The 144,179-nt window shown below is 39.8% G+C and overlaps 1 protein-coding gene across 4 annotated transcripts; it reads right to left on the bottom strand.

Moving 5' to 3' along the window:
* Positions 1 to 15,471: 15,471 nt before the first annotated feature.
* On the bottom strand, positions 15,472 to 97,750 carry CNOT10 (CCR4-NOT transcription complex subunit 10). Of its 4 annotated transcripts, none has more exons than XM_036892075.2 (19): positions 97,464 to 97,750; positions 78,023 to 78,117; positions 76,980 to 77,141; positions 72,503 to 72,653; positions 69,897 to 70,036; positions 66,878 to 66,964; positions 60,005 to 60,088; positions 58,349 to 58,466; positions 55,799 to 55,945; positions 54,601 to 54,803; positions 50,681 to 50,802; positions 49,242 to 49,418; positions 48,232 to 48,312; positions 24,295 to 24,408; positions 21,031 to 21,161; positions 20,469 to 20,504; positions 20,143 to 20,270; positions 16,880 to 16,955; positions 15,472 to 15,920 (listed from the first exon to the last, which is right to left on the bottom strand). In XM_036892075.2, the coding sequence occupies exons 1-19, from the start codon at positions 97,483 to 97,485 to the stop codon at positions 15,769 to 15,771; spliced, it is 2,226 nt and encodes a 741-aa protein (XP_036747970.1). In that variant the 5' UTR covers positions 97,486 to 97,750; the 3' UTR covers positions 15,472 to 15,768. The 4 variants fall into 4 exon arrangements, with proteins under 4 accessions (XP_036747970.1, XP_036747989.1, XP_036747979.1 ...); XM_036892094.2 differs by having other exon boundaries at positions 58,349 to 58,442; positions 69,897 to 70,039; XM_036892084.2 differs by having other exon boundaries at positions 48,232 to 48,309; positions 69,897 to 70,039.
* Positions 97,751 to 144,179: the final 46,429 nt, after the last annotated feature.

Here is a 144,179-nt window from a genome sequence, read left to right on the forward strand (position 1 = left end):
AGTCAGTTTTGTTTGTTTTTTTAACCTTATATCCTAATAGGTGTATGATCTGATCTCATTGTGGTTTTAATTTGCATGTCCTTAATGTCTAATAATGTTGAGCTCCTTCTCATGTGTTTATTTGCAATTCATAGCTCTTTGGTGAAGCATCTGTTCGACCTTGTTTTCCTTTTCTATAAAATGTCCGTTCTACAAAACTGTATCTTAGCTTTCTGGATGACTAAGGGGATTAAATGGCATAATGCTTTTGAAGCATTTAGGTCAGAGCGTCGTACATGGTAAAGCCCAGGAAATTATGGTGATCTATGTTATTTTACTAATGATACTTCTTCCCTGTAAATACTTTGATCCTGTATTATCTAAGATGCCCTCACTTACCCTCTGCATCCATCTAAACCCACCTGTCCTTTAAAGGCTCCCTCGGAGTCCACTGCTTTTCCATAACCCCGTGTCAGAAGTCATCTCTGACCCTTGCCACCTCCCACCCTCACTGCACTTCAGCCGTTAACTCTACTCAGAAATTCAGCATGTGCTCTGCTGGGGGTAGTGTGGCAGTGCTGGTCCCACGGGTCCGTGCCTCCCTGTGTCCATGTCTTTTGGCAGCGCCCTCTCACAGCGATTCTGGGACCAGAGATGTGATTTGCTTTGGCTAATGGGTCGGTAGCAAACATGACAGAAGCAGAAAACCAAAAGCACTTGAGCATTTAGAGCTTGCCCTCATGCTGTGGTTAAACCCCTGTGGCAACCTGGACCGACCTGCCAGAGGATGAGACACAGGAGGCCCTGTTAGCCCCCTTCACCCCACCTACAGCAGGCCACCCAGCTACGGCAGGCCAACTAATGACCACAAGTGCGGCCATGTGGGAACAGCTAGCTGCCGACTGACCATAAGAGTTACTTACCTAAGTTAATACAGGGAGAGAATGAGGCAACAGGTGAATTCACTCAATGAATATTTCTCATGCACCTCCTATGTGCCGGGATTTGGAAATGCAACAGTAAACCAAACGGTCCCTCCTTTAAGGGGAGACACATGAATGTACCCATAAATGAATATGGAGTGTCCTGGCCTGTGATCAATGCTGTAAAGCAAAGCTGGGTCAGGGGACAGAGCATGATGGGGTCGGGGTGCTGTCTTAGATGGAGAGATCTAGAAGGCTTCTCTAAGGAGGTGACATCTACGCAGAGACCAGCATGAGGTGAGAAAATCGGTCATGTACATATCTAGGGAAGGAGAGCAACAGGCAGAGGGAACCCCAAATGAAAAGACCCTGGGATGGGAATATGGTAGACTTGTCTAAGAAACAGAAATGTTGCCAGTGAAAGTGGCAATGAACAAGGAGGACACTGGTAGGAAATCAGTCAGAAATGAACTCAGGGGCCTGATTACGTAGGGCCTCATAGATCAAAGTTGGACTTTTGTTTTTTATTCTGGGTGATGGGAAGCCAATAGAGGGTCAAGACCCAGGGAGTCACATGATGTGCTTTCTGTCTTAGAAGGATCACTTTGACTGCTGTGTGGAGATTGGATGGTGGGGGTGGGGGGCGGTGGGAGGAGGGGATAGCACAGAAGCCCAGGGGCAAATGGATGCTGCTGGTGGCTTGGACCAGGGTGGCAGCAGTGGTGGTGCTAAGGGTGATCAAGTTCAAGATACTGTATTTTATGGACTTGGAGACCCCACTGATTGTAAGATATACTATGGCCATTCTAAAACAGAGCCCAAAATTCTGTGCCACACTTATGGAGAGGTCGGGGGTATACAGGTCTTCCCCTGAATCTGGGTGGGCTTATGACTGCTTCAAGAGATACAGCACAATGGAAGTGATGAGAAGGGACTTCAGAGGCTAAGTCATAAATGACCATGTGACTTCTGCCCTGCTCAGTGGCACACTCACCCTAGGAACTGTGAGCTGCCACAATAGGCTACATGGAGAGTGTACACGGAGAAGTCCGGAGAAGATACAGTGATAGATGATGGATAGATGGGAACCCAGTGAGCCCCAACTATTCATGTCCTCCCAACCAAGGAGCCAGACACGGGAGTGAGGTCATCTTTAGATGAGTCTAGCCTCAAACCTCCATTAGAGTCACCCTCACGCAAACTTTCACAGCAACGTTGGGCACTGTGAGCCAACACAAACAGTGGCTGTGCCTTGTCTGAATCCCAGACACACATAACCTGGGAGCTGAGTAAGATGTGAGTGGCTTTGTGCAGCTAATTTGGAATGGTTCTTGAAGCAGCAGTGGATAACCAGAGCAAATACAATTACCACCCAATACTAACAGAACACTACCAGTTTAACACTCTGCACCCTCTATTCAAATTTCAGAAACATTATCAGCTGAAAAAACATGCCTCTTCAAACTGACTAAATGCACTCTATTTTGCGTGTAGAGTCAGTGAGATTTGGCAGTGGGTTGGGTGAGAGAAGGATAAAAGTCAAGAGGTGGGAGTGGGGATGACGCCACAGTCTGGCCTGTGCTGTCAGTTAAATGGTGCTACCACGTCCAGGCTGGGGACTCAGGTGAAAACGTACAGGCTCAGGTGAGAAGCCATCGCCTTGCACAACCCCACCTCATGCAGACTCTGGGGCTCCGCGGTATTTACCAGTCCCTCACCTTGGGATTTGCTCATTCCTGACCTCTGTGCTTTTGTACCGGGTATTCCCTCCATCTGTGAACACGGTTTTCACACATCTGTGGCAATATCTCCCCTTCAAACCCCAGCGCAGAAAACCTCGCCTCCTGTAAGCATTTCAGCAATGACTCACCTGCCCAGCCTCCCACCTGCTGCCTTTGCTCGGGGCACACTCTCTGAGGTATTGCTCAGTTGTTGCAAACTGTCTCCTCCTTCTGCACTTCGCAGACTGTCTCTTCTACCATTGCTTACAACACCCTTTTGCTGGAAAACTCAGCCTGCAAAACTCACTTCAAGTGTCTCATCTGTGGGGGTTCAGTCATTTCTGGCAGCTTCCCTCCCTGGCCTGAGACAACAACTCCCACACTGATGCTGCCATGGGGCCCCTGTCAAAGCACACCGCAGTGGTTTTACATGTCTGTCTCCCTGATGAAACTGCCAGCTCCTCGGAGGCGGGCGCTAAGTCGCACACTCTGGTCGGGCATCCGTGGTCCTGGGCAACTTTGTTGAATGCTCGCTGCTGGGTGATGCTTGAGGATGGGCATGGGTTTTCAATGATGGCAAGTGCCTTTGGCCTTCCCCGACTGCTACCAAACCTCTCTCTTAGGGAACCGTCCAGTTCTCGTGCAGTCGGTTCACACCTATCTCAGGGCGTTATCAGGCAGGAGGAAACCAATAAACGCTGTCATCGGACACAGACATTTGGTTTATTTCCCGACATCCCACCCCGTTTCCTTCTTTTTCACTTTGATCTCTTCCTACATTTTATTTAGTTTTGGTTATCTTTATTTTTGTGTACTGGGTATTTTGAAATAATTTTAAATATAGAGGAAAACTACAATACAAAGAACTCCCATATAATCATCACCCAGAGTCCCTAAATGTTAGCATTTCCTACCTTTGCATTATTACTCTCTTCCTTCCCCGTAGGTATATATATTATATGTATACATGTAATATGTATGCTATTACATGAATATGGTATGTATATTATATATGGATTTTTTTCCTTTTGTGTGTGTGTGTGTGTGTGTGAAGATGTTTTTCTGAATCGCTTGAGAGGGAATATGATGGCCATGAATTCCTAATCATGTCCGTGTGCATTTCCTACAAATACAACCATTATCTCATATAACCAAAGCACAATAATCTAAATCAGGAAATTCAACATTGATAGAGCACTGTTATCTAATCCTTAGGCTGTATCCACATTTCACCAGTTGTCCCAATAACGTCCCTTCTGGACACATCTGTTTTCCTTCCCAGGACCCTGCCCGGGCTCCCAGGCTGCCTTCCTCCCCTCTTTCATCTGGGACAGATCCCAGCTCCCCTCGGTCTTTCAGGACCCTGACATGTTTGAAGCTCCCGGGCCAGTTGTTGAGCTTCCTCACAGGTCTCACAATGCCCCCCTCAGATTTTACCTCTCACCACATTGTTATCAAGCACTCCTCACGTCCAGACTCAGGGGAGGGACTCTGCAGGGCCTTGTAAAACCTTAAATAAACTACATGAACAAATTCCACTTTGACCACTATCTTGTTAAAATTCCTTAAAAAAGTTAACTCGTTGGGCCCAAAGTACCTTAACAAAAGCCAGGCTGTACTTCTCCTAGTATTCACTGTTCCTCAAAGGGTTTTACATGCTGTTTAATGATTTTTCACAAATAGTTTTTCTTGCCCTAAAAGTCGGATTAATTGAATTTTAATTCAGTAGGATCACCCTCTAAAAAAAGAAACACTGGCTATACAAGTCGAATTCAGGCTGTTAGACCTAATTAAGGCCTTTTCAAGCAGAGTGGGGCTTTGAAGGGTGGAGAATCCAGCCATACAGCAGCCTAAACTCACCTCTGCTTTGGAGCATAAGGAGAAAATCCCCTTTTCCTTCTCAGAAAGGAAAGTCTGGACAGCCTATGAAGGGAAACCACCCCCGGGGCTTTCCTGGGCACCATCTACCCGCCTCTCAAATTCAGTTTTTCTCCCTGTGATTCAGTGGGGGTGGAGGGCCCAAGCCCACTCTTCTGTGGCTGGTAGCTTCCTGTTAGTCCCATGTTCTTCATTTGTCCTGCCCTTTTTGGAACTTCACTCTTATTTAAAAATAAACAAACAAAACTCCATTTTTCATTTTGATTAAAACATTTTTGAACAGCTTTACGTAACTAAGTTTCCCCAAATACTAAAGACTATACCAAGAGAGGTCTGGTTGCTCTCTTCTGAAAGCTGGCCTCAATCTCACCATCCTTAGCTGTTTCTGAGTGCCAGGGACGGAAATCCTTTTGTTGTATGAATTTTACGGAATGAATCAGTGGGTGAGGGACCAAAGCCTGTCACTGCCCCCCAGTCCTGTTCTCTATTGTCATGATCAGCCTTGCTTGGGTTTCAGTTAAAGACAGATAGATTACAAAGATAGATAAAACAACCCATATTCAGAGTTCTAGCAAACATTCCTACTTTAAGTGGAGAGGACAATTATTGCAGGAACATTGGGTTAGCCAATAGCCACTCCACTTTTGTGGCCTCTGACGGGCTGACATAGGCCACATGAGAGGCAGCTAGGGACCTCAGATTCCTGACCCATGAAGCCACTGCTGGGTTTTTCAGGATTTTTCACACTGTTCTTTTAAATGGAAAGAAAAAGTCTATTTCCTTCTCTGGGAAAGAAGGCCTGGAAAAGTCAGAGGCTCCACGCAAGGGGCAGGCCCTAGGGGAGGCCCCTTCCCTCTCCTCCTTATACCTGAGCAGGCTGGACAACAGGCTGACAGGCAGAAACTAGAAACTCAGGGAACTGCTCCTGAAGTGGCCGTTCACTGAGCAGCATTTGCTAAGGTAGCACTTCTCCTCAACACTGTCGGGCAAAGTGAGCATACCCTCATTTTGCAGCAGCCTGCACACAATCACACAGCCAGAAGTGGTAAAGCTGGGATTTGAATCCAGGAATGCCTAATTCCAGTGCCTAAGACTTTCCCATGAACCCATCCTACTTTCTTTCCCAGATTATAGAAGAGGGCTGAATTCAGGGTCACCACATGGCATTAATAAGAGCCCTTGTGTTTACTTATTTCCTTCACTGACCTGGTACTTAGTAGATGCCAGGCACTGTTCCTTGAGCTTTACAAATACCTTGTTTAAGCTTCCTATCAGGCCCATCAGGGTCACATTATTACGATCCCATTTGATAAATGAGGAAACTGCAACACTGGCCCAAGAAGGAAGTTGCCCAAGGCACATAGGAAGTAGTGGGACTGGGGTTTGGCCCGGGGCAACTAGCTTCCAGAGTCAAGGTGTTTTCTGCCTTCGCTGAAGCCAGATCCAGAAAGAGAGGAGCCTGTATAAGCGCGTACATCACAAACAAATGGGAAATAAAGCAAAATGGGATACCTCCCCAAATTCACTGAAAAGAAACCCATGGGTAACCGAGGACTGGAAGGAGTCTTCTTTATACCCTTCCTATCCTGCCCCTCTCTAGACTCAAAGCCCTGTGTGAGCCAGGGGTCTCCAAAGAGTTGCCCCCGTGTGCAGGTGGGCTAATCCCCAACTCAGGACTGCTGTCCACCTGCATTCACCAGATGTGGGTCGAACATGACCAGCCATGGCTGACTGCTTCCCACCACTGTGGTCCTTCTCCTGATCTCAACCGGACCTCCCACTGATGCCAGGGTTCATTTGCAGAGCCAAAGAATGAGCTTCACAAACACTCAAGGTAGGAGAGGAAGGTACAGGCTTTTATTTAGTGATAAAGTGAGAGGAAAGATCTCCTGGCTTTTGCTGGGAGGGGACAAGAGAGCCCTGGGTGGTGCAATGTCTAGGGGATTTATAGGCAGTTGCGGATTTTTGGGAATTGAAGGCTTAGGGTGTGGACTTGTACCACCTGCCCTGCCCTCAAGGTGGGCTGGGATATTGTCTGTTTGCTAGGGCTCTGTACAGTGAAGTCACAGGTTATGCTGAGATACCCTTGTGGAACACTCAAATATTCCAGGCCAAGTTGCTCATGGCCTTTTGACCTTTAACTGATCTCACTGAAGATGTCTATATTCCTAGTCTAGTATCTTTACCCTACAGAATTAGTGTGACCTTGACTTTGCATAATGCTGAATGCAGAGTTTTGATAGGGACTTTACATTGTTACATTGCTTTGACTGTAAATTTCTTGCCTTGCTTTTTCCAGAGGCCCTAACCCTATTTTGTCTAAGCCCATGGTCCCTGTCTCACCACCAGCATTTTGGCTGTTGCCTGGGTCTGCAACCATGTCATGTATCTCCCAGATTCCTCCCTCCCAGCCTCCAGTGCTAATGAAAGCTACTATAGATAAATGGCAACAGAAAGTTGAGTTTTCAACCTGGAAAACATGCCATTTTTAGAAAAGGAAATTTGGATGTCTTGGTACTTATTGGGTTGAGAGTGGTATGGGGACAGGGGTGCTGGAATCTAAAGAGAGAGGAAAGCAAGATCAGAAAACTCCAGGAAACTGCAGTGCTGGCCTCTGAGAAGAGGTTGTTCAGTTTGGGGGAGCTGGGTGTTAGGCATAAAAAACACAGTCCCTCCTCATGAAGATGCCCGCACAGTCCTCAGGCGATACTCAGATAAATCTAGGTGGAGGTGTTTCTCCTGTAACCCTCACCACTATGGATGTCATAAAAGACTGGGGAAGACTCAGGACAATTGAATGCAGTGGATTCTGGACCAAGGGGAAAAAACAGCATTTAAAGGGCACTTGGGAGTCAACAGAGGAAATTTAAATATGGACTACATATTATCAAATAAAACTGCTGCATCAGTGTTCAATTTTGTGGGAGTTATAATTGTTACGATTATGTCAAGAATGGCCCTGTTTTAAAAGATACAGGCCGAGGTATTCAGGGGTTAAGGGTTGTCATGTCTACAACTTACTCCCAAAAGTGCACTAGATAAATAACAGAAGTGTACGTGTGTGTATGGGGTGTGGAGTGTGTAATGGGGGGGGGGTGTCACACTAAAGCAAATGTAGGTGAAGTGTTAATTGATGGATCTAGGCCATAAAGGTGGTCATTAAACCACAATTTCATCTTTTCTATATGTTTAAAATTTTTCAAACTAAAAGTCTGGGGAAGATAAGGTGAGAATTTAGAAATGTAATTCATACTGCTTTCCAGAGAATTGATAACCAGTAGTGACCCACTCTCCCCTTCTCCCAAGCGATACCGGGGACACACTGTGTTGTACTTGGTTCAGGGGAGACAGAGTGCTAAGGGCCTCCCTGGAGCCCACAGAACTATGCACTTCTCTGACAAACCATCCCCACCTCACATTACAGACCATTCTCCCACCAGCAGTGTGACAGACCTTTTTTCCTAGTATTACTTATCTGGAACGTGTGGCCCTGTCACCACCTGCAAGGGGCCTCCAGCCCCTCTCTGCCCACATATAATGACACTTCCTCCATGTAGCCTTGTTCCAATTCTTGGGTCTCCGTCTCTGTCCTCAATTTGCTTAGAGCTCTTGAGATTAGGACTATGTGCTCTGACCTTGATTTTGCTCTGTATACTTGGCAGTGAGCCTTGCCCAGAGCAGGTGTCTTTCTGATTGACGGGACACCCAACGAGTGTTTTACATTGTGTCACAGGAGAAATATTTATTCACGACTTTCAATCAATGAACGCATTTTCCTGGCCCAACGATGACATGAAACCTTGTCTCTTTCAAGTGCTTCAAATTTAGTTGTGGAATTGAGACAAAACACCCTGAATAATCAGCCAAGATAGTATTTCTTTTCACTACTTCTCAAAACTCAAGAGACAGGAAAATACGTAATCCTCAGAATAAGATGAAGGTATCCCTCTTTTTTCTTCGTCCACAAATAAATTAAAAATAAAGAAATAAAAGGAAAGATTAAATAAATAAAACGAATAAAATTAAATTCAATGATGGAATGAGAAAACAAAAGAAAAACGAAATTTAATGAAATAAAGTTAATGAACATGAAATAAACCAACTAAAATAACGAAGTGGGATAAACGAAATAAAAATAACACAGATTTTTGAAAGTTAAGTAAAGAAACTAAGTAAATACAAGAAAATCAGTGAAATGGGAGGAACCGGAGCTGACCGCGTGAACACGGTAACCACCGAAGGCAACCGCGGGGCCGAACGGCGCCTCGGCTGCGGGGGCGCGCCGGACCGGGCTTGGCGGAGACGCGGGGCCGCGCGCCGCGCCCGGGCGGCTAGGGGCTTTCCCGCCCGGAGAGTGGAGCCGGGTGGCGTGGGGGCGTGGGGGCGGCGGGCAAGACAAGGTCCGCGTCCAGGGGGCCGAGCCGCCCGGGCCGCCGACAGGTGGCGCCCCCGCTGTGACCTGGGGCCGCCGCGTAGCCTTCCGGGCGGTGGCCCCCTTGGCTACCTGCGGCCTCCGCAGCTCCCTCTGCAGGGACACCGTCAGGCTTAGACTGCAGCCCCCGGGAGCGTCCCAGCAGACAGCGCGCTGGCCATAGCCTCAGGGCAAGCGGCTGCAGGGCGGTGCATCCAACGCCCTCATTTTCCTGCAGGGAGTACGTCGTTTCACACCAAATAATTGGAAGTGTTAAATAGCATCTTGAAATTGGAGTAAGAAAATTCGCCTGCCTGGGGCCTGGGGGGAAAGGACATTCATTTAGAAAGTTCCAGAACAGCTACCTGTGGCCTTAGCGGCGATTAAATGACGGGGGAGAATGTTTGCAAGGCGGCCTTCCCACCAGGCCCAGAAGCCCTCCGCAGAGCTGTGCTGGGGGAGGGGACTGCTGGGGGTGGGGATGGGGACGAGGGGCCGCTCATATGCAAATGCGGCTGTGACAATCCGGCCGGGCGCCTCCGCGCCTCCGGGAGGCCAAGGCTTGAACAAAACATCAGCATTTTCTACATGTGAAAAGCCCGCATTCCTGGGCGGGAGGCCGCGAGGGCGCCGCCCCCCGCCCCCCGCCCCATTCACCCTCAGGACCACACAGGGCGTCTCTCGCGCCAAATGCTCGAAGGTTCGCTGCAGCTTTTCTTTTGACTGGACAGATGCATACGAAATGTAGATATTTCCCTAAACGCCGGCTTTGACATTTAATGCGATCCTAAGTAGTCTGAAATGTGGACGGGATTAGGAGGAGGCTTGGGGCCCACAGGGACACTTGGCCAAATCCTCCTAAATCCTCCAGGACAATTGTTTGTCACCACACGGATCCCCCTTGCCCCAAATAAGGGGGCTAATGAACTGCGCTACCTCCTCCCGAGGTACCCCCACTCCCACCCCTGAGCCTGCATTTCTGCCCTCTTCCTCTCAGGGAGCCCAATGTGGATATTGCTTGCACTGTGTATGTATGGGTTTCTTTACTTCAGGCAGGGCCATTTGAGTTTGATCAGTAACCCACCCATCCTGGGCCACTATTTAACTATTGATAAGACTCAGAGGGTCAAGGATGCTGAGGCCCTATGACCTTGGGCTTGTTAATAGGCCATCCCAACCTTGAAAGAAGTAGGTCCTGTGACATCGCCAGGCCTAGAAATAAACTCACCAAAAATTCTGGTGTGGACTCAAAAGCTGGGACATGAGGGGCATTTCCCTTGATATCAGGGCCATGGGGAGGGAGCTGATAGGGCTTAGGTGGTGACTTGTTGAAAGTGGAAGAGAAGTTTCTAGGGAGTGGAGACTGAAGCCATGTCCCAAGGTGACCCCTTCCAGGATCTGGCAGAGTCCAGTCTGAATATCACATGGGTGTAAGGGAGGGATCAATAGAAGCTAAGTAGGAAGAGTGGAGCAGCGTCCATGAAGAGACCCCTAAGGTCGTCTTGAAGTAACCTCTAGGCAGAAGACAGAGTCACCAGGTTGGCAGTCACAGACTTTGGGGAGGAAACGTGGGAGAAGGAACCTGAGGCAGGGAGATTTGGGACCACCTGTCATCACAGGATGAGGGCTCGGCCTGGTAGGTAAGAATGGAGCCAGAAAAGAGGAAGCCAGTATTTATTGAACAACTACTACAGACCAGACCCTGGAGTTGAAAACAAGACAACAGGTCTGTAACTCCAGGGGAAAAAATCCGGGGTAAAAAATCCCGGGGCAAAATACCTTGGAAGCCAGAATCAGTCAAAGGGAGAAATAAAGTGAGAGAAACCTGCTTATTTCTTACGAGCAGTCATCCACTTCTGGTCTCCCATGTATCTCCTGACCCAGCTGCAGAACAGATCCCCGCCCAACCTCTCTGGTCCAGATATGCCCTCACTGGTCATTATAATTACCTATTGATAATGAAGATGGCCTTCTTCTCTCCACCCCTTGGAAACACCTACTGATACGGAGGTGTACTAAGGCCAGGTGAGAGATTCTAGAAAAATTGCGTTTTACCTACAAGGTTCAAAATGGAGCCGCTTATGATAAGCTCCATGGCACCAAACTGAGACTTGACTTACTGTGGCTCTCCCAGAAATGGAATCTTCTGAGTCTTTTTTTTTTAGGAATGGAATCTTAAAAACTGGTCAGTCAAGAATCACCCGATCAGCACTGGTTAGGTAATCTGCTTGACAGACCCCAGCCACTATCTCCTAAAGGAAAGTGACCTTGAAATAACCTGCTTTTTTGCCAAGTGTAATTTCTCTGTTCCTGCTTCGTGCTGCCTGTAAGTTTTCATTCTGTGCTGCTCCTTGGGGCTCTGTTCTCTCTGCCAGACTGGATGCTGCCCGATTTGAATCAATTTTCCTCAAGTAAACTCTTGAAAACTTAAATATGCCTCAGCCTTTCTGTAACATTGGACATACCCAAAGTGAAGGCGGGTCGGAATTTACCTAGGAAGTCCCCCTGCCCCTTCCCACCAACCCCGCAGCGCCACCTCCACAGTCAGGGTTAGGACAGTCTCTGTTTTGATATCCTCCCTATCACCCAGTGAGAATTATGGAGATCCCCTTCGTACAGGTGCAGGTCAAGGCACTTCCAGCAACAGTACAACAGCCAGGCCCCTAAACCTCGCTCTAACCCTATGAGGTACGTACTAGTATCCTTATTTTACAGATGCAGAGACTGAGGCAAAGAAGCAACACTACTTGTTTCAGCTCAAACTTGTCCCCATGGAAGAACTGAGACTGGACGCCAGTCAGTCGACTCCAGGGTCTGCTATGTCCCCAGTAGCTTTTTTCCAGGCAGCTTAATTCAGAGGAAGGAATGGATGGAGAGGCTGAGAGGTTGACACCAAGGCGAGGGCAGTGCAGAGGGTGGTGACTGAGCAGCTCCTCTAAGCAGGAGGAGTAGGTGAGGTCACCTGGAGTGTATGTCCACCAGGTGCACTTAGCATTCATCACCTTGTTTTAATCCTCATACTGACTATGAGGAAAGGCACCCTCATTTTGCACACTGGTCAAAAATCTTGAGAGAGATCAAGTCATTTGCTCAGTCACTTTGAGTAGGGGCAGAGCTCCCAGCTAACTGGTCAGGAAAAGGACAAGTGGTAGGACTATCTGGGCATGTTGTCATGAGAGTGTGTGCGTGTAAAGGCAAGTGGGAGCTGAGCAGGAAAGGTGGTTGAAGGTTGCTGGGTGGAGACACCAGTGGAGGACTTGGCTCAGTAGAGCTCTGCTCGGGGTCATCCATGGGTAAGGGCCCAGGGCACAACGAAGACTGCTCCAGCTCCCCAGGGTTCATGCCTTGCAGTTTGGGGGACACTTGCAATCACATTCTCATTGGGTTTGAAGGGATCTGAGGTGACTTTTGCCCCTGCTGCAGATGTGGCAGCTGAATGGGTAGTGGCACTCCTGGGACTCTTCTTAGAGTTCACAGTGCCAACAAATGAAGGCCATCCTTTGAGGGTGATGCTGACACTGTTTGACTACAGAAACGCCCACCACAGAAGAAAAGGCATGTATCAGGAGAGACGTAACATGGGGAAGAAACTGAGGCAGCTAGGAAACTTCAGGGAAGCAACACTTAAAATCTTTCAGCACAGATAGGATTACCTCAGTCAGTAGAGGTGCCGTTAACAAATCGGGGTGGGGAGAAGGCATCTGGGCTGATGCAACCAGTATGAATAGAGTGACGGAGGTGAAAAGCTTCTATTTTTTGTGCTGGGATCCAAGGGTGGGCTGTGGAAAAGCTGCTGGAATGTTCATTTGACAACAAGCCATCATAGTTTTTAGGCTGGGGAACACTTAACTGGCTTCCTCTTAAGCTGCACAGGACTCTCCCAGTGACCTCCACAGATACTGTTAGCGACTTACCCTCTTTTCCAGCCTTCCCTGTAGCTGAGGATGGTTCCGTGACGATCTGACAAAGGAGCTGCAAAGCTAAGATCTGCTGGGGGTTTCTGGGAAAGCTTTGTTCCTACTAGTCTAGAAAGAGAGGCCACTTTTGCTCTCTTCTTGCTGATGACAATGGTCACAAAAGCCCAAATGCTAAGGATAGTGGTATGGAGAACAAAGCCACATCCCTGATGGCATCACTGGGCACTGAACATGGCCAGCAGATGCCAACATATCCTTTCTCCAGTGGGAGGTAACAATCCTCACTTAATCATGGATCCACTTTTTGCTACTTGCAGCCAAATGTATTCTAATTTAACACAGAAACAGGGGCCTAACCTGCCTCAAAGCTATTCTTGGTTTTCCATAAACCAGCCAGGAGCAGGAAAAGCTCTAATTTCTTGAGATTTCTCCAAAGACTATTGCCCTCGAGTACAATTACAGGCCTTTTCCACTTCACACTACCAAGACCCTGTGGGGTCCTAGCAATTTATGACGTCTGTGGACCACTTTCTAGAACCTGCCCAGGCTGTGCACCTCTACCACCCTGCAGCATGTGTGTGGGCACCCCAGCACTGCTGCTTCTCTGAGTCTTGGCAGAGCAGAGGTGGATCAACACCAGTGCAGCTGAAGGGTCCTTCTCTCATCTCATCTGGAAAAGGCTTGGCGAGGCCCAGGGAAGCAAGGACATCTGTTTTCTGTATCCACCTGGGAAGAATCTACTTTGTGTATAAAATAACTGAGATGTGGCAAAAAAAACAATAGAGCCACCATGCACATCCATTCCATGTTTATGTGGGAGAAGAATGTCCTCTTCTCTAAGTCATTTGTGTGCACTGTTTAGTTATATCACACATACTGTTTTGGTATGTAGTCCCTACCTAAACTGATTTCAGCAACATAGTAATTCACATAAAGTTCTGGATACATCCTGTGCTTATCCAAATACTCCCCTCTCTAGCTGTGAAACTGAGGAACCACGTAGATTCAGCTGGTATGTTACTAGTTGAACATGGCCTCCAAATTAGGGAACTGAAGAGATGCAAACAGCAAGGGATACACCTAAATGGCAAGCTTGGATGAACCTACCAGACACGATCTTAACTAGGTCACCCAGTTTTTCTAAAGCAAGTCTGTATTATGTTTTTTTCTGCCCCCTACTTAGTGTATTGACACTATGGACAAATTTCGGCCTTATTAATCCTGCAAAATACCTGTCTCTTGGAAAGAAGCTTTAAAATTTGTATCCAAAATATATAAAGAGCTCATATGCCTCAACACCAAAAAAAATTAACCTAATTAAAAAATGGGCAGAGGACCTGAAGAGACACTTCTGCAAAGAATACATATGGCCAACAGGCACATGAAAAGGCTCTCCACATTGCTTATCATCAGGGGAATGCAAATCAAAGTCACAATGAGATATCACCTCACACCGGTCAGAATGGCCACCATCTAAAAGACAAGAAACAAGTGGTGGCGAGGATGTGGAGAAATAAGAACCTGTACTGTTGGTGGGAATGTACATTGGTGCAGCCACTGTGGAAAGCAATATGGAGGTTCCTCAAAAAACAAAAATAGAAATACATTCAACCCAGTAATTCCAATCCTAGGAATTTACCTGAAGAAAACAAAATCCCTGATAGGAAAAGATATATGCACCCCTATGTTTACTGCTGCATTATTTACAATAGCCAAGATATGGAAGGAACCTAAGTGTCCATCAGTAGATGAATGGATAAGAAGTGATACATATACACAATGGAATATTATTCAGCCATAAAAGAAAAAGAAATCCTGCCACTTGCAACAACATGGATGGATCTAGAGGGTATTATTCTCAGTGAAATAAGACAGGAGGAGAAAGACAAGTACCATATGGTTCACTTATTTGTGGAATATAAAAACAAAGCAAAACAGAAGGAAAAAAAATAGCAGTAGACTCACAGACAATGGGAAGAGACTGTTGGTTACCAAAGGGGAGGGGTTGGGCTGGGGGGGGGAGGGTGAGTTGGATAAAGGGGCACAATAATTTTCAATCATAATGTAGGCTGGTCATGGGGACAGTAGTACAGCATGGAGAATACAGCCAATGATTCTGTAACATCTTTCAGCAATGACAGATATAGTAGCTGTACTAGTGGGGGGTGAAGATTTAATAATATGGGTAATTGTTGAACCACTGTGCTGTATACTTGAAACTAAAATAAGACCATGTATCAAAAAAATTTTTTTTTGTTTGCATTTGCAAAGGAGTTAGCAGTGAACGTTGAACTCCTGGCTTAGACTGGAGAATAACTGATTCTGCCTAAGTGTACAGGAAGGTGAATAAAACCAGAGCCTGAAACCCTGTCTTCATTTGTATTTTTTAAGCAAATGGTTCCTATCAGATCAAACACCTCTTTTTAACCCAATTTTACTAGCATACCTGTGGGTTTTATTCTGCATTTTCTGGTCCTTTTAGTCATAACTAGGCGTAAAGCACATCAGCTTCCCCTCCCTTCTGTTCCTGGACTCAGCTCCTGGACTGGCTGCTCATTGACAGCTGACGTTCTCTCAATTTTCAGATCTTTAACACTAAATCTCAGATGCCAAATACAGTAACATTTGGAAGAGACAAAATGTATTCTACATGACTGTTTGGATAAGACCATGTTTAATTGCCTATGATGCAGATACATCACATAATGGCTCAAATAGTCTAGCAAAGATAAACAAAAACAGACGAAAATGAGCTTGTGAATCCTTAATTTTAAGTAAGCTTTTGGCAAAAAAATCAAGGGTTAGAATCGTTTCAAAATTGTTTCTTCAAAACTAGCACCCTTCACCATCTGTCTTTTATTCATTTTACTGTGATACAAGTAAAAAGTCCCAAAAATACTCCCCTGGATCTCAGGTAACAGTTTTCTGAGAGCAAAACATCACTTTCTCTGTACAGTGAAAGCTGGCATTTGGAGGGGCTGGCTCGGGTGCACAGGCTGAAACACTGGCTTCCTTCTCATTTCAGAGAATGTTTTCACTGCAGGGAGCAGCTGATTCCTTCTGATGATCTGTAAGGCCAGCTGGGCATTACCTAAAAAACACCTTCCATTAAAAAAAGCACATCATATCGCCACAGACAAAAGCAACCCATCAGGATCCTGCGAGAGAATTAAGACATGACCTGGAGGAACAGTGCCTGCGACCTCTGTGACAGACACGGGAATCACCTGGCCTCGTCCCCCAAATTCTGATCAAAGAGATCTAGGGTGAGACCTGGACAATGGAACTTCTAAAAGCTCCCCAGTGATTCTTGGGTTTAGCCTAGGTTGAGAACTTGTTCACAGGTACGCTGTACAGAGAGGGAGGTAGGAATCATGCACTAACCCTAATCACACCTTTCAGGAGGCCAAAGTCTGCTGGGTGCTAGGCACTTTATGCCCCTTCTTCAGCTATGAAGAGCAGGGAGCCTTCTAAGGATTCCCGTGATCAATGAGGTGACTTGGAACACTTAAAATTTCTACTTTCTCCCATGCACACCCCTTTCCTACTTCATGCTGCCTCACATGTGGGGCCCAGAGCCTTTTCCTCTAGGGAGCCACCTCCTGGAGGTTGTATGTGCTGCCCAGGTGCGACCTGGATTGGGGTGGGGACAAATCTCACAAACGCTGGCTTACTGTGTAACTTGCTAATGACTCGTGTGTTCAGAATACCATGGTGTACAACTCACAACTGGTATTCTGACTCATGTTCTCAATTAGAGTCATTTGTGTGCCTAAGAGGAAGGTTAATTAGTAGGGATCAATTATAATTAAGTGTCAGAAGTTACAGTGGTCTGCATTTTCACAGATGAGAGGAAACAGGCTTAACTTGCCAGAATTAGGTATTTATAACTTATCAAAACTCCCTGGCTACATTTTTGTTTATAAGAACTTGATGGGTAATATCTTCAAGGAAAGCAAAGTTTCAATTTCGAAGACATCAGAAAAGCAGACACCAAAAATCCTGGGCTCTTTGCTGGGACACAGTCCTAAGCAGTGAAGAATTACCCACCATTCTGCAGTTCAAGGTAGACGGCCAGTAAGATGGCTTCCGGGGGCACCTCTTTAGGATGGATCATTGAAGCTGCCTTTGCTCAAAACAAAAAAGACACCCATCAGAAACCAACAGCTTAAGATATAAACTCCAAGTAATGCCAGGAAAAAAAAGAGTGCCCATCCAGCAGTGACACAGCGGGCACTCGTTCCCACAGGGCCTCCCGGGGGCCACTTACAGTTTGCTCTGGTGGCCCTCGGCTGCCTTTGTCCTGGTTCTTACCATGGAAAATAGTTTAATTTTCAGTTAAACGACTCAATATTGGTTTCCCTTGCCTGACCCATGAGTTCCCAGTAGAGGAATGCTCTTCTTCCCTCCTGGTCTCCACCTGCCTGGGGCTCATCTATGTCCTGGCCATGCTGGTTCTGAGAAGGGCAGTCAGATGCTCCTGATTCACTGCTCCTGTGACCCGTCCAGGTCTGCTCTGGCTCTTCACCAGATACAGCTGCACTTACACTAAGCCTGCATGTCCTTCTGTTTGCCTAACAACTAAGTGCTGTAAACTGCAAGTTCCCAAGGTTAGCAATAAGAATAAAACTTAAAAGGGTGGTAATACAGAAAAAAATGTACCACTAAATATGTTTGATGCCCTCATTCTTATGGAGTGAAACAGTATAATTTAGTCAAATAAAATAATTTGTTTAGGCAACATGCTGTGTTTTCCTAGATCTGAGAGCCACAGTTTCCCTATGATCGAGTCCTGAGAAAAGGGGGCCGGACTGCTATGGTCAAAGGGGCTGAAGTGACAGGTTCATTTCCTCAGACGGGGCTTCCCTGGGCTGCAGCCTTTCCCTCACCTTTCTCACCTCGTGCTTCCCACCCAGTTTCAGGTGCTTAGGCTGCCAGACTGCTTTGCTTCTTCCCTTAATATCATCAGGAAGTGCACTTCTACAAATGTTTAATGGCCAGGGGTGAGGGTGAGGGTAAGAAAGGAACTTACCCTGATTATGAACAAGCACGCATACAGCTAACAATAAACCAAACAATCTGACCTAAACACTAGGGAGAGAGGAGAGTAAATGTATTGTGAGTCTGAAGAGAGAGAGGGAAGTTTCTTTCCAGTGGAGAACTGTGGGGCCAGGGACACCTGCCTGAGGTCCTGCAGGGTAGATACCTGACAGGCGGAAAAGGGGGAGAAATGGTATGGCATGTCAAGGTGTGAATGCAGGAGATGGCTGGGGACCAGCAACCTGCACAAGGTCAGTTCCTGGCAGCATTAGAAGAAATCTCGGATTAGGGGGACTCTTGCCCAGATCACATCCTCCCAAGTTCCTCTTAAAGAAGCAGAGAGGTTTTCATTCCTCTCACAACATTACTGAGGCATAACAAGTCAGCTCAGAAAATGAGATCTTACACTTCTAGGCCTCACTTTATGCGGGTAAAATAATCTTTATAGCATTTTGTGGATATTAAAACCTCCACTCTCCAAGCAGCTAGTTAACACAGGTCATTTATAGTCTTTGCACTGAGCACAGTCTGCAGCTACTTCTAAAACATGAGAATTCACAGTAACAACCTTATAAGACTTAATGGTATTTTGCTTATGGGCTGTTCAGAATGGTTATTAGTGGGTAGGCAACTTTGAAACATCTACTCGGAGTCCTTTCCAACTCTTTACATCACTGTTCTGCCCTCCCGGGCAGGTGGCCTCCCAATTAACAAAGGTCCAGCTATTGGATTAACCTAAAAACCAAGGGACCAAAACAAACCCCTCTTCAGACCCTGAACCAGGTCTGACCCCATCTGTCTGCCGGCATGGTGGCTGCCACGGCCACCTGCTGTACCAGAACCTGCGCTGGGCCACGCCTGCTGTAGCTGTCAACCAAAGCTGCTTGCTGTGGCTACGGGGGCCACGGGCACTGTCAGAGGGCTGTTAAACACCCCAGCTGTGCCCCTGAGGACAGATGAACTCTTCGGCTCTGACCCACTTAACTTGTGTACTCAACTCCTAGATACCAAACATCTTTCCTGGACAGTCCACCACTCAACTTTTCTGATTTGGGATCAGAAATGCTGACCCGAGGCCACTGAATACTCCTCATGGTTACTTTCACATGGTAAGTTTTGTCACGGCCAGACACAACAAGGTACCTTCATAGGAAGGTAGTTTCCAGAAGCCCTGTATATCTGCTGAGAAGTTCAGTTTCAGTTACTCTGACAAGCATATGGGGATGAGCTCTCAGGTGCTGCCTGTCATACACCATTTGGCACATCTTTCTATGGAGCAGTCTCAGAATCCTGCACACCCTCTGTGGGGAGTGGGGGTGGCCCTAATGTTTAGCCTATGGGGCGAGGGTGCACCATGCCCGCTTCTTTATTGTCTTATTCCCATGGTTCAGCAGAGAGCCAAATGCTCACAGACACCTGCTGAATTAATACCCCTTTCCGATTCTGTGAAATCATCTCTCTGGGGCTGCCAAGGGTGGTACCTGTTCCCCTACTACACGAGGGGGCCCATGCCCATGGCTGGTCCAGAGATTGGCAGGTGGCCTAAGGAGGCCCAATCCGAATCTCCCTTGAGACCAGTTGATGACACACCACTCAGTGGTGGCATCCAGGGGTCTATTTTAGTCACACCTTGCCAGCAGCTTTCTTTAGCGTACATGCAGCTGCTCTGGTACTGGCTTTCTGAACCCTTTCTAAAGGTGTACTTTAACTTTTAACTTTTTGCATAGATGAAGAGTTACACAATTTGAAATTAAAAAGTACATGTGTCCAGTGAAATGACCACCATTTGAGTGCTGTAGCCACAGAGTACTGATCCTGCTACTCCTGTAACCAGATGCAGTTTCAGGTGTGTTCTTTCAGAGATCTTTCTTGCACATACAGGATTGTATGGAAACTGTTTTATATCTTGCTCTTCAAACTTACTGTGTCTTGGATATCTTACCATTTTAGTACATAGATTTTACAGCTGCACTGTATCCAACTATACAGAGGCACCTTTATTTATGTAAGTGATCCCTTACTTAGATGGTTTCTAACCTTTTGAAATTTTAATTATTAAAATCATCACGAAAAATCTCCATTAAGTGTCTAGGCTCACTGGCAATGTGGATCAATTGTTTACCTTGTGAAAATATTTTTAAGCTTAGAAAAGTAATGCCCCAATTTTTAAGAAACTGACCAGAAGCCTCAAACAAAATAACAAATTCTATAAACTCCAAACCCCCTGCTGTTTTAGAAACAAGAGCGCCTGGCAGTGCCCGCTCCAGCCTCACCTGGTGGAGACACTTTCGGGCTTTGTCGTACTCGCTCCGTAGGCAGTAGGCACTGCCAAGGTTGAACAGCATCACAGTCCTGGCAGAGTTGACGGAACTGGGGTAGCACTGGGGGGCCCGCTTCCCAGCTGGAGAACAAGAGCACAGACCCTGGTGGGGAGGCCGGGCCAAGGGCAAGGAAGCGACCTGGTCCACCACCCCTGATGAGCTGCTCCCCCTGAAACACCCCACTACTCCCAGGCTGACAGACGGACACAAAAGGCTCAAATCCAACTTTTTGGGACACAGGCCAGGCTACTTAAGTGTTTACAGAACTTCTTACTTACAGGATTCCATTGCCTCATTTTCACCTTTCTCTGATCCTACAAAGACAGAAAATAAAACTGAGTGGGTAGGACAACAGAGTATGTTCTAAAAACCAAATTTTCTTTATGAAATGGAAACTTAGTATCAAAGCAATCTGTCACAGTATTAGCTTTGCATGTAGTGGGGGTTCTGTTAAAAAAGATCAAATGCTAACCCACCACCACCCCATACCTGAGAAATAATCTGGAATAAAGTCAACACCACTCTCATTCCCTCAAAAACTTAGCCATGAATGCAGTATTTTTACTCTTTCCTGGATTGTAGAATCCCTCCAAAAGAATGAGAATCAAATGAACTGTTTTAACATTCTCAGCCTTTCAAAGTGAGAATTTAGACCATGTGATAATTAACTCCTAGCAGTAAGCAATTGCTACAAAAAGTTATCTACAACCAAAAATGTAGAGAGCAGACCTAGAACTTCCTTCCCTTCACAACCGTGCCTTTGCATTTCTAAAAATTCTGAGTTACAACAGGAAGGCGGTGGAAATGTGACTAGTTCTGATCATATGTGTCCTCATTAACCTTGGTCCTGCTCATTTGAAGAGATCCCTAAGGAAACATCAGTGACATTCTCTGGGTTCAAGTGAGTAATGGCATCAGATATTCTGTCCAGAGAGATGAGGGCTTCTGCAGCATATAAATGGCCCAAAAACCTAAAATGAAAAACACAGATTCCAAACTGAAAAGTAGGTCATTAGAAAATACCTGATGTACCATAAGATTTGATGTATGTTTCACATACTTTAAGTCCTTGAATTGAAATTGAAGTTTATAAATGGATCAACTGAAAGATCACTTAAATTTTATCTCTTAAAAAATCTTAAAATATAAAATGCTAACTTTTATATTAGCTATACAGGAGCAAATTACACATATTGATTAAGAAAGCTCAAAATTGGCAAGTTATGCTGTTCTATTTATATAGAAAATAACATTAACACAAGGCGGCAACGAAGTTCTGAGCTAAGAGACAGGGCCGAGGCTGGATGTCCACAGTGGAGCACCATGACTGGAGTCCTTCGGTCTGTGCCGCAGAAACAGTCGAAAGGTACTGGAGCACTAGACCTGATTCACATCAGATTTGGGATGGACCAACTTAATTTCTATTCTAAAGATTCCCTGCTTTTCAATTTATCTATTTTATGCCCGCTGTCGCTAGGGCAGACACATATCCTCCTGGCATATAATAGCCTGCTTCTTCCACTCTCTGATACTTTGAGCCATTTCTCTGATGACCACTTGATTGATTTTCCAAAATTAGAACAGGTTCAGACATGTTATAACCTTGCTCAAAATCTTAATGACTTTTTCTACATGAGAACAAAACAAACTAAACTTTTATAATTCAAAGCTGTCCAGTTTGGTCCCACTTTCCTATATCCAGTCAATATTCTCACTCCCCCGAAGATTCCTTTGATTGTCCCAGTGTCTGCTGCTCCCCCTTGCCTTCTTGGGCTCAAAGCCTGGCCTCCTCTCCACAAGCCAATCTCTAACTCCTTCCTTTATGGGCAGTTCAGGCCTCCCTTCCTCCTGCTAGCCTGCCCCAGCGGAGTCTATCCACATGGATCTTGGGTCCTCACATCTTAGACTTTTTACAGTTTGACTGATTTACACATACTAATCACTCAAGAGCTCTTTATCAATTGATTTCTTTCTTCTAACTAGTAGAGGCTGTAATGATCTTTTATTTTGGTTCCTCACCACATACCCTAACAGAAATGACAATTTAAAAAAATCAGTAACTTCAAGTATATTTTGAAATAAGATAATTCAAAAATTTCACTAAAGCACTATCTATAAGCCAATAACCATTACAAAACACAGTCACATAAATTCAAAGAACTAGTTCAAATTGTGTTCTGTGAATTTACTTAAAAACTTTATTTTTTACCAAATGAAATGCCTTGATGACACTGAAAGCCTAGAAATCCCTGCCTGAGTGTGCAGAAAGCAGTAAGCAGTGGGCAGAGCAGCGATCCATTTTGTGCTGCCAAATGGAGAAAGCCTTGCTTACCTTTGCTGGGAAGGCAACAGCGGCCTTACTAAGTAAGGAACCAATGCTTAGGATCAGATACTTAGAAAAATCAAAACAGAAATTACTACACTTGGCTTGGCCAGTCCCTAAGAAATCCCTTATCCTAGTAATCTTGCTTCTTTGGTGTTCGGAGGGAAGCAGCTGAAAAGTGAGGTTAAAAGCCTCTCAGCAAATGCCCCGTGAAGAACATGCTTGCAATTATTTGAGGATAGTGACCACAGTGTCAACCATGGGACCAAAAAAGGCAGTGAGGATTTGCATGTCCGTTTTGTTAAAAAGAAAAACAAATAAAACACTGCTCTAGTAATGGCCACAGACACAATCTGCACCCTGCAATCCCAGGGGTGGCAGCAGCCACATTCCCTGCCTGGTATTTCATGGAGTTGGGAATGGTAAGGGTGGAAGATGCCTCAGAGGACCCAGCTACCCAGAGCTGGGACCCAAGTCCCCCAGACCTCATCATCAGATAGGCCTTCTCAGGACGCATCCCCCGCCCCACCCCCTAGGCCTGACCACTAGAAAGGCCTTTTCAGGACACCCCACTCCCAACCCCCCATGCCTGACCAGTAGATAGGCCTTCTCAGGATGCATTCCCCCCACCAGGCCTGACCACTAGACAGGCCTTCTCAGGACACCCCACTCCCAACCCCCAATGCCTGACCACCAGACAGGCCTTCTCAGGACACATCCCCCGCACCCCCCCAGGCCTGACCACTAGAAAGGCCTTCTCAGGACACCCCACTCCCAACCCCCCATGCCTGACCACTAGACAGGCCTTCACACAGAAGAGCAGGGGCTCTCTTATATTTCAATTGTGGCAAAGTCTTTTATTACTGATGCTCTCTTAAATATTTTTGAAAACAGTAATAAATAAAAACAAAAAACAAGCTATTTTTGGAGAGCCCTGTCCTGAAACAAGCTTAATCAATGTTAATTTTGGAAGCTTATATAAATTAATGCTTTTTTTAAGAAGATAAAAACAATGAAACATTTTTAGAGTTATTCCTCAAAGTATAATTTCCAATTCTAAGTGTTGCAAGTTACAAAGGCCACTAAGAGGCAAAAGTGTGATTAGTTTTATTTTGGGGATTAGAAAGTATATACCCACAGGATGAATGGAAAAAACAACTGCCCTAATGTTATGCAGAGTCCTTGTGTCTTTGGATAAAATTTCTAGCATCAGCAACACACAAAGATTCGAGGAATCCTGCATCTCACTCGGTTTCCATAAAAGAGATGATGTACTTCAGAAAACTTTAGAATAACAATGACACTAATACTGAAGAGGCATCTGGAGAGTGACTAAATAGTGTTCAGGAAATGGTATGGTAGTTTGGAAAAATATTTTTAAAATTCTAATTTTGTCTGTACAATTTACATTTTTCACAACAGATATATCATGTTGCTCAAACTCCTTTTTCTGTGGGTCTTCCTTCTGAGGACTTGTCTTATTTGAGGGCTACTATGTGATAATATGCTCCAGTCAGACCTAGGCAGACACTAGACAGCCCATTTTCTGCCTCCTAATGCTCAGTACAGTAAATGCCATTTCCATTAATCCTTGAGGCACAAGTGAAAAATAATTTCTCTTCCCAACATGAAATTACCAAATTAAGAAATTTTTAATCAGTTGCTTTCCATAAATAATATAGATTCCACTGGTGGAGTTAAAAGCACCACGATTCACCACAAACTAACAGAAAACCTTCAAACACAAAAAACCAAGGACACATGGGGCAGGTCACACTTACTTCAGAGATCCTGACAGCTTGGGCTGCTGAAGAAGTTTATCTGCATGATTCAAAGCCATAAGGTTATCACCTAGAGCCAGAGCCACGTAAGCACTACACGCAAGTATGGAGCACCTGCAACAGAAAAGGGAAGGGCCGAAAGCCCGAGTTACAAAGCTGACGGTGGTTATACTTGTTAAATAGGAAAGAATGCCCTAATCGTAGCTGTACAGTCTGGACACCAGGAAAGGAGAGGAAGCCACAATACTAACAGTAAGGATTAGAATGATGCATACAACGACCATCTGAGGCACAGTTTAGCCATTTACCTAAACCATCTTTAGCTTCCAGTCTGCCCGGCCCCTATCTCCAACAAAACAGTCAAATCAAGTTAGAATATATATTTAGCCTATGAAAAGATTACATAGTTTAATGGCCTAGTGAGAGTTTACTTTCATAGAACATTTCTTTTAACATCCTAGAAGTAAAGCTATATAAACACCTTACTCATTCTACACTTCTGTGATTTTGCTAACACAATTAGCTTACTAAAAAGTCCACTCATCTTAGCTCACTGTCAAGTGATTGCCTGCCCCTATTAAGCAGCCTATAGCTCTTGCTTAGCAACAATACCAAGAGTAACTAAAAGAATCTCACTCACACAGGTACTATTGTACTAAACGAATATTTCAGAAAAAAAAACAACTGGGCTGAATATAAATATATGTGAAGATAAAAAATTTAAGCAACACTGATTTTGCTTAGTTGGCTTGGAAACCTACATTTCTGTTTGGTTTTCTATGTAACAGACAGCTCCTTTAAAACAGGTCTAGCCAAAGACTTGACACTAATAGATCACTTCAATGTTAAACAACTGCTCCACAAAGCAATCTCAAAATAAACCCCTGTCAAATAGAATGAGGTCTGAAAGGCTGACCACAAATGATCCGACTTAGATGGTGTTTTGAGTTATGTTCACAAATTACAATACATATGTATATCATTAAGTGCATCTGGGGTTGTAATTTCAGTCTAAGGAAGAGTGTAAACATCATATCACTACTGAGTTTTCTAATACTCCAAAATCCTCTGAGTGGAAATGGCCTTTCGGCTCCTGGTGCTGGTATCTTTGAAAATTATCTGTGAGAGGAAAAGCAGTCCTTCAACTCCTAAAAGCACAGAAAGGTAGCTGGCCCTGGAGAAGTCACAAGGAAATCGAGATTTATGGCCTTAGGTGATGATGGTGGGGTTGAGAGATTGCCTAATGTCACTCCTTGTTTTGTCAAGGTAGGAACTGAGATCCCGAGTGATTAAATATATTCCCTAGTTTAGGGTATGTGATCAGAGTCAGGACTTCCATTCTGCACTGCGGACTCTCAAGTCACTTTTCTTCCCCATCTTGTCACAATGCTGTTGATTAAAAGACTGCCCTAAAAATAAACCAGAAAGAAAAACTTACATTCTGGTTTTTCTAATGCATACATATGTACTTTCAAAAGGAAGAAAACAGAATTTAATCCAAACGAGTTTAAATTTTGTTACTAAGCTCACAATTTAAAATCTGAACCCTGTTAATAGAAGACAGTAATTTAAGGGTGGACAGGTAGTGTCATTTCCAAAGGGATTTTCCTGACAAACCAACTGTCAATATGCCCATGGACCCAAGAACTGTCTTCACCAAGTGAGGCTACCCTGTGGTCACAACCTGTGGGGGAAGTCCTCTCCCTGGAGGTAGACTCAAGGGCCCAAAGGAGACAGGCATTGGCTAGCTATCGCCCATTTTCAGAAGCACTTCAGTGGTTAGTTCTGCATGGTGAGATTAGGGTGATTTACTTTTTCCTCTTCTGGCTTATTTGTAGTTTTTATTTTAAAATGGTAGCAAACATTCATTCATCAGCCAGGTAGTGTATTGCTTCTGAAGAAAAAGAATAACTTTTAAAAGCCTAAGTCTCCAGAAGCCTAATGATACCATCAACCCAGGGCCCATATATGAATGACAGTCACAAAGTTTAATACCCATTTTCATTTGTGACTTTGCCAAAGGTCAGGGCAAAACAGAAGCTCCTTGAAAGGAGAAGCCAGCATCTCTTACTCCCTACACAAAGAACAGAACGGTTTCTCAGTGTCTGCAGTAGGTGTTTAATAGGTAATTGCTGAAGAGCACAGCTTTTAATGTTTTGATTTACTTCTCCACATACCCAGATCCCACCTGTTGTGGTGGTAGGCTACCTGGCTGACTAAGCTGACTCTCTGCCGGCTCTTGGGGCAGGGGAATCATCCTCAGACAAACCTCACCTCACGCAGGCTTGCTGGGAAAAGCCTGCCCTGGCCTCTTGTGACAGTAGGGGGCTATTACTGTTCCAGCCCTCTGTCAAGCCCACTCTGGGTCCAGAAATCAGTCATGTAAGAGTTGTAGTAGAATTCTGTTTCCCAGCAAGTCCAAATTATAATTATATACAAGGTAAAAATCAGTTTCCTTAACTTTTACCTCTTTTCCCCTAAGATACCCTATCAAATCACAACAGGATAGGAGACTCTAATAATAAAATAATCTTTCTATTCAAAACACCCAAATACATGAATGCAAAAGTTTGGGGGTAGCATTCTGATCAAGTGCCACTGAGCTTAAGCAAGTCTTATTGTGTAAAACTGAAACTAACATTTATGTTCTTCGTCTCCAATGCTTTACAACCCATCCCAACTCACCTCTCTTCATCCTCTCACTCATCCTCCTTTTCCTCTTAGGAAACAACACTCCACTCTGCATAATTCCTATGCACTGGGAACACCAGAAACATACCCAGCTCTGCCTACTAAGCCTCTGGAGACACTTTACTTTTGATAGATGTTGTTTAAAAAAGTTACCCCCACCACTTCCTCGAGTCACTGTCCAATCTGCTTTATCAACCACTCAGTGGATCTGACAGTTCATCAGACTGGAAGTTCATCAGACATTTCATACCTCCAGGGAAGAGACCCACTAGCTTCTCCCCACTGCGGAGGATCTGACACAATACCACACTGTCTCCTCCACATGCTGGAGGAGCTAGCTCTAGGCCTACAGAGCGCCATTCCTTGGAAAAGAAAAGAACAAAAATGATGAAGAAAAACAAAAGAAGGAAAGAAACGGGAGGCAAAAACCTGCCTTAAATAAGCACCAAATCACAGCAATAAGCCATATAAGACTGGGCATTAAAATTTGGTAAAGCATATATTGTGAGTTAAATGAATCTAAACCACATGTCTGAAATAGTTTAACCCCTATTAAAAGAGTCTAAAACAGGGGTAAATATAGTCAGTCACCATTTGTCAAAGGAAAATAAATGTTCAAAGCAAACTCACAACAACAAATATTTGAAAAACTGGCTAAAAAAAATCCAGTAATTTCTCCCAACAAATTGAATATGGTACTAGATTTTATAACAAGAAAAAATATTTCAAGCTGTTTCCATTTATCTACAACCTAGAAAATGTTAAATTTGTCAACTTTTACCTCTTAGTTTAAGAGTTAAATTAGATAAATGTTTCACTTCACGTCTCCTGTAAACATTTTGTCCTCCAGCAACAGTTCTGTACCAAAAGAATCTGACTGACAAACACACCCAAATTCAAACAAACAGAAGCCCAGCACAGAGAATCTGAAAACATTTTTCTCTTCAACCAAATCTAACATCTCTTAAGAACCCAGTTCTACCCCAGGCAGCAAATAAAACGTATAAGGTCACAGACATAGCATTTTATACATGGATAGACCCTTAAGATCACCCAATCCAATTCGCTTATTTGACATAAAAGTAAGACCCAGAGGGGTTAAATGATTTGTCCAATGTCAGCAGTGGCCCTGAGGGGTTTCCACAGAATGGTAGACCACTGAAGAAATATTTTAACCCTGGCTTGTGATCAATATGATCTCCAGTTTGTCTAAATGGGACCCTGGGACACAGACGTCAATCATGCCTGGGTGAACACAAACTGCTGATGCCATGAAGGAAATGTCACACTGGCAGTTTCCTTCTTCAGTAGTTTATTAGATAGACAAATTTCAGTTGTAAGGTTGAAATAGAGCTGGGTCCTTAGCAAGAGCAACAGAGGATTTAAAAGATTATCACCCATAATCCTGTTTTAGGTATGTCACGAGCTACAATATAACCACTAGGTTAAACCAAAAGACATGTGATTCCTTAAGTACACTAAAACTGTCTATAATATTTACCTTATCACCATTTGCTTGATTAATTTTCTTTTATAAACAGTGGGAGGTCTCTTTGAACTGAGTAGGAAATAATTCACTGAATGTCACATCAGAGGCTAACAGAACTAATTAAGGTTCCATAATTTATACATGTGGAATAACTTAACTGGGATTAATTAAATTTGGTCTGAACATTTCCTTTTATCCATTTTTGAGACTCTTACTAAAAAGAAAAACTGAAATTTCACTTTTATATGCTTTAATTTCTCATGTAGACATTTCCTATGTTGGCCCCCACATTATTTCCTACCCTTTTCCAGTTCTGTTATACTCTTTTCCAGTTTCTGGAGGAGTCTCCATTTTAGTTTTAGAAAAATTAAATGTTCAGCTAATATCACAATCTCAGAATGAATAACAAAGATATCCTATAATATGCAACATGTAAGACTCAGTGTATACCCATGACCATTATTAAACCACTATGCAACAATGAAATGTTAGTATGTGACTGATTCTATGAACTTGTTTCATTACTATTAATAAGATACCAGTATACAAAATATTTAAGTTGAGCCTTACCTTATACCATATACAAAAGTTAACTCAAAATGGATCAAAGATCTAAATGTAAGAGCTAAAATCATAAAACTCTTAGAAGAAAACAGAGTAAACCCTTATGACTGTGGCTTTGGCAAAGGTTTCTTAGACATAATATTAAAAGCAAGTCAGTAAAAGGAAACAGAGATAAATTGAACTTCATCAAAATGAAAAACTTTTGTGATTCAAAGGCCACCTTCAAAAAGGTGAAAAGACAACCCACAGGATGGGAAAAATATTTGCAAATCATATATCTGATCAGTCCTGAATCTAGAATAGAGAAAGAACTCTTACCACTCAATAATAAAAAAATAAATAATCCAGTTAAAAAACAGGCACAGAATCTACATAGTACACAGATACGTCTCCAAGAAGATACACAGATACCCAAAAAATCATGAGAAGATGTTTGACATAATTAATCTCCCGGGAAATGCAAATCAAAGCCACCATGAGATACCACTTTATGCTCAATACAATGTAAAATCTAAAAGATGGACAAAAACAAGTGTTGGTGATGATGTGAAGTAACTGGGACCCTCATACACTGCTGGCGGGTTTGTACAAAGGTGTAGCTACCTGAGGAAACAGTCTGGCAACTCCTCAAATGATTAAACACTTACTATAGGACGAAGCTTGTAGGTATACTCCCAAGGAAAACAAAAACGCATCCACACACAAACTCATAGTGGAATGCTTTAGCAGCATGATTCATAATAGCTTACAGATGGAAACAATCCAGATGCCTATCAATGAATGAATGGCTAAAAACGTGGGATATCCACATAATGCAATATTATGCATCAATAAAAAGGAATGACGTATGACACATGCTGTAACTTGTATGAACCCTGAACACATCTGAAGTGAAAGAAGGCAGTCATAAAAGCCTGTGCATTATATAATTCCATTCATAAGAAAGTCTAGAATAGAGAAAGCTATAGAGATAGAAAGTAGATTATTTTGGGCTGGGCAGTAGACTGGGCATAAAAGGGGATGACTAAAGGGGAGTGAGTTCTTTTTGAGGCAATGAAAATGTTCTAAAATTGACTGTGGTGGTGGTTACATCTGTGAATATACTAAAAACCACTGGGTAGTAAACTTTAAATGGGTGAACTGTATGGCATGTGAATGACATCTTAATAAAGCAGTTTAAAATATAAGATACCAGTAGACAGTCAGTCATTGTTTGACTTAAAAAAAAAAAGGTATGATCTCAAAAGTATATTCTTATAAATATAACCAATCGCTCATAAGAAAATCACTATATTCCAAGTGCATGTAGCAATCAACCTTACTACTTAAAGCATATGGCCAAAATATCAGTTCTGCCAAGCTTCTACATTCTAGCATTCACTTGGACATTAGGCCTTTTATTTATTTATTTACTTACTTATTTTATTAAGGTATTATTGACATATACTCTTATAAAGGTTTCATATGAAAAAACAATGTGGTTACTACATTCACCCGTATTACGGAGTCCCCCCCCATACCTCATTGCAGTCACTGTCCATCAGTGTAGTAAGTTAAGATGCCACGGATTCACTATTTGCCTTCTCTGTGCTATGCTGTCTTCCTCATGACCCCCCCATACCATATGTACTAAACATAATACCCCTCAATCCTCTTCTCCCTCCCTCCCCACCTGCCCTCCCACAACCCTCCCCTTTGGTAACCACGAGTCCCTTCTTGGAGTCTGTGAGTCTGCTGCTGTTTTGTTCCTTCAGTTTTGCTTTGTTGTTATACCCCACAAATGAGGTAAATCATTTGGCACTTGTCCTTCTCCACCTGGATTATTTCACTGAGCATAATATTCTCCAGCTCAATCCATGTTGTTGCAAATGGTAGGATTTGTTTCTTTCTTATGGCTGAATAGTATTCCACTGTGTATATGTACCACCTCTTCTTTATCCATTCATCTACTGATGGACACTTAGGTTGCTTCCATATCTTGGCTACTGTAAATAGTACTGTGATAAATACAGGGGTGCATATGTCTTTTTGAATCTGAGAACTTATATTCTTTGCGTAAATTCATAGGAGTGGATTTCCTGAGTCAAATGGTATTTCTATTTTTAGTTTTTTGAGGTACTTCCATATTGCTTTCCACATTGGTTGAACTAGCTTACATTCCCAACAGCAGTGTAGAAGGGTTCCCCTTTCTCCGCATCCTCGCCAGCATTTGTTGTTCTTAAGTCTTTTTGATGCTGGCCATTCTAACTGGTGTGAGGTGATATCTCATTGTGGTTTTAATTTGCATTTCCCTGATGATTAGTGACGTGGAGCATCTTTCATGTGTCTGTTGGCCATCTGAATTTCTTCTTTGGAGAATTGTCTCCCTATAGACTCTGCCCATTTTTAAATTATATTATTTGCTTTTTGGGTGTTGAGGTATGTGAGTTCTTTACATATTTTGGATGTTAACCCCTTGTCGAATATGTCATTTACAAATATATTCTCCCATACTGTAGGATGCCTTTTTCTTCTGTTAATGGTGTCCTTTGCTGTATGAAGCTTGTAAGTTTGATGTAGTCCCATGTGTTCACTTTTGCTTTTGTTTCCCTTGCTCGAGGAGATGCGTTCAGGAAGAAGTTGCTCATGTTTATATTCAGGAGATTTTTGCCTATATCGTTTTCTAAGAGTTTTATGGTTTCATGACTTACATTCAGGTCTTTGATCCATTTTGAGTTTACTTTTGTGTATGGAGTTAAGCAATAATCTACTTTCATTCTCTTGCATGCAGCAGACATTAGGTCTTTTAAAGACAAATTTTTATTAAGAGATATTCAGCTAAGACTTGTGACATGTAAGAACACTGGTATAGTAACAATATCACACATTTGTAGAAACTCTGTATCAGCAAACAGAAATACTTCACAGCTGTAACACCTTACAGCAGCACTGTCCCCAAAGAAATGTATCTGGAGCTGTAAGTGTAATTTTGAATTTCTAGTAGACATATTAAAAAAAAGTAGAAAAAACCAGGTGAAGTTAATTTTAACATGTTTAAATTAATCCAATGTATCTAAAATATTATATCAAAATATGATCAATATAAAAATTACTGACATATTAAATGGCCATCTTTCCTAAAGCAATCTACAGATGCAATGTAATCACTATCCAAATACCAACAGCATTCTTCAATGAACTAGAACAAATAGTTCTAAAACTCATATGGAACCACAAAAGGTCCCAAATAGCCAAAGCAATCCTGAGAAGGAAGAATAAAGCTGGGGGGATCATGCTCCCCAACTTCAAGCTCTACTACAAAGCCACAGTAATCAAGACAATTTGGTACTGGCACAAGAACAGAGCCAGAGATCAATGGAATAAAACAGAGAGCCCAGATATAAACCCACACATATATGGCCAATTAATATATGATAAAGGAGCCATGAGTATGGCTCACAATGGGGAAAAGACAGCCTCTTCAACAACTGGTGTTGGCAAAACTTGACAGCTACGTGTAAGAGAATGAAACTGGATTATTAACTCCATACACAAAAGGCCTCAACACCCAAAAAGCAAATAATCCGATTAAAAAATGGGCAGAGGATCTATCTGAACAGACACTTCTGCAAAGAAGCAATTCAGATGGCCAACAGGCACATGAAAAGATGCTCCACATCGCTAATAATCAGGGAAATGCAAATTAAAACCACAGTGAATATGGTTGGGGGGAGGGCATGGGGAAAGCAATATAGCACAGAGAAGACAAGTAGTGATTCTATAGCATCTTACTACGCTGATGGACAGTGACTGTAATGGGGTATGTGGTGGGGACTTGATAATGGGGGCAATCTAGTAACCACAATGTTGCTCATGTAATTGTATATTAATGATACCAAAAAAAAAACCCACAATGAAGTATCACCTCACACCAGTTAGAATGGCCAGCATCAAAAAGACTTAAGAACAACAAATGCTGGCGAGGATGCGGAGAAAGGGGAACCCTTCTACACTGCTGTTGGGAATGTAAGCTAGTTCAACCAATGTGGAAAGCAATATGGAAGTACCTCAAAAAACTAAAAACAGGAATACCATTTGACCCAGTAATTCCATTCCTAGGAATTTACCCAAAGAAAACAAGATCTCTGACTCAAAAAGACATGCACTCCTATGTTTATCGCAGCACTATTTACAATAGCCAGGATATGGAAGCTACCTAAGTGTTCATCAGTAGATGAATGGATAAAGAAGAGGTGGCACATATTCACAATGGAATACTATTCAGCCATAGAAAGCAAGGAAACCCGCCCATTTGCAACAACATGGATGGAGCTAGTTGAAGGTATTATGCTCAATGAAATAAGGCTGGCAGAGAAAGACAAGAATCATGTGCTTTCACTCATTTGTGGAGTGTAACAATGAACCAAAACTGAGGGAACAATATACCAGCAGACTCACAGACTCCAAGAAGGGACTAGAAGTTACCAAAGGGAAGGGGTTGGGGAGGTAGGGATGGACGGACTAAGAGGCATTATAATTAGCGCACACACAATATAGGTAGGTAATGGGGAAGGCAGTATAACACGGAGAAGACAAGTAATGACTCCATAGCATCTTATTACACTGGTGGACAGTGATTGCAATGGGGTTGGGGGCGATTTGATAATAGGGGTGAACGTTGAAACCACAATGTTGCTCATGTGAAACCTTCATGAGATTTTATATCAATGATACCTTAATTAAAAAAGAATTACTGACATTTTTACATTTTGGGGGATAGCGGATTTTGAAATCCAGTGTGTATCATACACTTAAACGTTATACCTTTTACCAGCCACATTTCATGTGTTCAGTAGTGACTTGTGATGAGGTAGGTTTGGTATTCGATACTGCAGCCTTAAGGTCTAAAGAATACATGTTAAACAGAAGTAGATGGTTTTGTTTTGGGTTAAGGAACTAAATTTTCCACGTCATGCCACTTCATAAATGATATGCAAGGGAAATGGACCATTTATGAATCTTAATGGTTAAATTTGATTTCCCAAAAGAACACAGAATTATACAATCTTGCAAAATTTCAAAATATCTTAAAATTTTTAAATGAGGTACTATTTATCTACATTACAATATATCATTTTAAGCATACCGTTGATGAATTTGACTATGTGCATGGAACTACCAGCCCAATGAAGATAACAGAACATTCCTATCACCCCAGAAAGATTCCTTCTGGTCAAGCTCCTCAATCACTGCTTGGATTTCTATCAACATGAATTAGTTTTGCCTGTCATATAAATGGCATAAATGGAATCATACAGTATATACCTTACCCTGAGTAAACAAAGAAACACAAAATATTTTGAGATTCAATCATGTTGACTTACGCCATTAGTAATTTGTTCCTTTTTATAGCTGAACAATGTTCCAACATATGGAGTAGACTACAAATCAATGATATCTGGGCGATTTCTGGTTTTTGACTATCATAAGTAAAGCTGCTAAGAAGTTCTTATATGGACAAGTTCTCTTGTCTCTGGCTTTGCAGAGCTTTGAGAGGTTCAGGAACTGAAGCAATATTGCAACAATGTCATTATATATGTATGCCTTTCCTGAGCCATTATTACACTACTTTTAAGTTCATCTGAGCCTCACAAATTAAACTATTTAGGTGACTTCTGAGACCTTTCCCCAGAGGTGGGGACAAATTTCTGCTTTAAGTATGACAGTATTTTTCTGAAAACTAGCTTGATTCTTAAACAGAATCTCACAATTGCTTCAGGTGTCATCTGTCTTGTAAAAGCATACTTGAACTTGGTTAGAATGAATTTTTTGGACCCATCTTCATTTACGTACAAAAATTAAGAATACTCAAGAGGCTGTGAACCCATATACCATAAGAAGTAGCCATCAGAACAGTCATGATAAATTTACTGCATGTTATGCTGGAATTAGGAAATGAGGTTTTGCATTGGTGTCTTGGGTATTATAGAGCACAAGGGGTCAAATACAATAGTCCATAAAAACTAAATATACACTAGTCACCACCATTTCTGATCACATAAAAGAATTTAGGTCAGAAAGAGATGAAATCTCCAGGAATCCCACCACCCTCCCAGAGAACCAGTGTGCTCAGGCTCCTTCCTTCTATAGAAGACAGCTGGCTCCTACCACAGACCTGCCCTTTAACACACCCTTCTGCACTGTCAGCTTTTATAGCTTTGAAGACTACGAGGCAAATCTTTTATGACTCCTTCCCTGCACCATTTGTCTCCATGTTACCATTACTTCTGTCCTGCACAGCAGTTCTTTTTATAAATCTACCCTAAGGCTCCTTCAGCTTGTTCCATTTCGTTTCTCCCATCTGTTCCTTAAGAAAAAAAAGGACTACTTTTGTACTACTTGGATTTTTACCACATAAAATAGTCTATTAAAAATAGGTGAGCCCTATCTTATATATATATACCAGCAAACTCCTCCTTGCCTCACTTTATGATGATGGAATTCCCTATGGAGACCCTCCACTTCTTTACACAAAAATAGGGAAGTAATTTTATTTTCTCTGAAAATCGCCAATCCTCCTGCTAGGACCTGTGGAAAGCAAAGAGTCGTGCTTCAAAAGGTACAAAGTTCTTTGACAGGAAGTATGCCAGTCTGCACATACCCCCCTCTTTAATGCCATTTTCAGTAGCTACAGTTAATTTCCACAACTGCAGCTGTTCAACCATTGAAATAATATGCTTCTTAAATTGCATATATAAAACATCCCTAAGATTAGTACTCATTCAAGTAAGTTTGTAAAAATTAAATCAAGTTAAAAAATTGTTTAAAATATCTTCTTCATTGAGGGGGGCGGAAGATGGCGGCGTGAGTAGAGCAGCAGAAATCTCCTCCCAAAACAACATATATCTATGAAAATATAACAAAGACAACCCTTCCTAGAATAAAGACCAGAGGACACAGGACAATATCCAGACCACATCCGCACCTGAGAGAACCCAGCGCCTCGCGAAGGGGGTAAGACACAAGCCCCGGCCCCGCGGGAGCCGAGCGCCCCTCCCCCCAGCTCCCGGCGGGAGAAGAGCAGGCAGAGCGGGAGGGAGACGGAGCCCAGGGCTGCCGAACACCCAGCCCCAGCCATCCAGGCCAGAGTGGAGGGCCCTCGATACTGGGAAAACAGGGCAGCAAGAACAGTGAGCAGGCACTGGAGGCCGGGCGACAGAGGACATAAGAAAAGCGCGCGACCATTTTTTTTTTTTTTGCTTTTTTGCTGCTTTGTTTTGGCGAGCGCTTTTTGGAAGTCTTAAAGGGACAGGGACCCCAATATTAGGGAAACAGGGCAGAAAGACCGGTGAGCAGAGGCCTGAGGCTGGCACCGGAGAATAAAGAAAAACGAACGACCACCTTTTTTTTTTTTAATTAAAAAATTTTTTTTTTTTTTTAATTAAAAAAATTTTTTTTCTTGTTTTTTTTTGTGGTCGTTGTTTTGTTTTGGCGGGTGCTTTTTGGAAGTCTTAAAGGGGCAGGGCGGGCCACTTAATCCAGAGGTAGGGAATCCGGGATCTCTGGGCACCCTAACCCCTGGGCTGCAGGGAGCAGGGAGGCCCCTTACGGAGATAAATAGCCTCCCAGCAGCTCCTGCTCCAATGCGACTCCACCATTTTGGAGTAGCTGCCGGAGCCAGGCCACGCCCACAGCAACAGCGGAGATTAACTCCATAGCAGCCGGGCAGGAAGCAGAAACCCTGTCTGCGCGCAGCTGCGCAACACAAGCCACTAGAGGCCGCTGTTCTCCCAGGAGAGGAGGGCCACAAACCAACAAGAAAAGAAGTCCTTCCAGCCGTCACTCGTCCCAGTTCTGCAGACTATTCCTATCACCATGAAAAGGCAAAGCTACAGGCAGACAAAGATCACAGAGACAACACCAGAGAAGGAGACAGACCTAACCAGTCTTCCTGACAAAGAATTCAAAATAAGAATCATAAACATGCTGACAGAGATGCAGAGAAATACGCAAGAAAAATGGGATGAAGTCCGGAAAGAGATCACAGATGCCAGAAAGGAGATCGCAGAAATGAAACAAACTCTGGAAGGGTTTATAAGCAGAATGGATAGAATGCAAGAGGCCATTGATGGAATTGAAATCAGAGAACAGGAACGCATAGAAGCTGACATAGAGAGAGACAAAAGGATCTCCAGGAATGAAACAATATTAAGAGAACTGTGTGACCAATCTAAAAGGAGCAATATCCGTATTATAGGGGTCCCAGAAGAAGAAGAGAGAGGCAAAGAGATGGAAAGTATCTTAGAAGAAATAATTGCTGAAAACTTCCCCAAACTGGGGGAGGAAGTAATCAAACAGACCACGGAAATACACAGAACCCCCAACAGAAAGGATCCAAGAAGGGCAACACCAAGACACATAATAATTAAAATGGCAAAGATCAAGGACAAGGAAAGAGTGTTAAAGGCAGCTAGAGAGAAAAAGGTCACCTATAAAGGGAAACCCATCAGGCTAATGTCAGATTTCTCAACAGAAACCCTACAGGCCAGAAGAGAATGGCATGATATATTTAATACAATGAAACAGAAGGGCCTTGAACCAAGGATACTGTATCCAGCACGACTATCATTCAAATATGACGGTGGGATTAAACAATTCCCAGACAAACAAAAGCTGAGGGAATTTGCTTTCCACAAACCACCTCTACAGAACATCTTACAGGGACTGCTCTAGATGGGAGCACTCCTAGAAAGAGCACAGCACAAAACACCCAACATATGAAGAATCGAGGAGGAGGAACAAGAAGGGAGAGAAGAAAAGAATCTCCAGACAGTGTATATAACAGCTCAATAAGCGAGCTAAGTTAGGCAGTAAGATACTAAAGAGGCTAACCTTGAACCTTTGGTAACCACGAATTTAAAGCCTGCAATGGCAATAAGTACATATCTTTCAATAGTCACCCTAAATGTTAACGGGTTGAATGCACCAATCAAAAGACACAGAGTAACAGAATGGATAAAAAAGCAAGACCCATCTATATGCTGCTTACAAGAAACTCACCTCAAACCCAAAGACATGTACAGACTAAAAGTCAAGGGATGGAAAAACATATTTCAAGCAAACAACAGTGAGAAGAAAGCAGGGGTTGCAGTACTAATATCAGACAAAGTAGACTTCAAAACAAAGAAAGTAACAAGAGATAAAGAAGGACACTACATAATGATAAAGGGCTCAGTCAAACAAGAGGATATAACCATTCTAAATATATATGCACCCAACACAGGAGCACCAGCATATGTGAAACAAATACTAACAGAACTAAAGGGGGATATAGACTGCAATGCATTCATTCTAGGAGACTTCAACACACCACTCACCCCAAAGGATAGATCCACTGGGCAGAAAATAAGTAAGGACACGGAAGCACTGAACAACACAGTAGAGCAGATGGACCTAATAGACATCTATAGAACTCTACATCCAAAAGCAGCGGGATATACATTCTTCTCAAGTGCACATGGAACATTCTCCAGAATAGACCACATACTAGGCCACAAAAAGAGCCTCAGAAAATTCCAAAAGATTGAAATCCTACCAACCAACTTTTCAGACCACAAAGGCATAAAACTAGAAATAAACTGTACAAAGAAAGCAAAGAGGCTCACAAACACATGGAGGCTTAACAACACGCTCCTAAATAATCAATGGATCAATGACCAAATCAAAATGGAGATCCAGCAATATATGGAAACAAATGACAACAACAACACTAAGCCCCAACTTCTGTGGGACACAGCAAAAGCAGTCTTAAGAGGAAAGTATATAGCAATCCAAGCATATTTAAAAAAGGAAGAGCAATCCCAAATGAATGGTCTAATGTCACAATTATCGAAATTGGAAAAAGAAGAACAGATGAGGCCTAAGGTCAGCAGAAGGAGGGACATAATAAAGATCAGAGAAGAAATAAATAAAATTGAGAAGAATAAAACAATAGCAAAAATCAATGAAACCAAGAGCTGGTTCTTCGAGAAAATAAACAAAATAGATAAGCCTCTAGCCAGACTTATTAAGAAGAAAAGAGAGTCAACACAAATCAACAGTATCAGAAACGAGAAAGGAAAAATCACGACGGACCCCACGGAAATGCAAAGAATTATTGGAGAATACTATGAAAACCTATATGCTAACAAGCTGGGAAACCTAGGAGAAATGGACAACTTCCTAGAAAAATATAACCTTCCAAGATTGACCCAGGAAGAAACAGAAAATCTAAACAGACCAATTACCAGCAACGAAATTGAAGAGGTAATCAAAAAACTACCAAAGAACAAAACCCCCGGGCCAGATGGATTTACCTCGGAATTTTATCAGACATACAGGGAAGACATAATACCCATTCTCCTTAAAGTTTTCCAAAAAATAGAGGAGGAGGGGATACTCCCAAACTCATTCTATGAAGCTAACATCACCCTAATACCAAAACCAGGCAAAGACCCCACCAAAAAAGAAAACTACAGACCAATATCCCTGATGAACGTAGATGCAAAAATACTCAACAAAATATTAGCAAACCGAATTCAAAAATACATCAAAAGGATCATACACCATGACCAAGTGGGATTCATTCCAGGGATGCAAGGATGGTACAACATTCGAAAGTCCATCAACATCATCCACCACATCAACAAAAAGAAAGACAAAAACCACATGATCATCTCCATAGATGCTGAAAAAGCATTTGACAAAGTTCAACATCCATTCATGTTAAAAACTCTCAGCAAAATGGGAATAGAGGGCAAGTACCTCAACATAATAAAGGCCATCTATGATAAACCCACAGCCAACATTATATTGAACAGCGAGAAGCTGAAAGCATTTCCTCTAAGATCGGGAACTAGACAGGGATGCCCACTCTCTCCACTGTTATTTAACATAGTACTGGAGGTCCTAGCCACGGCAATCAGACAAAATAAAGAAATACAAGGAATCCAGATTGGTAAAGAAGAAGTTAAACTGTCACTATTTGCAGATGACATGATACTGTACATAAAAAACCCTAAAGACTCCACCCCAAAACTACTAGAACTGATATCGGAATACAGCAAAGTTGCAGGATACAAAATCAACACACAGAAATCTGTGGCTTTCCTATATACTAACAATGAACCAACAGAGAGAGAAATCAGGAAAACAACTCCATTCACAATTGCATCAAAAAAAATAAAATACCTAGGAATAAACCTAACCAAAGAAGTGAAAGACTTATACTCTGAAAACTACAAGTCACTCTTAAGAGAAATTAAAGGGGACACTAACAGATGGAAACTCATCCCATGCTCGTGGCTAGGAAGAATTAATATCGTTAAAATGGCCATCCTGCCCAAAGCAATATACAGATTTGATGCAATCCCTATGAAACTACCAGCAACATTCTTCAATGAACTGGAACAAATAATTCAAAAATTCATATGGAAACACCAAAGACCCCGAATAGCCAAAGCAATCCTGAGAAAGAAGAATAAAGTAGGGGGGATCTCACTCCCCAACTTCAAGCTCTACTATAAAGCCATAGTAATCAAGACAATTTGGTACTGGCACAAGAGCAGAGCCACAGACCAATGGAACAGACTAGAGAATCCAGACATTAACCCAGACATATATGGTCAATTAATATTTGATAAAGGAGCCATGGACATACAATGGCGAAATGACAGTCTCTTCAACAGGTGGTGCTGGCAAAACTGGACAGCTACATGTAGGAGAATGAAACTGGACCATTGTCTAACCCCATATACAAAAGTAAACTCAAAATGGATCAAAGACCTGAATGTAAGCCATGAAACCATTAAACTCTTGGAAGAAAACATAGGCAAAAACCTCTTAGACATAAACATGAGTGACCTCTTCTTGAACATATCTCCCCGGGCAAGGAAAACAACAGCAAAAATGAGTAAGTGGGACTATATTAAGCTGAAAAGCTTCTGTACAGCAAAAGACACCATCAATAGAACAAGAAGGATCCCTACAGTATGGGAGAATATATTTGAAAATGACACATCCGATAAAGGCTTGACGTCCAGAATATATAAGGAGCTCTCACGCCTCAACAAACAAAAAACAAATAACCCAATTAAAAAATGGGCAGAGGAACTGAACAGACAGTTCTCCAAAAAAGAAATACAGATGGCCAACAGACACATGAAAAGATGCTCCACATCGCTAATTATCAGAGAAATGCAAATTAAAACTACAATGAGGTATCACCTCACACCAGTAAGGATGGCTGCCATCCAAAAGACAAACAACAACAAATGTTGGCGAGGCTGTGGAGAAAGGGGAACCCTCCTACACTGCTGGTGGGAATGTAAGTTAGTTCAACCATTGTGGAAAGCAGTATGGAGGTACATCAAAATGCTCAAAACAGACTTACCATTTGACCCAGGAATTCCACTCCTAGGAATTTACCCTAAGAATGCAGCAATCAAGTTTGAGAAAGACAGATGCACCCCTATGTTTATTGCAGCACTATTTACAATAGCCAAGAATTGGAAGCAACCTAAATGTCCATCAATAGATGAATGGATAAAGAAGATGTGGTACATATACACAATGGAATACTACTCAGCTATAAGAAAAGGGCAAATCCAATCATTTGCAGCAACATGGATGGAGCTGGAGGGTATTATGCTCAGTGAAACAAGCCAAGCGGAGAAAGAGAAATACCAAATGATTTCACTTATCTGTGGAATATAAGAACAAAGGAAAAACTGAAGGAACAAAACAGCAGCAGAATCACAGAACTCAAGAATGGACTAACAGGTACCAAAGGGAAAGGGACTGGGGAGGATGGGTGGGTAGGGAGGGATAAGGGGGGGAGAAGTAGGGGGGTATTAAGATTAACATGCATGGGGGGGTAGGAGAAAAGGGAGGGCTGTACAACACAGAGAAGGCAAGTAGTGATTCTACAACATTTTGCTATGCTGATGGACAGTGACTGTAAAGGGGTTTATAGGGGAGACCTGGTATAGGGGAGAGCCTAGTAAACATAATATTCGTCATGTAAGTGTAGATTAGTGATAGCAAAAAAAAAAAAAAAAAAAGGGCAGTTCCTGTGTGGTAACCTCCAACGAGTTCTACACAAGGGTATAAAGGGCATATAAAAGTGTAGGCAAAGGGTCTGTTTGTGTTTATACAGAGGATCAAAGCCTAATTGGGCTACCCCGAAAATGAACTAAGATACGATATGAAAAAGAACTTCCAACATCTGCACCCTCTGGAAGACTCATGCCAGAAGATGATCATCAAAAAACCCCAACAAAGATCCACGCACTGCTACAGCTGTAGATGCACTCATCCCTCCAGTTCCTGGACCTGCCATGGGAATGAGGAAGGAGATATCTAAGCTGGCCTGTGCATACAGTAAAACAACAAAATTGGACTGGATCTATACTGTTGGAACTCAACCAAGAATTTGGAGAAGTGCAAATTGTAGCGCTCCAAAGTCTTACAACTACAAACTATTTATTGTTAAAAGAACATATGGCATGTGAACAGTCCCCAGGAATGGGTTGTTTTAATTTGTCTGATTTCTCTCAGACTGTTCAAGTTCATTTGGACAATATCCACCATATCATAGATAAGTTTTCACAAATGCCTAAGGTGCCTAACTGGTTTTCTTGGTTTCACTGCAGATGGCTGGTAATTACAGATATGCTTTGGTTATGTAACTATACTCCTATTATGTTAATGTGTGTGTGCAATTTAAGTAGTAGCTTAAAACCTATACATGCTGAAGTTACTCTACAAGAAGATATATCAAAGAAATAATCAATCTTCCCATGTTTTCTTCCGCCTGCTACTTCTATAGCTTTTCTTCTTCCTTCCTAATTACAACCCTTAAATAGAATTCGTGCCTCATATCAAATTTACCGAGTATCATAATTCTTCCAAGTGGTAAAGATACCTCAAGACAAATGCTGGGCATAGAAGCCACAGGGCATAAATATGCAAAGAAGTAAAAAGCTAACTTTTTCAAACAATAAGGCTTCTCTCTCACTTACCAACTTCACATTTCCCTGTATGGCCCCGGAAGATGACTGGTTAGCCAGAGACGGGTAAGATTCCTCAAGGGAGGAACAACCTAAGACAGGCACAGTCGCAGGGGGGCCATCAGGTGAGAAATTGGGGATCAACAGAGGTGAGGCTTAGAACCTCACCCCCCCGTTCTGAGAGAAATCTTCTGCATACGTGGATGTTTTATTGCCCTGGTCTAGCTTGGATTAACACATAGTCTACAGGCACACACCTGATCATCTACATGTGCTCTCTTACAACACTAAACTATGTTTTCTACCTTTATCTTGTATCTACCTACCACTTCAGCATTTTATTAAAAATAATAATAATAAAGAGAGAAATGTGGTATCCACATATAAATCAAGTATAAAAACCAAATGAGTATTCATATTTGAACTGACTGTTTATAGTTCATAATGCATGAGCAAAACCGAAAGTTTCTGTGATGACTGCCCTTGTACTGTTCACTATGTAACTTATTCATTATGTAAGAATTTGTTCTACATGTAAAAACTTGTTTGTTATGCCTCAGAAGATTGGAGACTGACAAAAATTAGGCTTGGGGTGGAATAATGATTGTGCATTGAGCATTGACTCCCCTATACAGAATTTTATTGTCGTTAACAACCATTTGATCAATAAATATGAGAGATGCCCTCACAAAAAAAAAAAAAAAAAAAAAGGACAGACTTCCAATGGTAAAATAAATTAGTAACCGGGATGTAAGGTATAGCATAAGGAATATAGTCAAGATATTGTAACAGCCTGGTAGGGTGATAGCTGGAACCTAGAATTATGTATATAAATGTTCTACCACTGTGTTGTACACTTGAAACTCATGTAATGTAATACTGTGCGTCAACTACCCTTCAATAAAAAATATTAAAAAAAAAAAAAAAATATCTTCTTCATTAAAGATGCACCTTAAAAATGTGTACAGTGATATTCATGGCAACATCATCTGAAACAGCAAAGACTGAAAACATTATAAACAGCTAAATATAAAGGAATGTTAAATAAATGATGTCATATCTATAGAATGCAATTCTATGCATCTATTAGAAAGAATGAAACAGAGTTTTGTACTATATAAAATGATCTAAAGATATACTGTCAAATGGGAAAAGTAAGGTATAGAGCAGTGTGCACACCATGCAACTGCTACTGTAACAAACACCATATATATACATGTGCTGGCATAGGAATAAGAAATCTCACTGGGAGGACATACAAGAAACTTGTCAGTGGTTGCTTCTTGGGGAAGAGGAAAACAGGACCAGGATGGGACAAGATTTACTTTACACTACATAACCTTTTGTACTACTTGGATTTTTACCACATAAAATAGTCTATTAAAAATAGGTGAGCCCTATCTTATGATACTGATGGACAGTGACTGCAATGGGGTATGGGGGGAATGCGATAATAAGGGCGAATGTAGTAACCACATTGTTTTTATTGTGAAACCTTCCTAAGAGTGTATATCAATGATACCTTAATAAATAAAAAATTCAATTTACCTTAAAAAAAAAAGTTGAGCCCTTAGATAAATATGAAATGCTGGTGGCTTCATAAACAGAGATATTTCTAGAAAACATTTAGCAAAATGGTGGAAAATGGTATTTTTTTTGGCAAGTTAAAGCATTTTCCCAAATATTGTCTAGGCTGAACTTTACAATCCACTGCATCCCTGCCAGCTCACTTTATAGCAAGTACAGTTTAGCTTTATTTAATTTGCTTTGTTTTCACACATTTACACTTAGGACAAAAATCTAGCCCAGTGAGTTTATTTTAGTTACATGGTTGGAATTTTGACTGCTTTCTAAGAATTCAATTTTATTTCACTCAACAGCATGTTCTTCTGTTTATTTTGTTTTTGCCGTTGTTTTGTCGGTAATCTGTCTTGTACTTTTATTTTCTTGCTATCTTATAAACCACAGAAGGAATAAGAACTCAAGAAGTTTTAATGTAACTGGAGATAACTGAATAAAACCTTTAACTAATTCTGTCAAGTTTGAAAATTAAGTGCTAAGACTTAGAAAACTACTTTCAAAACGTCAAATGACCAACTCCTCATTTCTAACTAAACTTGGTATTTAAAATTTTCCTCTGTATAACCAGAGGATTAACTTTCCTCCTGATCATAAAACCCAGGGCAGAGAAGCTATTACTGCAATGTGGGAATTTATGGTATACTCTGACAGAATAAAACAGAGATAAAAAGTTGTTTTGTTGAGCAGGGTGCCTGGAGCCCTGAGTTTGCTGACAGCAGTGCCCTGCCATAAATACCCTGATCTGACAATACATGATCAGAAAAGCACACATGTGCTGGCCAGTCTTTCCCCAGAGACACTAGGCATGACCCCAAGGAGGGGTTATCACTAACATTAGTGAAATACCTTCATTTTTTTTTTTTTTAGAAAAACAGATATACAACAAGAAAATTAAAATCATCAGTTATTTTACCTTCTAGGGATAACCACTGTGAAGGTTTTAACATAGAGCTCTCTCTAGGGTTTTTTTTAAACAAGTAGAAATATACATACGCTATTTTATAAAAATGTAATTTAAAATTGTTTAGACATAAAATCCAAACATTTTACAGTTCTGGTTCCATGTTTTATTTTTAATGTTAAATGAAGTTATTTATCAAGTGGACTATACTACGAAAAATCACACAAAGTAAGGATAGACTCCCTACTTTATTTGTTTATGTTAAGATAAATTCTAGATGAAACAAAAATTGAGACTGATGGTAACGACAGTCAAAGTGCTAGAAGAAAACGTGGGTAAGGTATTTTCAAAATCTTGGAGGCAAGAAGACCTTTCTAAACATCACATGAAAGGATAAAAACTAAAGAAGATTGATAAATATGCTTAAAAATGAAATTCTGCTTGACAACTAAGTATCATTAACAATAGCACAAGAGAAATGATGAATGCCAACTCTTAATATATAAAATCTCTTATAAAAATGGAACAGATGGAAAACCCAATATAAAAATGGTGAATTCTGCAAGTTGGATGTTTGCAGAAAAACAAAAATAGGTAATCAATAAACCTTGGCATCAGATTGAGCACATTGAGCAGACTGAAAAAAAATGCAAAATTTTAAAATGAGGTCATTTTCTACTTATCTGAGTGATAAAATTACCACAAGAAAAAAACCATCTACTAACTAACCTTCTAACAAGTATTATTTCCTCCTAAGAGTTTGCCATCTGCTTTGGAATGCAGGGCTTTTTGTTTGCCTCTGATTCCCCTGCACTTTGTCCAAGACCTGCATGAATGTTGTTGGAAAAAACATGTATGTGAATACATGAAATGGTTTTAAAAAGTAATCTATCAGTTTACCATGCAACCAGCAATATAGAAATTTGAGTGTACTTTGTCATTCTTTTGCAACTTAATAGGCAAAAACATAAGCAATAATGACTCTTTTTTTCCGTTTTAATTTGTGGTCCGATTATTGAAATTATTCTTAAAAGTAATGCTGTAACATGGAATATTACTCAGCCATAAGAAAAAAACAGATCCTACCATTCGCAACATGGATGGAGCTAGAGGGTATTATGCTCAGTGAAATAAGTCAGGCAGAGATGCTCAGTGAAATAAGTCAGGCAGAGAAAGACAATTACCAAATGATTTCACTCATATGTGGAGTGTAAGAACAAAGGAAAACTGAAGGAACAAAACAGCAGCAGAATCACAGAATCCAAGAATGGACTAATAGTTACTAAAGGGAAAGGGACTGGGGAGGATGGATGGGAAGGGAGGGATAAGGGCGGGGAAAAAGAAAGAGGGCATTACTATTAGCATGTATAGTGTGGGGGGCACGGGGAGGGCTGTGCAACACAGAGAAGACAAGTAGTGATTTTACAGCATCTTACTATGCAGATAGACAGTGATTGAGATGGGGTATGTAGGGGGGACTTGGTGAAGGGGGAAGCCTAGTAAACATAATGTTCTTCATGTAATTGTAGATTAATGATACCAAAACATTAAGCCTAGTTCTAAAAATAATATGAAGACATAATGGTAAAAAAAAAAAACCCTAAATTTGTTAAAAGATACATTTATACTCTTAAGAAAGTCAGCTAACCCCAAGCAAGATTAAAAACAAAGAAGATCACATTTACATTCATCATAGTCTAACTGCTGAAAAACAAAGGTAGACAATCAATCTTGATAGAAAAATGACACCTGTTTACAATGACTGTGAACTTCCATCAAAAACAGTGGAGGCTGGGAGATAATTCAGTGACCTCCTGAAAGAAGACTGAAAGAAAAAAAAAAACCCCGAAAAACAAAAAATCACTACCAACCTAGAATTTGATATTCAGTGAAAATATCTTCCAAGAATGAAGATGAAATAAAGACAATTCCATATTTAAAAAGAAGAAGAAGAAGAAGAAAAAACCGTGTAAAACTAAGACCTGTATTACAAGAAATGCTACAGGGAGATCTTCAGACTGAAGGGAAATGATACCTTATAGACAACTAGATTCATCAGGAAACAATACTTATGTGGCTAAACATAAAAGACTATGCTGCTGCCTTTAAACATACATATGACTGTTCAAAGCAAAAATAAGGAGCTTATAATGTACAAAGACAAAAATGTAACTTACTCAAACTGATGCAGATGAAATAGAAAATCTGAACAGCATTCATCTAATGTAGACTTTAATTCATTATAAAAAATTTCCCAGAAAGAAAAGCCTAAGCCAGATGGTTTCACTGGTAAATCCTATCAAACACTAAAAAGGAGTTAATATCTAGTTTATACAAACTCTTTCAGAAAAGAGAGAGGGAAAAATCACTTCCAGATCATTTATATGGTCCACACAACCCTGAAACCAAAGCCTGAAAAAGACATTACAAGGGACGAAAAGTATGCATTAACCTTCTGAGAACATGGAAGCAAATATTTCTAACGAAGTATTAATAAATTAAATCCAACAACTTATTAAAAAAAGATAATACATTCTGACTAGATGGGTTTATCACAAGACTGAAAGATTGGCTTAACATTTGACATTCACTTGATGTTAATTCATACTATGAATGGAATAAAGGAGATTAAAACAATGTGTTCATTTAAATAGATGCAATGCTAGTTTTGTTGAGATACTTACTTCAAGTTTTCTAATTCCTGTTTTCTCAGTGGAGAAGAGGGTGGAGCTGGAATAAATTTATCTCCATCATGGCTTTTACTGCTAAAATAAAGACAGACTCTCAAATATGAAGAGCAACAAATAAACAGTTACATGTAAAATATTGTTTCCCTATCCCTCCCCCATGCAATTTTTACGACAAAAATGTGAGACAAAACAATGAAAAATGTTTAATGACTTGGTAATCATGTTTTAAAGCTGTAGTGTGTATTAGTTTTTTCCCTTTGTATATATACTGCTTTTTAAAAGTCTCTAACTGAAAACAATTATCTTTACTATACAAGGAAACCCACTCCAATATTTTCACACATTTTTCATCCTTCGGATTGCCTTGTAACAACTACAGTAAAATATAACTCTTAGATGGAAGAAAAAAACTCCACAATTTTGTTTCAAATCTTCTATAATAAACATATGTTTCTATTATAATTAAGACAAAATGCTGGGATGGGAGACTTGAGTTTAAAGGTGCCATGTGTAAAAAGAACTTTCTATATATAATGGTGTTTTACCATTACTAGATAAGCTCTCCCAATTTCTATATATTGGCATAACATTTAATTTATATTACAAAACTAGATATATATAGAAATATTCTGGAGGTTGGTGGCTTACAGTATGTTAAGAGAAAAAGCAGAAGATAAGAAATAAGAACTTTTAGGATTGAAGAACTTATTCTCATAAAAGTAAAAAAGTGCCTTATTTGACTTCTCGCAACTATTTCTCCTGGCAAAGCAAAGCAATTTCACAGTTCTGCTTTTCTCTTTCAAGGTTCTCTCCTCCTTTAGCCTTTACCCTAATTACTCTCTTCCAGAAATACTTACATATTCATACTTTCCTTTCTTATTACTCAAAAGAGAAACTTTTGGAAACTGAGACTGAAGATTTTAGGAATTCACCTACAGGACAAAGAGGCATACTAACCAAGTCCTGAGGGGACTTGGCCAGAGAGGGTCAAGGAGACTAAATACCTGCAAGTTTCACTGCCTTCACTGCTCTCCGAATTCCCGCCTAACTGATTGCTATTTTTAGACCCATTTTCCTGCTTTGGATCTTGCTGTTCTTCCGGTAACAGCAGCAGGGCATTTCTGAGACAAATGGCTGCAAACTCCATACTGGCTACAGGAATGGCTGAAGATTGTCCATCACTTAAAAGAACAAAACCAAATTAGCTAAGTAAGTAACAAAAATAAATAAATGAGACGTGTCTACTGTCAGGAAAAAAAGCAATATAAATGTAAATGAAAACTTTGCCTTTTGATAACAAAAAATTTAAAATAAGCAGTTTTAAAATAAGAGAATGCTAAAGGACCTAAATCCTAACTATTACACAGAATATGTAAAAAGTATAAATAACAGATTGCAAGGGTATGCACATACACACTGTGTCTCTAGGAATGGGACCAAGGATGGGAGACAACCTGACGATGGTCTGCAGTGCTAATGTTAGTGTAATAGGGAAGTGAGAGGCAAGGAAAATTACAATGACGGCCAAATCAGTAACAACTGGGAAGAAGGTTAGGTTGATCTTCACGTCTGAGCCTTGTTTGGGTTGATGCTTGCTTTCGATAATGGCTTATTTGTAAGTTTTGAAAAGCTGGCATCACCTCTTGTGTTACAATTTTGTTGAGGTTTTTATATAACTTTAAATTCATACCAAACTGAGCTTTATTAAAGGGGGAAAAATGTAAAAAGTAGTAACAATTTTGAAATTGTAGGAAAATGACCCTTTATCCTAAGTCTTAAAAAAAAATCTGCATTATAGTTGAAATAAATTAAGACCACAATACTGTGTACCAGATATTATTTTAAAACTTTGGGAAACTTTTAAGTGGTAGTGAACAATTTTACTTTTTGGAAAAGGGAAAAAAAAACTTTTTTACAAAGCCTACTCCTTTAGAAATAACAGCAACTCCAAATTGACATCTTTATACAAGACAAAGATGTTCATATTTAAAGTTGTCCCACTGAAGGTCCCTAAGGTTCTACATGTGACAGCTTTATATTGCTTTGGTTACTTTATGTATTATTACTTCTTTCTCCTAACACTAAGAAGTAGCTTTAGGGACTATGAGAAAATACCTAAATGAAAACTATCAAGGATAAGTTATATAAAAAGGAAACATCAAGACGCCCTCTTCAGGACACTCTGAATAATGGCACAGAACAGACTAGGATTTCTTAGGCCATCAACAATTTCAGCATCCATGGACCTAATAAACTGACACCTGGGTCAGGAAGCATTCACTCTGGACACACATCTATGGGGGTCTATTTGTTGAAGCAGCAATAAAACCTAGTCACAAAGTGGCTCCTCCTATGAAATGATATGTTGAAAGCATATTTTTATACATAAGTAACATTATGTAAATTGTATTAAACATGCCTTTTCTCTTTGCAAAATACTTACTTATATACAGTATTCTGTATGGACTGTGATGCCAGAACTATTTTACGATGATAGCCTTGACCAACAATAGACTGTACAATTCCTTTTTTACTTGGGAGACCTTTAGTTTCTTGTTCAGAAGTCTACAAAATATAAATAAGTTCCAATTAATTTAATGGAATTTTGAGACAGGGTATGAAAAATAATCTAATACTTTTCCAACTACTCTAAGGAAGTTGCTAAGATCCATCAATGTGGAGTTTTGGTGATAAAGGAAATAAATTCAGTATTGAAGAAAAAAGTATGTGAAGCTGAAATCTGTGGCATATGATACATTTTCTTAATACAAGGTTTGAGGTAATTGTAAGAAAAAAGGAGGCAATTCCAGGATAAGTCAAGCATTTATTTAGAACATTCTAACCTCAAAGACCATGCTGCATACTATGAGCACTTTGACATCAGAATAAGGAAAATAACAGAGCCACAAAAACACAGTGAAAAAACGAAGGAAAGCAGCTTCAATTCCTAAAACACAGGTATTTTCCTTCTTAATTTTAAGTATTAAATTTTCAACAACATTTAAACTCCAGCAACATTCCAACTCTAACCTACAAATGTTAAGATTTACATGGCACAATTCTTACCTTCTAGGAAATTAAACTCCTCAAGTTTAATTAAACTCCTAATGTTTAATCTGTAGACATTATACTTGACCTTATTAGCCAAAAGGCCGAGAAGGATTGCCCCCTGTAAACATTAAATTGAAAACAATAAAAGCTACTTAAAGCTCATATAGTATTTTAGGGTATCTCACTAAAGATGTATTATCTCACTAGAGGAGCTTGATGGTGCCAATTTCATTTATCTTCTCCCTTCGCTCTAAGTCTCCGATTTACTTGCAGGTGGAATACCAGCTAGTGACTTTATAAAGTCATGCAGATTCTCACATGTGTTAACAATCTGGAGCCAATCCATATGAATTTGCAGAGTAAACTCTGCCCTGCAAAAAGCCCTTTTCTAAACGTAATGTTTCTGTACTGCTACTTATTGCTCCCAATTTTTGGAACAAACTTTGTGATAATAAGGTAGCTAAACACATAAGACAGAAACAAATCCTACCATTTTCAACAACATGGATGGAGCTAGAGGACATTATGCTCAGTGAAATAAGCTAGGCAGAGAAAGACAAGTGCCAAATGATTTCCCTCATTTGTGGAGTGTAACAACGAAGCAAAACTGAAGGAACAAAATAGCAGCAGACTCACAGACTCCAAGAAGGGACTAGTGGTTACCAAAGGGGAGGGTTGTGGGAGGGCAGGTGGGGAGGGAAGGAGAAGGGGATTGAGGGGTATTATGTTTAGTACGCGTGGTGTGGGGGATCACGGGGACAACAGTGTAGCACAGAGAAGGCACACAGTGAATCTGTGGCATCTTGCTGCACTGATGGACAGTGACTGCATTGGGGTATGGGTGGGGACTTGATAATATGGGTAAATGTAGTAGCCACATTGTTTTTTCATGTGAAACCTTCATAAGAGTGTATATCAATAATACCTTAATAAAAAATTAAAAAAAAAAAAAGAAAGATACCGCAAGTATGACAAAATGTTAACAAGTGACTCTTCAGGTTTTATGGTGTTCTTTGTATTTCTTTCTCAACATACCTGTAGGTTTGAGATTTTTAAAAACGAATTGTAAATCTTAAAAAAAAAAAAAAGAAGGTAGCTAAATAGTATTAAAGAAAAATAAGAAAAAGCAGATATTCTGAACCATATTGGAAGGGCTTCCATTCCAACTTCTTTTCCTAGTGGTGGTGAGAAATCTATAATGATTCATTTATACTGTCTCTTCCCTGATCCTTGTGACTATCTATGTGCAAGGTGATCAGATGACTAGGTCTGGAGATGCAAGAGAAGAAAACAATGATGGAATGGAACTAAAAATCCACACTAATACACCACACTTTCAACAACACACTGATAGCCAGAAAGTGTGCCAAATCACTTTTAATGTAAAAGAATCACATGTAGTTAAAATATTATTTGACAGTGCCTTGTCAGTAACAGCACTCAATGAATGTGAGTTTCAGAATTCAGAAAAATAAACAGTACATTTCCAGAAAAGTAAATGGTAGTTTGTTTGTTTTTTTAAATAGGCTTCTCTTAAATTGCTTACTCTCCCTACAATGGGATCTATGTTTTTTTATTTCACAGATCTCTTCTCATATATTATACACTACCCAGGTAAACATTAGCCCTGTTTCTGCCAAGGGGTCTACAGCAACATGCATCAGATAAACAGGGAGAAAATGATCTCCTCAGCATCACCAATTTAACAATTCATGACTCTCTTTTATTCAAAACATAGTTTATTTCTGAGGGTACCAACTTTGTTGAGCATCCCTTCTGTCCTAACTAAATAAAATTAATTTTATGGAATTTTATTTGGTATTTACCTTTTCTCCTACTGGGATTTTGCTGTCTGATTTTATTCAGGAGTATTTTGGGGTTGTTTCTTTTTTTTTTAGGTCAACTCAGATCCCTTTTTAGGAGGAGAAGCACACACAAGGATAGACAGATAATTATTTGTGGCAAATTTCCCATTAGTAGCACAGACTGTGAGTGTTCTGGTAGTCACCAGGTTATGGTAACCAAGCCATCTTTGCCATTTATTAAAAATTACAAAATTTAGAACTTTCTAAGAAAATGGGAAAAAAAACCTCATAATGAAATCTACAGACAAAGACAACCCTAAAAGTACTATTTCTAAAAACAAATAATCTTGAAAGAAAATATTGAACCTTATTATTCTTCTCTACTCCTGGGAAGATGCAACCCCTGGTTTCCAATAACAGTACAAAGGCTTCCAATACTTAAATTCATGAATGGATTAAAGAGAATAAGCAGTTTCTGAAATCTTTTAAAAAAGTGTAAATTCTGACTAGAATTGTCAGTTCATTTAAGAATTATCCAACAAGAAAGTTGTCTTTTGAAAGGCAAAGTACAATTAAATAAATCATCAAAGCTTTTTAAAGACAATATTCATCTCTTCTCGCAGTGGTCTACTCAAATCATAAACTACTTAGGTACCATTTGTGAAAACTGACAGGCAAACATACTTCTTTAAACTCTTTAGTTCTAGCAGTTGTTCCTAGGAAGTGCTGTCCAGCAGCAGGAGGAGAGCCCAGACATCTTGCATCCCTATGGCAGGCACGCCAAGCCAAGACCTGGGAATGTCATACCCCCAGTCTCCAAATACCCAAAGAGCCCAGCAAGGGCGGGGGTGGGTAGGAAATGAGGTGATACAGACATTTGGTAGTTTTGACAGAACCTGTCTTTCCCCTACCTCCCACTGACCTCTCCCTACTTGAGATTCAAAAGGCTTCCACCAACTGCCACTTGGAGATAATCTTGGCAAGGATACAGATGCAAGCTGACCTATTCTTCACAGTCACTGTGGACAAACGTGTCAGAGAGACACAGCCTAGTAAGTCATAAACTCTAAAGCAGCTACCAAGTCACAAGCAAAGCCCCCAGACGCTGCAGAAAGTGCAGCTCTGTCCACCTCACCGTGGCAGCCAGTCCCCCTCTATTCACCGGTGTGCATTCTACACTCCTGCCAGCACATGGCATGGCCCCATCCCCTCAGCTAGCAGACCACTGTTCCAACAGATATGGCCTTCATACTGGCTTCAACTCTTTAATGTGACTGCTCATAAATGTTGCCATACTAAACAAGAAACAGAATGTTAACACATGACCTTATGAAACTAAATTTTTTGTCTACTTGGTAAAGAACAGAAGACTATAAATTCCCTATGTGTAAATTAGGGACAAGGTCTTTTATATTTCCAAGTACATTTTGCTTTCCATGTAACAAGTGGCTGGGGCGGGGTGGAGGAGGGTGGGGAAAGAGTTCAAAGATACCCAGGCAGCACTGACCCCCTTATTGGCAGCAATGCAGCACTCAGCCAGCCGTAGCCACAGGCGGGGATTTGCGTGATAAACCTGAACAGCTTCAATCAGACACTCAAAGGCGGCAAGAGGTCTTCCAATGTGAAGAAGCTGAATTCCACAGTTATATAGCAACTCGTACCTCTTGTTGGTTAGTAATGTACACATGGGTCTTCCTGAAAATTTTTTGCCTAATGGTAAAAATTAGATGAGAACAAATCATTAGATTGAAAATAACAGTGACAATGAAAACATTCTACTAAGTACTACAAACACTACCTTGTTTAACACCAACACTAGTGTTGGTCTCCATCCCCAACCCCATAAATATTCTCCAGAGTCACGTCAGCTGTCTGCTAGTGGGGCCAGGGATGTCTCTTCTCATCTGCCAGGCCGCAGGCAACAATGTTCCAGGATGGCAAAGAAAAGGGATAGAACCTACTCTTACTCCTCTGAACCTTAAACTACTATTCCACATTTTGAGAGCCTGTAAAATGCTTCTATTCTTCTTGACTTTCTGTTTGATTAACCATTTTATTGTCATGTGCTTTCTTAACCAGGAGTATTCAGTTAATATTAGGCCTTATGGGACTCTACTATGGAAATAAAAATTAATGTACTATATACAATGACTATGGTTCACTCACTCATTCAAATTCCACAGTCCATAACAGAGTAAGACCACTTGTCATTTTCGGATACATTCTTCATCAATTGAATAGTTTTTTATATTTTTAAAGCTAAATCATTCCTTGATTTTAAGCATTTCAGATCAAGGAGCCATACAATAGGAATACTGAAGCAATAAACTTCAGGAATTTGCAAAAAGATGGTCAGATGCTGCCAACAGTACCAAACACAAAACCCTGATAAGAAGCTATAATAGTTCAGCATAGCCAAGAAATCTTAGCAAAATATCACTATTATAACATTACTGTATGACAGTACTGATTTTCAAATCCATGAAAAAGTGAATATAATTTGAATTTCTTTGATAATTACTCCTAATACCTTGCTATTCGAAGTAGCAACATCTACTAAAAATCCCAAGTCAGACCTGTGGCAGGATCAGTGTGTTCACTGTATGAAGGTACACATGACATGCATTTTGACCAGATGCTTGCTTTTTAATATCATGATTTCCTCAAGTACTAAAATGCAAACTTCCCTCTAGCAATGGGCTTACTTGGGTCAGTGCCTGCGCTGGGCTGTGCACAGACATTGTCGTTCTCCTGCAGAGCCTTTTTAAAGTAGAAAATTCCCAGATTGTGCTTGCTCATGGCAAAATGGATGCAGCCAAGATTATTCCAGAACATGCATCTCAAGCATTCACCTGAGAGAAAAACAAAAACATTTGTCCACATACACACTCTATTGTTGATGCATGTCATATAGGAACTGTGCTTATCTAGTGTAAGTTAATCCTATATGCAATTCCACTTAGTCCCTATAGAGAAGTTTACAAGGCATTTGAAATTTAGGAAACACCTGAAAATTCTGTGAAATCCTTTTCTTATCAAATCTATTTTACTAAAGGTGGTAAACCAACCCTGCATACTGATTTGGTTAGCCTGTTTTTTTTTTTTGATTTAATATTTAACAATTGTAGGTAAATGATATAAAAATGCAAAGTACAAAAAATATTTATTACTAACATAATATATATGCATTGCATCCGCACAACAAAACATGTAGAAACTGGAAAGAATGAAGCCAGTATATGTGGCAACAGTCAAAATATATTAAATGAAAAATAACAAGAATATATAGTACACAATATATAAAATCCTGCTCTCGTTTGCTAACTATTAAGTCTCCATTATTCTTGTAGTTCACACTTTAAATATCACTACTGATGAGCATCGGTCTCCTGTTTGTTGGGCATTTGTATTTCTCATCTTGCACACTGCTTCTTTCTGTTCTTTATCCATTTTTATTTGGTTATAGATGTTTTTCCCGTTCATTACCTATTAGGGAGATGTTATAGAAACCTGTCACATCTATTTCAAATATTTCCTCCAAGTGCCAGGTTGTCATCTGTCTTGTGATTTGGTTCAATCTGTGTGTGTGCGTGTGTGTATGTGTTTATGTTTTCAATCATAAAAAGCTTTATATTTTTATGTGGTCAAATTTCATAATCTTTTCTAAATTCCATAGCTCTTGGATTTTGTTTAATCAAGGCTTCCCCACTACAAAATTAAAATATTCTTCTAGGTTTTCTTTTGCTGCTTTTGTGATTTTATTTCTACATTTTAACCCTTCATTTGTCTGGATTTTATTTTGGTGTGATGAAAGCAATTCAAGCTTTGGTTTTCTTTTTCTAAACGGCTTCTCAAACATTCCAAAACAATTTACCAATAGTCCACTTTTTCCTCAATGACATAAAATGCCTGACTACACTGGCAAAATTAGTAACCAGGATATTCAACGTTTACTAATACTAACAATGAAAGGATGGCTTCTGATGTACTTTAAAACTAAGCAATGATAATATCTTAAAAAGAGAAAAAGTAGGTAGGAAAAATGACAGTAGGAAATACACTAAAATGTTAAAGGTTGCTTCTGGGCAGTGGCACGATGAAAAATTTAAGAAACATACTATTAAATCTTCACTAATAAGCATATTTTATTTGCAGCAAAAACTAAATTTTACATATGGGAAGCAAATTAAAGATTTTAAAATTAATACCTATAAAAAAATCAGTATGTGAAGTATACAACCATATGAAAATCTTTCCTATTAGATTACCATAATTCTTGATTAGCCAACTATATGCCTTGCTCCTCACTCCTCACTCATTCTAGGGGTTGACAATATCAGCTCTGAAATTTATGTTAAGACAATCCTAAGCAAAATTTTCACGAAACATATAAAGTTTTAGTTAGAGATTGTTTCAGTGTTTGGCTGCTAGTGGGCCTGAGAGGAAACTGTGATAATAAAAACACCAAAAATAAAAATTCAGCAGAACTAAAAATGGGTATTGAGAACAAACAAAATACTCAAGAGAAATATAATGCAACAAACTTCTTTTCTCCATCCTCTATGACTCCACTGAATTGAGTGGAGTTTGCAGGTATATTCTGCCACATGTATCTGAATAGAAACAAAAATAAAACCAAAAAAACCATACTCATTCTTGGCATTTTAAACTTGGCGCAAAACATTTTCAATAGTTTAACCTCATTTCTTGAATAAACTGATCTTCCTTCCTTCCCATAAAATAGCAATGATATGAATTTAAATGACAGCTGTAAATTTTACTTTCTACTTTACTATTAATATCAAGAAATTCATTAAAACTTTCTAAATAGTCAAGAATAGATAACAGTACTTACCTTCCTAACTTCACAGAAATATTTTTGATACAGTCAATGGTCTAAAGAAATGATATTACTCACTGCTTTTATGGAATAAAGGGGAAAAGTAAAAACACCATCTCATTTCACAAAGCAAAAGCTCAAGGACCTTGTGCCCTGGACAGAATTTCTAAGCTCATATTAAAAAATAAAATGAAAGAGCATGTGAAGTGAAAAAAAAAGTAAAGTAAGTGAGGCTTCTTCTAAAATGGAAACAAGCAATAAAATTAAATGCCAGGAATTTTCTGGAGAAGTCATAAAACATTTTCATTAAAAAACAAAAAATAGCAAAAATCACACTCAAAGCAGTCTAGGGGGAAAAAAAAAAAGGAACAAGAGCCAGAAAGAAAATAATTAAGATTTCACAATTTTCTTTTACCTGTTTTCATGAATCCTGGATGCTCAGCAATGTTTGAACTATTTAACAGCTTCACAGCTTTTCGATAATTGCCTCTTAAGTACTCAAAATTGCTTTTAAGAAACAGAGAGGGTGCAGACTGTAAAGAAAATATGTTACTTATAATTTGTTTTCAGATACCCAATGTGGGATCATACCATTCTGTTGTGCTGGCATGTGTGCAAGAGCATAAACAAGTCACTTAAGTCATGGTCATAATACACTATTCTCTAATTTTTCATTGTTCTCACAATCTTAAGAAAATGAAACCTGTCAGAGAGGCTGGTGATCTCCCTTATGTTTAAGGATACAAATGTACCTACCTTCATTAAGACTCAAAGAGGAACAAGTAATCAAATGCTTTTTCAGTTATGAAAAAAAAGCTGTGCCTGGCTATGAACAGAAACATTTCCTCACAGAATGTCTTATTTTTGAGAGCTACTCTTGTTGTTACAAAGATCCTGTTTTGGAATGCAGACTACCTTTCACTTCTAAGGATCCTTATGGTAGAGGGCCATCTATTTAGGTTTAAGTTCTATTTAGAATGCAAAAGCACGCAGAGATCTGGGGGCTGAATATCCACCCAGGAGGACATGTGGAATCCTGTGTCATTATTTATTCACTTTAGTTTAGCTACAGGCTTTCCTTCTAAATCCTCATTTATACTCAGCTCTGCCCCCATCACTGAGGAAACAAGGGCTTTCAAGGCTTCATCCAAGTGGCAGCGACACAGGGACGTTTCCCCTGATTTATGTATGACTGTTACACTGTATTACAATGGTTTCTTTTGCTGTTTGGCTCTCTCCCCTGTGACTTCGGAATCCTTCAGGCAGGGGTTATGTCTTCCAACATAAAAAAGACTCGTAATGCCTGGCTGGCTAGTTAGACCTTTCTCTCTTAGTCCCAAGCCTACCTGCTCAGGTCTAGGGTATGATAGTTCTTCTCAAAAAACACTTGAGTACTGACCAGTGGCTAATTTGGATCCTGCTTGAGATTTCCAAGATCAATTTTCCTGAACTACTCCTACTACAAATCATATCTCTTATGATTTCACACTTTTAATTAACAGTTTTCCTAAAAGCATCAAGAAATGTTCACAATTCTTCTCTTCCCTCTACAGCCCTAAAATTATTTATCAGTGGAGGGCTGGGGTGGAGGGCATGCAGGGAAGGAGGACCTGTACCTCAAATACTCTAGCACTGGACACACTGCAGATGCTGTGAAGCCAGAGGTCATGGGGGAGGGGGAGGTTTGGGCTACAACTGGACAGGACAGGTAATCTTTAGGAATCTAAAAAAAAAAGTCCCCAGTGTCTCATAACAGTAAATGTTTAAGTGAATTGTGAGAAACCACTCACAGAATACTATAGCTATTTATAACATTGGTTTTGAAGGCTACCTACCAAGGGGAATGCTTGTTATAATTTTAAGTGAGAAAAATACTATATTAAATTGTAGACATGGTATGATCGCTACTTCCCAACTCTATACCAAGGATTCCATCTGAAAGCATATATGCCCTATGAAAGACTAAGATAAATTATTTAAAACTGACAAATACCTATTATTCAAATAAGGAAGTTTTAGGACACAAACGCTACAAATTGAAAAAAATAAGGCAAGTCAAGAAGAAACTTACATTTCCAGCTGTGTTCATTACTGACTTGATTTCCCTTTTGCAGGCTTTCAGGGACTTCATTTGGATATAAGCTCTTACTTTATACTGTGTCAAAGGAAAAACACTGATATGTAAGAACTATGGAGGGTTTACAATGAAAGCTAGTCTGTTCACAACATAGTTATACCAGTTACTTGCAAAAGCAAGTTTAAAATTATCTTAAATAATCTATTTTTACTATATTCTTGAAACATACTCTAAAAAACTAGAAACAGGTGGAATAATATTTATATTTAAGTTCCAAGCAAAAATTCTATCAACTGAAGAGAGAGGCTCAAGATGTCAGCATGAGTAGGATGGCAGAAATCTCCTCCCAAAACCATACATATTTTTGAAAATACAACAAGTACAACTACGCCTAACAGAGAGACCAGAAGATACAGTACAACAGCCAGGCCACATCTACATCTGCAAGAACTCAGCAGCTCATGAAAAGGGTAAGATAAAAAGCCGTGACCTGGCAGGACCCAAGCACTCCCCCAACCCCAGCTCTCCAGTGGGAGGAAAAGAATCAGAGTGGGGAGGGAGTGGAACCACAGGACTGCTAAATAACCAGCCCTAGTAATCTGCATGGGGAGCACAGACACACATTGCATGGTGCACTGGGTATTAGAGAAATGGAAAAGTAAAATCTGCGAGTGGGTCCCCACAGCCGGCTCCCCTGGGACAAAAGAAAAGCAGGTGCCTTTTGAAAGTCTTAAAGGGGCAGGAGCTTAACAGCTGGACGGAATCGTCCCAGCACACTCAGTCCAGAAGGCTGGGAATCTTGAGGAACTTCAGGCGCCCTAACCCCATGAGTGGCAACGCAGTTTTGAAGCCCCTCACAGCGATAAGCAGCCTGCCATTCATTCCCCTTGGCCGGCACTGCCCTGCCACAGTGGCAGCCAGAGAGCGGCCCCGCCTATAGCAACTGCCCAGAGTCTCCTCACAGAGCGCAGCTACCCAGGTCAGACCCAGAGGCTGCTGCTGGCGTGCAGCTGCCTGGCGCAAGGCATGAAGGGGCGCCGTTCTTGCAGGAGAACACAAATGGCGTGACTACCACTCCCTGCAGGGCTCTGGGCTACCCCCGAGGGCTGCCCTGTCCATGGCAGCTCAGGATATTTACCCAGAGGCTGCTCCTGGTGTGTGGGTAACCAGCACAGGCAGTGGAGAAGGGCAAGGTGACCAGCAAGCAGGAAGGGACTTTGTTCTGCCAGCTAACACACGTACCACATGCCTACGACCACCTCTAGAGCCATGAAAAGGCAGAAGAAGAATCTGGTCCAGTCAAAAATCACACAGACAACCCCAGAGACAGGGTCTGGGGAGATAGAGAAAAAACCAATCGTCCTGAAAAAGAACTCAAAACAAAGGTCATAACCATGCTGATGGACCTGCAGAGAAATATGCAAGAGCTAAGGGATGAAGTCAGGAGGGAGATTACAGAAATGAAACAATCTCCGGAAGGACTTAAGAGCAGACTGGATGAGGTACAATAGACTGGTAATGGAATAGAAATTAGAGAACAGGAATACAGAGAAGCTGAGGCAGAGAGATATAAAAGGATCTTCAGGAATGAAAGAATATTGAGAACGGTGTGACCAATCCAAACGGAACAATATTCGTATTATAGGGGTACCAGAAGAAGAAGAGATAGAAAAAGGGATAGAAAGTGTCTTTGAAGAAATAATTGCTGAAAACTTCCCCAAATTGGCGGAGGAAGTAGTCTCTCAGACCATGGAAGCCCACAGATCTCCCAACACAAAGGACCCAAGGAGGACAACACCAAGGCATATAATAATTAAAATGGCAAAGATCAAAGACAAGGACAGAGTATTTAAGGCAGCCAGAGAGAGAAAAAAGATCATCTACAAAGGAAAACCCATCAGACTATCATCAGACTTCTCAACAGAAACCTTACAGGCCAGAAGAGAATGGCATGATAGATATAATGCAATGAAACAGAAGGGCCTTGAACCAAGAATACTGTATCCAGCACAATTATCATCTAACTATGAAGGAGGGATTAAACAATTTCCAGACAAGCAAAAGTTGAGGGAATTTGCCTCCCACAAACGACCTCTACAGGATATTTTAAAGGGAATGCTCTAGATGGAAGCACTCCTAAGGCTAAATAGATGTCACCAGATAAAATAAAATCACAGCAAAGAAAGCAGACCAACCAAATACTAACTAAAGGCAAAAAATAAAATCAGCTATCCACAAAAGCAGTCAAAAGAAACACAAGAATACAGAATAAAATACCTAGCATATAAAGAATGGAGGAGGAAGAATAAGAAGGGAGAGAAATAAAGAATCATCACACTGTGTTTATAATAGCTTAATAAGAGAGTTAACTTAGACTATTAGATAGTAAAGAAGCTCCCCTTGAACCTCTGGTAACTATGAATCTAAAGCCTGCAATGGCAATAAGTACATATCTTTCAATAATCACCCTAAATGTAAATGGGCTGAATGCACCAATCAAAAGACACAGAGTAACAGAATGGATAAAACAGCAGGACCCATCTATATGCTGCTTACAAGAGACTCATCTCAAACCCAAAGACGTACACAGACTACAAGTGAAGGGATGGAAAAAGACATTTCATGTAAACAATAGGGAGAAAAAAGCAGGTGTTGCAGTACTTGTATCAGACAAAATAGACTTCAAAAAAAAGAAAGTAACAGGAGATAAAGAAGGACATAACATAATGATAAAGGGAGCAGTCCAACAAGAGGATATAACCATTATAAATATATATGCACCCAATACAGGAGCACCAACATATGTGAAAAAATACTAACAGAATTATAGGAGGAAATAGAATGCAATGCATTCATTCTACGAGACTTCAACACACCACTCACTTCAAAGGACAGATCCACCAGACAGAAAATCAGGAAGGACACAGAGGCACTGAACAACACACTAGAAAAGATGGACCTAACAGACATCTACAGAACTCTACACTCAAAAGCAGCAGGATACACATTCTTCTCAAGTGCACATGGAACATTCCCCAGAATAGACCACATACTAGGCCACAAAAAGAGCCTCAGTAAATTCAAAAAGATTGAAATTCTACCAACCAACTTCTCAGACCACAAAGGTATAAAACTAGAAATAAATTGTACAAAGAAAGCAAAAAGGCCCACAAACACATGGAGGCTTAACAACATGCTCCTAAATAATCAATGGATCAATGACCAAATTAAAATAAAGATCAAGCAATGCATGGAGACAAATGACAACAACACAAAGCACCAACTTCTGTGGGATGCAGCGAAGGCAGTTCTAAGAGGAAAGTATATAGCAATCCAAGCATATTTAAAGAAGGAAGAACAATTCCAAATGAATAGTCTAAAGTCACAATTATTGAAACTGGAAAAAGAAGAACAAATGAGGCCCAAAGTCAGCAGAAGTAGGGACATAATAAATATCAGAGAAGAAATAAATAAAATTGAGAAGAATAAAACAATAGAAAAAATCAATGAAACCAAGAGCTTATTCTTTGAGAAAATAAACAAAATAGATAAACCCCTAGCCAAACTTATTAAGAGAAAAAGAGAATCTACACACATCAACAGAATCAGAAATGAGAATGGAAAAATCATGATGGACCCCACAGAAATACAAAAAATTATTAGAGAATGCTATGAAAATCTATATGCTAACAAACTGGAAAGCGTAGAAGAAATGGACAACTTCCTAGAAAAATACAACCTTCCGAGACTGACCAAGGAAGAAACAGAAAATCTACACAGACCAATAACCAGCAACGAAATTGAATCGGTAATCAAAAAACTACCCAAGAACAAAACCCCTGGGCCAGATGGACTTACTGCTGAATTTTATCAGACATATACAGAAGACGTAATACCCATTCTCCTTAAAGTTTTCCAAAAAATGTAAGAGGAGGGAACACTTCCAAACTCATTCTATGAAGCCAGCATCACCCTACTACCAAAACCAGGCAAAGACCCCACCAAAAAAGAAAATTACAGACCAATATCCCTGATGAACATAGATGCAAAAATACTCAACAAAATATTAGCAAACCGAATTCAAAAATACGTCAAGAGGATCATACGCCATGATCAAGTGGGATTCATGTCAGGGATGCAAGGATGGTACAATATTCGAAAATCCATCAACATCATACACCACATCAACAAAAAGAAGGACAAAAACCACATGATCATTTCCATAGATGGTGAAAAAGCATTCAACAAAATTCAACATCCATTCATGATAAAAACTCTCAACAAAATGGGTAGAGAGGGCAAGTACCTCAACATAGTAAAGGCCATATATGACAAACCCACAGCCAACATCATACTTAACAGCGAGAAGCTGAAAGCCTTTCCTCTAAGATCAGGAACAAGACAGGGATGCCCACTCTCCCCACTGCTATTCAACATAGTACTGGAGGTCCTTGCCAAGGCAATCAGACAAAACAAAGAAATACAAGGCATCCAGACTGGTAAAGAAGAAGTCAAACTGTCACTATTTGCAGATGACATGATATTGTACATAAAATACCCTAAAGACTCCACTCCAAAACGACTAGAACAAACATCTGAATTCAGCAAAGTTGCAGAATATAAAATTAGTACACAGAAATCTGTTGCTTTCCTATACACTAATGATGAACTAGCAGAAAGAGAAATCAGGGAAAAAAAATTCCATTCACAATAGCATCAAAAAGAATAAAATACCTAGGAATAAACTTAACCAAGGAAGTGAAAGATCTATATCCTGAAAACTATAAGACACTCTTAAGAGAAATTAAAGAGGACACTAACAGATGGAAACTCATTCCATGCTCTTGATCTAGGAAGAATTAATATTGTCAAAATGGCCATCCTGCCTAAAGCAATCTACAGATTCAATGCCATCCCTATCAAAATACCAACAGCATTTTTCAACGAACTAGAACAAATAGTTTTAAAATTCATATGGAACCACAAAAGACCCCAAATAGCTGAAGTAATTCTGAGAAGGTAAAATAAAGCAGAGGGGATCTTGCTTCCCAACTTCAAGCTCTACTACAAAGCCACAGTAATCAAGACAATTTGGTACTGGCACAAGAACAGAACCACAGACCAGTGGAACAGAATAGAGAATCCAGATATTAACCCAAACATATATGGTCAATTAATATATGATAAAGGAGCCATGGACCTACAATGGGGAAATGACAGCCTCTTCAACAGCTGGTGTTGGCAAAACTGTAGAGCTACATGTAAGAGAATGAAACTGGATCATTGTCTAACCCCATACACAAAAGTAAATTTGAAATGGATCAAAGACCTGAATGTAAGTCATGAAACCATAAAACTCTTAGGAAAAAAACACATGCAAAAATTTCTTAGACATAAACATGAGCGACTTCTTCATGAACATATCTCCCCGGGCAAGGGAAACAAAAGCAAAATGAACAAGTGGGACTATATCAAGCTGAAAAGCTTCTGTACAGCAATTGACACCATCAATGGAACAAAAAGGCATCCTACAGTATGGAGAATATATTCATAAATGACAGATCCGATAAAGGGTTGACATCCAAAAAATATAAGGAGCTCACCACCTCAACAAACAAAAAGCAAATAATCCAGTTAAAAAACGGGCACAGGATCTGAACAGACAGTTCTCCAAAGAAGAAATTCAGATGGCCAACAGACACATGAAAAGACGCTCCACATCACTAGTCATCAGAGAAATGCAAATTAAAACCACAATGAGATATCATCTCACACCAGTAAGGATGGCCACCATCCAAAAGACAAACAACAACAAATGTTGGCGAGGTTGTGGAGAAAGGGGAACCATCCTACATTCCTGGTGGGAATGTAAATTAGTTCAACCATTGTGGAAAGCAGTATGGAGGTTCCTCAAAAAACTCAAAATAGAAATACCATTTGACCCAGGAATTCCACTCCTAGGAATTTACCCTAAGAACGAGGCAGCCGAGTTTGAGAAAGACATATGCACCCCTATGTTTATTGCAGCACTATTTATAATAGCCAAGAAATGGAAGCAACCTAAGTATCCATCAGTAATGAATGGATAAGGAAGATGTGGCACATATACACAATCGAATATTATTCAGCATAAGAAGAAGACAATTCCTACCATCTGCAACAACATGGATGGAGCTAGAGGGTATTATGCTCAGTGAAATAAGCCAGGTGGAGAAAGCCAAGTATCAGATGATTTCACTCATCTGTGGAGTATAAGAACAAAGAACAAAACTGAAGGAACAAAACAGCAGCAGACTCACAGAACAAACGAATGGACTAACAGTTACCAAAGGGAAAGGGACAGGGGAGGATGGGTGGGAAGGGAGGGATAAGGGGGGTAGGGAATAAAGGGGGCATTAGGATTAGCATGTATAATGTTGGGGTGGGGGACACAGGGAGGGCTGCACAACACAGAGAAGACAAGTAGTGATTCTACAGCATCATACTACACTGATGGACAGTGACTGCAATGGGGTATGTGGGGGGAACTTGGTGATAGGGGGAGTTTAGTAAACATAATGTTCCTCATGTAATTGTAGATTAATGATACCAAAAAAAATCCTATCAACTGTTCTCTGCACATGAATAATGAACAAATTTTAAAATTCTACAAACTGATTTTATCATCCAATACATTTCCAAGTCACTTCTCTCAAGACAGTACTTAAAAGAAATGATGTTGCATTATCACCTTAAGCAAAATATATTTAGAAGGATAAACATCCTTCTACACTATAAAGCCAAATAAGCATACATGTCTTGAATTGTTTACTGCTCTCAAAGATCACATTCTTTATCATTCCTAACTACAAGTAAAGTTTACACTACCTGATGAATCTTTGATTTTGCAGCTTCTATTAGAGCTCCACTTTCTGCCTTATGGTTAGATCCATCTTTGTTGGTGGTGTTACCAGTCTGCAAGGTGGTGAAACAAAGTTAACCAAGTTAAATTTTTTTTTTTTTTTACTTATTTATTTTACAATTGGAAGTGTGTTTAAATATATATATATATATATATATATATATATATTTTGTGAGGGCATCTCTCATATTTATTGATCAAATAGTTGTTAACCACAATAACTTTCTGTATAGGGGGGTCAATACTCAATGCACAATCATTAATCCACCCCAAGCCTAATTTTCGTCAGTCTCCAATCTTCTGATGCATAACGAACAAATTCTTACATGGAGTACAAATTCTTACATAGTGAATAAGTTACATGGTGAACAGTGCAAGGGCAGTCATCACAGGAGCTTTCGGTTTTGCTCATGCATTATGAACTATAAACAGTCAGTTCAAATATGACTATTCATTTGATTTTTAAACTTGATTTATATGTGGATACCACATTTCTCTATTATTATTATTTTTAATAAAATGCTGAAGTGGTAGGTAGATACGAGATAAAGGTAGAAAACAGAGTTTAGTGTTGTAAGACCAAGTTAAATTTTTTGACCACAATTTAGATCCGTGATTTCCAAGTGAGCTAATATGAATCACCTAGAGAACATTTTCAAAATTCAGAATTCCAGGTCCCACTTCCAGAGATTCACACTTATTAATCTGTAGTGGGTGATAGGAAACTCTGTCTCTGAGAAGATCACAGTTGAGCATAATGATAGTGCCATGTTCAAAAAGCATGCATATTACTTGGGCAAAACTCAGATTATATTTTGAAAACCCAGAACAGATCATATCATTCCCATCTTAAAACCTTTTTTGGTAAAAACACTGACAACATCATACCCCAAATTTCTGGTAACGTACTCAAAATCTTCTACAATATGACCCACATTTGAGTTCTCAATCTCCTCTCTTGACCTCCCATTACACTTCTCAGGTATTACTCATTTCAGATTACAAGAAATTCCTCCAACCCACCACTCTCACACCTTTTGTGCTATTTTTTCTGCCAGGACAGTTATCCTGTTCCATCCTTCCTCTTTTGACTTGTCAAACTACCGAATCTTTCAGGGCCCAAATCAAAAATTCAAACTTCTTGGAAACACTGCCTAACGCCCTTTCTCCCAGTCCACAGACAGAAGTTGCTCAATCTTTCTCCAACCATAGACCTCAGTTCCTTGAAAGGCAAGAATTGCAATGTTTTCATTCTTGTCACCTAAGTACCTAGCAGAGTACACATCATCTGTTGAAGTGAATTATATTTCATCAACTGTTACAAGTACTGAATATAAAAATTAAATTTTGCTACACAGTGTTTAGTAACAATGCTGATTATGTAACTGAACTCTTATATACTGTTAGACTGAAAAAAGTAATGTTAGATCTTTATTTTTAAACCTCAAGAACTTATACATTTAGAAAGAAAGGTATTGACTAATTGTGTGTTTCTGCAAATACTCCTTTTTTAACAAAAGGGCAGGAACAGAAGGAAGCAGCACCATCCTCTGACAACTGGAAGCATAAACAAAATGAAAAACACCAGAACAAAGATATATTCGTAATGTGCACCAAGTCTCTTATCAGAACATGGTGAGCTTAGTTGTCATAAATGTGCAATCTTTTTGAAGAACTTTAGTGATGAAATTTTCCCCAGTGAAAGCTACCCTATTAATCCAGATTACGGAATTTTATTTGTCTTAATTCGAACCTTTCATTCTATAAAACTAGTTAATCTCACACACGAAAAGATGTTAACATACGTCCTTAGGGAAATCAAAATTATTTTGAGCGACCACTTCAGACCCATTAGGATGGTTACAAATTAAAAAAAAAGAAAGATAATAACAAGGGTTGGCAGGAATTGGAGAAACTGGAACCCTCCTAAATTGCTGATAGGAACATAAACTAGTGCAACTACTCTGGAAAACAGTCTGGTAGTTTCTCCTAACGTGAAACAGAGTTATCATAAGATCCAGTGAGTCCACTCTTAAATACATACCCAAGAGAACTGAAAACATATGCCCCCCTACAAAACTTGTGCACAGCATTATTTATAATAGCCAAATGTAGAAAACAATCCAAATGCCCACCAACTGAAGAATGGATAAAAATTTGGCATATCAATATAATGAAATATCATTCGGCCAAAAAATTGAGTGAGATACATGAAAAAGGAATGAAGTAGATGGTATACCATGGTAAACTTTGAAAATATCATGCTAAGTGAAAGAGGCTAATCACAGAAGGCTGCATGCTATATGGCTGCATTTATATGAAGTGATCCACAGAGATAGGAAGTAGGTTAGTGGCTGCCAGGGCCTGGAGCAAGGGAGAGAGGGAGTGATGCCTGGGACAAGGGAGAGAGGGGCAAGGTTTCTTTTTGGGTTAATGAAAATGTTCTGGAATTTAGTGGTAATGGCGATGGCTGTATAATTCAGTGAGGATACTAAAAACCACTGAACCATATGTTTCAAATGGTAAATTTTATGTATGTAAATTTTTTCCTTTTTTTTAGGTCATTAATCAAAATTTTCATCCATCTTTCTCTTCCTGTCTAGCCTGTGGGCTGCTTGAAGGTAGGTATTCTATATTTTTAAAAAATTCTTATTAAAAAATGTTTTTTAATTGAAGTATAATTGGCATATAACATTATATTAGTTTCAGGTGTACAACCTAATGATTTGCTAGTTGTATATATTTTGAAATGGGTAAGTCTGGTTAACTTCCATCACCATACAGAATTACAAAATTTTATTTTTCTTGTGATGAGGACTTTGAAGGTTTACCCTCTTAGTAACTTTCAAATGTGCCATACAGTGTCATTAACTAGTGTCACCATGCTGAACAGTGAATTTTATTTCAGTAAAGTTGTTGCAGTAATATCAACCACAAATACTAATCACATTTTAAATTTTAGTCTGATCACCTCAGAACACTCACCTCATTCTTCCCATTTTTGTTATTGTTACCCTGTGAAATCATTTTTTCTAGGACAGCAAGAAGATGCAAAGCCTTCTCAGCTTGGTAGGTTAATATATACAGGTCTACAAGCAAAAAACACACTGCTTGGGCAAATTTTTCTTCTAGGGCAAGAAAAAACAAAACAAAACACAAGGAAAGACAAGTCATAATCCAAAGTGAAGCAAACATCCCAGACCACCCCACCAAAAGCTCTGAAGAGCAAGTCGAAGCCTTTGCTTAAATGAGTGTTTGCCACCTAGACCACGAAGGGAAGCCCTTTGCAACCCCACCACCACCATTCTATTATTAGGCACCTCAAGGCCTCTCATTTCAGAGATTCCAGTGACCAAACCTCCTTTGGCAAAATATCTGCTAACACCAGCATATGAAATAAGGAGTACTACCTTAGGTGGAAGGAAATCTCAGTTCCAGTATGTGCTCAACTACTTACTAGATGTGTGGTCCCTGCACATCACTGAACTAATTTTAGACCTCAGCCAGCTGACCTGTAAAAATGGGAGAATACTTTACCTGCTTGAGGACAGAGGGGTGGACCAGAAGTAGAAGTTACTTCTAACTCTAAGAAGGTTTCAGACTCTAGCAAATAGATTTCCTTTCTAGGCAGAGATAGGGAAAAGACAAAATTGACTATAGACAAAAGCAACCAGGTATGGATTGAAGTCCATCAGAAAACTGAAACTACCATGAGGAAAATACAAAGACAAGGGTTTCAGAGGAAGGAGAGCCCAGTGAAGAGAGGAAGGGTAGCCTGGTATGGTTTAACACTATTTTCCTTTCCTTTCAAAAAAAAAAGGAAAAATAATGTCTAAAAGAGGATTTATTATAATCAAGAACAGAAAATTTCAAAAGCCCTTAAGAGCTTCCTAACAAGTCTTCTGATTCCATTCTTGCTCTTATGCAGTGGCTGGAGGAAAAGCCATCTACAACTAAAATCAATGCAGCTGATGTGCAAAGGTCACACAACACATGTAAAGCAGTAAGTCCTTCTGTATGCTTCCAAGGCTTTACCTGTTCTGCTCCCGGCTCCTCCTGACTTCATTGCCCCAGGCACTGAGGCCTTCTGCTGGTCCTCTCGCTCACCAAACTCAAGCTGGCCTCAGGTCCTCTGCATGTACTTTTACCTTTGGCTGGAATGCATCCCCCCTAAAGAGTTGCATGGCTCACCTCTTCATTCAGGTATTGTTTCAAATACTGTCTTATCCTAGGTTTTCCTTACCTAAAAATACCACCCCCAGTCAATCTCAATCCTCTTACCCAATTTTAGTTTTTCTTTATAGCATTTAACTACCTCACAATACATACTTATTGTTTTGCTCTCTCTTCCATTCTCGCTTAATGATGGAAGATTTTTCTCTGTTTCAATCACTTCCATCTTCAGATCCCAGAACACTGTTTGGCCCATAGTATATGCTCAATAGATACATGTTGTATGAAGAACCAATTAGTAAAGTTAAAAAATAATACTTTTCAAATAAGAAAAATGGATTTGAATACATTCTACTCAGCCACAGTACAGATTAATAGGACTTCATGAACTGTTCCAGAAATTTCTAAACACCAGCTTTATTGAAAGACACCTCTGTGCTATCCTGGAAATATAATTCTGACATCTAGCTTTACAGAAGAAAGGAACTGGTCACTAATTACATAGTCCTTTGTTGCTGATGCCTCTCCTGCCCAGTTTGTCCAGCCACATACCCTCAGGATTGAGGGAAAGAAGAGAAGCACCTTGAAAATGAGTCCCAGCAGCCACAGTAAGCAGCTGTTCAACCAGCCGTCAGCTGGATGACCCTGAAACTCTTCTCAAAGCATGAGAGAAGTGCTACCACACTCCACCACCTGTCCTGTGATGACCACAGCAGCAACCAGGTGTTTATAAAGCAGGAATTCACATTAGTGTTTTGGTTAGAAGAAAGTAACCAAAGTGAGAAAGACAAAAATGTGAATCACAACTGAAATCTGAGTGCTCATGGCTGGCAGCCAGCAGCCCTCTCCTTCAACCATTTCCTTGGGTCCAGCTTTGCTGCTTTATCTGCTCCTTTTTTTCCCTCTGTCCCCAGCCTCTCCTCCTACACTTACTGGAGGTTAATAATGGGAGGCTAGTTGAGATAATAAAAAAGCTCACATAGTTCTGTACTGTCTATGATCACCCACAAACATTTCAGTTAGGCAAGAGACAAAGTAAAATACTATACTGTTCCCCTATCACTCTGAACACTCCTTCCTTAGTAGGCTACTCAAGGACCGGGCACACTAAACAACTATGGTGGTTAAACAGCAAAGATAAAATAAAAATTGCTAAGTCTTTCCAATTAAAAACAGCATTCCTAACAGTTATCTTCAAGTATAGTATTGGAGCAGGTGAGATACTAAAAGAAAACCTGGATTCATGTACAAGTGATGTAATTCTTATCTTTTCTAACCATTAAGAAAACCTGACACAGCCTTTTCTTTTCTTTAAATACTGACATGTAATTCTCTGACTTAGGTTATCTAGGTACAAGTACCAGACTCCTTTGCAAGTATGAGACATAGGGAAACTTTTGACTTGAAAGATAACATACCAAAAGGTTCTATGAACTGATAAAGTTTTTCACCAACTGCTATTGCCTCTGTATACTGCCGCAGATGGTAAAGAATGACTGCTTGATTGTAATACAACATGCTGTTTTCAACATCATCTAATCCATCCATTTCTTCAGCAGCTGAATGGACCTATAAAACAATCAACAGGGATTTGGTTCTAACAACAGCAAGAAAATATAGAGCAAAGCGAAAGAATCTACGTAAATAAACAGGAACACAGGCCGACATTCCTTACTTGGAATTTTTCTACGTTTCTAACAGGACCTCAAAATTTTAATTACTCTCACATACTAAAAACAATTCCATTCAAAATAAAATACTGTTAAGTAATACATTTAATGGGACTTTATATTAAGCACCTCGCACAAGGCAAGGTGATGCTCCTCCTTGCCCCTGGGAAGATGTCTTCAGCGTTTTACTGCTTCTGAGTTGGGTTGCCACTTTCTAGCCCAAGTGAGGAGTGGTCAAAACTCAAAACGACCTTTCCCATGAGAATGTCATGCATGCAGTATGCCGTCAACTTAATTCCATTTTGTAAAAACTGAAGTAAAATTTAAACATTAACAAACGACAGCTAACTACTTCACTACATGCCAGGCCTCTATGCTAAACCTTTTACAGAGACCACTTCATTTGATCCTTACCATTCCTTGAGGACATAAATGTTTGTCATTTCCATTTTATAAATAAGGAAGCCAGCACAAAAAGCTATCTTGCCTTATGCCATATGGTTAGGAAATATATTTTCTGATTTTCCTATTTTGTTCAGGTTTTGTCCCCATAATAAAAAAAAACAGATTAATGAATGACAAAAATATACTTTTTCACATAGTGGTGAAAATAGGCTTTTAATGGCTTTACTACAACCGTAACATCCACATCTCATACCAGAAAAAAAATCACAACTTTGCATTTTAAAGCTACTATCTGTATACCCCCTTCTGTAAGATGCAGCAATAGACATTTAAATTTTAATGTTTTGCAATAATTCTGGAAATTCCATGTAACATATGAAACTGAAATTCTACTTGCATTAAAACTAATCTTTGTCCTTATGAGGAGTGCAGTAAATGACTGAGTAATGTTAATTAATTAATTCCAAGACTGACATTTCCCTAAGTTTATCAGTAGAACTGATAGACTTAATGACCTTTCTCTGGCTAATGGTAAGGAGCTGGAAGGTTCATGACACACAATGATCCGTAATCAGACTTCTGCAGACTTCAGTTACCCATGTGGTAAGCTTTATGGGGGGTGGGTGGGGAGTTCAAATGTTAACAACTGGTACTAACAGCACATGCATCTCTCTGAGTTTGGGGGTTCTCTATAATCTTCACTTATCAAGTCACTATTTTCAAATGATTAAAAATCGTCTTAACTTTAAATGGAGAAAACTTTCAAAGAAAGACAACACGTCTTGGTAGTTATATAATGGAGAGGGAATAAGCTTAGAAAGGGTTAATTCTTAGCCAGAAAAAAAGGGGGAAGCTGGATAAACTAAGGAATTTGGATTCGGCAATGGCTCAACTTCTGTGAACTTTGATACATATTCTATGATTTACCAAAATAATCTAGTAATTGCTCCCGGCAGAACAAAAACTAGTCATTAAATGAAATGAAACATTAATTAAAGTGGAATAGGTTGAAAAGGTGTGTTCCTGTGCTCAGGACATGTAACTTTGAGCAGAAGTATGCTTTAGAGAAAGCCCAGAGACACAAGTACAAACTTCCAGGAACTCAGTAAGGCTGAAGGCACTAGGAGTTACTAAACCAACCTTCGTAAGAATAAAGGCTGGTGAAAGGATTTCAAAATGCAGTTTTCTTGGCTTACCTGAAGTTTGCAGGACCCACTTACTCTAAAAAATAGTATTAAAGATGAACCTGTGCCCAAAGACCAAATAATAACTGTTCCTTGGAAAAAACTGTCCATGGAGTCATAGGACACGTGTACTTGTGATCAGCAAACATCATGTTTCCTTTGATACTGGAGCCCCAAAGTCATAGCTAGTAACACTAGAGCAATGATGAAATGTGATGACACAGAAATTTACGAAGACAGAGGTAGTTATAAGAAGAGCAGACTCAAGAGTCAGAAGGTTTGGTTCAAATCCTGCTCCCCTCTTTCCTAGCTGTATAAATTTAAATTATTAGGCTCCCTCAACCCCAGTTTTAAAATTGAGATAACAAGTACCTACCTTAAGAGTTGAATGTGAGGACTATAAGAGATAAGGCATACAATAAATATAGAATTTGGAATCAAGTAAGCATTTAATAAATGTTGGCTATTATTCTCATTTTCATTATAAAGATTTAATAGGGTTTAAAAATTACTTCACTCCTATAAAGAACTGTGAAGAGCTGAAGGGGTCACTTATGTCTAACTATATCACATTTTAGGGTGATATTTTATGGTATAGTGTTACTCGTGAACGAAGGATTGGAGTGCACAAAGGTCTTAAGATCCTCTACAGCATAAAGCAGTCATCAAAAGTGCAGGCCCTGGAGGCAAACAGAACTTGGTTAGTGTAGCTCTTACTACTTAAGAGCTTACTGTCTTTGGAAAAATTTACATAAGCTATCTGTACCTCAGTTTTCCCATCTGTAAAATGAGAAAAGTTATAGTAGTTACTTCACAGAGCTACTGGGAAGAATACATAAGATGTTGCATATGAGCTGCTTAGCAGAGCCTTTTTACATAGTAAGCACTAATGTCTGCTAGCTGATCGTATCATCATTATCACTGTTATCAGTCCTCTTGAATGTCAAAGGCCTAACCTTATGATGAAGAAATGTTGCTGCTATTGGCAGACCCATGACCAAGACAAGTCTGAAACCATATACAAATCAGAATATCCTCTCTTTAATCAATTGCTCACCTCCTGATGCAAAATGCTTAAACAATTTGGCATTATCACTAATAATCAGATTTTTGCAGCTATAAATAGAATATATCTCCACAGCTAAGCTTCTTCATATAGTCTACTTTGCTTCTCAGAACTTCAAAGCTCATTCGAATTTGGTACATTATTCTATTCTGTTCAAGTTAAAAACCCAATAGAAAATAAACTCAAGGGAAACAAAAGCAAAAATGAACACATGGGAGTACATCAAACTAAAAAGCTTCTGTACGGCAAAGGACACTATCAACAGAACAAAAAGGCATCCTACAGTATGGGAGAATATATTTGTAAACGACATATCCAACAAGGGGTTAATATCTAAAACATATAAAGAACTCACATGCCTCAACACCCAAAAAGCAAATAACCCGATTAAAAAAATGGGTGGAGGATATGGAGAGACAATTCTCCAAAGAAGGAATTCAGATGGCCAAAAGACACATGAAAAGATGCTCCACATCACTAATTATCAGGAAAATGCAAATAAAAACCACAATGAGATATCACCTCACAACAGGTAAGAAGGCCAGCATCAAAAAGACTAAGAACAACAAATGCTAGAGAGGATGCAGAGAAAGGGTAACCCTCCTATACTGCTGTTGGGAATGTAAGCTAGTTCAACGATTGTGGAAAGCAATATGGAGGTTCCTCAAAAAACTAAAAATAGAAATACCCATTTGACCCAGGAATTCCACTCCTAGGAATTTACCCTAAGAATACAAGTTCTTAGATTCAAAAAGACATATGCACCCATATGTTTATTGCAGCACTATTTACAATAGCCAAGAAATGGAAGCAACTTAAGTGTCCATTAGTAGATGAATGGATAAAGAAGATGTGGTACATATATACAATGGAATACTATTCAGCCATAAAAACGAAACAAATCCTACTACCTGCAACAACATGGATGGAGCTGGAGGACATTATGCTCAGTGAAATAAGCCAGGCAGAGAAACTCAAGTGCCAAATGATTTCCCTCATTTGTGGAGTATAACAGTGAAGCAAAATTGAAGAAACAAAACAGCAGCAGAGTCAGAGACTCCAAGAAGGGACTAGTGGTTACCAAAGGGGAGGGGTGTGGGAGGGCAGAGGGGAGAGAGGGAGAAGGGGATTGAGGGGTATTATGTTTAGTACACATGGTGTGGGGGGCTCACGGGGAAGATAGTGTAGCACTGAGAAGGCAAATAGTGAATCTGTGGCATCTTACTACACTGATGGACAGTGACTGCCACGGGGTATGGGGGGGACTCGATAATATGGGTGAATGTAGGAACCACATTGTTTTTTCATGGGAAACCTTCATAAGAGTGTCTTTTAATAATACCTTAATAAAAAAAAGAAAATAAAAAGAAAATAAACTCAAATAACATAGCTTTCATTTCCTGGGATAATAATTTTATGCAAATAAAATTAATACCAACAAATGTTTCAAATATACTAGAAACTGTACTATCAATATCAAACAAGAAGTCGTATTATTATTTTTAACTATTTATTCCACACTTTAGAGAATATCACAGTATTTTAATGGTTAAATTAATTTGTGTATCACCTGATTCTTCAGCTGGTTAAGTGTCTGTCTCAAATTATCTGTTGTTGTTTGGTTACTTTTATAAAATTCAGCCACTGCATTATTCAAAATTATTTTATAATCATCTTTGTTTATATCTTGTAAGCAGGTAAGGTGTTGCAGGCAAGCTTCATAATTTCCACCCTAAAACAAAAACAAACACAAAATTAGACACTAGCTTCAAAAATTATATATTCATTTCTAAATATATTACACTAATCTTTATTTGAAGAACTCTTTAAAAAGACATATATAATTCCCTCTAAATACACCAATTAAAGTCACTAGATAAAGCAATGTTTATGTCAATTAAGAAACTATGATATTTCAATTATATCTCAATAAAACTAGAAAAAAATTGTGGATGGTTATTTCCTAAGATGCAAACTGTAATGTTGATACATGTATATTGTGTCTATAAGATACATGTACACATATATAGATATATGTAATATATAAAATGCATAAAAACTAACAAAGTTTTATTGGTATGTATTGCTAGCAGGGTATAATCGCTGAGGCTAGCCAAGAAAGGTAATAGGATTAATTACTCCAATTTTTAATTGCTAGTAAATAGAATTTGAATACACAAGCATCAAGGTCTTCTTACATGTATGCAACCTGATAATCAAATAAGATTTTCTTTCATGTGACTTAATGTCAGAGAAAAGTTCTGACAATAAATCTTTGGCATTCCATTTTAAAGCACATTCAAGAAAAAGAGCAGAGTAGTAAAATATAAAGACTGATCCACATATTTACAGATCTAAATGTAAAAGACTTAAAAACTCTTGGGAGTCAAAACTGTTAATAAAAACACAAAAACTTGGGAATGGCTCAAATTACTCCCATTCTTTTCACCATATTTAAATTCTAATTTAAAAAATTTTAAACTAAACTGACTCTCTAAACATAACTCTAAAATTATCACAGAACAAAAATTATAAATTAAAAAATCCACTGTGAAAAGATTCACACTTGATAGACCCTAAAGACGGAGCAAATTAAGAGAAACCACTTCTTACTGTGAAAGCTTGGAAGGCACTGGTGGACAGTTCCTTCTCTTGATCAGTGATTCTAGATGACTGACCTGTCGTTTCATGTTTCTCGGCTCCCTGATCTGCAAACACACAAGTTTTACAGTTTAGAAATAAAAATTGTGCAATAAAGGTGTTGGTTTTTTTCTCAATTGTCTTCTTTCCAATGAAGCTGCCAAGGTTAGAGCTCTCAACTACAATGGCTAGGTAGGGTTGTAAGTAGAAGGCATTCCTTTAAAAACTTGATGTTTCCCTTGGTCATAGCACAGCACATAGAAAACCCACCATCACTTATGTAAGGATGACAGCTCTGCCCATCAGGATACTTGGGCTGAGAGTGTTGAGCTCTCTTAAAAGATAGATCTGCCCCCCAGCAATATACTAAAGTACCACATATTCAAGAAACAATGCCAGGCTTTGGAGACACAGATTGCAAATACATTTACACAATATAAATTGGTCCTTGGGATGGTAGTACAGCATGGAGAATAGAATCAATGATTCTGTAACATCTTACTATGTTGGTAGATAGTAACTGCACTAGAGGGGGTGAGAATTTAATATGGGTAACTGTTGAACCACTGTGTTGTATATTTGAAACTATATCAACAATACTTCAATAAGAAAATATAAAAATAAATGTAAGGTAAGATGCCTTCAAGAAGTTTACAATCCAGTTGTAGCATAGGTACATTTAACAATTAGGAACTACACTGATAAGAACTCACAGTTAATTTCCAGGCAAAGAATGCTTTCATATGCTTAGAAATCCAAAGCCAAGATAAACATATTTAAAAGCTTCCTTTACATGATTAAGTGTCCATTCTAAGATTAATGGTTCTTTCCCCACAATTTACTATTTTTGAAATTAGATTTTATTTGAAAACAGAATCCCCAAATAAAGATAAAAATCTCAGCTGAACTAAGTCTAAAACTACTTAGTTGCAACACTTTCAATGCTCTGAGAAATGTTTCAATACATTTCCTTTTACTAAAGAATCATCATCATAGATCCTAAAATTTGTGGGCACAATGCAATCAACTTATCTCTTCTGATTCACAGTGGATCTTTCTGGACTAGCCTATACATTGTGGTAGATGATTTGGCGGAGGGGTTCACAGGAACCTTTTTTCTCCTTGGGATTTGGAGCCTTGGTGTCAAAAGAGTGACAGGAACCTAAACTGAAATCACCCTAGAGACAATGTGATGCTTCTTAGTTCTCACCAACTCCAAACTTTTGACTGTAAATTACATAGTAGCCATAAAATATAATTAAAAAGATTTAAAAACAAAGTCCCTGTTCTAGAGAAATAGACTTGAGCTTTTAAAAATATTTTTAAAAGAGTTATCATTGATATACAATCTTATTATGGTTTCACACACACAACACAGTAGTTCAACATTGACCAAGTCTTCACCCCTCCACTGTGGTCACTGTCTATCAATGTAGTAAGATGTTAGAGAGTCATTAACTGTATTCTCCGTGCTGTACTACTGTCCCCGTAACTTACCTATACTGTGATTGCGAATAATTGTGCCCTTAATCCCCTTCTCCTTCCCTCCCCAACCCCTCTCCTTTGGCAACCAGTCCCTTCTCAGTGTCTATGAATCTACTGTTATTTTTGTTCCTTCTATTTTGCTTTGTTTCTGTATTCCACAAATGAGTGAAATTATTTGGTATTTGTCTTTTGGCTTATTTCACTGGGCATAATACCCTCTAGACCCATCCATGTGGCTGCAAATGGCAGGCTTTTTTCTTTTTATGGCTGAATAATATTTCATTGTGTATATGCACCACCTCTTCTTATCCATCTTTACCTACTGATGGACACTTAGGCTGCTTCCATATCTTGGCTATTGTATAGTGAGTGCAGTGATAAACATAGGGGTGTATATTTCTTTTTGAATCAGGGATCTCATTTTCTTCAAACAGGTCAATTTCTAGGAGTGAAATCATTGTGTCAAATTGTATTTCTATTTTTAGTTTTTTTTTTATTCAGTTTTTATTTCTTATTTTAGTTTTTCTATTTTTAGGAACCTCCATATTGCTTCCACAATAGTTGAACCAATTTACATTCCCACCAACAGTGTAGGAGGGTTCCCCTTTCTCCGAATCCTTGCTAGCGTTTGTTGTTTCTTTCCTTTCAGATGCTGACCATCCTAACAGGGGTGAAGTGGTATCTCACGGTGGTTTTATTTTACATTTCCCTGATGATTAGCAATGTGGAGCACCTTTTCATGTGCCTGTTGGCCATCCATATTTCTTTGGAGAAGTGTCTGTTCAGGTCCTCTGCACATTTTTAAACTGGGTTATTTGTTTTTTGGGTCTTTAGGCGTATGAGTTCTTTGCATATTTTGGATGTTAACCCCCTAACAGATCATTCTTTTATGAATATATTCTCCCATACTGTAGGATGGGAGAATTCTGTTCTGCTGATGGTGTCCTTTGCTGTACAGAAGTCTTTTAGTTTGATGTAGTCCCACTTACTCATTTTTTATTTTGTTTCCCTTGTCCAAGCAGATGTGTTCAGGAAAAAGTTGTTCATGTTTATATTCAAGATATTTTTGCCTATGTTTTCTTCTAAGAGTTTTATAGTTTCATGACTTACATTCAGGTCTTTATCCATTTTGAGTTTACTTTTGTGTATGGAGTTAGACAATAATCCAGTTTCATTCTCTTACATGTAGCTGTCCAGTTTTCCCAACACCAGTTGTTGAAGAGGCTGTCTTTTCCCCATTTTAAATCCATGGCTCCTTTATAGTATATTAATTGACCATATATGTGTGGGTTTATATCTGGGCTTTCTGTTCTGTTCCATTGATCTGTGGGGTGTTCTTGTGCCAGTACAAAATTGTTTTGCTTACTGTCAAGTTATTTATTTCTTTAAAGAGTCTAAGCTAGTTACCTTGTAGAATGTTCTACATTCTGTATATATCAGATTCTTTCTTCCACAATTTACCATTTATGGCAAGAATATTATATAGGTGATGTGAATGTCCATCATTTTTAATGTTAATATTTTAGTTTTATTACAAAAATCTGCCTTTTGTTTTAAAAAGATGACTTCTGTTTCAGTATCTCCTAAAGAATATTCTCTTTCTTGGTTTTATTCACCACCAAAGTTCTAGGCATCAACAATAGAAATATCAATAAAGAGAAATATGACCACTCCATAAATACAATGCCATTTGCTGCAAACAGGTATGTGAAGGTAATGTCACTGTTAAAGACTTAGTATAAAGAATTTTAGTCTCATTATATTTGGATTCTGTATTTTGTAGGGAATTGTTTTCAAATAGAATTGTTGCTTCAGCCTCAACTTCAAAGACCTCTAAAGGTTGAACCCAGCTGCAAAGCAGGGATAAGAAAAACCCTTTTTAGAGTAATTGGGAGGCTTTAATAAGAATACAAGTGAAAGTCTGCTTTGGTTATGTAACTGTATTCCTATTTTGTTAATGTGTGTACGCAATTTAATTAGTAGTTTAAAACCTACACATGTTTAAGTTACTCTACAAGAAGATATGTCAAAGAAATAATCTTCCCATGTTTTCTTCCGTCTGCTATTCCTATAGCTTTTCTTCTTCCTTCCTAATTACAACCCTTAAATAGAATTCGTGCCTCAAATCGAATTTACCGAATATCATAATTCTTCCAAGTGATAAAGATACCTCAAGACAAATACTGGGCATAGAAGCCACAGGGCATAAATCTGCAAAGAAGTAAAAAGCTAACCTTTTCAAACAATATTGCCTCTCTCTCACTTACCAACTTTACATTTCCCTGAATGGCCCCGGAAGATGACTGGTTAGCCAGAGATGGGTAAGATTCCTCAAGGGAGGAACAACCTAAGACAGGCACAGTCGCAGGGGGGCCATCAGGTGAGAAATTGGGGATCAACAGAGGTGAGGCTTAGAACCTCACCCCCCCTGTTTTGAGAGAAATCTTCTGCATCCGTGGATGTTTTGTTGCCCTTGTCTAGCTTGGATTAATACTTAGTCTATAGGCACACACCTGATCATCTACATTTGCTCTCTTACAGCACTAAACTATGTTTTCTACCTTTATTTTGCATCTACCTACCACTTCAGCATTTTATTAAAAATAATAATAAGGGAGAAATGTGGGATTCACATATAAATCAAGTATAAAAATCAAACGAATATTCATATTTGACCTGATTCTTTACAGTTCATAATGCGTGATCAAAACCGAAAGTTTCTGTGATGACTGCCCTTGTACTGTTCACTATGTAAAAACTTATTCACTATGTAAGAATTTGTTCACCATGTAAGAACTTGTTCGTTATGCTTCAGAAGATTGGAGACTGATGAGAATTAGGCTTGGGGTGGATTAATGATTGTGCATTGAGCACTGAGTCCCCTATACAGAATTTTATTGTTGTTAACAACCATCTGATCAATAAATATGAGAGATGCCCTCTAAAAAAAAAAAAAAAAAGAATACAAGTGAAATAATTGGTATGTATCTGGCAGAGTAAGTCCCCAATATGTGGCATGGAAATGGAGAGTCATACAGATGGGAGGAGGTAGCATGGGGAGATGGAGATAATAAAGTTAACCCTTGAACAATGTGGAGGTTGGAGGCACTGACCCCCATGCAGTCGAAAATCCACATAAACTTTTGACTCCCAAAAACTTAACTACCAGTAGTCTACTGTTGACTAGAAGCCTCACTGATAACATAAACTGTCAATGAACATGTATTTTGCATGTTATACATATTATATACTGTATTCTTACAGTAAAGTAAGCTACAAAAAATGTTTTTTCCAAACTGCCACAGATCTTCAAGAAATTTTCCAATATATTTATGATAAAAATCCTCATGTAAGTGGACCCACATAGTTCAAATTCATGTTGTTCAAGGTCAACTGTACCTGGAATTGAAATAAAAAGACAAGACTCTAGTCTACTGATGAAATTAAGTAGGTGATACAGAAGTAGAACTGGGGCAAATAATCAGATTCCCTATTTACTAAAATGAAGGTCTGTATTGGATGGCTTTTAGGGTCCCTTCCAAGTAAGAAATTCAGTAACTCCAAACAAGCTTTTAATAAAGAAACAGATGCATCTGTTCACAAAGCAATACTCATTTCCAAATAAGGTAGCGATGGAAGATGAACACCCACGTGGGGGGAAATGGTAGACCACCTTGTCTGCCAAATTACTCAATAATCCCTACAACTACTACCATCACCATCACATCAAGTTTCCCAGAAGACATTATTCACCCTTCAATCTTGGCCATGCAGAGACACACAATAAACTTGACTGGGAGGCATTTTTTAACTTTGTTAGTTTGGTTTGTATAAAATAAACTGAGGCCATTCATTCAATTAATAAACAGCTGAGAGAATGCTACTGGTCAAGTATCGTTGTGCATGCTAGGGATGCAAACATGAACCACAGAGACACAGTTCTGTTTGGCACAGAGGTAGACATAAATGGGTGGAGGGAGAATAAAGCCAGTAAAGCCCACTGAAAGGAACTCAAAGGATTAACCAGACAAAATCAGAGAGCCAGAAAAGATGCAGAGTTAATTAGTTGGTTTCAAGGACCAGGAGTTACTTGAAATGTCCAAACACTCCCCAGATAAAGAAAATATCAGAAGACAAGCACAGTAACCATAAGAGGGCAGCCCATATATTTTTTACCAATTAGACCAGGCCTTAAGGCCAAAGATTGTCAATCAAGGACTTCTCTGTTCTGCCAAAAACCCCATAAAAAGAAGCCTCACAGTAAGCAGCCTGCTTTACCTTGACTCTGGTCGGCTCCTCCCTTGATGTGTATTCAAATAAAACTTTCACTCTGCTTCGGTACTGTGTCTCTGCCTTTCAATTCTCTGTGCGGCAGGGACAAGAACCCAGGAGAATAACCTCAACCCTGAACGGCTCCAGTATGTGTGAAGTTCAGAGACTCCTTGAGGAGGAGACAGGATACAAATACATGATCTGAATAATGCTATGACAATAACAGGGGGCTGTGGGTGGGAGATGAGGTTGGACCTAAATGAGGAGGAGGAGCCAGGCAGGAAAGCCTGAGGGAAAAGAGCTCCAGACGTAAAAGTGCTTGCAGCTTTCAAATACCCACCATGCATTAAAGGACCCACTGTGCCAGGGTCTAGCTCAGGATACTTGTTTCTCCATCCTACACTACTTGCACTTTCTACCTAATATTAACAACAATAGTAGCAGCTAACATTTCTTGAGTGCTTACTATATGTTAGGCATGTTCTAAGCACTTCAAGTGGGTACCTCTTAGGTGGGTACCTCTCATTTTTGTGCCTGAATAGACTGAAACACTGAGACCTAAGAACTCTGCTCAAGGTCACAAAGTTAGTTACAGAGCCAGCCTCAAACTCTCAAATGTTGTGCTCCGGATTACTTGCATACCACACTGCCCTGTCCCCAGGCAAGCTTCTCCTTGGCCCAGGACCTAGGAATGGAATGGGAAGGGGAAGCCTCAGGTCTGTAGGGGTCCCCAGCTCCTTTCCATCCCCCCTTTCAGGCGGGTCTCTCTGGCTTAAGGGAGAGGACTGCCAAGGTCAGAGTCTGCTGCCTTACAGAGGAATTTGTTTTCCAGTTCCTCTGCTCAGCATCCTCTCCTCAAAGGTCATGCCCAAACCACTCACTGTGGCTAGTCACGTCCTTGGAGCTCACGACTCTCACGACTACTGTCTCCAGGGAGACAGGGCTCTGGACAATCACTGGTGGTAGGATCCCACCCTTGCGGCCTTTGCTTATTTTAATGCAAAAATCCCCCTCAAAGGAAAGCAAGAGAGATTTGGATCCCTTCTCTGTCTTCCCCGAGAGCAGCGAACATTCAGTTTGTTATTGGCAATAATAATAAACATAAAACATTTAGTTATATGCCATCCCTTATGCTAACAGCATCATGTAAATTACCACTAATCATTACAACTTGCAAGGCAGATGTTAACGCTACCTTTGCCAAGGTTACTAAAAAACCAGCAAAGGTGAATTTTGAACTCAAAGCTGGGCTCCTTCCACCATGTCAAAATGCCTCATTATCTTCCCTACATGCCAGAAAGTTGTCAAGAAGCGTGCCAGTCACAGGACTGCTCTGTTCACTGCCTCCTTTCCACTCTTGCCTTCTCCCCACAGATCTGCCATGTGGACTTGAGTTGGGGCTAGAGCTAGCAGAATATTCTCCCAGCATCTGCCTCAGAGTTTTGACTTTCCTAACAGCTCCTTCCCACACCTCATCCATCACAAGATCTTTCCTGGACATTGGGGAAGTGTAACTACCTTCCCAGTGGCTCTCCATGAACACATAGACAAAGTCCCCTTATCCCTTCTGGTCCTTTCACAAAGGGCAATCTCACTGCCAACAGTCCTTTGTGGTTTTCCTCAAACACCAGAAACGTGTTGAAAGAAGAGTAAATAACCTATGAAATGAAATTCAATCTCATTACTAAATAAATATAAATTTAAAAAATTAAAACATAATTATCAGCGATTGGGTTGTAAAAGATTTATTCTAAACACCAGCTTGGGTGGAGCGTGGAGGAACTCTGTCGGGTGTGAGTGTAAACTGGAACTACCTCCCAGAAAGTAACTGGTAATACCTATCTACGCCTGAGGACTGATCCAATGACCCACTTGCAGGCATTTACCCTACAAGCACACATGTGCAAGTACATGGTGATGCTCCCTGTCACACCATTCATAAACAGTGAGTGTCTGTGGTAACTTACATACCCTTCAGGTACGAGATTTGTTAAGTAAGTCATGGTACAGGAATATGACGGCACACTAGCAGTTGCAAAACACAAGCTGAATCTGTATCTTTGACATGGAAAAATACCTAAAACACCTTGTTAAATACAAGAAACAGACTGCCAGCAATTTTATAAAACCAAACCCCAGGTTTATATACATATATATGTATTTTTGAATATGTATAGAATAAAGTTTGCAAGGATACACATCAAACTCTTAGTGGTTTCCTCAACGGAGTGAGATGGAAGAGGAAGAGATTTTACTTTCCTTCATATTCCTCATTTAAGTTTGTAAAATGAGCATGGGTTATTCTTTATTTTTTTAATTTTATTTTTAAATGCTTGCCCAAAACTAGTATTAGGTTTTAGAAGACAGGTAAGTAGTTGCCTTCAAGAATCTGGTGACTGCAAGATGCACAGAGGGGGCTTCTGGGTGTGTGAGAATTTGTTAAACTGTATGTATGCATGATGTTGGTATTTTTTGATAACTGCCTAGAAACCTGTATTCCAGGAGCATTTAAGAAAAAAAAAAACAACCAGTTCTCAGCAGAGTCGATTTTGGGAGCCCTGGCCCGGCACATGTCAGCAGTCAGTAAAGACCACAACTTCCCTCTCTCGAGAAGGCAACGCAGTATAATGAAAAGAGCTCAAGTCTTGCAATCAGTAACATTTTCATTCCAATCTCCCCTTGGACACCTAACTCTTTGCTTGGAGATGCTAAATAAACATTAGCTCCCTCCTTTCCTTTTTGACTGAACAATTAAGGATTCTAGAAATTTTTTTAAAATATACTTATTTCTCACAGAAGAGTACAGATTAAAACACCTAACATATAAAAAACGGAGGAGGAGGAATAAAAAGGGAGAGAAATAAAGAATCATCACACTGTGTTTATAATAGCTTAATAAGCGAGTTAAGTTAGACTATTAGATAGTAAAGAAGCTCCCCTTGAACCTCTGGTAACCACGAATCTAAAGCCTGCAATGGCAATAAGTACATATCTTTCAATAATCACCCTAAATGTAAATGGACTGAACGCACCAATCAAAAGACACAGAGTAATAGAATGGATAAAACAGCAAGACCCATCTATATGCTGCTTACAAGAGACTCATCTCAAACCCAAAGACATGCACAGACTAAAAGTCAAAGAATGGAAAAAGATACTTCATGCACACAACAGGGAAAAAAAAGCAGGTGTTGAGGTACCTGTATCAGACAAAATAGGCTTCAAAACAAAGAAAGTAACAGGAGATAAAGAAGGAAACTACATAATGATAAAGGGAGCAGTCCAACAAGAGGATATAACCATTATAAATATATATGCACCCAATACAGGAGCACCAACATATGTGAAAAAATACTAACAGAATTATAGGAGGAAATAGAATGCAATGCATTCATTCTACGAGACTTCAACACACCACTCACTCCAAAGGACAGATCCACCAGGCAGAAAATCAGGAAGGACACAAAGGCACTGAACAACACACTAGAAAAGATGGACCTAACAGACATCTACAGAACTCTACACTCAAAAGCAGCAGGATACACATTCTTCTCAGGTGCACATGGAACATTCCCCAGAATAGACCACATACTAGGTCACAAAAAGAGCCTCAGTAAATTCAAAAAGATTGAAATCCTACCAAGCAACTTTTCAGACCACAAAGGTATAAAACTAGAAATAAATTGTACAAAGAAAACAAAAAGGATCACAAACACATGGAGGCTTAACAACATGCTCCTAAATAATCAATGGATCAATGACCAAATTAAAATAGAGATCAAGCAATATATGGAGACAAATGACAACAACAGCACAAAGCCCCAACTTCTGTGGGATGCAGCGAAGGCAGTTCTAAGAGGAAAGATTATAGCAATCCAGGCATATTTAAAGAAGGAAGAACAATCCCAAATGAATAGTTTAAAGTAAAAACTATTGAGATTGGAAAAAGAAGAACAAATGAGGCCCAAAGTCAGCAGAAGGAGGGACATAATAAAAATCAGAGAAGAAATAAATAAAATTGAGAAGAATAAAACAATAGAAAAAAATCAATGACACCAAGAGCTGGTTCTTTGAGAAAATAAACAAAACAGATAAACCCCTAGCCAGACTTATTAAGAGAAAAAGAGAATCTACACACATCAACAGAGTCAGAAATGAGAATGGAAAAATCACAACGGACCTCACAGAAATGCAAAGAATTATTAGAGAATACCATGAAAATCTATATGCTAACAAACTGGAAAACGTAGAAATGGACAACTTCCTAGAAAAATACAACCTTCCAAGACTGACCAAGGAAGAAAATCTAAACAGACCAATTACCAGCAACGAAATTGAATTGGTAATCAAAAAACTACCCAAGAACAAAACCCCTGGATCAGATGGATTTACCTCGGAATTTTATCAGACATTCAGAGAAGACATAATACCTATTCTCCTTAAAGTTTTCCAAAAAAAAGAAGTGGAGAGAATACTTCCAAACTCATTCTATGAAGCCAGCATCACTTTAATAAAAAGACAAGGCAAAGACCCCACCAAAAAAGAAAATTACAGACCAATATCTCTGATAAACACAGATGCAAAAATACTCAACAAAATATTAGCAAACCGAATTCAAAAATACATCAAAAGGATCATACACCATGACCAAGTGGGATTCATCCCAGGGATGCAAGGATGGTACAACATTCGAAAATCCATCAACATCATTCATCACATCAACAAAAAGAAAGATAAAAACCACATGATCATCTCCATAGATGCTGAAAAAGCATTAGACAAAATTCAACATCCATTCATGATAAAAACTCTTAGCAAAATGGGTATACAGGGCAAGTACCTCAACGTAATAAAGGCCATATACGATAAACCCACAGCCAACATCATACTTAACAGCGAGAAGCTAAAAGCTTTTCCTCTGAGATTGGGAACAAGACAGGGATGCCCACTCTCCCCACTGTTATTTAACATAGTACTGGAGGTCCTAGCCATGGCAATTAGACAAAACAAAGAAATATAAGGAATCCAGATTGGTAAAGAAGAAGTTAAACTGTCACTATTTGCAGATGACATGATATTGTACATAAAAAACCCTAAAGACTCCACTCCAAAACTATTAGAACTGATATTGGAATACAGCAAAGTTGGTGGATACAAAATTAACACACAGAAATCTGTGGTTTTCCTATACACTAACAATGAGCCAATTGCAAGAGAAATCAGGAAAACAATTCCATTCACAATTGCATCAAAAAGAATTAAATACCTAGGAATAAACCTAACCAAAGAAGTGAAAGACCTATACCCTGAAAACTATAAGACACTCTTAAGAGAAGTTAAAGAGGACACTAACAAATGGAAACTGATCCCATGCTCTTGGCTAGGAATAATTAATATCATCAAAATGGCCATCCTGCCCAAAGCAATATACAGATTTGATGCAATCCCTATCAAATTACCAACAACATTCTTCAAATATGGAACAAATAGTTCAAAAATTCATATGGAAATACCAAAGACCCCGAATAGCCAAAGCAATCCTGAGAAAGAAGAATAAAGTGGGGGGGGATCTCACTCCCCAACTTCAAGCTCTACTACAAAGCCATAGTAATCAAGACAATTTGGTACTGGCACAAGAACAGAACCACAGACCAGTGGAACAGATTAGAGACTCCAGACATTAACCCAAACATTTATGGTCAATTAATATTTGATAAAGGAGCCATGGACATACAATGGGGAAAGGACAGTCTCTTCAACAGATGGTGCTGGCAGAACTGGACAGCTACATGTAAGAGAATGAAACTGGATCACTGTCTAACCCCATACACAAAAGTAAATTCAAAATGGATCAAAGACCTGAATGTAAGTCATGAAACTATAAAACTCTTAGAAAAAAAAACAGGCAAAAATCTCTTGGATGTGAACATTAGCGACTTCTTCATGAATATATCTCCCTGGGCAAGGAAAACAAAAGCAAAAATGAACAAGTGGGACTATATCAAGCTGAAAAGCTTCTGTACAGCAAAGGACACCATCAATAGAACAAAAAGGTACCCTACAGTATGGGAGAATATATTCGTAAATGACAGATCCAATAAAGGCTTGACATCCAAAATATATAAAGAGCTCATGCACCTCAACAAACAAAAAGCAAATAATCCAATTAAAAAATGGGCAGAGGAGCTGAACAGACAGTTCTCCAAAGAAGAAATTCAGATGGCCAACAGACACATGAAAAGATGCTCCACATCGCTAGTTATCAGAGAAATGCAAATTAAAACCACAATGAGATATCACCTCACACCAGTAAGGATGGCCACCATCCAAAAGACAAACAACAACAAATGTTGGCGAGGTTGCGGAGAAAGGGGAACCCTCCTACACTGCTGGTGGGAATGTAAATTAGTTCAACCTTTGTGGAAAGCAATATGGAGGTTCCTCAAAATGCTCAAAATAGACTTACCATTTGACCCAGGAATTCCACTTCTAGGAATTTACCCTAAGGATGCAGCACTCCAGTTTGAAAAAGACAGATGCACCCCCATGTTTATCACAGCACTATTTACAATAGCCAAGAAATGGAAGCAACCTAAGTGTCCATCAGTAGATGAATGGATAAAGAAGATGTGGTACATATACACAATGGAATATTATTCAGCCATAAGAAGAAAACAAATTCTACCATTTGTAACAACATGGATGGAGCTAGAGGGTATTATGGTCAGTGAAATAAGTCAGGCGGAGAAGACAAGTATCAAATGATTTCACTCATCTGTGGAGTATAAGAACAAAGAAAAAACTGAAGGAGCAAAACAGCAGCCGACTCTCAGAACCCAAGAATGGACTAACAGTTACCAAAAAGAAAGGGACTGGGGAGGATGGGTGGGAAGGGAGGGATACGGGTGGGCGGGGTTGAAAGGGGACATTATGATTAGCATGTATAATGAGAGGGGGCATGGGGAGGGCTGTACGACACAGAGAAGAGAAGTATGACTCCACAGCATCTTACTATGCTGATGGACAGAGACTGTAATGGGGTATGTGGGGGGAACTTGGTGATGGGGGGAGTCTAGTAAACATAATGTTCCTCATGTAATTGTAGATTGAAACAAAACAAAACAAAACAAAACTATATATATATATATACTTATTAAAGTTACAAATTAACAATGAAGTTACATTTATGGGACAGCTCTTTAAATTGCTGTGAACCCCCTAGTAAATCGCATACTCTTTTGAGAATCACCACTTACACTAAGAACAAAATATAATTTGTGCTGGAGTGAATTTATCTAAGGAGTGAATTTATCTAAGGTTTAGATCTGCCCTACTAAAAAAGGTATCCTAGTATTAGGGTTTATTACAAGTGTTATTTCTAATAATCAAAGTGGACAGATAAATTAGTATTTCATTTCCACTTCAGCATACAGATAAGAATTAAATCCTTATACAGAAGAAGAAAAACTAACAGTTTATTGGAGACAGTTAAAAGGACACTGTTAAATAGTCTTTTCTTTAGAGAGTCATAACAATGAGTTATCCTTAACAGTTCACATGATAATTTATTTTGCAAAACTTTTAGGTGCAAAATAACAATAAGGACCAATTATTTTAAAATGTAAAATCTTAAAACTAAAAATGGGACACAGGATTTCAGGACCCCAGAAAGGAAAGTATTACCGTAGACTGAAGAACTGTCAATTGCATGCACATTTGTCATAAAATTTTAACAGTGAATATAAATAACTTAAAATGTTTTAGAAAACCTTAAGTGTTTTAAGAGTTTATCACTTTAAACCAAATGCCAAATGTCTTAGTTTGCCCTCAAGTTATTTCCGTAACTTCTTCAAAATACACCCTCTGTAGATTATATTCTTTATTGGGACTTCTGGGTCCAGTTGTCAGAGGATTATAAATCTGAGGCAAAGGGAAACCCAACAATTCACCAAGGGGTTGAAGAATTTAAGCTTCCACTTTTCATCATTATCCTCAAGAAACTGTGAAAGTGTCCTAAAATTTTCCAGGACAGGAGAGAACCCAATTTTAAGATAAATAAACAAATAAGCAATACTCTGAGGCTGACAAGAGACACTGAAATTCCCATTTCTACAGACATTTCAGAGAACTGAGCTCAATAGATAGCCTTTTACAAGTTAACCATTACTTTACTTACACTTCTACTTCAAGATAAAACTTAAAAAAAAGAAACCAAAACCCACTCCAATGGGATTACTATTTTTATTTTCCTTGTTATCTTTCTGTACTCTTCAAGTGTTCTGTAAGGAATGGCTATTATTTTTGTAATCAGTTTTTAAAACATTCATTTTTTATAACTGCTGACTTACCAGAAAGAGACTGTGCATAATTCCACAATGTGTCTTTATTTGTCCAAAAGCAGTCTCCATTGCCAATTGAAAGAGCATATGATTGTTCATCCATAAACTCGACTTTCCGACTACTCTGGCCTAATGAACATGACTGACCTAGGTGTACAGAGCTCTCAGGCGCACAAAACTTGAGACCCTTTAAGCCAACGGGCTTCATTTCAAACCAAACAATTGCTTTAAGGTTTGAACTAAGTACTAAAGAAACATGTTGCTTTTTCAAAACCGAAAAAAATCAGTTAACTGAAAGTACAGACCCATTCCAACATAGAATGTTAACAATTCAAATCTGATTGGAGGAGGATCTTCCATACTCTTCCAAAGTACAGCTCCAATGATGTTCAAGGGAATAAACCTTTTCCAAAGAAGAAAAGGAGCTTTAAGGCCTAGGGAAACCTACTGATACACATAGTGCTGATGCCCTTGTGAAGGACTTTTTAAAGGATGCTATTTCAAAGCAAAACAGTTCAGGTTCACCAAAGTCACCATATAGTTAAGGCCACACACCTCACATGTAGTTTTAGTTTTCTGTCACTTGAGCAGTATACCTGTCTTATCAAAACCCTACATATAATGGCTGATTTCTACATAGCTCAGAGAAATAACATGCGACTAGCAAAACCACAGACTTGAACACTCTGTCTAGCACTGCAGAACAAATACAATATGAAGAGTATCAGCAAGCTTTGGGGAAGACAGGCAAGCAGAATACGTTTTCACTGTCATATCTGAGAGTGTGGTTTTTATGCACAGAAGAGAGATTTACTCTAGTTTTCAAATATTAATACCTGACTTTTTCATGTTTACAAGTTCAAAAAGCCTAGATTGTTTTCAAAATCTTACATTCAACTTAGACATCTTATTCTCTTTGGAGTTTTAAAGGGCTCTGATGTATGTTTGACCTCAAAGACCTTCAAATGTAGAATTTTAATTACCTTAAATAATTAAAATATTTAAGTACAATTGACTAAGACAAAATTTTGTGAGAACTTAAGTAGTTTATGAATCTAAAAAATTAAACTTATGAAAATAGTGACTTATGTATCCTTTAATGTATATGCAATTACATACAGTAAGGTTTTAACTTCAGTTCACAAGTATAAATGAATTACTCACTCAATTACACATTTTAAATTGGACTCATGAGACCAACATTAAAAAAATTTTAAATATCAAATGTAGGTCACTCCTAATGCTGAAAACTAGTAAATAGAAAGGATGAAGTAAGTTTTTAACATTTAACATGACTTTCTGGGAAGAATCATAGTTCATCCCCAGTTGATATGGGAGAATTACTCTTTATAGAATACCAGCTAATAAATGCAGAAAGTAATAGACTGAGGAAAAGTACAATTTTGCAACCCTCAATGACTAATTAAGGCAATGATAATCAATGGCAGATGTTTACATAATGCCAAATTATTATCCAAATATTCCTTCTTATTTTAAGAGGAAAAAGATGTACCTGTCACCACCTTAACAAATTAATCAAATTTAGTATCACTAATAGTGGACAAAATGACACTATGTACTTTAAAGTATACAGCATCACCTCTATAAAATATCTTACAAATATCTAAAACAAAATTCACTAACATTGTGAATTCCACTGTCCCTTCAATTTCTGTTTAGTTGGTGCTCCACCCAGCATTGGTTGAAATATAAATGACTACGATTTGGTTGATTAGAACTCAGGGTGTTAGAACTGCTAGCCCGTCAGTCACTGAGAGGCCACAACCCAGAAGCACAGGTTAACTTAGTTCCCCATGAGTCTTGACTAACTGGAAACAGGAAATAGGAGGAAGCTGGACAGGTAAATCACCCTTTCTTTCTTATATTGACTACTCTGAATGCAGTTTCTCTCTCTTGACACCTCTTCAGAAAAATCCCATATGCAAGTGACTTGCATTATCTCTTAGCTCATGGTCAGCTAGTAGCCAGGTATGTAACTGTACTGCATCTTCCTTTGCCTTATTTCCTTCTCTCCCTCCTTTTACTGCCCTTGGCTTGCACCTTCCAAATAAAAAGTTACCATCTTAACTCAGTTCTGCTTCCTTGGGGATGGGTGCTAAAACATAACACCTTACCTCAGTCCATCCTCACAAGCTTCAACCTTGTGAGGTAAATAAATTAGAAAGCTATCAGGAAGAAATTAGAACTATTAGGACCCCCTTTTACAAATAAACTTAAGGTTCAACAACCTTTCCCAAGGAGCAAGGCTTTCTGCTCCCCTACTCTACCCCGTCAGTCACAAATTCTGCCAATTTTACTCACATTTGCTTCTCTGCATCCTACCACTACCCTAAAGTAATATTAGCCAGCATTTAAAAAAATAAGGCCTGAGATGATCTCACTTACCCCTTTACGAATCCTTTGAGGCAGATACTACTGTAATTCTCATTCTACACACAGGAAAGCTGAGGCTTAAAAAACGCTTTCTTAAAACTGGTCCAAAGCCACACAAACAGCTGGGATGCACCCAGGCAGTCTGATTTCAAATTCCATGCTCCTAACTCTTCATCAATTCTCACCTAGCTCAGTTAAAACATAAATCAGATCACTCATGCCCTTGCTGAAATCTCCCAGTGGCTTCCCATTAGTTAGAATAAATTCAAACTTCTTCCATGGCCTACAAGGCCTGACACAAGCTGGACCCTGCCACAACGCTGCCTTCACCTCCTGCCATGCTTTCTTTGTTGCACTACTCTATAAATATGTAGAGCGCCTCCTATTTGGCAGCTGTTATTCTAGATGCCAGAGATAGACCAATACACACAACGGTGACATTCTTCCTGGTGCCTGTATTCAGGGGGTCTTCCCGCTGTCTTTAAACATTTCCCCAGAGGTGTGTACATTTGTTGCTCCTCCTACCTGGAGCGTTCTTCCCCCACATGTCTGGCGTTTTACTTTTATGGTCTCTGTTCAAATGTTACCTTTAGGAGAGCCTTTCCTTCTCTAACCAGTCTTTTCAAGATAGGGTCCTTGCTTTCAGTTATCTTCTATCCTCTTGCTCATTTCTCTTTTCTTCACAATTTTATTACAACTGAAATCATAATTATTTCCTTTTATACGTTTATCTGTCTCTCATACTACATTACAAGCTCCGTGATGACAGACTTCGTAGCATCTGGCAGAGCATGAAGTTAGCACGTATTTACTGAATAAATTAATATCACAACATTAGTTGGTCTTGGACAGTCTCTGGGCTTCCAGGCTCTACCTCAGTCTGTGTGATCAGGTCACTTGCTCCCTCAAGTCCTCTCTCAGGCCCTTTTTCTTCCCTAATGAAGAACAAGCACACAAGACCTCCCAGGACCCTGGCCTTGGGAGCTCAGAGATGAAGCAGCATATAAATTCGACTTTGAATGATGATGTGTTCATCAGGTAGAGAAGAGAAAGAAGGACATTACCACAAAATAATATGATGCTTTCCAAGACAGAAATTTCTGGTGTGAAGAGCTAGATTTGTTGATATAGAAACATCAGCTGGGAATGATTGTGAAGGTTCTTAATGTCACAAATGACATTAAGGAGTGAGGATTTGATGCCCAAGAGATGGTACAGTGTTGGAAAGTTTATAGGCATGGGAATGGTATGATTTAATTCGTGTTTCAGAAATAAAATGAAAAGGCAGCAGTGAGAAGAATGGATAGGAAGAGACAGAGTCGGGAGGTTGCTTAATGTGAAATATACCACGTTCAGAGATAAAGGCCAGAACTACAGCAGTTGAAATGGGGATGGACAGAAGAAGCAGAAAGATTCAAGGGAGCCACACACACTAAACACTCATCTACTTCACAAATTCAACCTTATTATTTAAGCAGGGAGAGTCCTAAAATGGCCTATAAACCAAAGAAACAACCCCCCAAACACTCTGGACCTCATTCTTCTACTACACACATTACACATCTATGTATTACTTATATATAACCAAATGGGAGTGCCACGATAATAGGTCTGTCTCTAACAGACTGAATAGTAGGTCCTCAAAGGCAGGGAGTGCGTCATAACCACTTCTTTAATATCTAAGGTGGGCTCCTGGCCAGCAATCTTTGTGAATGAATGAACAAATGGAAGAAACTTTATGACTGAGGAAGAACTTGAAAACCGGATGGGATTTTTTGGCCTAAATAGGTCACTCAAGGCAAGTGCAATGGTATGGACAAGTCAGGATGGGAAACCTGGGGAACAGACACTGTCTGAAACTAAGAAGGAAGATGTTGGTCCCTTGGTCCAACCTTGGGCAGGCTCGCTTCCATATGGCTCACTCCCTCATTTCATTCCACTGTCTGATCAAATATCACCTCACCAGAGGCTTAGTCTGAGCAGCCTACCTAAAATCTATGGCATACTTAATTATCCTCACTTTTCAAACCTTTTCTCTGTTGCTTTTCTTCTTAGCAGATTACTGAAGAGATCCTCTAATGATTTTATTAATTTTACCTGTATCAGGATGGGCTTACTTTAATTTCAAATCAAGTTCATCTGTCAGTTACTGATCAGGACCTACTAAAACCTACAGCCCACTGAAATTTTCCTTTCTTTAAGAAAATTAATTTCACCTCAAAAAGTCTAAGCGCTGACTACTCCTAAGCCCTGTCACTTAAATTCTTCCATCAAAATGTGGATGTCACAAGAACAGCAATTTCTTACAAGAAAAACATACGCCAGACCGTCCCAAAGGTAGGCAGGAAATAATTTTACACTCCTTAACCGCAAGATCCTAGGAATGGGGGCAGTGATGTATAAAGAAAATCATCGAGATAAATTAATTTTGAGGAACCAAGAGAAAACAGGTTCTAAATGCAAGATATTAAGAGCACCGGCCGAAGTGAGACACTATAATTTTATATCTATTTAAGTTCACAAAGCTAGACACATTAAGACGTTGTTGATCACGGGCAGACAGATGTGGCCGAAACAGCCCAGGTGAGTCCCAGCCTGAGACAGGGGAAATTAAGGCAGCTGCTGTTCCGGGGTGAACTTTCCTTGTTCTGCCTTCCCCACTGGAAAGTCAGTAAGTCTGTGAAGCGGCTAAACAAATTTAAGCTTTTTACGCCTTTGATATTCTGGAGAGCGGGGCAAAGGCGGTCAGCAGCGGCTTCCTGCTGCACTTGGGTACAAACCTACCGGATCTGAGGCCCGAGGGCTCACACTGGCGCCCCGAGGAAGGGGATGCGGGAGAGCAATGCACGCCCTAGTGAAAGCCGCCCGGGAGCTCCCACCCAGTCCCCGCGCGGGCCCCCGTCTCGGCTCGAGGGGCGCCTCACCTGTAGGCTTGTCTGCAGCCATCTTCCCGCCTCGGCTCGGGTTCTTCCCCGCGGGTGGCGTGACCTCGACTCCAGCTGCCGAGCTGGCTGCTGTCTCGGACGTCGGAGGACCAGCCTGTGCCCACAAGGCTCCCGGTCCTGGATTCCGGCTTGGGGAGTGGGCGAACGGCGGGCTGAGGAAGTGACGACGGCTGACTCCGTCGTCCAGCAGCTACAGCAGCGTCTACGCCCCGGCGGCACCAAGACCTCCCGCCAGGCACGGCTTCCGCCCCGCAGCTTCCCCGTACACACAACTTCCGGAGGCCGCGGCCGGCGTGGGAACTGCGGCTGGCCCCGCCCCGTGCCGGCGTCCCCACTCCGCCCCCCCGCTTCTGCGGCGTGCGCGCGCACGCTGGGGCGGACGTGGGCGCCCTTGCGCCCCGGGCGCGGGCTGGAGGTAGGGCGTGGTGGACGGCTTTTTTTCGCTATTCAGGGTTCAAGTTCCTGTCCAAGCTCTTGCTCCGTCCTTTACATAAAATCGCAGTAACTGCACCTGACATTTATGTGATCAGCGTTGAGTCTTACACTTGGTGTGCATTCTATATTTCTCACAACTGTGAGAAGTCTCTGTTGCAGTTCCCCTTTTAAAAACAAGACAAAGCATTTTATTTTAGGGTATGTGGATAAAAAGAAGGTTCCTGTGGCCAGGATTCTCACCTGAGCCTGGTTGGCTGGCTCACTACACACGTGTGGGCAATACGTCGTTATTGACTCTATATGAAGAGCCCTACCCAGTGCTCTGGGCAACCCGGTGGCCCTGGGAGATCAGAGAAGAGACTGGAGGGGTGGCAACGCCAAGGACAGAGGCCCAGAGGACGACTGTGCAGGCAGAGAGGCCCAGAGGCAGAGACCAGCTTGCTACAGGCCGACTCCCTCTGAGTGAACGAGATTTTAGTAATTGACCTGCCACCGTGGAAATAAAATTGGGTATAACCCTTTCACCCCAAGAACGTTCTACTGTCATTTCTTTGATCACATTGAATCCATAGTGAACTTGCCCGGGGCTGAAACCCATTGGCAAGACAGGATAGTTTTAGATTTACCGGAAAATTGCAAAGATGATACAGAGTTCTTTCACGCTCCTCACTTAGTTTTCCCTGTTGTGAACACTTTGAATTACTGTGGTACATCTGTCACACCTAAGAAACTATCTTGATTAGTGCATTACTTACTATTAATTAAATTCAACACATTTTCGCATTTCATCAACTTTCCCCCAGTATTCCTTTCATTGTAGGATCCTGTCCAGGATACCACATTACCTTTATTCATCATGTTTTTTTAGGCTATTCTTGATTGTGGCAGTTTCTTGGACTTTCTCTGCTCTTGTTGAATTTGACAGCTTTGAAGAGTACTGGTCAGGATTTTTGAAGAATGTACCTTGTTTTGGGTTTGTCCAATGTGTTTTCATGGTTAGACTGGGGTTAAGGGTTTTTAGAAGACCACAGAGGAGTCTTGCTATTCTCATGACATCAAATGAAGAGTACATGCTATCAAAATGAGTTATCATTGATGTTAACCTTGATCACCTGGCTCAGGTAGTGTTTACCTCCACACTCTACTCTTTAGAAGCAAGTTATTAAGTGCAGCTCACACTCAAGGGCTGAGGGAGGGGGTGGTTTTAAGCTCTACCTCCTGCAGTGGGGAGTAAATACATAAATGATCTTCTCTAAGCAAGATTTGTTTCTTCTCCCCCGTTTAGTTATTTATTCAATCATATGTTTATATCAGTATGGACTCATGAATATTTATTTTATATTATGGTTATAATACAACCGTTATTTTGTTGCTCTAATTATTTCAGCTTCGTTAATTCGGAGCCTTTCCAGGTTTGTGCCTATGTTCCTTGAACATGGTACCCATTAAAAAAATTTTTTATTAATGTTAACATGCACATAGAAAAGTGCACAAAACGTAAGTATGTTTATTAGATTTTCATCAACTCAGCATATGTGCATAACTAGCACCCAGAGAAAGAACAACACATTACCTGCATACCAAGCCCTTGCCTAGCCCTTCACAAAGGTAATCGCTATGCTGACAGCTAACACCAATGATTAGTTTCACCAGTTTAAACTTTTAAACTACAACTAGGTCATACAATATATTTTCTTTAGAGTCTGGCTTCTTTTCCTCAACATTATGAGATACACCCATGTTATTGAGTGAAGTTGTAGTTTGTCATTATGTAATGTTCCATTATGTGAATGTACTATAATTTATGTATTCATTTTATTGTTGAGTATTTGGGTATTTTGTCTGTACTGAATAAGGCCAATATGAATATTTTAGTATGTCTTTTGATGAATATGTCAGAGCCCATGTAAAAAGATACCTGGCAGATCTATTGATCTTGCTGTGCTCTCAATAAAAGGGAATTAGAGGGAACCGCTGATAGGATTTTAGTTTGTGCTGGTTTTAAAAAATTTGGGACTTGGAGGGCTATCTTGGACTGGCTGTGGTCAGGAAACAGGCAATTCAGTGACTGTCTTAGTTTTTAATCTCAGAGGTAGGAGGATTATCTTGAGTTGTCATTGGTCAACAGGCAGCATCACTTGTGTTAGAAGAACTGGTGTTCCCCATTTTTGTGGTTATGGAAGGCTTTGTTTCTGTCTTGTCCCTAACACAATCATGCTGTAACTTCTGAACACTGTTCATATTCTGTGAGTATTGTTTATGTCCATTGGGGATCATTCTGCTAACAGAATTGTTTTTTTTTTTTATTTCTTTGGTTGCTGTAGAGAAAGTGAAAGTTCCTATGGTCAGGATTCTCACCTGACCCCGGTCGGCTTGCCCACTACACACACGTAGGCAATACGTTATTATTGACTCTGTATAAGGAGCTCCGCCAGTGCTCTGGGCTGCACGGCTGCAGGAGAGCAGAGGCTGGAGTGGTGGCAGCACCGAGGACAGAGACTGAGCCGGCTGCGGGGGCACAGAGGCCCAGGGGCAGGGACCTGCTTGCTGCTGCAGACGCGCCCTGAGGTGGACAGGATTCTAGCGCTTGACCTGCCACCATGAGAATAAAGCTGGGTGTAAACCCTTTTACCCCAAGAACATTCTATTGTCATTTTTTGGTTTCACCGAATCAAGAAGGAACTTGCCTGGGGCTGAAACCCATCAGCTAGACAGTCACCTTCACGGCCTTGCTGTCGGCAGAGCCATTTTTCCCGTTCTCACATGTGGTCATATTTGTTCATACTTGTCCCCCACTCCACAGATAAGGAAGATGGGACACAGGTGTTAACCCCCCTTCCTGTCACAAGACTTGTAAGTGACTGTTATTTTAACCATACTTTCAGCTTAAGGGTTTCTAGAATTTGCCTACATGGAAGACATCTTGGGCGTCCGGTCACCTTTCAGTATCGGCAGCGCCCCCTCGTTCATAGCCGGGGTGGCGTCAGCGTCGGAGCGGAGTTAATTCAGAGGTGGGAGGTGGAAAATCTCGGTGCGACTCTGCTCTGTCAGCAGCTGTGCTGAGTCACTTTGCCTCCTACACGCTCACGGTACTTCAACCTGGCTGTGGCCACTCGTGCAAGACCGTTTCTGAGGATAATTGTCAATTGTTCCTCCCGCCCCGGTATGCACGCGATGCTCTTTCTTCCCTTTGAGTCTGAGCGGGAACTGCTCTGACCAACAGAATACAGAGAATGTAATGCTGAACCAGTTTGGGGGACTAGCCCTTAAAAGGCATGGCGGCTTCTACTTCTCTCTTGTTCTCAGCCACCTTGCTTAAGGAAGCCCAGGCTGTCCTGCTGGAAGGGGCTCCAAGATGCCCCAGCTGATAGCCTGCACCAAGGTTCCAGACATGAGAATACAGCCTTCCTGAACATGTCAGCCCAGCCCAGCTGCCAGCTCAGTGCAGTCACATGATCCTAGCTAATATCGTGTGAAGCAGAAAAACTGCTCAGACAGCCGCCAGAATGGTGAAAAATAACAAGTCATTGCTGTTAGGGTTTTTTTGTATCTAATTTTTAGAAACTGAGATATAATTCACATGCCATGCAATTCAGTCTTTTAAAGTGTACAAGTCCATGGCTTTTAGTATATCCACAAAGTGTACAAATATTACCAATACCTAATTCTTACATCTTCACTGTGAGAAACACACTCACTGGTCCAAATTCAGTAAGTGGACACAGAGACAAAGAGAACAGCGGAGCGAGGCTTTAATGACGGTCTTGCAAGATCGGGTGTCTGGTGGGCAGGCACACCCGGGGAGTTTGGCGCCAATAATTTATCTCCTAGTGCGCGAGTCCCTCCCCTGGTTCCTCATTGTCTGAGTACTACAGGGTTCACAGTCTTGCCCGGACGTCGCCTAAGCCCGTTGTATCTTTCCTTTACATGTCTTATTCTTATTGGTAGGTTTAAAAAAACTCAAACAGGTATTGCCAGGCCCTTATCAATTTCCCCACCCCCACTCTCAGCCTGAGCAGCTTCCACCATGTGGCTCTTTGTTAATACCTTACTGTTAAAATGTTTAAACATCCTAGTGGGAATAAATCACATTTAGGTTTTATACTCTTTCCTAACATTCACCACACCAAAAAGAAATTGTATACCCATTAGCAGTCACGCCCATTTCACCAACTCGTACCAGTGAATCCATTTTCTGTCTCTACAGATTTGTCTATTTTGCACATGACATGTAGAAATGGAAACATCCAATATGTGACCTTTTATCTATTGAATAATGGATATTTAGGTGTTTCCATGGTTTGGCCATTATGAATAATATTGCTATAAACATTCATGTACAAAGTTTGGGGTGTACAAATGTTTTCTTTTCTCTTGGATATACACCTATGTGTGGAAGTGCTGGTTCATATGGTAACGTTTTGGTTAACTGTTTGGGGAACTGCCAAGCTGTTTTCCAAAGTGGTTGCACCATTTTCCATTCCCACCAGCAGTGCATGAGAGTTCCAGTCTCTCTACATCTTCACCAACATTTGTTTGTGCCTTTTTCATTATAGTTATTCTAGTGTGATGTGAAATGATATCTCGTGGCTTTGTTTTGTGTTTCCTTGATGGCTAATGATGTTGAGCCTCTCTTCATGGGCTTATTGGCCATTTGTGTATCTGCTTCGGAGAAATGTCTATTCAAGTCCTTTGACCATTTTAAAATAGGATTGTCTTTTTGTTGTTGAGTTGTAGAAGTCCTATTTTATCAGTCATATGACTTGCAGATATTTTCTTCCATCTGTGAGTTGTCTTCACCATTTCTTGATAATATCCTTAAAGCACATTTTTTATTTTGATGAAGTCCAATTTATCTATTTTTTTCTTTTGTCACCTTTGCTTTTGGTAACATATCTAATAAACCAGGTCACAAAGATTTACTGATGATTTTCTTCTAAGAATTTTATGGTTTAAGCTCTTATATTTAAGGCTTTGATGCATTTTGAGTTAATTATTACATGTGCTATTAGGCGTTCAACTTCATTCTTTTGCATGTGGCTATACAAGTTGTTCTTTTAAACACTAAATTTCAGGATGCTTAATTATGTAGCAATAGATAACTGAAACACCATCTCTCAGTTCTTCATTCCCTGTCTGGTTCAACCCATCAACCAAGGTCTGTGGATTCTACCTTCTTAATATGATGGATCCTTCCATTCCCACTTCCACTCTAATTCCAAGTCACTATCATCTCTGAGACTAGAGTCATAGGCCCCTTGTCATCTCATCTCTCTTCCTCCAGAATGCCTTCACTTAGCCCGAAAAAGATATCTTTATAATGTTACTAGATCATGTCTACATCCATTTAAAGTAATGCATTGTTTTTAGCACCAAGTCCAAACTCCTTAAAATGACTTTTAAGGCTCTTATGATCTGCCTATCATCCCTCTTCAGCCTCCACCTTACAGGCACCCTCCTTTGTAGCTAATGCCATCTCCTCAGGAAACAAGAGCATATTTTCTCAAGAAGTCTTTCCTGATTGCCAAAGACTGAACTGACAACGTTCAAATCTTCTATTACACTATGGGAACAATCTCTTGGTATGAATCCCCTTTCCATCACCCCAACTGTAATCTCCAAGTACTGTTTTTAAATATCATCATTATATTGATGCTTAGTAAATACTCCAATACCTGTGAGTGCAAAACGACTTTAAGATAATGGTAATTCCTCAGCACATTGGGGTGTTGATCCTAATTTTTATATGGTCTTTTACAGTTTCATAACGAGGGTTTACAATGATTATCTCTTTTTATCCTCAACATCCTTGTGATATGGATATTCAAACCCATTTTATGGATGAGGAAACTGAGGCTCCAAGAAGTAAATCAACTTGCTCAGCTAGTATGTGTCAGAACTGGAACTTGAAAAGAGTTCTTGGACTCTAAATGTGACGACTTGTTCTAGGATCCAAAGGGTTAAATCGAGGTGTTAGTCCCATCAAGGTTTGGATGGAAACTACAAATTATTCTGCAACTGATTCATCACAGTGAATACATAATTACCAAGAAATACTACAAAGGTGTAAAAGAACAAATTTCTGCCCGTTTTGCCAAAGCAGTGAGCTCTACATAGACATCAAGCCCTTGTCTCGGCTCCACTTTTCACCTATTGGGTGTGCCCTCAAGCTTCTAGGGCAAAACTATTTGCTAACTTAAAGCATGGCAGTACCCATTTGACCCAAACCTGGGCAATTCTGTGTGACCTGAAATGGATCCAAAAAGTACTGGGCACTCACCTCAGGTGCAAAAATTTAAGGAAGTGCCAAAAAATTCATTAATCAAGATCAATAATACTTTAAGGCAGTATTTTAAAAAATCAGATATTACTACCAAAAGTTCATGATGAGTACTTCATCAACATTTTAAATAAAAGATCAGTGTTACTGATTTTTCTTTCTCCTTAGGTTCTAATATGTCTTAGCAGAGTGCTGTTACTGATTCCATTGTATTAAGATTTTTGATAGTTTGTTCTTTGTGGACATTTTGCATTAACTTTTATTTTAAAGAATATTGTCTTAAAATATTATTTATCTTGTTTACTGAATTAAAGCACTCAAGGTGAGTGCCTCACTTGCTCTACCCTATGTCTGGCCCTATATCCAAAGGCAATGTCACTAGAACGTTCAGAGCACAGTGACATCACCCAGTTCTGCAGAGACCTCTCTCCTGCTCTTTAATAGAGGTACACATTAGGGCAAGTTTTATGTGTAGTTGGGTGTACTAGTTAGTTTTATTTTTAAAGTAAGTCTCATTTAATGTTATACCTGGTATACAGTATATATAGTATATAAGGTACAACTTTTAATACAGGCTGCCCAGTTAATTTAGAATTTCAGATAAATAATACTTTTCTTGGTATAAGTATTTTTAAAATATTGCATTGTTTGTCTGAGATTCAGGTTCAACTAGCATTCTGTGTCCCCTCCCTCAGCCCACTAAATCTAGCAACTCTAGGAATACGGAAGTTGAGGACAATTTTTAAAATAAAACGAGAAGTAAGGAAACCTAACTATAATTAATTAAGGTTATAATTAGTGGGATGGATCCTCTCTGCTCGCAGATCTCATTTTTTGCCATTGATGTGCTCTGCTCTACATCACAGGGCTGACTCCCATAGGCCGTGTTTCCCAGGCTACCCTGTCAGCTGGCTTCTGGCCCAATGGGAGGCGCCATTGGGAAATTAGAAGGCAAAAGGGAAGGAGAAGCCAGAGAATTCTCCCCTCCTTTCTCCACTCTAGATAGTCTTTCTGGCAAAGGCTTCATCCCTTAGCAGGCTCAGGGTGGTTCTGGCTCTGCTCAGTGACCCCAGCCCTCGGACTCCAGAAACACCTCCTCCTTCCTTCCGCCCCTTACTCCTCCCGCAGACGGGGGTAGTGGCGAGCTGCTCTTGCGGAGGTCTGTGTTCCCTCACTCCCTTGTCTGGTTTCTCGGCACCTTCATCCAATTCGCTGTATAAATAGAAAATAGAGAGGTTTCTATTTTCCTAGTTAGACCTTGACCAATATAAATCTTTTGGCTAAAGACTTAGAGAAAAACATTAACTCAAACAATCTCTCTCTCATCCCAAACCCTCTTGGAAGGGATTTTTTATTCCTTCTAAGATGGCCTACAAAGTTCGTTGGCACTTAGATTTGTGTCTTTATCATTATTTCTAAACCTCTGCTATGCAAATACAAGACATTGTTGCTAGAAGTCTTAATAGTATACACAGGATTTTCACAATTACATTTAGTGCTTTTAGGAGACTTATTTTATGTCAAAGGGCCAAGGTGCAGGGCTTTTCAATGACTCGTTGACGCCATCTCCTATGGACATTCCTAGTTTACAAGTGAAGAAAAAAACCACATGCACTTTAAATATACTTTATTTATTCTCTAAAACACGAATTTGAGAAGACTATTTCAACTATCAATACGGGACAATTGTATTATCCTGTATTATCGCATGGCTGATAATATTTTATTATTATCACTATGAGATATTGCAGAGCACAAAAAAGAGTACAAAATATCAGTTTATTAACAACTCAGATTGAACAAATATCAATGTTTGTCACATTTGCTTTGAATATTTCTTTTGAAAAATGTGTAAATCATTACTGGTACAGATGAGTCCAGTTAATATGCCCTTCCTGGCTGCATTTCCCTTAGGTATTCACTCTTCTGAAGATGATATGTATCCTTCTGACCCATGTTTAAAGCATATAAACAACAAATTATTATTCACAGACAGTGAATATTAGAACTCTGGTGGAAAGTTTTATTCACACCATATTCACACAACAAATTATAAATATCACAGACAGTATTATTCTGAAACTTGCTCTTTTCCCCTCACCATTATATTTTTGAGATGGAAATACATATTTATAATATATATTTTTTATAAAATATGTATTTATATGTAATCTAAAAATATGTAAAATGTTCATAATATATACTTCAGTTATATATATAGTTTACTTTAACCACTGTTCAATGTTCCACTAAATGATTACCTCTTATGTATATTTTTGTAGGAGGATCTCTAAGTAGAAGTCTCATAAATAAGATAGGCATTAATTATCTTATTGACAGGAAATGTTGCATTGCTAGATCAGTGAGTCCGCAACGTCAGGATGCAATTTGGCATCCCTTCCACTCTTTTTGTCTTCCCTTCATGGTCCCAAGATAAACGCCACAGGTCTAAGCATTATGCCTGTGCTGAACAGTATCCAAAGCAGGAAGGGGAGGAAAATGGCAAAGAATTTTCCTTTTCTCACCTTATCCTCTAACAGACAGGTATCGTATTTCATCAAACCCAAGGTGCCATCAATTGTAAGGTACCCTTTTTTCCCCTTTTTTTACTACTAAAATTTTTTCAACAATTAAACTGACTTAATACTTTCTTATCCCTTAGGATTTGTACTTTGTACTTTTTAAAATAGCTCTTTTAGACTTAAACATAAAAATTACATATTATTCTTGAGTAGACAAAATGGAAAAACAGAAATGAAATGAACTGCTTAATGTACTTTCAGGTTGCTTTCCACCAGAGTTCTAACTCTAAATCACTGTTCGATTCAGGACCTTCCATGTCTGTGTTTCCCCCCAAGATGTCACCCTCTGTGCCATGAGGAGCACCAGCAAGGAAGGGGCTTTTCACAGATTGTGCCTGTTGTCCCATGAAGGCCCATTCTGCAGGTTTCAATTCTGGTACTTTCTGGATTTTACCAGAAGATGTCACAGATGGTAGGTTTCCAGATGGAGTTCACACACAGGGAATGACAAACACACCACAACAGCCATCTGATGGACCATGGTTGTGAGATGCTATCAACTGTGGGAAGCCTGCCATTTCAGAAATGAAAGGAAGACTGTATATCCTAGAATCAATGAACTACAATGAATCTTTGCTAGAAGACTGTCACCAGAATCTCCCACTAGTTCTCTTTGATGAAGTTAGTTGCCTGCCCACCATTGGATCAACTACCGGCAAAAAAATAGAGGGAGATTCCAACACATCCCTTGGATTCTTTGCAGTGCATCCACAAAGCATTTCCATGAAGGATACATAAAATCAGGATTTTATTAACCGGGAGGAATGGGGAATGGCTGCTGACAAACAACCCCTTATCACTTTACCTCTATTTACTTATCCCTTTTTCTATTGACATTGAAATAATTTTCAGTTTTCATTTTACAAACACAGCTGTAGAGCTTACTCTAGAATATGTGCACAATTACTAGAGTTTTTCTAGGATACGTAGTACAAAGTGGGATTTACTGAATAAGTTGTGCACCATATTTTTTGTATTTTTGTTGTTAAACTTTCCAAACATACTCAAAAGTAGAAAATATAACAAACCCCATGTGTCCACCCCCAGCTTTATTTCACCACATACTTGTTTCATCTTCTCCATCCCCCTTGTTTTGTTTCATTGCTGGAGTATTTTAAATCAAATCCCAGACATATCATTCACTTCTAAACACTTCAGTATGCAACTCAAAGAGAAATATCCAAATATTTTCTTGCATAACCGCAACGCCATTATCACATCTGACAAAATTCAAAATAATTCCTTAATATCATTCAATTACCAAGCCATACTCAAATTTCCTCTATTGTCTAAAAAAATTCTTTTTGTAATTTCTCTTTGGAATCAGGATCACATAAGATCCATTTTATTTGGTTGTTATGTCTCTTATGTTTCTTATAAGTCTTTTAAGTTTATGTTTCTCTTAATCTATAACAGTCCCCTCCCCTTTTATTTTTCTCTTCATTGACTTGTTGATGAAATTTGGAGTCCAATAGGAGATTCCTCCTTTTAGATCTGGTTATTGCTTCCTTGTGGACTGCATCCTTTATGCTCAATATTTCTGTGGATCAGAGGTCAGTTTTAGAGGCTTTATTATATTATAACTCAATTTTTCCCCCCTGAGAATCCTTCCTACATGTGCTGTGTGTTTTCTGCATCCCCATCAGGAGGCACATAATGATGGTTGTCTCACTTTTTGTGATGTGAAGATTGATCCTTGGGTTCAGATAGTGACAGCCTGGTTTTATACCTTTCCTATCGGCCTTTCTCTTGGTGGTTTTAGAAGCATTAATGACCATTGACTGAATTAGTTATTTCACTGATGGTTGAGACAGTTTTCTAGCTTGGATATCTTGCATTTGTTAAATAGAATCAGGTCTGGGTGAGTGCCTCCTTGAACTTCATACCCTAGGCACCTTTCTCGCCTTACCCTGTCCTAGACCCAATTCTTGTGTACTGAAAAACTTTTCCTTATCCACAGGGAAGTTTGATTACACTTAAATCCTGTTTATATCATAAAGACAGGACGAACATATAGTTCTTCCCCTATAATTAGCAATTTTCAGAAGAATAGGTTGAGGTCCCAGAAATCTCCAGGACTATTTCCTTTCTAAAAAATTATTCTGAATTCATGGCTTTTTATATACTCAATATGTTTTAATCAACTGAAGTCCTTAATCTTTTTGAAATTAAAATTATTCCATGTGTGTCCATGGGAGCATGCAACCTCAGTGGTTGTCTGTTACTATAATTCCACCATGCTTTTAATCTCCTAATTTAGCTGTGATTGCTGTGTATGTGTTTTAGACCCTCATGTTCACAAGTCTCTTTGCACATCCTTGCTTCCTTTTTCAAAAATAGCTATATTGGCATGTAATTCATATACCATATAATTTGCCCACTCAAAGTGTACAATTTTGGGGGTTTTGGTAGATTCACTAAGTTGAACAACCATCACCACTATTTAATTCCGAACATTTTCATCACCTCCAAAAGTAATCCTATACCTGTTATTCCCCATTCCTCTCAAACCCCATTCCCTGGCTATCACTCATCTGTTTTCTGTCTCACATTGACCATTTAAGGATTTGTTTATCCTAGACATATCATATATAAAGAATCATACAATGTGTACCTTTTGTGACTGGCTTTTTTCACTTAGCATAATGTTTTCAAGATCCATCCATGTTGTAGCTTGTATCAGTACCTTGTTACTTTTCATGGCTGACTGGTATTTCCACTATATATAAATGTCATGTTTTGTTTACGAATTGATCAAGTGATGGCCATTTGGATTGTTTCCATTTTTGGCTATTAGAATAATATTTCTATGAACATTAATGTACAAGTGTTTATATGGACATATATTTTCATATGTATATATCTAGGAGTGGAATTGCTGAGCCAAACTCAGATGTTTAATTTTTTCAGGAATTTCCAAGCTGCATTCAAAGTAGCTGCACCATTTTACACTACCTCCAACAGTGTAGGAGGGTTCTAATTTTTCCATATCATTGTTAACACTTGTTATATCTGTTATTTTACATCTTGTGGCTTTGATTGTCATGTGTCTGATGACTAAAAGATGATGCTGAGCATTTTTTAATATGTTTATTGACCATTTGTATATCTTCCTTGGAGAAATGTGTATTAAGATCCTTTGTCCATTTTTAAATTATGTTGTCTTTGTATTATTGGTTTATGAGTTCTTTATATATTCTGGATACAAGTCTTTTATTAAATATAGGGTTTGCAAATATTTCCTCCTATACTGTGGCTGTTTTCACTTTCCTGATAGTGTCTTTTGAAGTACAACAGTTTTACAATTTAAAAAATTGAGATATAATTGACATATATTACTTTCAGGTATGTGACATAATGATTTGATATTTGTATATATTGTGAAATGGTCACCACAATAAGTCTAGTTACATCAAATATACAATATCATATTATTAACTATAGATACCATACTGTACATTACATACCCATGACTTATTTTATTACTGGAATTTTGTACCTTTTGACCACCTTCACCTATTTTGCCTAACCTCCAACCCCTCTGGAAACCACCAATCTTTTCTCTGTATTTGTGAATTACATTTTTTTTTAGACTTCACATATAAGTTAGATCATTCAGTATTTGCCTTTTTCTTTCTGATTTACTTCACTTCCAGCAAAATGCTTTCACAGTCCATGCATGTTGTTTCAAAAGTTTTTAATTTTGATGAAGTTTATTCATTTTTTTCTTTTTGCTCTTGTTTTTGGTGTCATGCCTAAGAATACATTGCCAAATCCAAAGTGATGAAGATTTATCTTTGTTTTCATCTAAAAGTTTTATAATTTTAGATCTTACATTTAGGTCTTTGGTCCATTTTGAGTTAATTTTTGTGTATGGTAAGAGGTAAGGTTTCAACATCATTCTTCTGCATGTGGATATCCAGTTGTCTCAGCATGATTGTTGAAAAGACTATTGTTTCCTCATTGAATGGTCTTGGCACCCTTGTCAAAAATCAGTGGACTATGGACACATGGATTCGTTTCTGGGCTCTCAATTCTATTCCACTGATGTTTAATCTTAAGCTGGGACCATATTGTCTTGATCACCATCACCTTATAGTACATTTTCAAATGAGAAGTGTATGTCCTCCAAATTTGTTCTTTTTCAAGATTGTTTTTGGCTCTTCAGAGTCTCTTATAACTCCATATGCATTTTAGAATTAGCTTGTCAATTTCTACACATAAGTCAGCTGGGATTCTGATAGAGATTGCATTGAATCTGTAGAAAAATTTGGGATCTATAGATTTGGAAGTATTGCCATCTTAACAATATTAAGTCTTCTAATCCATGAACACTTTAGCCTATACATTCAATGAATATGCCAGCCTCCTCCCAATTGCCTTTTACCACAACCTCCATGATTTTTTAGAGAGCCTGCAGGCTTGAACTTCCCCACAGCTGGCTGCCAATGAAGTAAGTACTTTTAGAAAGAGAGAGCTATCTGTTTTTCAGCCTGCCTCTTCCCTCAGGCAAAAATCTCTGAGCCTTAACTCTGAAGCTGGGGGTGAGGACAGTGGCCTTCTATCTGAGTGGCACACCTGCGATAGGATTTGAGTACTCAGTAGAGAGGGGGTTGGAAGCAGCCTCAGGTCTTCCTGGCTTGCCTCTCCTGGCATGGAACCACCTGCTGATGAGCTAAGGCAGGGCAATCAGAGCCCCAGACTGTCAGTGGCACCATGTCCAAGGTAGGAGCCTCAGGCCCACGAGTGGGGTCTGGGCAGAAGGAAAGAGCCCCCACACTCACAGGACCTTAGCTTCGGCAACAGGTTGATGGGAACAGGATGAGAAAAGCTGGTGTCCTGCTCTGCTTGGGAAGACAGCCTTCTGACAATGGGAGCCTGGCGGGGAGGGAGTCCTGTGTTTTTGGCTGCACCGTCTTGATTGTTCATCTTGCTGAGCTGGGTTGGGGAAGAAAGGGAATGCATCTCAGCTCAATTACCAGACTCAGTGTTCTTCCTGAATTTTAATAGATTTTTTAAAGCAAACATTTCCTTGTTTGCTATATGTCTTTGAGACCATTTCTAGAGATTTCGAATGTTTTTTAAAAAATAATTTTCTCCAGTTTCACTGATGAGTGTCCCCACAGTGTCTTTGTGCTGCCTGTGGAAGGCCATCTCCTCCATCCTGACTTCTCGTATTACACCCCTTGCTTCTTTAGTTCCGTTCCCTTATTCTAGAAACGTAGAATGTGTTTTTGTTATAACTTTGTTACATTAACATTTGTTTCAGAAACACAGAATGTGGATGGATGGTGGGCTGAAGTTCAACAAAAGACCATGAGAGAAATTGAAATAGGGAAGTGTGTTACTCACAGCAGTGGAGGAAGCACCCGGCATGTTCCAGGGGACCACGTGGGGAGGTCAAGGCAGGGTGCAGGCAGAGGGGCCAACAGGACCCAGGGCATACAGGCATTTGTTAGGCTCTGTGGCTGGAGTGCTCTGGGGTTCTTGGACCAAGGCCAGGAATTCAAATTCAAACCTAAAAGAGTAGGGGTTCCAGGAAGCTCCCCAGGGTTTTAGCTGAAGGGTGCATGAGAGGAAGGCCTGAGAAGCAGGGGAGATAGTTGATCACAAGGACTGTTGGGGGAGTCAGATCAGGAACTGACATTTGCTTGTGACTCTGCAAGGCTTTATATGGGGCATATGCTTGCCTGAGGGGTTAGGAGCAAGGCCCCCGCAGGCTACTTGGCTAAACAAAGTGGATGTCAAGGCAGCAATACCATGGATAAATTTAGTTGAACTCTTGACATGTTTCTTAGTAAAACATAGGGTACCAATTTTAACTCCTTTCACTTTAAAAAAGTATAAACTATATTTAGTAATGACTGCTGGATATAATAAAGTATTCCCACCAAGATACATTGTTCATTTTTTTACATCAAATCTTCTACTGACATTTAAAGAACCACACCTTTAAAAAATAACTATTTATATTTTTAACCAATTTTAGACTTACAGAAAAGTTAGAAAAATAGTTCAGAAAGTTCCCACCTATTTTTCACTCAGCTTCATCTAATTCTGACGTCTTATCAGGAAATCCCTCTTAGATTTCCTCCACATCCTCATTAGTCCGAATGACTTGTTTATTTTGGGGGAATGTAAAGGGCATGTGAAGCATTACTGTGGTTCTGTAACAAAAAGGTATTCTCAAAGAAGTATAACCCTATCCTCATTTCTACTACCCCATCCCCATTCTTTTTACCTCTTTCTAACCATGCTTATAATAAATTTCTGAGAACTACACTTTCCCCCACTTTTTAAAAAATAGTGTCCTAAGTGAACCCATCTGAAGTAGAGACTGTTAGCCACCTATCCAACATGTCTTCATCTTCCAAAGTCATACAAACTCTAATTTTTACTTAATCACAATACTGCCTGGAATGAACATTCTTATTTTCCCAGTCCCTCATGCAGTGAGCTGTAGCCACACAAATAAGTTCTTGCCAAAGAGATGTGAGGAGAAAACTCATATGGCAGCTTTTGACAAACTTCTTTAAAAGATCAACACATGTCTTCTTTTCCTCTTTTTATCCAATCCTCCATCCTGCTGCCTGGAATGTGAATGTAATGGCTGGAACTCTAACAGCCTCTCAGACCATGAAGACTAGAGTCCTTGGAATAGAGGAGTGGAAAGCTTAAAGAGCCTGTGTTCCTGATGATATCTTAGGCTGTCCATACCAGTTCAACATGTGTATCTGTGACAATGAAACCTTCTCACATGCAAGGCTTATTCAGTGTTAATCTAGATTTTCTAGCACATCCAGCTGAAATTAATCCTAATTGATTCAATGTCTAAATCAAACTAAGAAAATACATCTGCTGTGATTTTTGCATGTGCCATTGACATTTATTACTTCATTATTTACAGTCCATGTAAATCCTGTAATATGTCAGAATGAAAGCAATACATTTATGCTGGAATCTTTGGTTTATAATATAGTTGGGGCTAATATACAGTTGGTGTTCATAGGTATAGTCATGCTGGCTGTTTACAACTGACTCCAGTACTGAATGAGAAGTGCCCAGGTCATACTAGTTGTGAAATATTTTGAAAATCACCCTAAATAAGAAATGCATTCACTGATTTACACATTTAACAAACAGTCATGGAATGTAGTGTGCTAGGTGTTGATTCAATAGAGAATGAAAATGAACACAGATGCTGTCTACTTGCAGACCAATGAGGCTATAGACATTAATCAAGAATAATATGTGTGCATATACATTAGAATATATATGACAGATGACAAGTAAAAAGGCCAGAAAGATGATGTTCCAAGGCTACATATTTGGAGGAGTGGAAAGCTTAAAGGTCAGGGAGATCTAGTCAGGAAGTCAGGGAGAGCCTGAGAAAGCTGATATCTGAAGAATGGGTAGAAATTAATAAGGCAAAGGGAAGAGCAGGTGCAAAGGCCTTGCGGTAAGAAGGATCCTGGCAAGTGCGAGAGATGAACGCACACTCACTGTGGCTTGAGAAGAGAGAATAAAGGCCAACATGCAGTGTAGGAGGCAGAGAGGAGCCAGGCTGCCTGGCCATACAGGACACAGCAGAGGGTCCCCGAAGGAATCAGAATAATGTGGTCCTGGCACCAGAACAGACCCATATGTCAGTGGAACAGAATAGAGAGCCCAGATATAAACCTACACATATATGGCCAATTAATATGCAATAAAGGAGCCATGAATACACAGTGGGGAAATGACAGTCTCTTCAACAACTGGTGCCAGGAAAACTGGACGGCTATATGCAAGAGAATGAAACTGGATTATTGTCTAACTCTATGCACAAAAGTAAAGTTGAAATGGATCAAAAACATGAATGTAAGTTGTGAAACTGTAAAACTCTTAGAAAAAAACATAGGCAAAAATCTCTTGAATATAAACATGAGCAACTTTTTCCTGAACACATCTCCTCGGGCAAGGGAAACAAAATAAACAATGGATAAGTGGGACTGCATCAATCTAAAAAGCTTCTGTACAGCAAAGGACACCATCAGCAGAACAAAAAGGCATCCTATAGTATGGGAGAATATATTCGTAAACAACTTATCTGATAAGGGGTTGACATCCAAAATATATAAAGAACTCATATGCCTCAACACCCAGAAAACGAAAGAACCCAATTTAAAAATGAGCAGAGCACATTACCATATCAAGAAGCATGTGTGTTTGGAAGGCTCAGAGCCTCTCTCTGGCTCCACATCCTAGGGGAAAAAAAAGGAAACTGGAACTATTTGATAAATAGTGGGTCCTCAGTCTGTAAATATGTTGGATGAAGTAAGGAAGAAATAATAAAAAAAAAAAGAGCGGAGGACCTGAACACACACGTCTCCAAAGAAGAAATTCAGACGGCCAACAGGCACATGAAAAGTTGCTCCACATCGCTAATCATCAGGGAAATGAAAATTAAAACCACAATGAGATATCACCTCACACCAGTTAGGATGGCCAACATCCAAAAGACAAGAAACAATAATGCTGGTGAGGGTGTGGAGAAAGGGAAACCCTCCTACACTGCCGGTGGGAATGTAAATTGGTTCAACCACTGTGGAAAGCAATATGGAGGTTCCTCAAAAAACTAAAAACAGAAATACTGTTTGACCCACTAATTCTATTCCTAGGAATTTACCTGAAGAAAACAAGATCCATGATTTGGAAAAACATATAAACCCCTATGTTTATCGCTGCACTATTTACAATAGCCAAGAAATGGAAGCGACTTAAGTGTCCATCAGTAGTTGAATGGATAAAGAAGAAGTGGTACATATACACAATGGGATATTATCCAGCCACAAAAAGAAAAGATCCTCCCATTTGCAACAACATGGATGGAGCTAGAGGGTATTATGCTCAGTGAATTAAGCCAGGTAGAGAAAGACAAGTACCAAATGACTTCACTCATTTGTGGAGTATAACAACGTAGCAAAACTTAAGGAACAAAACAGCAGCAGACTCATGGAGTCCAAGAAGGGACTAGCGGTTACCAAAGGAAAGGGGTTGGGGAGGGGAGGGGCATTATAATTAGCACACACAATATAGTTAGATCACCGGGAAGGCAGTACAGCACAGAGAAGACAAGTAATGACTCTATAGCATCTTACTATACTGAAAGACAGTGACTGCAATGGAGGGGTGAGGACTTGATAATATGGATGAGTATTGAAACCATGTTCATGTGAAACCTTCATAAGATTGTATATAAGTGATATTTTAATTTAAAAAAAAGGGTCCCTGAAGGATCACTGCCCTTTATCATTTGATGTCTACTGTTTTGAAAACCATTATTTTTCACATATTTTTGTCCTGTTGTTGTTTTCTCTACCTTTTCCTTAATGATTACCTAGTATCCCATGGTATGGACGTGTCTCGATTTATATAGGCAGTTCTGCACAATGAACATTGAGATATTTTCCAATTTTTTGCAATTTCAAACAGTGTTAAAACCAACATCTTTATACATGTAACTTCTCTTCCATCATATGACAACTGTGTAGACACATGTCAACAGAAGCTGCTGATGGAAGAGAAACCAAATGCAGACACTCTTTACTAAACTAAATGGGGTATTTCTCTTATGGTCATTTTTCTTTCCAGAGCCTGCTGTCTCTTACTCCAGTCCAGCCTTGTTAGGAGACTCTCAATTCATTAGGCAGGTATGTACCTGTAAATCTGAACTGTGACTTGTTTCAAGCTCCTTTTGTGTTTAGGACTGCTGGGCCACTGCAAATTAAGAGGTAAGGTGAAGCAACGATTTTAAATGAACTGTAAGTGTATTATCCTGTACTATCAATGACAGTTAAGAAGTTCCCCGACCTAGGACAGAGAGGAGCTCTGTCTAACACCCACGGGCATCCTGGAGGAGCCTCACTTCCCAACCACTGCCTGTTGGCTATACTGATGAATGTCAGTAGTTGGCTCCAATTGAAGGAAAGCCAAACCCAGCTACCGCATTGGGTAAATCAAACAGGTTTTACAAACCTAGGGGATCCAGAAGGAAATGAGCAGAGTCAGCAACAGCAGGTGGATGAGCAGCACTCTTTCTGATAGAGTGAAGTGCTGGTGTTGGAACCTAAAAAGTCTCATGGTAGGTGTGTGTGCGTGCTGGTGGTGGGACTGAGCTGCAGATGGAAACATCTGAGTAAGCCAGGGCCTCCAGGAAGCTCAGCTGCCCCTCCTAGGCCCAGCCTTCTGTGTGTACAGATCAGTCTGAATGTGTGCACGTGAGGCAACCCTCATCCCACCTGCGTTAAACAATGCACTGTACTGATGCTACTGGGCACTATTGCAACCCCTCAACATAGATAGTCTTCATTTACCACACTCCCCAACCTCAGGTAAACATAATCTGGTCCAAAACGTTCCTGAGCTCAGAGCTGGGGATCTAGGACCCTGGAGTCTCTGGATCCTGCTACAGGTCCTCAGAGCAGATGAATGGCCTAGCTGCAGGCATCTCAGGTCAAAATCTAGAACCACCTTTCACCATCCACTCTAAGGAAATGCCTTTCATAACTTTTGCTTATTTCAACAGCCAATGCTATCCCCGTCCCAAGACCTCAGCCTATGGGGTCTCAGAATTGGCTCTGGAAATGCCGTGTATGGTTCCCTAGTTGTCTACACACATGCATGGCTCTCGTCACAAGGCCAGTTTAGACTTTGTGACTGCTTACTAAGAAGTGAGGTGAAAACACGAGGTAACTTGAAAACATAAATTTCCCATTGACCACTAGGTGGTACCCTATCACTAATTATACTACATTTAGGGTAGGCATTTTAAGACCTCTTTCTTTGATAATGCGTGATCTGATCATGATAATACCTCCCTCTAGAGTGTCAAATTTACACATTGTGGGTATGGTTCCAGTGTGAGTTTAAAGATCTTGGCTGAATGATAGAAACAAGTAATCATATAGTGAGTCTGGTTGTGGTCTCTCTGTTCCTCCTCCATTTACTCTCTGTATCTGTTGAATGTCTACTATGGATTAGCCACTGTCTTTCTGCAGAGAAGACTTCTCTGACTTATTTCTATCTGGAGTACTAGATATCCCTGAGCAGGCCAATCTCACCTGTCTCCTGCTCAATCCAGACGGGTTAGTCACAGAACTCTGCCAGCTGGGAGTCTGCCTTCCAGCTTTGTCCTTTCATTTCTCAATAAAACAGAAGGAAGAACAGTAGGACCACAGATCCTTTTCTTGAGGAGTAAAAGGAGGCCAGAGCCACACAATTTATAGCAAGTAATGCAAACGGAAGTAAAACAAGATATCTTCTCCTGCGGATAACTTTGATTGCACTGGCTTTTACCACTGCTTAATGTCCTTTGGTGATTTCATAAGCCACATTTCACAAGTCCCGTGTGAGCTGGGCCTTGCTTCACTGCAGGAAATCTGACCCACTGCCCCTACATCTTGTCCTGGCACACCTGCAAGTTACAAGGCTTGCTATGTGATTTCCTGTCACGACGCTTTGCTCTATTTCACGTCCCTAACATTTTGAATTCAAAGCATTTTCAGCCCACAGTATGTGTCAAGGTCTCTGTACCGTACACTGATCACTCTGTGAAGGACTTTGCCCTGGACAGTATTATAGGATGCAGAGGGCTTTAAAATCGGGAAAGTGCAGAGAGGGATAGACAGGCAGAGTTAGTTTCAGTGAGAGAGAGAGAGCTGCCTGGCTAACTAGTATGGGGATCCCCACATTAGCTTGTATTCTGTTTGATTATTTTGAGAGAAAAGGGAAAGTGAAAAACCAGGAAGGTACAAAAAGATGCTTAGAGTTAACCTACTTGTGGTTTGTGGGATTAAAAACAATTCTGGCTTTCTGATCACAAACCTCAGGTTTATCTGTACATAGAAATTTGTACACACAATGGAGAAACAACACAAGGCTCTGGCTTTATTCAGAGTTTGGCAAATCAAATGATAGTGGCTGAGGTTAGCTCTGTGAATTCACCAGGCAAACTAGATTGTCACCCTGACCCAGGGTAAGAAGGAGGCTGGCAAACTGATATTGGGAAATGAAAAGCAACAGGTCAATGGGAGGAGTGACAGTCCACATGGAAATGCAGGAACACAGTGAAGGTCAGAAGTGAAGGTTCAGTGCGGTCCTGGAGAAGCAAGTGCCATGAGCTTCTGACATGATTGTTCTTCTTTGTGGCAGATATGACTGCTATTTCCATCTTGGCCTTCCTTTTCTTTTCTTTTTCTTTTTATTAAAGTATCATTGATATACAATCTTATGATGGTTTCAAATACACAACACAGTGGTTCTACATTTACTCATATTGTCAAACCTCACCCCCTCCATTACAGTCACTGTCTTCAACATACCAAGATGTTATACAATCATTAATTACATTCTCAGTGCTGTACTACTGTCCCTATGACCTACCTATATTGTAATTGCAAATAATAGTGCCCCTTAATCCCTTTTTCCTTTCCCACGTACCTTCCCCAACCTCTCCCCTTTGGTCAACACTAGTCCCTTCTTGGTGTCTATGAGCCTATTGGTATTTTGTCCCTTCCGTTTTGCTTTTTTATTTTTTATTTTATTAAGGTATCATTGATATACAATCTCATGCTCACATTTCACATGAGCAACATTGTGGTTATGACATTCCCCCCATTACAAGTCCCCACCACATACCCCATTACAGTCACTGTCCATCAGCATAGTAAGATGCCATCCAGTCACTATTTGTCTTCTCTGTGCTATACTGCCTTCCCTGTGCCCCCCTATATTATGTGCACTAATCATAATGCCCCTTAATCCTCTAATCCCTCGCTTTCCACCCACCCTTCCCAGTCCCTTTCCCTTTGGTAACTGTTAGTCCATTCTTGGGTTCTATGAGTCTGCTGCTGTTTTGTTCCTTCAGTTTTTGCTTTGTCCTTATACTCCACAGATGAGTGAAATCATTTGGTACTTGTCTTTCTCCGCCTGGCTTATTTCACTGATCATAATACCCTCTAGCTCCATCCATGTTGTTGCAAATGGTAGGGTTTGTTTTCTTCTTATGGCTAAATAATATTCCACTGTGTATATGTACCACATCTTCTTCATCCATTCATCTACTGATGGACACTTAGGTTGCTTCCATTTCTTGGCTACTGTAAATAGTGGAGCGATAAACATAGGGGTGCATATGTCTTTTTCAAACTGAGCTCCTGCATTCTTAGGGTAAATTCCTAAGAGTGGAATTCCTGGGTCAAATGGTATTTCTATTTTTGGTTTCTTGAGGAACCTCCATATTGCTTTCCATAATGGTTGAACTAATTTACATTCCCACCAGCAGTGTAGGAGGGTTCCCCTTTCTTCACATCCTCACCAGAATTTGTTGTTTCTTGTCTTTTGGATGTTGGCCATCCTAACTGGTGTGAGGTGATATCTCATTGTAGTCTTAATTTGTATTTCCCTGATGATTAGCAATGTGGAGCATCTTTTCATGTGCCTGTTGGCCATCTGAATTTCTTCTTTGGCTAAGTGTCTGTTCAGCTCCTCTGCCCATTTTTTAATCAGGTTATTTGGTTTTTGGTTGTTGAGGTACATGAGCTCTTTATATATTTTGGATGTCAACCCTTTATCGGATAGGTCATTTATGAATATATTCTCCCATACTGTAGGATGCCTTTTTGTTCTACTGATGGTGTCCTTTGCTGTACAGAAGCTTTTTTGTTTGATATAGTCCCACTTGTTCATTTTGGCTTTTGTTTCCCATGCCTGAGGAAATGCGTTCAGGAAAAAGTTGCTCATGTTTTTATTCAAGAGACTTTTGCCTATGTTTTCTTCTAAGAGTTTTGTTTTCATGACTTACATTCAGGTCTTTGATCCATTTTGAGTTTACTTTTGTGCACGGGGTTAGACAATAATCCAGTTTCATTCTCTTACATATAACTGTCCTGTTTTGCCAACACCAGTTGTTGAAGAGGTTGTCATTTCTCCATTGTATATCCATGTCTCCTTTATCCTTTATTAATTGGCCATATATGTGTGGGCTCTCTATTCTGTTCCACTGATCAATGAATCTGTTCTTATGCCAGTATCAAATTGTTTTTATTACTGTGGCTTGATAGTAGAGCTTGAAGTCAGGGAGCAAAATTCCCCCCAGCTTTATTCTTCTTTCTCAGGATTGCTTTGGTTCTTTGGGGTCTTTTGTGGTTCCATATGAATTTTAGAGTTATTTGTCCTAGTTTGTTGAAGAATGCTGTCAGTATTTTGATAGGGATTGCACTGAATCTGTAGATTGCTTTAGGCAGGATGGCCATTTTTACTATATTAATGCTTCTTATCCATGAGCATAGGGTGGATTTCCATTTATTGGTGTCATCTTTAATTTCTCTCATGAGTGTCTTACAGTTTTTAGAGTAAAGGTGTTTCACCTCCTTGGTTAGGTTTATTCCTAGGTATTTTATTCTTTCTGATTCAGTTGTAAATGGAATTGTTTTCCCGATTTCTCTTTATGCTCAATTCATTGTTAGTATATAGGAATGCAGCAGATTTTGGTATATTAATTTTGTTTCCTGCCACTTTGCTGAATTCAGTTATTAGTTCCAATAGTTTTTTGGTGGAGTCTTTAGGGTTTTCTATGTATATAATATATTGTTGTCTACAAATAGTGACAGTTTAACTTTTTCCTTACCAATTTGGAAGCCTTTTAATTCTTTGTGTTGTCTGATTGCTGTGTAGGCCTTCTTTTCTTTATCTGCAAAATAAGGAGGCTAAACTAGACAATGTGGGGAAAAACGTGAAAGACACTGAAATAGAGCAAATTGAATATGGAGTGTCTTCAAAGGAAAATCAGGCAGATATCTCCACACACGCTTCTGAGTCATCTAATTCTGTGGAGTATCTGTGCTTCTCATTGTCTTTGAGCCCCCTTTTTATAAGTCTACAAATTGTAGACAACTGATGGAATGCAAATGATTCTTGTCCTTAGACATGCAAATCAATTTTGATATGTGGAAATGCAGTTGTGTTCTTTTAATTTTGCATCAGTTTGAAAATTGTTTTGAGCATTTCTGACTACCTATATATGTAGTTCTTTGAATCATCCTCTGAAACCAATTATAAAACCTTATTAGTCTTCTAATTTGTTAATGAATTAAATAAAATCTTTGGCCTATTCTAATTTTATATTTGTATGAGAGTCATGATTGTACCCCATTTAAAAAAAACATCCTTTAACAGTTGCTCGAAAATCCAATGATTGCAAAATTATTTGGTGGGAAAACCATAATTTTTTTAGTAGAATACCATAGTAAAAGTGATAATTTTGCTTCCAAAATTGCTTGGCTCAGCCTATGGTTATAATTATACACCAGGAATATATGAATAAAAAAGACTGAGTGCTAGAGAGTAAGGGTTTACCAAATTCTCCAGGGCTGTTCTTTGAGTCACATAGAAGCTAATGGCTCCTTCCAGGTGCTTCCTGAATGAAATTTTATTGGCCAGGCTTGTACCTGAGATTATTCAGAGTGAAGACTCTTCCACCTCAGGGACCCTACGCTACAGCCATTGTTTAGTACTGTGACTGTCACGTGCCATTTGTGATTGCCTAGGGCTTCCTCTGTCAAAAGTGGCTATAGCTTACTGTCCTGGGATGGTCTCAACTAAGACTACACTGCAAGGAATGACAGTGGAATGAGATCTGGGCTGAGCAGACTTGAGAGAATGTACATACGAGAGAAGGAATTCTGAAAGGAATCTTCACAAATCTTATTCCTTTACTGTGTATTTTTGATAAGCTAATTCCATAACCAGGAGACAAAGAATATTTATAGAAGCTGGATATCTTAGCCTGGTCCCCCTGAAATCAGAGCTTACCATTACAGCTTATGTGTCAATTATTTATTTGGGAATGGGATTCAGAAGACATAGGTGAAAACAGGTGTGGAGGAAAAGCCACTACATGGACGTGTTATCAAGGTGACTATTACTAAAAGTGACTGGTAGCTCAAGCTTCTGAGAAGGCTTATGAAAGTCATGTCGAAACGGTCCAACTTGGGGATGAAAGAGAAAATTTATCCATGGGTCCCGTCCCCTCTTAATCAAAGGTTGCTCCATGGGGCATTAGCTTCCCTCACGCATGAGTGCCAGGCTGGTTTAGAGAAAGGCCAGGGACAGCAATGAAAAGTGAGGTACTTTTGGTGAGGCATCTGTTGAAGCCTGTGTGCTCAAGACAGTAGTGTGTGTGAATAATGCTTAACAGCCAGTTTCTAAAGAAGAGAAGGGAACTGATTTGTAGCAGGTGCAATTTCCCTGGCATAAATACATGGCCAAATGTGATGTCAGTGAAGACAGATGTAAAATGGGCCCCTGTGAGTTGGCAGGAACCAGCCTCAGGACCCTCTGGCTCAAGCCTCACTTACTATCCCATTACTCAGGATTCTTACGGTTGCAACTCAAATTAGCTCAAGCAAAGAGACCTGTATCAGCTTCGCATAATTAAAAGGGGCAGAGGTGAAGCTGACCGGATCTAGCTGCTCAGAAGATGTAGGTGAGGCTCTTCATCTCTTGCCTCTGTCTTCTTGCCTATTGGCCTCATTCCCAGGCAGTCTCTTCCCTCATGCTAGCATAATGGATGACATTAACTTCAAGTTTACATGCTATCAGTATGGCATCCTCAGCAGAGGGTTCTCTTCCTACATAATTCCAGGACCGAGAAAGCCTGGAGCCTTGGATTTTTCTAGATTTTACTATATACGGATGATGTATTAAAGAAAAACTGTTTCTCTACTTACACTTCTGATACCAAATGTGTGTGTGTGTTTTCCCCACACCAACAAATTTTCCAATGCTCTAGACACTACTGGCTGTCCTATAACTTAATTCAGTTCTGACATTGACTTCCCAGAGTTAGTTAGATGTACTTGTCAGTCACACGTAATGAGTCACCAGGTCGTCCACATTTCTGTCCAACTTGGCTACAAAGTCAGTTCTCACAACCCCTCGCCCCAGGTTTGATAATTTTCTGGGATGGTTCGCAGCCTATGGAGTTTGGCATGTGAATGCATTCACCAACCTGGAAGCTCTCCCAACCTCATACTTTAGGGATTTTTATGGAGGCTTCATCACATAGGCATGATCAATTATTAGCTCAATTACCAGCCCTTTTCCCTTCCTGAGAGGACAGAGCAAGTGGAGCTGAAAGTCCCAAGCTTCTAATCCTGGCTTGGTGTTTCTGGTGACAAGTCCTGATTTTGAAGCTGTCCAAAGATCTACCAAGAGTTGCCTCATTAGGACAAAGGACTCTCCTATCACTCGGAATTCCAAGGGATGAAGGAGCTGTGTAAAAGATACTCTAACACCCCCATCACTGAGGAAATGATGGGGGTTTGTAGGAGCTCCCTCAGGAACCAAGGGTAGGACCATTTATTTTTTATTGTGTCACACACATATATATTTGTACATGTATATTTAAAGGCTTCCCTTCCACATGGGTATAATGTTGCAGACGCCACACACTTTTTCCCATCTTTTTTGTGTGTGTAAAGATATATTTTAGATACAATTTTATAGGCCCTGGCAGAAATCTTCCTTATTCCTTTTTATAGCTGCATAGTATTCCATTATGTGGGTGTATCATGTCTTCACTTACATTGTGTGGCTTCTAACTTTTTCTGCTGCCAGGAATAGCTTTATGCACACATATTTTCATATTTTTGCAAGAGTATTCTGAGATATAATCATAGAAGTAAGATTACTTTGTCAAAAGGTAAATTCCTATGTAATATTTCTGGCTACTGATAAATTTCTCTCCATAAGGGTTTCATCAGTTTCATTTCCACCAGCAAGATTTGAGTGCCTTTTTCAGCATTGCCTCACTAAGGATAAGGAGTATGTTGCCAAACTTTTGGATTTTGTCAATATGGGAGAAATTTTGTGTCAGGATCAATTTAATATTATCTTATTACAAACAAGGTTGAGCATATTTTCATATGGGTAAAGGACATTTGCATTTCTCTTTCTTGTTAACAATCTTTTCAAATCTCTAGCACATTTTTCTATGGAGTAGTTGGACTGTTTCTTCTCTATGTATGTTCTAGATCTGCCCATTAAAAAGGTCTAGAAACAGTAATAAACACTTGGCACTGAGAGTATGGTTTTCAAAACCATTTTCCACTGGGAAGATAAAGGCTCTTTGGGGAAATGGCTGCTTCCAGTTGTGGAATAGAAAATTAAAAAGTACAAGATAAGTTTGCAACATCTTGCCGAATGGACTAGTAAGCAAGCTATCCTTTTCTGATGTAAAAAGTATTCAGAAGCCAACTTGAAAAGGTTGCATTGATCAAATATGAGGCAATCTGAGCATTAAAAATATGCAGTGGATTGAAACACATAAATTTAAACCCATGAGTCTATAATGCTGCTCAAAAATTTATTTAGTGACTGTTGTAGGATGTCAATGAACAAATTCATTTGAAAGGCTTTAAAATAAAGGTAAAGAAAACAAAGCTATGTGTGCTGCCTTTCCAGTACCACTATCTGGTACTGTACCTTGATGTAACCAAATAGTACATGAGAGCAAGTGTTCTTTATAGAAGCATTCCACTTATAAATGAAGAAAAAATAACAAAACTAGAATATCACTATCTTGGAATCCCTAATGGAATAATAGGTCTATTATTGATCATCACCAGCTGATCATAAGAGACAGTCAGTCATTATGTGCCTCCTAATGGAAGAACACAATATCATCCATGAAGTAGTCTTCTCAAAGAAACAAATCCAAAGCAGATCAAACGTTTAAATTCAACTGCAGGAAATACAGAGGGCAGAAGAACATGTTAAATGCACCATGAGGTATGCAAACAGCAAAATATAGCCACCACTATCTAATAGGTCTTTCTGTAATGATGGAAATGTACTGTATTTGCATTACCCAGTACCACAGCCATTAATCCACAATTTAATATTAATATTAATATTGCATTAATCCTGCAATATTATTGTGTAGACCTACCTGTACACAAGGCATGAACTTTTTCTTTCTCTAAAGCTGGTCATAGGAAACTCTCCACAAGGCCCTGGGTATGGATTGCTGGAGGAGCGGCAATGCACCAGGAGTACAGGTGTCAAAGGAGGAGCAAGTGCTGAAAAGTCTGAGCCATCTGCTCATGCACCTTCTAGACCTGCTCCAGTCTGATCGCACATACACCACTACCATTTGAGGGTGGACTGCAGCTGCACATGCCTGACCTCATGGCTTGGCAGATCAGAGAACATCCAGTTCATAGAGTTACTTAATGTCCTTAGTTAAGCATTCAGTCTCCATCAGGGCTTAGCAGCAAACCAGAAACTGTTTCTGGAAAGGAGAAAAGTTAATAGCAGAAGAGAGCATGGCTTTGCTCCAAAACCATACCTATCTATGCCATGATTCTCCCACTGGGGCTCAGCAGAAGATTTATCTGGTACTTTTATTTACCAAAGAACATTCAAGGTTATGCTGTGTCAAAAGGACTCAGCAGCAGGGTAGCTTGTACCGCAGCCTAGATTTGCTGCATGGTGTTTTGTTGCTCTGGGACCCCAGTAACTGGCTTTCTTTATGGCAAGTGCATTGGAGCAGCACACTCAAACGTGGTATAATTTTACTTTTAAAATCCAAGGAAGCTAAAACTACAAAACTCTTAGAAGAATGGATAAAGAAGATGTGGTACATACACACAATGGAATATTATTCAGCCATAAGAAGAAAACAAATCCTACCATTTGCAACAACATGGATGGAGCTAGAGGGTATTATGGTCAGTGAAATAAGCCAGGCGGAAAAAGACAAGTACCAAATGATTTCACTCATATGTGGAGTATAAGAACAAAGAAAAAAACTGAAGGAACAAAACAGCAGCAGACTCACAGAACCCAAAATGGACTGACAGTTACCAAAGGGAAAGGGACTGGGGAGGATGGGTGGGAAGGGAGGGATAAGAGGGAAAAAATGGGGAGCATTACTATTAGCAGACATAATGTAGGGGGTTGGGGGCATGGGGAGGGTTGTACAACACAGAGAAGACAAGTAGTGATTCTATAGCATCTTACTACACTGATGGACAGTGACTGTAATGGGGTATGTGGGGGGGACTTGGTGGTGGGGGAAGTCTAGTAAGCATAATGTTCCTCATATAATTGTAGATTAATGATTCCAAAAAAAAACTCTTAGAAGAAAACATAGGTGTAAATCTTTGTGACCTTGGATTAGGCAATGGTCTCTTAGATATGGCACTTAAAATATAGCAACCAAAGAAAAAACATAAATTGGGCTTCATCAAAATTAAAAACTTTTGTGCATCAAAGGACACTAAGAAGCAAATGAAAAGACCACTCATAGAATGGGAGAAAATAGTTGCAATCATTTATCTGGTAAAGGTCTAATATCCAGAATATAAAGAAAACCTTGTACAACTCACCAGTAACAAGACAACTCAATTTAAAATGGACCAAGGATCTGAATGGAAATTTCTCTAAAGATATCCAAATGGCCTTAAGCACATGAAAAGATGCTCATCATTAGTCATTAGAGAGGGCAAATCAAAACCATTATGAGATACCACTTCACACACACTAGGGTGGCTAAAATAAAAAAAAGGACAATACAACTGTTGGTGAGGATGTGGAGAAATTGGAACACACATTGCTGGTGGAAATGTAAAATGGTGTAGCCACTGCAGTTTGGCAGTTCCTCAAAGATGTAACTTAAACATAGGATTACCACAGAACCCAGTTGTTCCATTCCTAGATAAATACCCAAGAGAATAAAAAACACATGTTCCTGCAAACACTTATGTATAAATGTTCATAGCAGCATTATTCATAATAGTCAAAGAACAGAAACAATCTAAATGTGTGTCAACTAAACAAAATGTGGTCTATCCAGACAATGTAATGTGATTTGGCTACAAAAAGGAAGAAAGTGCTGATATTCACAGCTACACTGCTGAGCTTTGAATACATGCTATAAGTGAAAGAAGCCAATCACAGAAGATCACATATTGTATGATTCTGTTCATTTGAAATGTCCAGACTAGGCAAATCCATAGATACTCAGAGTAGATCAGTGGTTACCAGGGGCTGGGGGGAAGGGGAGTGGGGAATGACTGCTAGTGGGCATAGGGGTTTCTTTTTGAGGTGGTGAAAATATCCTGGGGTTTGATAGTGTTGATGGTTGCACAACCCTATGAATATACTAAAAGCCGCTCAATGATACTTCACTCTTCTTAAATCGGAAGACAGTTCTTCAGTCTTTGTGTCTCGTGACATTGACACTTTTGAAAAATACAGTCATTTTGTAAAATGTCCCTCGATTTGAATGTCTCGACATTTCTTCATGCTTAGATTCAGATTATGCATTGGGGGTGTGGGGGAGGGCAGAAATGATGTCGTATCTTTCCCAGTGCATCATTTCAGGAGGCCCCTGACTCAGTTTTCCTGTCAGTTTGCCTGATATTGGTGATGTTAACATGGACCACTTGATAAAGTTGGTGTTGGCCAGGTCTGCCACTGTCAAGTTACCATTTTCCGCTTTATGATTAATATGCAATTTGTGATATGTAATTTTCAACTCCGATACTGTGTAAATAACATCTCCATCAAACTTTCACTCAATGGGTTTAGCATTCATTCATGATTTCCTGAATCCTCTGTAGTTTAAAACGACTTGTTTTCAATATATTATTTCAATATATTATTGTCTTTCTCCTAAGTTAACACTGATTCCTCTACAAAACGGTTTTTTGCAAAGCCCCGATGCTCTGAATGTATCTCTCCTGTTCACAATAGAGGCATCGAGGCTGAGAAAAAGCTTGACACCAAGAATTAAAACACAGCAGGTGCCTTCTCCTTCCTCTTTTCGTTTGTTTCCAAATGTAAGCTCTGTGTCTAGACATGGAAATAAACATCCAATTATTCAGTGTAATTATGTCTATTGTTTATGGGGCTGAATCAGTCTGGTGGGGGAGGACTGACTAATGAGGAGGTTAACACTCTTTCTTTCTTTCCATTCAGGCACAGATTGGAACAAGTACAGCTTTGGGAATGAAAAATAATGTTTTCAATGTCTTTATTAAGCCCACCACTTGATTTTCTTTTATTGTAGTCCTGGTGATGGTGGGTGCAGATTTATGGTGAAGCCGGTGGCTCAAGAGACATTCTGGGAGTGAAATGCTACAGGAGTAAGTGATGGGTCTCCTCTGATTCTCAGCAGCACTCCTTCCTAGCTATATACAATCTTACCTTCAGCTTTCTAAGCCTCAGTTTCCTTACCTGAAAAATGGGAGAAGGGATATAATAGCACCCAACTGTTTAGCACATCAACTGAGCTAATACATGTGAAGTATTTGGTATGGGGTTGGCAGCTAGTAAGTACTCTGTTACATTTGTTATTATTATCATTTTTACTGAGCAATCTTAACTGGGTGGGGGTTATTGAAGTGACAATGTTTTCAAGAGGAAGAATAAGAAGCTGCCAGGCTGGGTGCTCAAGCCTAAAATCTTAATACCATTGCCTACTAACTTAATTACCATCACTTCATCCCCTTTGGGCTTTGTGGAGCTTTGTGGCTCCATGTGCCACCAATCAAAAAGCAAAGGCCTGAGGACACATTCATCCTCCTGCCCTGCCTTAGAGACTGGCACCCTGGGAGGGATGGCACCCAGGCAGCAGAACGCTGGCTCTAGAAGGATGGGAAGAGAGGGGCTGCAGCCCCCAAACGCCTGGCTTTCAATCTCACTTCCCAGGAACCAGTGGTGTGTTCATTATGTAGATCATTCTTTGGTGTTTTGGTTTCCCCATTTGTGAAAATGGAGTAATATGAATAATGGCATGTATTATATGTTGCTCTGTGGAGAGTTTTAAAAGGCAGCAAGTGCTGGCTTTGTTAAGCACTCACGAACTAGATGTATGCTGGCTTTTCCTCCCCTTGAGGAGGGCAGCTGGACTTGGCTGCATATGGATGGAACTGGACTCTCACCAAAGATAGGTGGTGTTGGTAGATACAAGATAGATCTGGGTTAATCTGCACCAGCAAGGAGAAATCCCAAGCAGCCTTGATAATTATGGCCAATTTTTTTTATGGCTTTTATCCAGTGCCAGGCACTGTTTAAAAACTTCGCAGCACTAACTCATGAGTCTACACCCAAAAGCCTATGATGTAGGTTGTGTTATGCTCTCTACATTACAGATGAGATGTCTCAGGCATAAGAGAGGTTGCAGCTCGTAAGAAGTGTTGCTGATTGACACTCAGGCAAGTTCAAGCTTTTCGTCAATAGGCTGCCTTTTAATATCCAGAAACACAAGGAGGGTAGAACACAACATCAGTAAAGAGTTAGTGTATCATAGATGGTATTAAAAAAGAGACAACAGACCCAAAATGGAGTCACCGGTGCTAAGGCCAGTCACCAAACTGACACTAAATACCTGACCTAATTACAGTTTCAACCTCTCTCAGGAGTGGAAGCTTAACTACTCAATCTGGAATTACCTGGTCAGCACTAGTGAGGCAATCTGCCTGGTAGACAGACTGTCATCCCCTAAGCGAAGGGTGCCTTGCCACAAACAATCCATTGTTTGCTGGCAACTTCCTTGTCCCGCCCCCTGATGCCTGTTACAGTGTTTCATTTTGTACAGCTCTCCAGAACTCCTTTCTGTCTGCTAGATGTGATGATGCCTGATTCATGAACCACTCAATAAAGTTAATAAGATCTTTCAATTTTACTCAGTTGAATCTTGTTTTTAGCAATGGTTATCAGGCACTTAGTTTATGGTACTTGGTTTATGGAGATAGGAACTTGCCACAGGGACTTAGAATCATGGGAATCCACTGACTGCTTTGTGAAACTTCTCTACACAGGAGCCAGCTGCAGATATAAAATATCATTGCGTTCTCTCTGTAAAGGCCTGCACATGCAGTGGGGAAAAGCTCCTTTTTTTTTTTTTTTTTTTTTAAATAGAAGCTTTAAAAATCCACAACTCAGTAGGTTCTTACAGATGAAAATAAGCTCACTTCGATTTGCTAAGTCTGGCAACTCTAGGCAGTGGCTGCTCTGCTCTTTTGTCCCATGTTTCCTCCTCTTGACCCATTGTTTCCTCCAGCAACTGCTGCACAAAACTGCTGTGAGCTTGTATCAGACAGTACCTTGCCTTAGCTGCCCTGTGGCCCTCTTGCTTTCTGTCCCGGGGCAACTGCATGGTGCTCCACCATATCTTGCCTATTGTGGATAAAGTGAAGGTTCCTGTGGCCAGGATTCTCACCTGGCCCTGGTTGGCTAGCTCACTACACATGTGTGGGCAATGTGTCATTATTGACTCTATATAGAGAGCCCTGCCCAGTGCTCTGGGCGACACGGTGGCATGGCTGCAAGGCTGCAGGAGAGCAGAGGCTGGAGTGATGGCAGCGCTGAGGACAGAGGCCCAAAGGATGGCTGGGCAGGCAGAGAGGCCCAGAGGATGGCTGTGCAGGTAGAGAGGCCCAGAGGCAGAGACTGGCTTCCTGCATGCAAACTCACTCTGAGTGAACGGGATTCTAGTGATTGACCTGTCACCATGGGAATAAAGTTGGGTATAACCCTTTCACCCCAAGAACATTCTACTGTCATTTCTTTGGTCACATTGAATCCATAGTGAACTTGCCAGGGGCTGAAATCCACTGGCAAGGCAATTGGCGACTTCGGCAGGGTTCATTGGTGACCAAGGAAAAAGAACAGGCTGCCTTCATGGAAGGAGTGTTTCAGCAGGCTGCCCCTATGGATGGGGAGACAGTCGAGTGTCCCCTGTGGACATGTGGTACTGTAAAGGGGTGGAGGACTGGGGTCCACCCCAAGGGAAAGAAAATTTGTTGCTGGCTGAAATGGCGTTACTACTAAGTGCTGCAGAAATAGTAGAGGCCCAAGAAGCAGCAGCATGAGGGTGCAGGCTGCCAGGCGCTGTGGGGCACGTGCAGGATGTAGTGGAGCCGTCAGCCCCAGAAATTGAGGAGAGGAGGCAGGGGGTGGAGACTCTGCCGGTGTCAGAGGCATCGGCCCCTCCTCGGTTGAGACCCCACCCGGTTGAAAGCTGGTGGAAAGCCTGAAGGACTTGGCAGCTGCGGGTTCTTCCAGGAGAGGTGCAGCCCCCTCCTCAGGTTGTGGAGCACTCCATGCTCTGCTTTTATCCTCAGGCTCAAGCACAAAGGGAAATACGGTCTGCTTCTCCAAGGAAGAATTTAAAAGGCCCCGTGAAGGTTGTGAGGACCCATTTGTGGGTTGGTTTGAAAAGGCAGGAGCAGACAGAAAGGAATTGAATGACTGGAGCTGTGGTTCTGGCTGCTGCTGCTGAAGCAGAAGGCAGAGATAAAGTAATAGGACAGGCCTGTGTGTCTGCAAGACTTTCTGCTGGAGAGGCTGGAGAAGGTGGGTATTATAAGACCCACCCACCCATGGTCCTTTTGGTTAACTCCTTTGAATAGAACTGGTTTGAATACAGCCAGGATGACCACTTGGTGGCAATGGATCTCCTCAGGCTTGAGGGTTATTATAATTTGTTATAATTTTTATTTATTTGCATGTAATATGTTATTATGGAATTTGGTTACAATACTCCAGCTTTCTCACACAGGGACCATTACAGAGGATTGAGGGCACATAGATTGAGAGGCAAGAATCCTGGAGGCATGGAGTGTGGATAAAGTGAAGGTTCCTGTGGCCAGGTTTCTCACCTGGTCCTGGTTGGCTAACTCATTACACATGTGTGGGCAATGTGTCATTATTGACTCAAGAGAGAGCCCTGCCCAGGGCTCTGGGTGACATGGTGGAATGGCTGCAAGGCTGCAGGGGAGCAGAGCAGAGGCTGGAGTGGTGGCAGCACTAAGGACAGAGGTCCAAAGGACAGCTGTGTGGACAGAGGGGCCCAGAGGCAGAGACTGGCTTGCTGCCTGCAGACTCGCTCTGAGTGAATGGGATTTTAGTGACTGACCTGCCACCTTGGAAATAAAGTTGCGTATAACCCTTTCACCCCAAGAACATTCTTCTGTCATTTCTTTGGTCACCCTGAATCCATAGTGAACTTGCCCGAGGCTGAAACCCATTGGCAAGGCACCTATCTACTCCCACAGTGAGAACGCTCAGATTGTGTCCAATTATCCATTGACACAAACTAGGCTCTGATAAACACTCTTATCCTTGTCTGTGTGAACCAGCATGAAATTCCTTTGGGACATATAACCAGGGATATATGTTGTAGTATATGGTATGTATATTCTTAATTTCACTGAGAAATGCCCAGTTGCTCTCCAGAAAATGTACACCACTCTTTCCAGTGAAGCCAGCAGGATCCTACATCCCCAGTCCCAGCCAGCCATTGGCATCATCCATCTTCCTAGTTTTTACCAGTCTAACAGATATAAAGTGAAGTTTCAATGCTGTTTTATTTAGTATTTTCCAAATTACTAGTGAATTTGAGCATTCCAACACATGCTTGTTAGCCTGTTTGGTTTTGCCCCTTATTAACTGCTCATTTTCCTGTTGGGGTTCCTCTTTTTCTGGTTGATTTGCAAGAGTCTCTTGTACATTCTACATATTAGTTACTTACAGTGTTAGATATTGCATCTATCTTCCCCTCTTTTGTCTGCTTTTTCATTGTGTTCTTCATTAAACATAAACAGTCATCAGTTCTATCAAATGTTTTCCTGTGGCTTGTGCATTTTGAGTTCTGTTGAAGTCCTTTTCAACATAGTTTCCCATATTTTCTCACTTTTTCAGCTTTATACATTTATTTTCACATTTAGTGCTTTAATCTGTCTGGACCTCACCTTTGAATATAGTGTTATGTAGGGATTCGGTTTTATTTTTCTCCAAAATGTGAGCTAGTTTTTCTGAGACCTTTCACTAAATAACCATTCTTTCCCCCATTGCTTTGCAGTGTTTGGAGATGCCGTTTCCTCGTGTCTTGGCAGTGCTCTTGAGACCATAGACGAACCAGAAGAAAGCAGGACTGAGTAGTAGAGAGATGGAGAGATGCTGTATGAACTCCAAGCATTTCTAAAGTCAGAAATCTCTTTGTGTTTGGGTTTGTGTCATTTGCCACCAAAATGTCTATTACAACCATGATGCGCCCATGTGGTTTCTATTGAGAAAAGCTAATTTTATATCCTGTTGAGATTCCAAGGATAATGGCAATTCCAGTCAACATTATTTATTCTTGTATCAGTTAATTGAACTTGCAATATGTTTGGATTCTTTTGTTCTCTTTCAACCTGAGGCAGAAGCATATTAAACAGCTGAAAATGTGGTTTTGTTCTGAGATAACTGGCAATGATTTTGAGAAGCTGACAGTTAAAAAACTTACAGGGAAAACATAGGAGAAAAATCTTTTGGCCTTGGGTTAGGCAAAGATTTCTTAGATACAAAACCAAAGGCATAATTCATAAAAAAAATTAGTAAATGAGAATTCATCAAAATTAAAAGCTTTTTCCCTCTGAAAGATACTGTTAAGAGAAAACACAAGCAATAGCCTGGGAGAAAATATTTGCAAAACATTGATCTGATGAAGAACTTGTACCCAGAATACAAAAAGAACTCTTAAAACTCAATAATAAGACAACAACCTACCAAATAAAAACTGGATCAAAGGTTTGAACATACATCTCACTAAAGATATATGGATGGCAAATAAGAACATTTAAAAAGATTGAAAAGATGTTCAACATCATTACTCATTAGAGAAATTAAAACCATAATGTGATACTATTATACATTCATGGAGGGGCTAAAATTAAAGGGATGGGTGATACCAAGTGCTGGTGAAGAGGTGGAGCAACTAGAACTCTCGTGCACTGCTGATGTGAGTGTAATATCACTCATGGTAACTGCTTAGCATAAGTTCCCCAAAAGACACTGTATTAGTTTTCTAGGGGTTCTGTAAAGAAGTTCTACAAAGTAGATGGCTTAAAAACAAATTTATTCTCACAGATCTGAAGGCTAGGAGTCTGAAATTGAGGTGCTGGCAGGGTTGGTTCCTTCTGAGGACTATGAGGGAGAATCTGTTCCATGTCATTCCTTAGTGGTGGCCAGCAACCCTTAGCTTTCCTTGGCAATTTTGCAAATTACATCTGCAAAGACTTTATGTCCAAATAGGGTCACATTCACAGGTACCAAGGGTTAGTACTTCACATATTTTTTTGGAGGACACAATTCAATCCATTATATACATGAACTAGAATATTTATAAAGAATTACTTATAATAGCATAGAACTGAAAACTATTCAGCTACTCATCCACAGTCAAACAGATAAATAAATATTGGGATATTCATGCAATGGGATGCCATAAAGCAAGGAAAATTAACAACCTACAACTATAGGCAACAAAAATGGATGAACCTTACAAATCTAATGCTGAGCAAAATTAAAAAAGAAAGCAGGATAAACTGCATGATTCTATTTGTATAAAACATAAAAACAGGCAAAACTCTTCAGTTAGAAGTCAGGAGAGTGGTTCTACTTGGGAGAATTTGTGACCAGAAGGGAGTATGAGAAAGCTTTATGGGTTCTGGAAATCTTGTTTCTTGATCTGGATGTTGGTTGCATGGGTGAGGTTAGTTTGTGAAAACTCATTGAACTGTATGCTTATAATAAACAATATGGCCTCCAATGGATGTTATACTTTGACTGAAAGATTTTTTTTTAAGTCATGATTTGAGTGTTTTTTTACATACCTAGATTTTATTTATACATGAAGACTATTTTCCCAAAGAAACCATCAGCATTATTCATAAGTCTACTAGGAAGCAAGTGACAAATACTTACTGGCATCAACTATGCTTACTTTGTGGACTTTGTGGATTACTATGAATTCAAAAGGGGAAGTACAAGCTTCACAATCATTTGTTTTTGAGCAGATAATTCAGACACATAGTCCATGATTCAAATAGCCAAAAGAGTATTAAGTAACTTTAAAAAATGATTCTGGCTTCTTTAGCAATAACAGTTTTTCTGGCAATAAGTGAGGTCTAAGAAACTATGCGCAAACATGGTGACAAATATTATGCAACACGTTTTGTAATATATTCAATATTGCATTTAACAAATTTAATAATTTTAACATGAAATAATTCTAAACACTGTAACAGTACAATTCACTATAGATACTGTCAGAAGTCCTAATATAGGTCCTTTCAGCTATGAAGGCACTATTCTAGAGGGCGGAGATACATCAGAGAACAGTGCAGACAAAAATCCTGCTCTCATAGAGCTTGCATTCTACCTGGCAGGAGATAGATAAGCTAATTCTGTGGTATGGCACAAATGAAAAGTTACCATGGGAAAAAAGTAGAGCAAGATTAAAGTGTTCAAAGGAGAGTGGAGAGGGACCACAACTTTAATGGGGTGGCCTCCTTGAGAAAGTGACAGCTAAGTGAAACCTTGAAGGAAGAAGGGGAGCCAGCTGTATGGATTTCTGGGAACACCATGTCAAGCAGAGGGCATAGATGTTGCAAAGGCCCTCAGATGTAGCCATACTGATATATTTTAGGTGCAGTCAAGATGAATGTCTGGAAGGGAGTGTGTGCAAGGGAGAGTATACAGAGTTGGGTTTGAGGGATAAAGGGGGTCCAGATTATGCTGAGCCTCTCAGGCACTGTAAAGACTTTAGCTTTCACTCAGGGAGATGGGGAGTCATTGGAGGGATTTGAGCAGAAAGGGGACTTCAGTGTGATCACTCCGGCTGCCATGCTGAGAACAGATATTAAGAGGCAAGAATGAAAGTAGTGAGACCAGAAAGGAGGCTAATTAAATAACCTTCATGAGAGATTATGGGATTTAGATCAGGATGATAGCAGCCTGAGGGGCAAGACAAGGCTGTGCTTGGGTGTATTCTGAGTGCAGAAGCAACAGGACTGCTGACAGACTGGGTGGGGTGGAGGCTGCAGGAGGGAAAGACAGTACTCAAGAGAGATGTGAAGATGGAGGGCTGAATGGATTTGGGGTAGAAGATCAGGAGCTCAGTTTGGACTTGATACAACTGAGACACCATATTAGTCTCAAATGGAGATGTTCAGTGGGCAGTTGGGAACACAGGTCTGGAGTTCAGGGAGGAGGTCTGAGCTAGATGTACTTTTGAGAGTCATCAGCATACTAGAAGCTGTGAAAGCTATGAGCTTGAGTGTAGAAAAGAGGACAGGCCCAAAGTCTAAGCCCTGGAGCCCTCTAATATTCCTGGGAACTGTGGTGTCATGGAAGCCAACCTACACCTGTGTCTCCAGGAGGCAGGAGCAATCAGGTGGACCCAGCATCACCAACAGGTCAAGAAAGGTAAGAACTGAGAACTGGACCAGTGGAACTGACCTTAACATAGGCAGTTTCTGGAGAGTGGTAGGAACAAAAATCTAAGGCTCAAGCCTTAAAGAGTATCTGACCCAGCTCAGCAGCTCAGGGGCTGCCAGAGGGATTCCTAGGTGAGGGTAATTTGGCCGCAAGGAATTTCATAAGTGCTTCAAAATTTATTTGCCAATAGTAAACAATCAGGAGATTTCATATTAAAAAACTGTTTCCAGACTTAGTGGTGCCTCCTTTGGGCTGGGTGGTGTCCTCCAGTCCAACATAGCCCCTCTTCCCCCAGCCCGCCTGCTTCTCTCATTCCTTTGTCCGTGGCTCCTCTGGGCCTAAGGGTCTATAACCCGCAGTCCGTGTAGGACTGCGCTTTTCAGATGTGGCAGCTGCGGCCCTGCAGAGAGCTGGAGAGCCGGAACTGGAATCGTAGCCCTCGGTTTGGCGTTCCTTTTAGAGCTTGTGTTGCTCCTTTTACATTTGGCTGTTTTCAGGGAAAGGCTGGAGTGACAGAGCGGGAGAACTGAATTTTGGGGGTTTGGAGGCACCATTTGGATGATTAAAATGAGATGTGGAAAAAGTAGGTCAGTAGGAGTCTTTTTCTTTTCTTTGTGGAAAATAACTTTTTTTTGAAATGATAGGTGTTCAGTGTGAAAAATTCAAATAACACAGAAAACTACAAAGAAGAGGGTAAAGAGTCCCCCCAATTCCACTTGCATTTATACCTCCCATGAACATTTTGGCCTATGTCCTTCCAGCCCTCTCTCTGTCTATTTATAGATAAACTTAACGTAGGACCACAGAGGCTAAGAAACACCGGAGAGTGTGGGGCTGTCGCATCCCCACAGAATCTTCATCAGCTTCCCTCCAACCAGTTCTTTGCTTTGGCCAATTGGGAGTTTTTTCAGTCCTATCAAAGTGCTATGCAAACAAATCGTCAAGTCTTTTTGCTCATTACTGCTCCCTTCCATCAGATTGTTACCCAGCCCACCTGTAGAGAAATTCTATGTAGAAATTCTGTAGCTTCCAGAGTGCATGTTTGAAATATTCCTCAGTGGGACATACAAGTTGTTCTGTAAACTGATTTTTCCTTTAATAGTATTCCTAGAATATCTGTCCCTAGTTTATAAATACAGACTTGAAAAAAAAAATCTCACCTTCAAAAACAGACATAGCATCCTCAAGACAAGCTAGTTGGTCCCTTAAACAGACTGCTCCGTCTGACTGATGGCAGGAAAGGTGGGGATCGGCTAATTGTAATCCAGAGGGCACATTCTAAAGTCTGTATGATTGCGCGTGGTAGGCGTTGATAAGAATGATTGTATTAGCCAGGTTTTGCTGCAATAATGTTACCTAGCAAAGAACCCCCAAAGTCAGTGATTTATGAACAATGGACATTTGTTTTTCTCTCACTGGTCTGCGCATTGCATGCAGGCTGGTCAAGTCTTCCTTGGCCTTAGATTTTTGTTCTTTCCACTTGTTTCTCCTTCCAGGAGCTAGACCAAAGAGGCAATGGCTACTTGGAGCATTCTCTCCTTGTGGCAAATGGCAGAAATCTAGGAGGTGAAGCCAAATTTCACAAGTTCATATACAGCCTCTGGTCAGACGTGGCACATGTTACATCCACCTACATTCTAGACACCAAGCCCAAAGAGAATGAGGTGGAGAAGTGTACTCTATCTGCAGTTAACCATGGCAAGGGTGTGAAAGGAAGAAAGAATTGTGAACAAAAAATATTGTCTACCACAGGGACCAACCAGGATGGAAGATAAAATGAATTTAAACTGAGACCTACTGTGGAGCCTTATAAATGCAGTTTGAACCCACATCGCTTGAGAACCACAACTGCCTCAGCTAGTATGTCCCTTCATCGAAGACCCTTTGTCATCAAAGATCCTCAAGGAAGTTTCTTTGATTGTACTTATTCTGCCTTTATATATATATTTTTAACACATTGACTTACATATTTCTTTATTCCCATAAGTATACAAGTTACTTTTTTTTTGGTATCATTAATCTACAATTACATGAGGAACATTATGTTTACTAGGTTCCCCCCTTCACCAAGTACCCCCCCCAAACCCCCATTACAGTCACTGTCCATCAGCATAGTAAGATGCTGTAGAATCACTAGTCTCTCTGTGTTGCACAGTCCCCCCCCGTGCCTCCCCCTGCCTTTTTATTTTATATGCTTTATGCTTTTATATATATGCTTTTTACAGTTATGCACCTGGGTATTTAAAAAAGAAAAAGATTAAAATGCCCTATCCATTCTTGAATGTTGACAGAACTTTCTCCTTTCCCTTTCCTTGCCAAAGTTGCACCAATTAGCAAAAATACATTTCCCCATGAACAAAAACAAAGAGCACTACTGCCAGGCAACAAATAAGAGAAGATTATTTATTTATTTAATTTAATTTTGGTATCATTAATCTACAATTACATGAGGAACATTATGTTTACTAGACTCCCCCCATCACCAAGTCCCCCCCACAAACCCCAACACAGTCACTGTCCATCAGCCTAGTAAGATGCTGTAGAATCACTACTCATCTGAGAGAGCATTATTTTTATGCGTTTTGGAAGTTGTAGCATCTGAAACCACAGTTGCCATGGAGAATCCTGGTTGTCAAGATTAAATCAAACGCTAAAAATTTGAAAATTATGCAAAGGGACTAGCTTAGTAAGCAATTACCTGTGCTAAAGGACAATTAGAAGAAATATTTAGATGTAACCTCTTACCATAAATCAAGCATTATCCCCTGGCACAGTTGACTCAGGTTAACAATATCTTGCATGTCAATTGTTTTTCTAAAGCTATTACAATGATATTTCATTAGAATCACAAATTACAAGTATTCCATTGCCAATATAAATCAGCACTGATGTTTAGAATGCACATGAAGTACATCACAATAATGTAAAGAATGGTTGGAAACAAATGTGTCTCTATTTTGTTAGCACAGTAATGTGTCAATTTCTAAAGTTCTTCCCAATAAATAAGAGAATATCCAAGACAATTCAGAAAAAGCAAAGGAAATGGAGGGAGGGTGGAGTTCAGAGAGTTAGTCTTATCTGAATTAAAATATACAAAATAAAGATACATGTGGCTCTGATGAAAGAATAGAAAATTAAATAGGATGGAAAAGATAATTATAAAGAAGACATAAAAAATAATTGTGTAAAATAAGATATACAAATGACCAATAAGCACATTAAAAAATGCCAAATATCATTGGCCATCAAGGAAATTGAAACCACAATGAGATACCACTTCACAACCACTCGAAGGTCTATAGTGAAAAAGGTAGTAATGAGTGTTGGCAAGGATGTGGAGAAATCATAATATTGTTGGTGGGAATGTAAAATGGTACATTAGAAAACAGTCTGGTAGTTTTTCAATAGTTTAAATATAGAGTTACCATTTGACCCAGGAATTCCACTCCTGGCTATATACTCAAAAGAACTGAAAACATATGTCCACATGAAACTTGTACACAGATTTTCTTTTTTTTTTCACTCAGGTATGATTGATATACACTCTTATCAAAGTTTCACATGAAAAAACAATGTGGTTACTACATTTACCCATATTATCAAGTCCCCACTCATACCCCAATGCAGTCACTGTCCATCGGTGTAGTAAGATGTCACAGATCCACTATGTTCCTTCTCTGTGCTACACTGTTCTCCCCGTGATACCCCACACCATGTGTACACAGATTTTTATAGCAGGTTATATTCATAATAACCAAAACATGGAAGCAATCCAAATATCCATGAACTGATGAATGGATAAGTAAAATGTGGTATATCTATACGATGGAGTCTTATTTGGCTATAAAGAGAAATAAAGTACTGATACATGCTACAGCATGGATGAAACTTGAAAATATTATTTTAAGTGAAAGAAGCCAATTACAAAAGGCCTCATATTGCATGATTCTTGAAATGTCCATAATAGGCAGATCTATAAAGACAGAAAATAGATTAGTGATTGCGTAGGGCTAGGTTGGTTATAGAGAAATGGGGAATGACTGCTAAAGGATACAGGGTTTCTTTGGGGGTAATGAAAATGTTCTAAAATTGTGGTAGTGGTTGCACAACTCTGTATATATATTAAAGCCCACTGATTTGCATACTTTGAATGTGTGAATTGCATAGTATGTAAATTATATCTCAATAAAACAAAATAATAATTGGGAAAAGAAGGATAATGTTTTGGAAAATAAATTGGCAACCTGCAAATGAAATCACTTTACACTCTTAGTCAATATTAAACTTTGAAATCATTTTCAAATAAGCCAGAGTTAAATATAAAAAGTTAAAAAGGTTGAAGAGGAGAACTGGATTCTCAGTGCAAAAGAATGAAATTAGATCCTTGCTTTATACTATATACAAAAATTAACTCAAAGTGTATCAAAGGCCTAAATGTAAGAGATAAATCTATAACTCGTGGAAGAAAACATAGTGTAAAGTCTTCATGTCAATGGATTTGGCAGTGGTTTCTTGGATATGACACCAAAAGCATAGACAACAAAAGGAAAAAAATAGGCAAATCGGACGTCATCAAAATTTGAAACTTTTATGCATCAAAGGAAACTGTTAACAGAGTGAAAAGGCAACCCATGAAATGGGAGGAAATACTGCAAATCATATCTGATAAGGGATTATTACCCAGAATATATAAAGAACCCATACAACTCAATGACATAAAAAAAAACCAAACCTGATTTAAAAATGGAAAAAAGACTCAAATAGAAAGTTTTCTAAAGAAAATATACAAATAGCCAATAAGCAAATGAAGAGATATTCAACATCACTAGTCATTAGGGTAATGCACATTAAAACAACTATGAGATCCCACTTCACACCCATTAGGATGGCTATTATAAAAAAAAAACAGAAAATCACAAGTCGCAAGGATGCAAAGAAATTGGAACCCTTGTGCATTGCTTCTAAGAATGTGAAATGGTACAGCAGCTCCAGTAAACAGTATGGCGTTTCCCCCCAAAATTAATCATAAAATTACCATATGATCCAGCAATTTCACTTCTGTATATATCCAAAAGGTGGAAACTACCCGAATGTCCATCAGTGGATGAATGGATAAACAAAATATATACATACTATGAAATATTATTCAACCTTAAAAAGGAAGGAAATTCTGACATATGCTACAGCATGAATGAACCTTGAGTACATTTTGCTAAGTGAAATAAACCAGACTAAAAAGAACCTGAATATAATTTAAAAAATACTAAACACTGCTGATATGCTGCTGTTGCAATATTTATTATGGTCATGGGCTTTGTTTTATTCCTTGGTCAGTCAAATTCTACTTCTGACAAGCTGTAGACTTTTCTTTTTTTATTAGAGTTAGGTAATGTTTGGGAGGTGAAGACAGATAATTATCTGAACTGTTTGGGGAGTTATGCTAACTGGGACACATGATCCAATATACCTACTGGAAATGTATGTGAAAAAGGAGGAGAAGGAAAAGGAATTATAGAAGCTGTGTGTGAAGTTTCCTGTTCCAAAGAAATAAAAAAGAGTAGAGTTCTAATATCAGCCACACAGCTGGCTATGAACCACCAGTGATTTGGGGAGGAAGTTGCTAGAACCGAACCTCCAACTGCAGGTAGCCCTTGTCACTGCTGGGGAGCCACAAGAAAGGGGACTCTAATCAGTGTCAGGGTCCTTCCAATGAGAGTCAGGGAGAGCCAGTCACTGGCAGTAGGCAACAAAAAACATGTTACTCATTTAGGAAGAATGACCCTGTGTGGACAACACATGGCACAACAGCTCAAAGTAGAAAGTGAAAACTTAGATGTCCAGAGGGATCCACTGATAAAGTAAAAGGAAAGTCTCAGCATTTCACTAAAGTGGGACCAGAAGGAATGAGCCATAGTTCCCCCTCACGTGATGAACCAGATTCTGCTCTAAAAAAAAGCATAAGACTGAGACTAGGTTGTCTCACAAAAATGCACCAGAGGCTTATTAGAGCAATTTTTTTTTTTTAACTGAAGCACTGTTGATGTACAACCTTACATTGGATTCAAGTATACACACAGTGTTTCAATAGTTACCGGGAGCAGTTTTAGAGAAGACCAGAGGGACTCAAATCCCTTCCCTAGACAATCTACAAGGATTCCATTTGCTGGCTACTTCTTGGGATGGCAAATAAACACTCAGGGCTCAGAGTGTTTTGGTAGTAATAGCGAGTTTGTTTTTGACACTACTTTCTGAGGATCAGTTCGGCCAACTTGTTTTCCTAAAATTGAGTAGGGGTTCAGTAGGGACTGGGGGTTTTGAAGGGCAAGAAGGAGAAGGCAGGGCAAGAGGAGGTGAGGAAGCAAAGAGGATGGAAATATGCTCAGAAAAGGAGAGGGATCAGGAAGGAAGTTAGAAAGAAAAGGCAAGATGGGCAATGGAAAGGGAGGAGCAAAATAAAAAGAAGTATGTCCATAAGATTTTTGTTGAGATGGGTCTGCCTTATGACCCTCATACAGCAAGAATACCATTCAAACCTTGACTCTGTCCATCATGTTAGACTTACCATACCATCTAGAGTTGTAGTCATACTCTGAAAAGTGGATTTTTGCATCTTCTATTTAAACAAATATTTCATCCCATAAGTGTATTATTTTTATATATGATACCAAAAAACTAAAACAAAAGTCTTGCTTGACTTAAATTTTTCCTCATGAAATAAATATGGCCTCCCAAAGACCTAAATAAGGTTCCTTCAATTTAGAGGAATGCCTTGTTTTGGGGTGTGGCATTATTCCAAATAATGCCACCATAGATGGAGCCACCCATGATGGTTAAAAACAGTCACAAACCTGGATGGAAGCAGAAATTGGTAGTGGAGCAAAAGGGAAATGCCTGCCTCCATTCGCTGAAACAATCTTGAAAAAGAAGAACAAAATTGGAGGATTCAAATTCCTGATTTCAAAACTTGTTACAAAACTGTAATAATCAAAATCATGCAGTATTGACAAAAGGACAGATAGCAGACCAACAGAACACAGAGTCCATGTGTATTACGGCCAATAGATTCTCAACAAAGATGTCAAG

Source organism: Manis pentadactyla, chromosome 14 (genome assembly GCF_030020395.1).
Source record: "Manis pentadactyla isolate mManPen7 chromosome 14, mManPen7.hap1, whole genome shotgun sequence".
Taxonomy (NCBI): Eukaryota; Metazoa; Chordata; class Mammalia; order Pholidota; family Manidae; genus Manis; species Manis pentadactyla.

Bases quoted from the DNA above. Each gene is read 5' to 3' on its own strand.
- CNOT10 (XM_036892068.2), bottom strand. From the start codon at position 97,485: ATGGCTGCAGACAAGCCTACAG. The intron at 78,118-97,463 runs GTGAGGCGCCCC...GTGTGTTTGCAG, and splicing joins GGCTGCAGACAAGCCTACAG to ATCAGGGAGCCGAGAAACAT. The intron at 70,040-72,502 runs GTATGTTATCTT...TTCTTGCCCTAG, and splicing joins TCAGTTCATAGAACCTTTTG to AAGAAAAATTTGCCCAAGCA.